This window comes from Bubalus bubalis, chromosome 5 (genome assembly GCF_019923935.1).
Source record: "Bubalus bubalis isolate 160015118507 breed Murrah chromosome 5, NDDB_SH_1, whole genome shotgun sequence".
In the NCBI taxonomy this organism is placed as follows: domain Eukaryota; kingdom Metazoa; phylum Chordata; class Mammalia; order Artiodactyla; family Bovidae; genus Bubalus; species Bubalus bubalis.
Window position 1 is genome coordinate 78,322,330 of NC_059161.1, and position 115,750 is coordinate 78,438,079.

The following is a 115,750-nucleotide window of genomic DNA, read 5'->3' on the forward strand; positions in this document are numbered from 1 at the left end:
ACAGCAGAGGAGAAGGGGGAAAAGTGCAGTGGCAGCAGTTTATTTTTCAGAGCCTCTCCTGGGTTCACACCCTTTGCACCAGCCTCTCTTTAGCAGGAACTTGGAACATTCTAAACTCGTGCACAAGCCTGGCTACTCTTTATTACACTCTTGAGACATTTGGGGCATGGGATACAAATATGGGCCTCTCTGCATTTGGAATATTTGAACTTCTTTTTAGGCTCAAGCTGCTCTTCAGATTTGCTTCCTTGGCAGTGCCCAATGGACACCATCATAGGCCTCTACCAGCAAGCAGCAATATCTGTAACCACCAGGGGCTGTCAGCATGGAGCATGCCTTCTCCCAGGGGCAGGTGTGTGTTGTGTTTTGTTTTGGATTACAACATCAGACTCCATGGCTGCTTCACTTTTTGCTGTAACTGCTTGTGATTTGTTGTTGTTCAGTCACTAAGTGATGTCCAACTCTTTGCAACCCCAAGAACTGCAGCACGCCAGGCTCCTCTGTCCTCCACTGTCCCCTGGGGTTTGCTCAGATTCATGTCCATTAAGTCGGTGATACTGTCTCACCTTCTGCTGCCCCCTTTTCCTTTTCCTTCAGTCTTTCCCAGCATCAGGGTCTTTTCCAGCAAGTTGGCTTTTCGCATCAGGTGACCAAAGTATTGCAGCTTCAGCATCACTCCTTCCAATAAATATTCAGGGTTGATTTCCTTTAGGATTGACTGGTTTGTTCTCCTTGCTGTCCATGGGACTCTCAAGAGTCTTCTCCAGCATCACAATTCAAAAGCATCAATTCTTTGGCACTCAGCCTTCTTTAGGTCCAACTCTTATATTCATACATGACGTGACTACTGGAAAAACCATAGCTTTGACTCTACAGACCTTTACTGGCAAGGTGATGTCTCTGCTTTTTAATACACTGTCTAGGTTTGTCACAGCTTTACTTCCCAGGAGCAAGCATCTTTTAATTTCATGGCTGCAGTCACCATCTGCAGTGATTTTGGAGCCCAAGAAAATAAAGTCTGTCACTGTTTCCATTGTTTGCCCATCTATTTGCCATGAAGTGATGGGACCAGATGTCATGATCTTATTTTTTTGAATGTTGAGTTTTAAACCAGCTTTTTTACTTCCCTCTTTCACCCTTATCAGGAGGCTCTTTAGTTCTTCTTCACTTTCTGCCATTAGAGTGTTATCATCTGCATATCTGAGGTTGTTGTTATTTCTCCCAGAAATCTTGATTCTAGCTTGTGATTCATCCAGCCTGGCATTTTGAATGATGTACTCCGCATATAAGTTAAATAAGCAGGGTCACAATATACAGCCTTGTCATACTCCTTTCCCCATTTTTAATTGGTTGTACCATGTCTGGTTCTAATTGTTGCTTCTTGAACTGTATACAGATTTCTCAGGAGACGGTAAGGTGGTCTGGTACTCCCATCTCTCTAAATATTCCACAGCATAGTCAGTGATGCTGAAGCAGATGTTTTTCGGGAATTCCCTTCTTTTTCTGTGATCCAGCAAATGTTGGCAATTTGATCTCTGGTTCTTTTGCCTCTTAGAAACCCAGATTGTACATTTGGAAGTTCTTGGTTCACGTACTGCTGAAGCCTAGCTTGAAGGATTTTGAGCATAACTTTACTAGCATGTGAAATGAACACACTTGTACAATAGAGAACATTGTTTGGCATTGCCCTTCTTTGGGATTGGAATGAAAACTGACCTTTTCCAATCCTGTGGCCACTGCTGAGTTTTCCAAATTTGCTGACATATTGAGTGCAACGCTTTAACAGCAGTGTCTTTGAGGATTTTAAATAGCTCAGCTGGCATTCTGACACCTCCACTAGCTTTGTTTGTAGTGATGCTTCCTAAGGCCACTCGACCGCATGTTCCAGGATGCCCCGCTCTAGACCTTTTTTGTACAATTCTTCTGTGTATTCTTGCCACCTTTTCTTAATCTCTTCTGCTTCTGTTAGGTCCTTACTGTTTCTACCCTTTATCATGCTCATCCTTGCATGAAAATTTCCCTTAATATCTCCCAATTTTCTTGGAAAGAACCCTAGTCTTTCCCATTCCATTGTTTTCCTCTGTTTCTTTGCATTGCTCATTTAGGTAAACCTTATCTCTCCTTGCTCTTCTCTGGAGCTCTGCATTCAGTAGGGTGTATCTTTCCCTTTCTCCCATGCCTTTTGCTTCTCTTCTTTCCTCAGCTATTTACAAAGCTTCCTCAGACAACCACTTTGCCTTTTTGCATTTCTTTTTCTTTGGGATGGTTCTGGACCATAACATTGCCTCCTGTACAATGTTATGAACCTCTGTCCACAGTTCTTCAGGCACTCTGTCTACCAGATCTAATCCCTTGAATCTATTCATCATCTCCACTGTATAATCATAAGGAATTTGACTTAGGTCATTCCTGAATGGCCTAATGGTTTTCCTTACTTTCTTCAATTTAAGCCTGAATTTTTCAATAAGGAGCTCATGATCTGAGCCACAGTCAGCTCCAGGTCTGGTTTTTGCTGATTTATAGAGCTTCTCCATCTTCAGCTGCAAAAAACATAATCAACATGATTTCAAATTGACCATCTGGTGATGTCCATGTGTAAAGTCATCTCTTTAAGTTGTTGGAAAAGGGTATTTGCTAAGACCAACATGTTCTCTGGACAAAACTGTTAGGCTTTGCTCTGCTTCATTTTTCTGTACTCCAGCATCACACTTACCTGGGTATCTCTTTATGACTTCCTACTTTTGCATTCCAATCCCGTATAATGAAAAGGACATCTTTTTTTTGGTGTTAGTTCTACAAGTTTGTGTAGATCTTCATAGAACTGGTCAACTTCAGCTTTTTTGGTGTGCCTGGTTGGGGCATAGACTTGGATTACTGTGATGTTGAATGGTTTGCCTTAGAAATGAGATCATCCTGTTATTTTTGAGGTTGCACCGAAGTACTGTATTTTGGACTCTTGTTAACTGTGAAGGCTACTTCATTTCTTCTAAGGGATTCTTGCCCACAGTAGTAGGTATGATGGTCATCTGAATTAAGTTCGACCATCCTGTCCATTTTAGTTCACCAATTCCTAAGATGTCAGTGTTCAATCTTGCCTTCTCCTGTTTAACCACGTCCAACTCATGGACCTAAAGTTACAGGTTCCTATGCAATATTGTTCTTTACAGCATCCGATTTTCCTTTCACCACCAGACACATCCACAGCTGATGTGTTGTTTCTACTTTGCCCAAACGCTTCATTCTTTCTGGAGCTATTAGTGTTTGCCCTCTGCTTTTCCTGAGTAGGGGCTTCCCTGGTGGCTCAGTTGGTAAAGAATCTGCCTATAATGCAGGAGACTGGGTTTGATCCCTGGGTCAAGAAGATCCTCTGGAGAAGGAAATGGCAACCCACTCTAGTATCCTTGCCTAGGAAATCCATGGACAGCAGAGCCTAGCTGACTACAGTCCATGGGGTCCCAAGAGTTGGACATGACTTAGCAAGTAAACCACCACCACCCACTTCCCCAGTTACATACTGGACACCTTCCAACCCATGCAGGGGTGGGGGGAAGCTCATCTTCTGGTGTCTTTTTATACTGTTTATCGGGTTCTCGTGGCAAGAATACTGGAGTGGGTTGCCATTTCCTTCTCATTTTGTATCACATTTTGTCCGAACTCTTCACCATGACCCATCCATCTGGGGTAGCCCTGCGTAGCATGAATTATGTAAGCCTCTTTGCCATGACAAGGCTGTGACCCATGAAGGGGTGTGTAAGTATTTATTGCATCATTATTTGTAATACTAAAAAGTTGGAGGCAGTGTTAATGTATGACAACAGGGGATGATTAAATTCTGGTTCTTACACCATGGATTGCTATGCAGCCACTAAAAGGAATGATGTAAATTTCTCTGTACTGACGAAGGAAGATGTTTATACTGTATCCTATAAAAAATATACATAAGAATATATTTAGTGTGACTTCTTTTTTTGGTAAAACCTCTTCCATTCTCCCATAACTCCAAATTATCTAGAGATCTAGTCCATCTCTCTATATGTACACAGAGAAAAGTTTGTAAGGACATATATCAAAAGGATAACAGCGGCTTTCCTAGGGAGAGAACATCCAACATCTAGTGGATTGAATCTCTGTTATTGTTCATCTACTATGAACATCTATTTTTATCGTCATTTTAGAAAATGAATGAAATGGCTAATTTAGGAAAAAGGAAATATGTGTTGGAAAGACATCAGAGGCTCACAAAATCAATAGGAAACCGTAAAGTCAGACTCATCGAATCAGCCAGTCGGAACCGGAGCAAATTTTCATGGTGGCTGTGAAGAATGGTTTCTGTCCTGATGCGTGTGCTGCCAGGGAGGGTGTTCTCAGCTGGCCCAGCATAGCCCCAGGCCCGTGTCTTCTCTGTACTGGCTCTGGCTTGGAAGACTCTCTCCTCCAGATCCCACGGTGGGAGCCCAGAGCCTCGATCTGCCTGCTCACCAAAACCACATTCAGTGGAGAAGACGTGATTCCTGAAAGGTAATCAAAGAACTGCTAGAAAAGGAACACAGACTCAGGACAGGCTCCAGGTGACAAGCGCCTGCCGTGGGTCACCTCTTGGGCTGCTTGATGTTTATATCCACCCTTCTGGCACTCCTGGGCGGCAAGGTCAGGGAAAGAGGTTTATAGATTGGAGCCTGTGCATGGAGGGGAAATAGCCAGGTTTCCGGGAGGTTCATTTTTCAACCTCTGGGCTTGCTTTCATTGTAAGAAGACCTCCTTGGTTTTTATTCCCATTTCCTTGTTTTCTTAGCAAGGCTTCTCAATGAGATTAACCATAAAAACACTCAAGCATCCAGCAATGTGCTATACCACAGGCTTTTAAAAAAATCAAAGTGTAGTTGATTTACAATGTTGCATTAGTTTCTGGTGTTCAGAAGTATTTCAGTTATACATACACATATTCTTTTTTATATTCTTTTCCATTACAGTTTATTACAAGAGATTGGATATAGGCGACTTCACTGGTGGTCCAGTGGCGAAGACTCCATGTTCCCTATGCAAGTGGCCCGGGTTTGATTGCTGATCAAGGAGCTCAGATCCCACATCCTGAAACTAAAGACCCTGCACACCACAGCAAAGACAAAATCCTGTGCCACCAGTAAGACCAGCACAGCCAAATAAATGAATAAGTAAAAAATAGTTTTCAGTTCAGTTCAGTCGCTCAGTCGTGTCCAACTCTTTGTGACCCCATGAACCGCAGCACGCCAGGCCTCCCTGTCCATCACCAACTCCCGGAGTCCACCCAAACCCATGTCCATGATGGGTGATGGCATCATGGACATGGGTGATGCCATCCAACCATCTCATCCTCTGTCGTCCCCTTCTCCTCCTGCCCTCAATCTTTCCCAGCATCAGGGTCTAAGATATTAAATATAGCTCTCTACGTTATATAGTAGGACCTTGTTTACCTATTTTATATATAGTAGTTTGTATCTGCTCAGATGGGCTCCAAAATCACTGTGGATGGTGACTGCAGCCATAAAATTAAAAGACGTTTGCTTCTTGGAAGAAAAGTTATGACAAACCTAGACAGTGTATTAAAAAGCAGAGACATCACTTTGCCAACAAAGGTCTATATAGTCAAAGCTATAGTTTTTCCAGTAGTCATGTACAGATGTGAAAGTTGAACCATAAAGAAGGCCTAGCATCAAAGAATTGATGCTTTTCAACCGTGGTGTTGGAGAAGACTCTTGAGAGTCCCTTGGACTGCAAGGAGATCCAACCAGTCAATCCTAAAGGAAATTAACCCTGAATATTCGATGAAAGGACTATTGCTGAAGCTGAAGCCCCAGTACTTTGGCCCCTGATGGTAAAGAGCCATCTCATTGGAAAAGACCCTGATGCTGGGAAAGACTGAAGGCAAAAGGAGAAGAGGGCAGCAGAGGATGAGACGGTTCCAAACTGACACGTACAGAAACGATGCAGTTAGTCTGAGACATTCTACTGACCAGGATTTGCTTACAGTTTTTAAAAATTATTATTAGATACCTGCAAAAAATCATATTTACAAGCATCCTTGTAAATTTGTGGACCAGAACATTCCCATGGTCTTGAGGCCCCTCTGGGCTCTTCCCAGATGCCAGTCCTGATTGTGCTTATCATTCTCTTGCTTTAAAAAAAATTTTTCCCAGATACACCCTGAGTAATACATAACTTGGTTTTACGTGTTCTTGAGCTTTACAAAAACGGTGTTACCTGTATTCAACCTTCTGTAGCTTTTGTTTTCGCTCACAAGCCTCTGATCTCACCCAAGCGGACCTGTTGTCACTGAAGCACAGCCGTCTTACTGCAGTGCATCATTCTGACGTGCACACGTGCTGCAGCTGAGCTGTTTGCCTTTTCTCAGAGAGCCGCCTTTTGGTTTGGTTGTTTCCCCATTGTACCTCTGTTTTCTGTTTCATTAATTTCTGCTCGTCTTAATTGTCTTTTTTGTTCTCCTTTTTAGGGTTTTCCTATTATCCATCCCCCCATCTTCTTAAGTTGGATGCTTAGCTTATGAATTTTCAGCCTTTCTTCTTTTCTAATGTAAGCATTTATGTTCAGAATCTCCCTTTAAATACAAACTATTGCTGTATCCCATAAATTTTAATCTGTAACATTTTTGCCATCATTCAGTTTTAACTGTTTTCTAATTGCCGTTGTGATTTCTTCTTTGCCCCAAGCTTTACAGAGGCATGTTTTTAAAATGCTGACTATGAGGATAAATTCCTTCTTTGTTAATGATTTATAGCAATTACATTGTGGGCAGAGAGCATGGTGCATGTGATGCCAGTTTTAAAAAAGTTGTGGGAACTTACTTTATGACTAGCTCATGGTGAATTTTTAATAAGTGTTTGTTGTGGGCATGAAAGTAGTCGGTATTTCTCTTGCTGTTTATTGGCCTGCTGATGGAGGCCGTTCCCCTCTGAGCCTCTGAGCAGCCTGCAGGCACCGCTGCTCTGTGTTGCTCATGTCGGGTGCAGGGCAGGGATTGCACCGAGTGCTTCCTCGCCCCTCCATATCCACTCTTACCTCTCCACCCAGTTCTGTGGGCCACACCTTTTTCTCTGGGGTTTCCCATTGGGTTCAGCTGTACCACTGGGAGTTTGGAGGGTGGCAGGAGACAGAGATTGGGGGATTTTTCACCGTAGCTCACTTCCAGCTGGGCTGGGTTGGCAAAGGCTATCCACTTCCCAAAAGTCACAGCTCCTGTGTGAGGGCTCTCGTCGGGAGCTACAGCTCTGGCAGTGTGGCTTCCACTAGCCATGCTTCCCGTTTCCCCATCCCGCGAGGAGTGTCCCACTGCTGTTAATCTTAGGGTGCTTTGCTAATTTCCCCCAAATCCTGCTTACATCTTTTAAATAGCCTCTTCATTAAACTTCAGTTCCCCCTTTTGAGTATGCCATCTCTTTCCTGACGGCATCATGACTGATTAGCAGCATAATGAATATTTGTTGAATAAATTATGTGAAAACATGCACAAATTTGCACAATGCAAGAGAGAAAGAACTTGGTTTTGGGGAACTGAGAGTTCAGTGAGGCTGAAGAATAGCGTGCAAGGGGGCCACTGGAAGGAAATAAGACTAGAAAGATTGGCAGAGACCAGATCACAAAGGACCCTGTAGGCCATGAGTTATGTTCCTATAGGTCTAGTTTCCTGAGACGTCTGGGGTCAATATTTATATATAGGAAGCTACTGGGGAGATCTCTAGACCCCTTAGGATCAATACCTTAAAGACGCAAAGGAAGCAAGAGCAAGCAGAGGAGAATGCAAGTTCAGTGAAGCTGCAAAGGCAGCCCCAGCCTATCCATGGGAGCTGTGGACCTTAGACGACTTCAGAAGTGTCTGCCTGGAGCGTGCAGGGCGGGAGCCTGCAGCCTCTGCCACTTTAAATGTCACAGACCTCAGGAGAGGCTGGAGCTGTGAGCTGGCAGACCTTGGGGCCTGTGTTCTCAGCAAAGAGTTACAGCTTTTTCTCCTTCAGCTTCTGGTGCCAGAACCAGATCTGGTCATGCTTCATCATTTAGCATCATGAAGACCTAGAAAGAGTAATGAGAAGCTTGGAAAAAGATCTCTGCTGTTTCCTCTTTTCTTTCCTAAGAGAGGTGATCCCTGGGCAGTAGCCCAGGAGGCTTTCAGAGACAGACTTGGAGTTGGAAAGACTTTCTAAAGCACCCCATTTAAGCCCCTCTCTTACAGCAGAGGACGCTGCAATCCCAAGAAGAAAGGGTGCCACACAGCTAGTTAGAGACCAGTATAAGACTAACACCCATGTCCCTGACCCCCAGGCCAGTTTTCCTTTCTTAATTATTCCCAGTGGCCCTCTGAGCTGAAAGGAGGCTGGGAGATGGGCTCCTTCATCTCTTCCAGCCATGTGGTATGGCATAACCCCACGTATGGGACCCCCATGCAATACCTGGTACTAAGCAGGTGTCTGGTATGTGATATCATCAACCCCATGGGCCTGGGATGCTAGGATGTGAGAACAACTTAAGAAAAAGAGCTTGCTGAACCAGACGCTGAGATGAAGGGTGCAGGCCAGGGCAGGTAAGGATGGAGGCAGCCTGAGGATGTCATCAAGCACTCACAAACTGTGGGTTGAGGAGTGGGGCGCCAGCTGGGCCAGGGTTTCCTTGAGAGGTAACTTCTCCCCTCCCCAGATAGGGGAGGAGGATCTTTGGCTGGACAACACTGCAAGCTAGATCCAGAAGAGCCAACTACAGCAGGAAGAGAAGGGCCTGGCAGAGCAGAGAAGGGCAGCTGCAGAAGGTATCCATTTGTCTTCAGTGGGACTGGTGAGCTAAGCAAGGTTGGAGACCATCTCAGAAGGTAAAGCTGACCCAAGGAGCTGGAAGATTTTTGCCATTTGTTGCTTTCAATTGTCAGCTGTTGGCTCCAGGTCCTGGACTTCTTGAGCTTATTATATTCAGGAGAGCTCTGTGTGCTGTCTTGGTGTGTGTGGTCCTAACAGATGTTTCTGAGTAATGGAGAAGGACCTGTCAGTCATAGACCTGTTCAATGGGCCAAGCCGCTGGATGAGAGGGACAAAGATTTTCATGGCAGCTTCCGGACAGAGGAAAAGTGTGGGCAGAGGCTAGATGGATGCTGTCCCTGGTGCTGGAACCCTGGGGGGAAAGAGATTGGGATAGCTGTGCACCTACCCGTCAAGCCCGTGACTGCCTGCCCTCCCTCATGAACCTGTACTATGTCCAGACTTGCAGGGCCTGACCATGGAACCTACCAGTATGTCCTTTGAAAACAGGATGCTGATCCTCATGTGCAAGGACAAGGTGGGAGGAGGGGGGTGACTGGTGTGGCGCTGTAATTAAGCGGAAAGTCTGAGTGGTCACTACCTCTTTCCCTTCCCTAGACTGTGAAGCTGGTAGGCAGAAAGGGCAGACCGCCAATACCATGGGAAAGGAGAGCATGGGTGACCGAGCTGTGACACCAGGGCAGGGGTGGGCAGATGGGCAGGGGCTCACGCCACTCACTCTCAGCAGGCTCAGTGGGGTGGTAAGGCACAGGCTTTCTGAGAGATGCTCAGCCCCGTGTCTCACCCTCCCTGGGCACACACAACAAGGAACTCGAGCAAGAGGACTGCACTCTCCCCGGGTCCAGGCCGAGTGGCCCCTGTGCCCCAGAGTGTCAAGTATCTCACTGTCCAGAAAACATGCACTTCCTGGTAAGGAGCCCCCAGCTGCCCGCCCACATCCTAGGATTGGGAGGACATACCCATCTCCTTGGAGAAGGCAATGGCACCCCACTCCAGTACTCTTGCCTGGAAAATCCCATGGATGGAGGAGCCTGGTAGGCTGTAGTCCATGAGGTCGCTAAGAGTCGGACACGACTGAGCGACTTCACTTTCACTTTTCACTTTCATGCATTGGAGAAGGAAATGGCAACCCACTCCAGTGTTCTTGCCTGGAGAATCCCAGGGACAGAGGAGCCTGGTAGGAGGCCGTCTATGGGGTCACACAGAGTCGGACATGACTGAAACGACTCAGCAGCAGCAGCAGCAGCAGCAGCCATCTCCTTGGGGCTTCCCAGGTGGTGCTAGAGGTAAAGAACCTGCCTGCCAATGCAGAAGACATAAGAGACATGGGTTTGATCCCTGGGTTGGGAAGGTCCCCTGGAGGTGGGCATGGCAACCCACTCTAGTATTCTTGCCTGGAGAATCCCATGGACAGAGGAGCCTAGCAGGCTACCGTTCATAGGGCCGCATGGAGTCGGACATGACTGAAGCAACTTAGCATGCACGCACGCACCCATCTCAGGGTGAAGTGCTGTTCAGCTGAAAGACGCCCAGTATTGCCACAGTGCTGGGGGCACAGTGGAGTCAGCTGCAGCCCCTGTTTGTCTCTAGTTTACAGGAAGAGCATGGCCTTGGGGCTGGACACGCCAAATTCAGACTCTGCCCCTTAGCCAGTCCATGTATCTGGTCATTTCTCTTCTTAGAGCCTTAGCAGCTCATGTGAAAACAGTGATGTCAGTTATTTTCATCATGTTTGCAGAGTTATTGTAAAGTTGTGAGGACTGGTGATATATGAAGAGTTGCTTAGTGTGTGTGTGTAGGGAATATATTTATATAAATATATAGAGAAAAAGCCAGAGAGAGATCAAGCAAACCTGTAGCTGGCCCTGCTCACCTTTTTTACCCTCCTCATCTTTTCTTTCTTCACTCTTTTCTCTTCTCTCCTTCTATTTCAAGTGATCCTTCAAGAAGCCAAAGTAGGAAAATAAAAATCACCAGGAGAAGGAAAGGTGATCTAGACTGACAACCTGCTGCATTTTGATGACTACAGTCAAGGAGGGATTGGCTCCAAGGAGCAGAAGCCACTGTGATGAAAGCGGGCCTGTTACAGAAAAAACTATTCAGTGACGCTTGTTAAAGATCTTATTCTGGACCACTGTGACAGGCCCAGGAACCGCCGCAGTGGAATCTTTACAGTAGGGGAGAGAGGTCGGGTTCAGCTCCACATACAGCATGGCCAAGTGGGAACAAAGAGGGCGTCAGTGGGCGGAAAATTACCGACAGGAAATGAGGAGGTAAGAGGAATCCTGGCTAAACTGACCTAACAGGGTTCTTGCTGAAGACAAGGCCAGGGTGATCAGACATCACCTGGGGGGCGACGAACCTGATCAGAAATCAAGGGTGATCAGGTATCGAGAATGGGGATTCTGGTTCAACTAACTCAGCAGAGTTCTTGTTAAAACTAGATTTTACAAGGAAGTACACAGATGAGCCTAGGAAAAGGTTCAGGAGCCTGACTATTGTTTGGTAAAGCAAAGAATCTTTGTCAGGCCCCATTCAGGTAGATTTGAGGACCATATCTGTTGAGGGGTGGCAGGTTTCCTGGGGAGGTCTCTGTGCCTCACCCTGAGGCTGGGGATGTCAGTGAGTTCTTTGGGCTAAAGAGAAGTTCCCATGAGGGAGAAAAGGAGCCTCCTCCTCAGCTTGCCTTCCTCCCATCAGAAGTTTGCTTCACAGAGACCATGAGCATCTGAAAATGGGGAGCAGGGCTGGAGGAAACCAGTGAGGGCAGCTGAAGAGATGGGAGGAGGGAGGCTGAGGGCAGTGAGTACAGGAGGGGTGTTAACAGGCAGCCCTGTGTGCAGCCCTGGAGCAAATCTTCCTACTAGCTGAAGAGGAGCCAGGGCTGCAGGGACTGTTAGGAAAGGCCTGCAGGCTGCAGCAGCTGCTGCCGCTCAAAGACAATGGCTGGATACTGCGCTGGACATGGGTTTGAACACCGTTGGCTAGAAGCTTTGTACCTGCAATCTCCACAATATACAAACAGTTCATGTAGCTCAAAAAAAAAAAAGCAACCCAATCAAAAAGTGGGCAGAAGATCTACATAGACATTTCTTCAAAGAAGACATACAGATGGCCAGGAGGCACATGAAAAGATGCTCAACATCACTAATTATTAGAGAAATGCAAATCAAAACTACAATAAGGTACGACCTCACACCAGTCAGAATGGCCACCATCAAAAAATCCACAAATAATAAGCGCTAGAGAGGGTATGGAAAAAAGAGAACCCTCTTACATTGTTGGAGGGAATGTAAATTGGTACAGCCACTTTGGAGAACAGTATGGAGGTTCCTTAAAAAACTAAAAATAGAGCTACTATATAATCCAGCAATCCTACTCTTGGACATATACCCAGAGAAAACCGTTACTCCAAAAAATACATGTACCCCAGTGTTCATTGCAGCAGTACATACAATAGCCAGGACACGGAAGCAACCTAGATGTCCGTCGACAGGTGAACGGGTAAGGAAGATGCTGTTCATACACAATGGACTCCTACTCAGCACTGTGCCATCTGCAGAGGCATGGATGGGCCTAGAAACTGTCAGACATGGTGAGGATGAGTCAGAAAGAGAAAGACATCGCATGTTAACACGTGGAATCTAGAAAAATGGTGCTGATGAACCTCTTTGCAAAGCAGAAATAGAGACACAGATGCAGAGGACAAATGTAAAGACACCAAGAGGGCAGCGGGGCTGGGGTACACTGGGAGACTGGGACTGATACATACACACTACCACATATAACAGACGACCAGTGAGAACGTACTGCATAGCACAGGCTTCCCTGGCGGCCCAGGGGTAAAGAATCCTCCTGCCGGTGCAGGAGGCGTGGGATCGATCCCGGGCTGGGGAAGAGTCCCTGAGGAAGGAAATGGCAGCCCACTCCAGCGTCCTTGCCTGGGAAATCCCATGGACAGAGGAGCCTGGCAGGCTACAGTCCATAGGGCCACAAGAGTTGGACACGACTTAGTGACTGAGCAACAACAACTATATAGCATGGGAAAAGAAAGAAGCTACCAAAAAAGGGTATCTGTGGTGCTGCTGCTGCTGCTAAGTCGCTGCAGTCGTGTCCGACTCTGCACGACCCCATAGACGGCAGCCCACTAGGCTCCTCTGTCCCTGGGATTCTCCAGGCAAGAACACTGGAGTGGGTTGCCATTTCCTTCTCCAATGCATGTAGGTGAAAAGTGAAAGTGAAGTCGCTCAGTCGTGCCCGACTCTTAGCGACCCCATGGACTGCAGCCCACCAGGCTCCTCTGTCCATGCGATTTTCCAGGCAAGAGTACTGGAGTGGGGTGCCATTGCCTTCTCCGATATCTGTGGCAACTTTCAGTATTTGTGCCCACCCTGGGCTCATTTGTAATTTGGATTCTTTTTCATTTACTTTATTTATGTCTTGTGGCTTTTGTTTTCTTCATATCACCATATTAACAGATTTCCAGGTTTTCTATAGCATCTTCACAGTTGAAGTCTTACTGTGACCTCTGCTCCCTCCCCCTCTCTTCCTCCCCTCCCTCTTTCTCTCCCTCTCTCCATCCCACCCCACCTCTCTTCTTCCCTTCCTTCCTTCCTTCTTTCTTTTCTCCTATATTAGTGAGTTGCTGCTACTGTCAGGCCCTGTTCTTGATGCTGGGGGATACAATGGTGAATAAGAAAGTCTCTCTTGGAACTGATTTTCCAATGGCACTTGATATAAAATAACATATAAAAACCTAAGAGCATAACTTAATGCCAGAAAGAGGTAAGTGCATGAAAAACAAGATGGAAGACAATGAATGGGAGGTGGCATTTTAATTTAGGTGGTCAGGAAATAACTCTTTGAAGAACAACTCAATGACATTTGAGAAGAAAAATGAATAATAAAGATTTATAAGCTATATACAAAGTTGGAGGGCTAGAGGGAAGGCAAGGGAGATTGGATGTCCTAGGCAGTAGGAGCAGAAAAAGCTCTGAATGGTAACAAACTTGGTGTGTCTATGAAATAAGACAATCAAGGTGGGAGAAGCCCAGAAAGCGAGAGAGAGAGGTCGGGGTTAGGTAGAAGAGGCAGTCAGGACTAATTTATAATCTGCTGTGACGGCCAGGGTTAAGGATTGAAGATTGTTAGTGCAACGAGGAAACATGGAAGCGGTGTCTGCTGGGTAGACAGTGGGTCACAGAGGAGCCATAGAAGCAGCAGAGAGATGTACTGAAGGTTGGTAGTGATACAATAGAGGTGGAGCAGAATAAATGCATTCTGGTTAGATTGCAGAGATTGAGCTCACACAGTTCACTTGTAATTTGGATATGGATCTGCTGAGGAAGGGAGCACTGAGAAGGATCCCCAGGTTTTGGCTTAGGTAACTGGGTCTGTGATGATGCCATTTACATCATTCCCTGATGAATTCTGCTAAACATTTAAGGAAGATATTGTATCAGTTTTCTTCAATCTTTTCCAAGAGACAGAAGCAGACAGAGTGCTTCTCAACTCATTCTACCAGGGCATTTCCCTGATACTAAAACCAGACAAAGATAATACAAGAATATAAGACTACAGATCAGTATTTCTCATGAACAAAGATGCAAAAAATTGTTAATAAAATATTAGCACCAACAACGTCTATGAAGAATTATAGAATTATACCATAATTTAGTGGGATTTATCCCAGATATTCCTCCAGTATTCTTGCCTTGGAGAATTTCATGGACAGTGGAGACTGGTGGGCTATGGTCCGTGGGATTGGAAAGCTTTGGGCACGACTGAGCACACAGCACATCCCAGATATTCAAGGCTGGTTCAACATTCAAAAATCAATTACTGTACAGTCATCCCTTGGAATCCATCAGGTATTGGTCCTAGGACCTCCACTGGCACAAAAACCCTTGGCTGCTCAAATCCCATAGTCAACCCTCTGTATCCATGGGTTCGCCTCTGTGGAATCCATCAACCACACATGGTTGTATTAAGTTTTTGATCTGCCTCTAATACAGAACCCACAGATATCAAGGGCCAACTACATATTTATTGAAAAAAATCCACATACAAGTGGACCCAGGCAGTTTGAACCCAGATTGTTCAGGGGTCAACTGCAATCTATTACATCAACAGGCTAATGAAGAAAAATCACATGATCATATCAACAGATATAGGAAAAACATATGACAAAACCCAACATCCATTTCTGATAAAAACTCTGAGACTGAAAATAGAGAGGAACTTCCTCAACTTGATACAGAATATCTACAAAAATCCTACATTCAACATCATCCTTAATGGTGATAAAATAGAAGCTTTCTCATTAAGATCAGGAACAACGCAAGGAAGTGCCCTCTCACCATTCCTTTTCAACATCATACTGGAAGTCCTAGCTAATGCAGTAATAGAAGAATGGGAAGGAAGAAATAAAACTGTTTCCAAAGACCTCCTGGAACTGGTAAGTGATTGTAGCAAGGTTGCAAGCTACAAGGTTAATACACAAAAATCAAATGCTTTCCTAAACATTGGCAATGAACAAGTGGAAAATAAAATATATATATCCAACAAAATATGTATAAATTCTATATGAGAAAAACTACTAAACTCTGATGAAAGAAATCAAGGCAGAACTAAATAAATGGAAAGATACTCCATATTGTTGGGTGCAGTGCTGTGCTTAGTCACTCAGTCGTGTCAGACTCTGTGCGACCCCATGGACTGTAGCCCACCAGGCCCCTCTGTCTACAGGGACTCTCTAGGTAAGAATACTGGAGTGGGTTGCCATGCCCTCCTCCAGGGGATCTTCCCAACCCAGGGCTCGAACGCAGGTCTCCTGCTTTGCAGGTGGATTCTTTACTGTCTGAGCCACCAGGGAAGCCCACTAGGAAGACTCAATATTATTAAGGTATCAGTTCTTCTCAACATAATTCTACAAAGTCAGTGCATTTCCAATTAAAATCCCAGCAACTTATTTTGTGGATATGGACCAACTGATTCTAAAGTTTATATAGAGAAGCAAAAGCCCAGAACAGCCAACACAATACTGAAGGATAAGAACCAAGTCAGAGGACTGACACTAACTGATTTCAAGACATACTGTAAGGGTACACTAATCAAGACAGTGTGATACTGTTACCCAAAGCGGGGTCCAGCTGCTCGTTGCTCAAAGTCATTAAAGAGTCCAGGCTGATGGAAAGGAAAGTTTGCATTATTTTGGATGCCAGCAATGCCAGGGGTTGGGGTGGGGGTCAGCGAGGGAGACGGATAGAAGTGGACTTCTGTCAAAGGCCGACTCCCGCTGCTGACAATCAGGGGATAATAGCTTTTATAGACAAAGGAGAGGGCTACACGCAGAAACAGTCAGCTCTGACAGTCATCCTCAGATCGGTCATCAGGGGTTTGACCAGCGTCATCTTGGTTACTTTAAATACAGTTAGTCTTCAGTTCCAGGGGCAGTTTGTTTCCATTGCTTTGAGGCCAATTCTCGGAATTGTGGCAGCTTAAGTCATGGGTACAGTCTGGTCATCAGTAGTTAACTTCTACCTGGTGGGCGTTTCAGTATCTATGAGACAACTCACAGGATATGGCTTGGAATATTATCTATAACCCTTAGGAAGGAACTGAAGGTCCTTGACTATGCTTAATGTGTACATTATTATTACTTGGTCTCACTTGATTTTTCCTTTGTTTTTGCATTTGCTCACTTCTCTGATTAAATTTATTCTTTGGCTAAAGGTTTTCCACAGCAGAGCAGGGCAAGGACCATAGGACCCTGCTCCGTTTCAATATTAGTGAAAGAATAGGTAAATAGAACCATATGAATATAGTCACCTGACCTTTGAACAGGAGTAAAGGCAATACAATGGAGAAAAGATAGTCTTTTCAACAAATGGTACTGGAACAGCTAGATATCCACATGCAAAGAAATGAACTTAGATTCAGACATTATACCTTCATAAAATTTAACTCAAAATGGATCACAGAACTCACTGTAAAATGCAAAATTATAAAATTCCTGGAGTATAACAATTTCCTAGGAGAAAAATCTGGCTTAAAACTCAACATTCAAAAAACGAAGATCATGGTATCTGGTCCCATCACTTCATGGCAAATAGATGGGGAAACAATGGAAACAGTGAGAGACTTTATTTTCTTGGGCTCCAAAACCACTGTGGATGGTGACTGCAGCCATGAAATTAAAAGACGCTTGCTACTTGGAAGGAAAGCTATGACAAATCTAGACAGAATATTAAAAAGCAAAGACATCACTTTGCTGACAAAGGTTATAGTCAAAGCTCTGGTTTTTCCAGTAGTCATGTATGGATGTGAGAGTTGGACCGTAAAGAAGGCTGGGACTGAAGAATTGATGTTTTTGAATTGAGGTGCTGGAGAAGATTCTTGAGAGTTCCTTGGATAGCAAGGAGATCAAACTAGTCAATCCTAAAGGAAATCAACCCAGGAGACCCAACCAGTCCATCCTAAAGGAAATATGTTCTGAATATTCATTGGAAGGACTGATGCTGAAGCTCCAGTACTTTGGCCATAGGATGTGAAGAGCCGACTCGTTGGAAAAGACCTTGATGCTGGGAAACATTAAAGGCCAAAGGTGAAGGGGGTGACAGAGGATGAGATGGTTGTATAACACCACCGACTCAATGGACATGTATCTGAACAAACTCCGGGAGATAGCGAAGGACAGGGAAGCCTGGAGTGCTTCAGTCCATGGGGTCACAAAGAGTCAGACACGACTTAGCGACTAAACAATGGCAGGAGAAAATTTAGATGACCTTGTGTATGGTGATGGCTCTTAGATATAATACCAAAAGAAAAAAGGAAAAGAACTCTTAAAACTCAATCTGATTTAAAAATGGGCAAAGTTCTGAACAGACCTCACTGAAGAAGATATGCAGATAGCAAATAAGCATATGAAATGATGCACCACATCACATGTCATCAGGGAAGTGCGAATTAAAACAATGAGATACCGCCTCGCACCAGAAAACTGAGGATGCTAAATGCTAATGAGGCTACGGAGCAACAAGAACTCATTCATTGCTGGCGGGAATGAAAACGGTAGTCAATTGGGAAAGCAGCTTGGTGGTTTCTTACAAAACTAAACATATTCTCACATACAGACCAGTAACATGCCCTTATATTTATCCAAAGGAACTGAGAACTTATGTTCACACAGAAACCTGCACACAGATGTTTATAGACGACTCACTGCCAAAACGTGAAAGCAAGCAAGGTGTCCTTCAGCAGGTAAGTGGACAAATAAACACTGCCTGATACATTCAGACAACAGAACGTTATTTAGTGCTAAAATGAAATCAGCTATCAAGCCATGAAAAGACATGGAAGGAACCTAAACACATATTACTAAATAAACGAAGCCAATGTGAAAAGACTACGCACTGTACAATTCCAACTTTATGACATTCTGGAAAAGGCACAACTATGGAGACAGTTCAAAGATCAGTGTTTGCCCGGAGTTGAGCAGAAGGCAAGATGAAAGGAGCACAGAGGGTTTTTAAAGCAATAAAACTACTCCGATACCATAATGACGGGTACATGACATTATAGATTTGTCAAAACCCACAGGATGTATAATCGAGGAGTGAACCCTAGGCAAACTACGGACTCTGAGTGATAATGATATACCATTGTATGTCTACCAGTTGTAAAAAAAATTACCACTCTGGTAAGGATGCTGATAATGGGAGAGGCGATGTATGCATGGGGGCAAGGTGTATATGGGAAATTTCTGTACCTTTTGTTCAATATTGCTGTGAACCTAAAACTGCTTTTTAAAAAGTGTATTAAAAATTAATAAAGATATTCACTTCTAACTTAAAAAGAGACTAGGTTCTGGCATGAGGTGGACTTCAGATTCCATTTACAGAGAATTGAGGGTGAAGATACTGGAAAATAAGTTTCTTTTTCCTTCTATAAAGATTTATTGCGAAACAGAGCAATTTTCTATTTTTTGGAGCACGCATAGCTTGAAATCGGACTTCTATAACAAGTTACATAACTTTCCTTGAAAAAAAAAGAAAACGCCCTATTAGACTAAGGGGTACAAAGGTAAATGGGGGAAAAACTGCATTGAAAATCCCATCAGGTTTTGTCTAATGTTCTTGAAGGGCTTTAATTTGAACTTCAAGTATATTAGCATCCAGTCCACAAAAGATGATGGAAATAATCACAGTGAATTGGGGAGTCAGAGAACTGAGGAGGAACTAACCAAGGTTTTAAGTGTTGCTTTTTCCTTTATGCAATGTTTTCTTGTCTTTAAAGAGGAGTAACTGTGGATTTTCTCTAGTAAAGTGATTTTTTGAATGTCTGGGTTTGGTTTTAGAAATAGTTTTGTAAGTCTCTGCAGTTTGAAATGATACTTCCTACCTTAAAACCTTTCCAACACAACAGGGGGTTTGAACACTCTCCATTGCTGAGGAGTGGAATTAGTTAGGACTCTTGTAATCAATAAAAATATTTTGGGATGCACAAACCAAAAGGCTGTCTTTGGGGCTTCTCTGGCAGTTTAATGGTTAAGACTCATACCTTCCAAATACAGGGGGCCTGGTTGGGGAAATAAGATCCTGAATGCCATGTGGCACGCCTGCCCCCCCACCCCCCAAAAAAAACACCAAAAGGTTATCTTTTACAAAGGTCCAAGGATATCTAACAGAATGAGAGGAAATTAACACAGTATCTTCTTGGAGACAAATTGGGGGCAGAAACTATCATCTTTGACTTGTTTCTGAAGCTCTTTATTATTCAATCTGTGGCCAACTATCATGGTTTAGGAGCAAATGGCCCTCTAACACGTCTATTCTCTTCACTAGATGTGTCAGACTATGGAGGCCAATTAGAAGTGAGAAGTGAAGTTGCTCAGTTGTGTGCGACTCTTTGCAATCCCATAGACTGTAGCTTACCAGACTCCTCCATCCATGGAATTTTCCTGGAGTCCTGGAGTGGGTTGCCATTTCCTTCTCCAGGGGAACTTCCCCACCTGAGGATCAAACCCAGGTCTCCCATGTGGCAGACAGACTAACCCACTGAGCCACTAGGGAAGCCAGCCCGGAGGCCAATTAGTTCCTACTTCAAATTCTGGGGTAAGAAGTCTCCTTGAGTACAGTTTGAATTAGGGTCCTACCCACAGAGCAATCAACTGGGGCGGGGGATACTGTGCACCATGTGCCCGAGGTCCTCTCTCTGCACAGTTGTGGTTAACAAGCAGAGACAGACTGGACAAGCTATGTAATTTGCAGGGCCCTGTGCAAAATTCTGAAAGAGATGGGAATACCAGACCACCTGACCTGCCTCTTGAGAAACCTATATGCAGGTCAGGAAGCAACAGTTAGAACTAGACATGGAACAACAGACTGGTTCCAAATAGGAAAAGGAGTACGTCAAGCCTGTATATTGTCATCCTGCTTATTTAACTTCTGTGCAGAGTACATCATGAGAAACGCTGGGCTGGAAGAAGCACAGGCTGGAATCAAGATTGCCGGGAGAAATATCAATAACCTCAGATATGCAGATGACACCACCCTTATGGCAGAAAGTGAAGAGGAACTAAAAAGCCTCTTGATGAAAGTGGAAGTGGAGAGTGAAAAAGTTGGCTTGAAGCTCAACATTCAGAAAACTAAGATCATGGCATCCGGTCCCATCACTTCATGGGAAATGGATGGGGAAACAGTGGAAACAGTGTCAGACTTTATTTTTCTGGGCTCTAAAATCACTACAGATGGTGATTGCAGCCATGAAATTAAAAGACGCTTACTCCTTGAAAGGAAAGTTATGACCAACCTAGATAGCATATTAAAAAGCAGAGACATTACTTTGCCAACAAAGGTCCGTCTAGTCAAGGCTATGGTTTTTCCCACTGGTCATGTATGGATGTGAGAGTTGGACTGTGAAGAAAGCTGAGCACCGAAGAATTGATGCTTTTGAACTGTGGTGTTGGAGAAGACTCTCGAGAGTCCCTTGGACTGCAAAGAGATCCAACCAGTCCATTCTAAAGGAGATCAGTCCTGGGTGTTCATTGGAAGGACTGATGCTAAAGCTGAAACTCCAATACTTTGGCCACCTCATGCGAAGAGTTGACTCCTTGGAAAAGACTCTGATGCTGGGAGGGATTGGGGGCAGGAGGAGAAGGGGACGACAGAGGATGAGATGGCTGGATGGCATCACCGACTCGATGCACATGAGTTTGGGTGAACTGCGGGAGTTGGTGATGGACGGGGAGGCCTGGCGTCCTGAGATTCATGGGGACGCAGAGTCAGACACAACTGAGCGACTGAACTGACTGACTGACTGACTGTACAAAATGAAAATGCAGGGCTTCCTTGTTCAAAAATTAAGACTTTCAAGATGACAACAGCAGAACATTAAACCAAACATGTGGCCCTTCCAAGTGTGGGGTCTTATGTGACCACACAGGTCTCATGCCCTGAAGCTGCTTCACTCTGTGGACCTGGATGAAGAGCCTCCAAAAGGAGTTTCTAGATTCTGTGTGTTGGAATTGGAACCAGTGTTTCCTGTTTTTTTTTTTTTTTTAATTTATAACTTTAGATTGACATGTTTTCCACCATTATTGGGCTTTCTTATCAGACCCAGTAATTTATGAGGAATTGCTTGAATTATTTACATTAATTATCACTGGACCACCCATTTATTTTTAAAAGTTTTGTGCCTTCATTTTATTGTTAGGCAAAATCGATTTGCATGAACCACTCTCATGAGAAGAGCTGAAGATAATGTCTTTTTCTTTTTTGGTGGCACCAAGCCCCATGCAGGACCTTAGTTTCCCCACCAGGGATTGAACCCATGTCCCTGCAGTGGAAGCATGGAGTATTTATTTTTGGCTGCATCAATTTTTAATTGTGGCACATGAGATCTTCTTTAAGGTGCATGGGCTTCTCTCTAGTTGTGGCCCTTGGGTTTAGTTGCCCCATGGCATGTGGGATCTTAGTTCCTGGACCAGGGATGGAACCCATGTCCCCTGCCCTGGAAGGCTGATTCTTGATCACTGAACCACCAGGGGAGCCCCTGTCCTTTTTCTTTTTAACTTGGATTAATTTTAGACTTACAGAAAAGTTGCAAAGATAGGCTTACCAGTTTCCATATATCCCCCTTCCATTTTCCCCTAATGTTACCATCTGTACCATAACTCCAGTACAATTATCAGAACCCCCAAAATTAACATTGTTGCAATACTACTAACTAAAGACCTAACAGTGAACAGTGAAGGGACTCAGCCATACATATACATGTATCCATTCTCCCCCAAACCCCTGCCTCCCATCCAGGCTGGAACCTAACTTTGAGCAGAGTTCCATGTGCTATACAATAGGTTTTTGTAGGTTATCCATTTTAAATATAGCAGTGTGTACATGACCTTCCCCAAGTCCTTAACTATCCCTCCCCTCCCCGCCCCACACACCCTACAACCATGAGTTTGTTTTCTAAGTCTGTATTTTCCTGTTAAGAAAGTTCATTTGTATCATTTCTTTTTAGGATGTCATATATTTTTCCTTCTCTGTCTGACTCACTTCACTCAGTATGATGCTCCATCCCTAATGTCTTTTTCTTATTTTAGGATCCTGTCCAGGACCCCACATTGCACTTGGTTCTTTCTCCCTGTGCAGTCTAGTGCAGTCTGTAAAAGCTCCTTAGTCTTTCCTCATTTCTCATCATTGACTTTTTTGAAGAGTACTAGTTAGTTCTGTTGTCAAAGGCGCCTCAATTTGAGTTTGATGTTTTAGCATAAGTAGACTGAATATTACAGGTATGATGTGTACCCTCAGTGAATTATATCACAGGTTCCTGATGTTATGCAGCTTATTACTGGTGATGTTGACATTTATCACTTAAGGTGATTTTTACTGAGCTTCTCACTGTAAAATCACTCCTTCATTGTTAATAAGCATCTTAAGGTAGACATTTTGAGAGTATGCAAATGCCGTTTCTTCTCAAACTTCTGCCCATATCACTCATTAAAGGAACTAGTCTGCACCAACTACCAGTGTCTACCTAATGGTGATAGTTTCTTTACTTCTTTTTAAGACTGTATTTATTTATTGGCTGCACTGGGTCTTTGTTGCTTCGTGGGCTTTCCCTAGGTGTGGCGAGCAGGGGCCACTCTCCAGCTGTGGTGCTCGAGCCTCTTACTTGGGCGGCTTCTCTCGTTGAGGAGCCGGCCCTCAGTAGTTTCGATCATGGGCTGAGTTGCCCCCAGGCACGTGGAACCTTCCCGGGCCAGGACCAGGGATCGAACCTATGTCCCCTGCATTAAGGTGGATTCTTAACCACTGGATCACCAGGTAAGTTCTATAGTTCTTTTTGTCTCAGGCTTCTGGTATCCAATCAAGATGCTGTTTCCCAGAATTCATGTTAGTTCTTGTCTTCCCACCCTTTTTAGTGTGGCTGTTACTGCTTTATGATAGGGTCATTGTTAGTACTTTTATTCCACTTGGGTTCTCTCCACCTCCTAGTTGGCTTTAGTTTATTTTGGGGGTATGTGATATACAACTGTGGTTCTAAGGGTCAGAGTCATACAAAAAATACACCATCACTACTTCCTCACGTCCGTTACTCATTCACGTTTACCTCCCCCCAACTTCTTCCATTCTCTTCACACCTGCTCCCTATAGGTAACCAGTCTCCTTAGATTCTGATTTATCTTTTCTGTATTTCTTTTACCCACGGATGGGCAAATGTAGAATGTTCTCTCCAATTCCTTTCTTTCTTAGGGCAGCATCCTCAAGATAAACCTTTTGTGCTTTGCGTTTTTCTTTTAGCAGTATGTTTTGGCAACTGTGTTGTGTGTGTGTGTGTGTGTGTGTGTGTGTGTGTGTGTGTGTTAGTCGCTCAGTCGTGTCCGGCTCTTTGAGATCCCATAGACTGTAGCTCGCCAGGCTCCTCTGTCCAAGGGGATTCGCCAGGCAAGAACACTGGAGTGGGTTGCCATGCCCTCCTCCAGGGGATCTTCCCAGCCCAGGGATAGAACCCAGGTTTCCTGCATAGCAGGCAGATTCTTTATTAGCTGAGCTACCAGGGTAGCCCATTTTGGCAACTATTTTATATCAATTCACAGAGTTCTTTCTCATTTTTAAAAATTAAAGTGTTATCTACTTGTTTTTGTCTGTGCTGGGTCTTCACTGCTGCGTGGGCTTTTCTCTGGTTGGCAATTGGGGGCTTCCCTCGTGCTGGCTCCTCTTGTTGCTGAGTACCCTCTCCAGGGCGCTGGGGCCTCAGCAGTGCATGTGGGCTCAGCAGCTGTGGTGCACAGGATCAGCTGCTCCATGGCATGCGGGATCTGCCTGGATCAGGGATTGAACCCGTGTCTCCTGTATTGGCAGGTGGATTCTTCACCACTGAGTCACCAGGGAAGTCTCATTTATTTTTTTTTATTTTATCCACACCATGAACTATGTAGAATCAAGGATTGAAACTGTGCCCCCTGGAAGTGCAGTCTTAGCCACTGGACCGCCAGGAAGTCCTCTTCCTCATTTTTAAAAGTAGCTGCTGAGTATGCCATTGCATAGTATGCCACGAATGTATGAGCACTTATGCACTTAGTGACTCAATCGTGTCCAGTTCTTTGCAACTTATGGACTGTAGCCCGCCAGGCTCCTCTGTCCATGGGATTCTCCAGACAAGAATACTGGAGTGGGCTGCCATTCCCTTCTCCAGTGGATCTTCCCAACCTGGGGATTGAACCCAGGTCTCCTGTATTGCAGGCGGATTCTTTGCCACCTGAGTTATCAGGGAAGCCAATGAAGACTTGGGTGGTTTCCAATATTTTGCAATTACACACAGTATGTGTATGTGTATTTTTCCATTGTCAGAGGTTCGTCACAGATCACTCTCCTCTTCCAATCCTTTAGGAAGGATTGGAAGTTTCTTTAGGAACTGGGAGCTGTGCTAATGTTACTGTCCATAAAATGTTTTCTTTCTTAGCTCTCCCTTTGAAGTCTGTAATCTCTGACAATAAGCATGGATTGTGATCAGGAGTACTTTCTGAGACTTTCTGAGAAAGTCTTCACTCTTTGTCTCAGCCAATAATTTGGCTGAGCCTTGTACTACCGTAGTGGTTCTCAACTTTGTCTGAACATTAAAATCACCTAGGAGTTTTTTAATATAACATGCCTAGGAGTGTTCCAGGTAGGTTCTGTAATGAATGCAAGATCTCTGGAGTGGGACTCAGGCACCTATATTATTTTGAAGTGCCCAAGAAATTCCAGTGTGTGGCTAAAGTTGAGAACCACTGGTTATATCCTTGAAATGTTACAATATTCTCCCAACCCTCACCATACTCCCTGTGATTTGAGCCAGCTGCAGAACATACTCCGGCTGATCAAGAGGTGCTCCACTCAGAGATTTCCTGATTTTTACCTGGAAAAGAGTTAAACACCTGCTGGCTTAACTTCAGGAGGATCTGTCAAAGCCTTTAATGAGGGCCTAGCTAAAAAAAAGTTCTTTCTTACATACAATCTGAATGACTGGTACAAGTTGCTTCAGGGTGAGAAGGAAGAATATTAAATTTCCCTCTCTGGGTACGTTCCTTTGCAGTTGGTAGTATTAATACGACTTTGTAGGGAATTTCCTGGCAGTCTAGTGGTTGGGACTTTGCACTTACACTGCAGGGGGGCAAAGGTGTGATTCCTGGTTAAGGAATTAGGATTTCGCAGGCTATACAACTTGTCTGGGGGAAAAAAAAAAGATTTTGTAAAGCAAAAGTCTATCAATAACACTTTCATCAAATCAAAGATACTACAAGTATAATACACCTGATTATCCTATCTTAGTTATTCTTAGTGTTAAGAAACAAACCCACTGCTAAATAATTATGAAAGTGAAAGTGAAGTCGCTCAGTCGTGCCCCACTCTTTGCGACCCCATGGACAGTAGCCTGCACCAGGCTCCTCTGTCCATGGGATTTTCTAGGTAAGAGTACTGGAGTGGGTTGCCATTTCCTTCTCCAGGGAATCTTCCCAACCCAGGGATCGAACCCAGGTCTCCCGCATTGTAGACAGACGCTTTACCATCTGAGCCACCAGGGATGAGATACAATCAAATGTAAGAAACATCTCTATTTCAGAGATATTTAAATGTGGGAAAGTATACACATTACCATTCGTGAAATCCAGATCTTTAGCTTAGACTTCTCTGAACTTCATGCCTATAGGATCATTTGAATTTCTCACAGGCTCCTCAAGCCTAACGTGGCCCACTGGGATACTCTTCACCTACATTACCAAAGCTATTCCTTTCCCTACATTCTCTATTTTGGCAAAGCAAACCACCAAATTAGAAACATGTAAGTCATACTGATCTTGGCAAGGCAGCGCCGAGCGGGGGCATGAAGCTGGATCAGGAATCCTAGCCACCAGTGAAAAATGCATTTATTATGGAGGCCGAAACTGTAAATGCAGCTACAGATTTATCATTCGAGACATAGCACAAGTGGGACAGCGCTCAGAGAGATGTTTACCGTGGTGACCCAAGGATGAAGGAGCAGACGAAACCCAGGAGGGTCCTGGAATGCAGGATCGGAAAAACCAGACCCTTATCATCTTTCCCTCCCCCATGCTGTGACTATTAATGGATTTCAGGTCCTCCTGAGCAGTATAACCTGTCTCCCCGCCACCCCACAGGGAGGAGGTATCTGCCTTACTCGACCCCCACCCAGTATACAAGCCTCATCCCATCCCCAAATGCCCTGCAAGACCCCTATCCCACTCCCTGTACCCTGGCTATAAAAGTGGACTAAGGACCCTGTTCAACGTCGGTTCTCCCTTGAGCTGGCCCGCTATTCTAACAGCGCCTCCCACTCCAATAAACTTTATTTCCCTCTCATTCTGTCTCATGTCTGGAAATTCTTTTGCAGCCCGAGCCCAGGCCACGACAGTTAAGACAGAAGCAAGGCAGAGACACATACCCAGAGAGAAAGGGTGTGGGCGTCTCCCCTAGTGAGGAGGGGCACGGTAAAGAGGCAGTTAAGTCTTTACACAGGGCAGTTCTGTCGGGTCTTTGTCTTCCTTCTGGGCAATCATCTGGTTTCTCTTCCCACACCTGACCTACCTGGGACCCTCCCCTGGGTACACACGCACCCCTCAGCCAATATGGATCTCGAAGTGCAGGTTTCTGAGAGGAGCAAGGTTCATTATGGCCTGGCAGAATCTCTTGACTTTGGACCCACAAGGAGCCTTTCTGCAAAAGTATAGTTTCTCCCTTGTCCAGAAAGAGCGGGGAGTGGAGATCCCTTAATTCTTTACTCTAACAGGGTTTCGCCCCTCTGGGTCCTTGCCATGACTATTACCTTAAGGTATTTACAAGATACAAACACTGGCTGTTTACCCTGTTTCTGTTGTTACTTCCATTTCGGAGGGCAAACAGGAAGCTGACTGTAAATGCTTTAACTGGAGCCCACCTATCTTTCAGCCCAAGAAATGCTAACAGTTTTAAGTATCCAGCCTGGAGCCCACTTCTTCATGCCCCATGAAATGTAGGCAGGAGGCCAGTTGTAAATGCCTAACCTGGAGCCCATCCATCTCCTACAGCAACACCAGCCTACTGATCTCCTATTACTTTCCACATGCAAGATGTCCTTCCCATTTGGTCAGTTCTGTCTGGTACCTTGCTCTTGAATGCATTGCCTTCTCTTTCCTCCACTGTGACTCTAAGTCTTCCTCATTTCTACAAAATTACTACAGTAATCTCCTGACTACTCTCCACCCCTCTAATCAATCCCTACTCCACACTGTCCTTATTTTCTTTCTTAAACATCAATCTGATCAGATTATTCCTTGCCTAAAAATCCTACAAAATACTCCATCCAAAAAATAGGTGAAGGATATGCACAGGTCACCTCACAGAAGAGGAAAATACACATTTGTACATGTGAAAAACTGATGATCATCGTCATTTAGAAATAAATGTAACCATGACATTTTTTCACCTATCCCCAATTGGCTGAGTTTCAGAGGACAGGTTAATAACATGATTACAAGGGTGTGCAGAAATACTCCTACCGTCATTGTTAATAGTAAAATATTTTGGATGACATTTGTTTTGGATATGTGAAGGAATGCAATCTGCCTGTTAAAAACCAAAATCCAACCCACTAAATTTGAAGATCTAATTGGCATTATTAAACTAGATGGGTAACATCCCATCTAGTAAACAGAAGGGCACTCCGGAAGACGGTACAGAACAGAAAGAAAGGGAAGTCGCTGAGTCGTGTCCTACTCTTCGCAACCCCATGGACTGTAGCCCATCAGGCTCCTCCATCCCTGAGATTTTCCAGACAAGAGTACTGGAGTGGGTTGCCATTTCAGAAGCTTCTTAGAGGAAGAAGGGTGGGGTAAGGGAGCTATTAGCAGAAGAAAAGAAAGGATTATTTTTAGGCCAAGAAACCTTCTTTCAGGGAGGAAGGAAGTGGCAGGGGTTTTATCATGCATATTGTTCCTTCAGGGGGAGTTTGGGGTGGAGACAGGAGTGGAGAGCCCAGGAGAGAATAACCCGGTTGGTGCTAACCAGAAAACTTCAGATAAGCCGATAAAGACTTTATGGGGAAGGCTGAGACAGCACTTAGGTCAGGTATTAGATCTAGATTTGGTTATCTGCGGCTCTAGTGACGCCGTTTTGGGTTCATGGTTTTTTCTTTAACATGTCTAATTTCTTGGCCTCAATTACTGCACTTGGTCAAATGGGACCACTAACTTACCTTAGCGGGCTCAAGGAAGTGAGATAATTTAGGGGAAAGTGGTAATAGTTAACATTTAGTAAGCATTTGCTGTTCTAAATATTTCATATGCGTTAACTCATTTAATCTTCACAATAACCCTGTAAGCACCACCCCCGTGTTACATATAACAAAACTGAGGCACAGAGGACAAAATACTGCCCAAAGGGTAAAGTCAGGACTAAGAGTGAAGCTGGGATGACTGGTTTTAAATCTACTTAAGAGGATCTAGCTTCAGTCTTTTTTTTTTTTTGCTGCCAACTTATGCCCATGTTTGCTTTTTTTTTTTTATGATTGCCCACAGCATCCACAGTCAAAGTTCGTTTATATAGAATTTGCCCGTTCGCTAGTTACATCAACCGTTCTTCTGTCGTTGCTTCGGGTATCTCATTACAGCCTTGCCTGGTTGAGCTCCAGGGAACGCAGTCACCTTTCATTCCCACTCACTTTCGGCGTCCTGGCGAACTCTGGGTACACACTGTAGATCCTTGGATAAATGCCAATGGACGTTTCTGTGGGATCGACGACATACCTTTACAAACGTGAAATAACTTTCCCAGACTGAGACAGGTACCCGACAAGCAGCGCGCGCAGGGACTGAGTACCGCCCTGACCGCCGTGAGACCCACCGCAAGCTCTGGGACCGACCTGTCCCGCGGGCTCCTTTACTTCAGCGGCGCCCCAGCCGGAACCTTTCAGCCGCGGCAGAGGTACCCCGCCGGGACGGCGCGCGGAGCACACAGCAAGGACGTGTGAGTCGTCTAAGTCTGTGCCTGAACCCTCTAACTCACTTACCTCGAGCCTCGGGGGGACAGCCCAAAACTCTGGCACGTGGAAAAAACCGAGTGACGACAGCATTTTCGTTCCTTAAAAAAATACCACAGTCAAGTGGTTCCGAAGGCGGTCCGTCTTCTTTTTGGTTAGGCATATTCGTGGACAGCCCGCCGGAAACGAAGGCGGAAGCGAGGGCAGGCGGCGGAAGCCGCGGGGTCCTCTGAGGCAGGGAGTCTCCGGGGCCTGCGCCGGCGCTCTGCGGCGCCCCCAACTCGGACGCGGGCTTCGCGGGCGGGCGCGGGCGCGGGTGTCGTCGCTGAGCTGAGGCCGGGCGGCCGGAGTCCTCAGGCATGAACCTCGAGTTGCTGGGTGAGGAGGGTTGTGGCTGGGTCCTGGGGAAGCTTCGGTCCTGGAAAGGAGGGGCCCAGGCGGAGGGGACGCGCCTGCAGCCTCCGGGACCCGGCTCTGGACGGATCTGTGGGCGCCTCGGTCAGGAGCGGCGACTGGAGCGGGAAGCCGGGCTTCTGCCCGAGCGGAGTGCGTCGCTCTCCTCGATCGCGCTTTGCAGTTCAGTTGTGGAACGACAGGGACAGGTAGTTTGCGAGTTACTTTCGAATACAGGGATCCCAGGTGCTGCAGGAGCTCAGAGCAGGACCCGAGTTACGTTGGGGCGGGAACCTAGGAAGGGAGGTGAGGCTCTGAGCACTTGTCAGGGTTTGCTGAAACATGGGTGCCTAAGGAGAGGAACTTGTGTGTCTTCTGGTAGCAGTGCCTCATTGAGTAAATGAAAAACTCTCGGAGGCTGTTGACCTGAAGGCGCTAAGCAAGTAAGTGCACAGTTGGCACTGGAGTCCAGCTGTCTATGTTACTTACCAGGGACGTTGTGTAAAACGCTGAGCAGTGAGCTGGAAGGACGTTTTCTTTTGTCACTCTCTCTGATTCATTTCTTCCTTCAATCTGTTTATAAACTGTAGGTCTTTCTGGGTTTTCATCAGCCTTATAGCCGAAAGATGTCAGGTTTTCAAGAACTTCTCAGTGACTTGCTATGTTTGTTTCTGTTTTTAAAAAAATTAAATTCAGAAGATACGCTGACAGTCCTAAAGCGTTTTAAGGAATGGTTTTTGCTTTTAAGGGCTTCCCTGCTGTCTGAGTGGTAAAGAATCCGCCTGCAATGCAGAAGACTCAGGTTTGATCCCTGGGTAGGGAAGATACCCTGGAGAAGGAAATGGCAACACACTTCAGTATTCTTACCTGGGAAGTGCCAATCCATGGGCTCACGAAAGAGTCAGACACGACTGGCCACTAAACAACAGCAAAAGGCTAAGAACATCTGAAAGAGGGGAGTGAATATCTTTGGGGCAGAGCAAGACAGGTCAGAGAAGGCAATGGCACCCCACTCCAGTACTCTTGCCTGAAAGTCCCATGGACAGAGGAGCCTGGGAGGCTGCAATCCATGGGGTTGCTAAGAGTCGGACACGACTGAGCGGCTTCACTTTCACTTTTCACTTTCATGCATTGGAGAAGGAAATGGCAACCCACTCCAGTGTTCTTGCCTGGAGAATCCCAGGAACGGGGGAGCCTGGTGGGCTGCCGTCTGTGGGTTCGCACAGAGTCGGACACGACTGAAGTGACTTAGCAGTAGCAAGAAAGGTAATCTAGAAAGAAAAACAAAACCTGTGGAGGATTTGGAGTTTTGACTGGATATTTAAGACTGGCAAAATGTTGAAAATATTGGGAGGAATGCTTCTTAGGAATATGTTTGAGCTAAGGTGTCAGTGAAATGTATCCCAAAGATATTTTCCTGCTTGGCCAGGTTGTGGATACTGTGAATAACGTGAGAAGGTGAAGAGACCGGGTTGTTGCTATCTGGTCTTTGGAGGCTCTTGAATGCCCAGCTGAGAAGTTTTGCTTTTTAAGGAAAGTAGAGCAGATGCATTAAAAGGTTTTGACCTGCTAAGTAACTCAGTCAGACCTATCTTTAAAAAAAGATTTATCTGGCAACAGTGTGGGGTGGAAGTCTTGGAAGTTGTGAAACCAGCTTGGAGGGCTAGAGTAGATGAGGGATACAGAAGATCTGAACTAGAAAATGGGAAGAAAAGACAGAGAAAGTAGAGTTGACAGTTTGAAAATTGATTGCATATCATGGTGATGGTGGTGCTGGTGGTGAGGAAGAGAGTGAAGTGAAAAGTAATGGGATCGATAGTGGTGCTGTTCATAAACATTTAAGAACATCTGGAAAATACAGTTAACATTGGGTATGTCAAGTGTTGACATGGGATTTAGGAGAGAGGTTTGTACTTAAGAGAGAGATTCATAATACTCCTGCTGCTGCTGCTGCTAAGTCGCTTCAGTCGTGTCCGACTCTGTGCATCCCCATAGACGGCAGCGCACCAGGCTCCCCCGTCCCTGGGATTCTCCAGGCAAGAACACTGGAGTGGGTTGCCATTTCCTTCTCCAATGCATGAAAGTGAAAAGTGAAAGGGAAGTCGCTCAGTCGTGTCTGATTCCTAGTGACCCCATGGACTGCAGCCCACCAGACTCCTCTGTCCATGGGATTTTCCAGGCAAGAGTACTGGAGTGGGGTGCCATTGCCTTCTCCGATAATACTCCTACGAGTAAGCTAATCAAAACCTTGTGGGTAGATGATAAGACCCAGGGAGAAAGTGGGAGGGGAAGAAAAGGAAACTGCGGAGGACAGATTCTTGGATGGTAATCTATATCTCAAGGAGAAGAGGAGGAATAGATGATAATATATCCGCTAACAGTTACGTACTGCCTACTGTGAGCTCGGCCTCATCTCAAGTGCTTTTCATATATGTATTCATTAAAGGTAAAAGAGAATATGGGTTAGTGTGGCATCTTCCACAGAAGCAATTGTGGAGCAATTGAGGCTCAGAGCTGAGAAAGGGCTACTCACTTTTTGGGCAACTTGGGACTCGTTAGCAACTTGAACAGAAACCAATTACAATTTAGGAAGATGTGGGAGATGGACTGGAGGCAGAGTTGATTCTTGTTTTTAAAAACTCAGGGATGGAGGAAAGGTAGTAGGCGCATACCTTGAAAGAGCAGAGTCATAGGACGGAGTTTTCATGTATGGTGCAGAGGTTTCATGCAGGAAAAGCTTAGGAAGGAGCAGTAGCTTTGGAAGGTTAGACAGTTTAGAAGACTGACTGGACTCAGGATATAATTCTCTATGGGAATGACTGAATTCTTTACAGTGAGAAAGTTAATTATTGCAGATAAAAAGGAGAAAGGAACAGAAGTGATTGTGGGAGCATACTAAAGCATATCTGGCCAGATAAAGGAATGATAATGTGTTCTTAATATGGACTCTCAAATACTTTTACCTCTGCAACCACTTTCTTTCTTTAAAAGGAATGTATTTATTTATTGGGCTCTGCTGGGTCTTAGTTAAAGCGTGTGGGATCTAGTTCCCTGGCCAGGGTTCAAACCCAGGCCCCCTGCATTGGACGCACTGAGTCTTAGCCACTGAGGCCTTGCAGTGTATTAGGCAGTATGCACTGGAGATAAATTTAAGTAAGAGTTTTTCAAACTTAAGTCAATTCACAGTAAGAAATATATTTTGTCATAAGCCATTATATATACATGTAACTAAGTTTCTCACAGTGATACTGCTTGTTGTTTTGCTCAGTGGCCTCTGGTATCTTCTGTTCTAATCTATTAAAGAACTTGTGTGGCTCACTGAATGGTTCATCCATTTGTGGTGGACTGGGTCCTAATGTCTGATAAACCCTGAAATAAGATACAGTTTCTGCCCTGGATAGATGCGCAGAACTGGGAGGAGAGGACTTCCTTGTGGCTCAAACAGTAAAGAATCAGCCTGTGATGCAGGAGACCAGGGTTCAGTCCCCGAGTTAGGAAGGTCCTATGGAGAAGGGAATGGCAGTCCGCTTCAGCATTCTTGCCTGGAGAAGTCCATGGACAGAGACACCTGGTGGGCTACAGGGCATGGGACCAGAAACAGTTGGACACGACTGAGCGACTGACATGCACACAGAGGAGAGGGGTGTAAACGAATGACTGTATGATATCAAACCACAATAAATGGTAGGAGTCCATTATGGGAATTCAGCTGAAAGAGCAGTTAATTCTGCGTTGTTGCGGCAGCAGTAGAATTTGGGGATGATTTTATAGCAGAAGCATTGTTTAAGTCAGACAGTAAAGATGGAGTAGGATTTTTCCAAAGGGAAAAGATGATGAAGGTGATTACCAGTGCAGAGAGCAGTGGGGGCAAGCTTGAGGCATGGACATGTCATGGATACTCACATGCTGGTAGCTTACAGCTGGTGCTTGGGGTGGGTTATGCCAGATTCTGTCCCAGGTGCTAATGGGGAGTTAAAGACAAAATGCTAAGTACTGGTAGGGGCCAGATTATTGCTTTCTAAAATTATGCTTAGGATTTTAGTATATTGTTTATTTTTGATTGATTCTAACAATCATAAATTGTTTAGATTTTTGAGCAGGTAAGTGATGTGGTGAGATTTGGGGCTTAGAAAACAGGCAGCTTTCTTAAGGATTTGTAAAGGTAGCAGCTTTGTTAAGGATTGATGATGGAGGCCAGACTGGAGCCAGGGAAATGTAGTAATTGCAGCAGCCGTGGTGTCAGATTAGGTTGCGGTAAGATCAGTTATTTAGCCACCTGCAAGTTGCATTTCTCTAAAAAGAAATGGTGCTGACTCTTGTCATCACCTGTTAGATTGAGGAAGTGGAATGGAAACTACTACTCTGGACCTAACTGTTACAGTAGGGAAGAATTAGTTGGCAAGTCCAAAATACTTCCAGTGGGAGAAAAGGACCATGAAATTTTAGAGTTCCTGATACCAGGATTTTTAAAGAGGAAGGTGTGCAGCAAGTTAGGGAATAGGTATTATTCCATGTCATCAGACTGGGAGAAGGAAGCCTCTAAAGACCTAGAAAGCAAAAAGGCAGTTTGGAGAAAGGATTATAACTAGAAAAAAAAGAGGAGGGCCCTGCAGGAACTGGTGTGCTCACACTGAAAGCAGTCTAAAGTCAGATTCTCAAAAAGAGAAGGGTGTGTTGCTGAAAGTGAGTGTGTGAGGGTGGCACCAGCTTTATTTATTTTTAAATTATTGGCATATAGTTGCTTGGCACCACTTTTAAGAAGCATGCCAGGAGGGACTTCCTGGTGATCCAGTGGTTAAGACTTAACCTTCCAGTGCAGGGGTTACAGGTTCAATCCCTGGTCAGGGAGCTGAGATTCCACACGCCTCTCACCCGAAAACCAAGCAGGAACAATGGTCCACATCAAAAAAAGAAAAAGAATTGTAGTTAATAATTTAAAAAAAAGTTTCAGGAAAGCTGGTGTGATCAAAGGCCAATACTGTAAAAATGAGGCGGCTTCATTATGTGGAGTGTGAAGGCAAGGAGGATGGCAGGCAGTGGGGCAAATGAAGTGATGACTGGACATTGCGAAGGAAAGTCCTTCATAGGGAGAGTTTAGGTAGGTCACTTAGCTCACTCCTCTTGGTTGAATTATTTTCCTTGGGCTTGAAGGAACTTGCATGTGGAATAGGGTTGAGGATCTTTGTGTCTTGGGGAGAGAAAAGATATGCAGAAATAAAGGAGATGGGCAAAATTTTGACTGTTTAGTAAAGGACAGGTGAGTTTTGTAAATCATAGACTAGTAACCTTGAGGTCAAATCTGGGCAAGTTTATAGATTTTAGTGCGCTTACAGTTAAGTACGGTTGCTTGGCCAGGTTCCAGTTTTGCCAGTTTTTCGCTGTCAGTTTGGGAAATGACTTTTAATCCAAGTGTGAAATGGAGTACGATAGTGCTCACTTAACAGTGAATGGAGAGGACTGACTGAGACAGCGCACAGAAAATCTCAGTGCAGAGTTTGACACAAGCATTTAGTAAGGGTAGCTGCTCATGATAAATGCAGGTTTGAGCACTTGAAAGCAATAACAAGCCAGCATGAGTTCAAGTCTAGAAAACTCATTAAATTTCTTTATGCATTTCAGATTAACAGGTACAGTAAATATTTATCACAACAGTGCAAACAATGCAAGTGTTGTTTAGTCGCTAAAGCGTGTCTGCCTCTGCGACCCCATGGGCTGTAGCGCACCAGGCTCCTCTGTCCATGGAGTTCTGCAGGCCAGAGTACTAGAAGGGGTGGCCACTTCCTTCTCTGGGGCGTCTTGCCAGCCCAGGGGTCAAGTGCACGTGCCCTGCGTTTGCAGGCAGACGCTCTACACTGACCTGCCTGGGAGGCCTATTCCTACACGGCAGGAGGCGGCAGAGCTAATGACTTTTAATGCGCTCGTGTTAGATACACACTCATGGTATAGAATTGTAACTGTAAGTGCTTATTTATTTACTGATGTCTTTATTTGCCATGGCATGCGGGATTTTCATTCCCGACCAGGGATTGAGCTTGTGTCCTCTGCGTGAAGTGTGGAGTCCTAACTGCTGAGCCACCAGAGAATTCACTATAAATGTTTATTGTTTTGAAGTGATCTTTTTCCCCCTGCCTCCTTTCTTTGTTGATAATCCCATGTATTTCCTTCCGTATTTTTCTCTCTGCGTATTCGTGTGTGTGTATATACACATGTTAACAAAAAAATGAGATTGGGTTATATATATATACTTTGTGTCTTTTTTCACTTAAGTAGCACAAATAAAAATTTTCAAGAGAATTAGTGTAATTTATCCATATTTGCCTGGGAAGTCCCATGGACCGAGGAGCCTGGCAGGTCACAAAAGAGCTGGACACGACTTAGTGACTACACGACAACAGTCCATGTTTGAATACAGCACTTCATTCATTCCACTAATAATAATAGGCGTTTACCTTGTTTCCAGTTGGCGGGCAGGAGTTGGTTTTTTGGGGTTTTTTTTTTTTGCAATCAAGAGCGATACTTTAAAAACCCTTGTCCTTACGTACATTGTTGTGTTTAGGTTTCCAGTTGTAGGATTATTGAGATGAGGGATATTTTTGCTTCTAATAGATGCTGTCAGATTCCTTTCCAAACTGCTGTAACAATTCCCATTTTTATAGACAGTGACTGAAAATATTCCTTTATTCACATTCTGCCCCCAGCAAGTGCGCTGTCTCTGAATTTTCCTGTCTGATGGATGAAAGTGGCATCTCATTTTTCATTTGATTTACATTTCTCTGAATTTGATGTTTTCCTTTGTTTAGAGGCCATCTTATTTCTTCTTGTTAATTCATATTCTTTAGCCTTTCTTCTTGATTGTTTTTCCTTATTGTTGTATAGACTTGCTTTATAGTATAGATACCAACTCTCATCCGTCATCTGCATTGCCAGTTTTTGTAAGTCTTTTGTTTATGGGAACTTGTGCCATGCAAAATGTTCCAGTTTTTATATAATCAGATGTATTTCTCTCTTTCTTTTGGTTTTCTAATTTTGTTAAGGTCTTCCCCACCCTATATTATACATGGAATCTCTCAAATTTTTTTCTAAGATTTTTGATTTTAAAAATCACTAATTTACCTGAAATTTATTTTTATATGTGATATGAGAGAGGAATCGGAGCTATTTTTTCTTTCAGATGGATAGTTGTCCATCCATATAAAATAAATTCTCTGCTAAATTGAAATGTCATTTTTATCATTTATCAGCAGCCTTGTAGTTCATTTAGAATTGCTTCTACATTTGTCTTTAATCCATCTGGAATTGCATAAAATTTATTAGTTTTTGGTGAAAGCCATTAAGCTTTTCTATCCCGGAATGAATTGTAGATTGCCTTTTCACTTATTCATATTTTACAGTCTTAACTAAGATTTTATAGTTTTCTTCTCTATACATGGCATGTCTTATTACATTTTCCCTTAAATATTGATGTTTGTAACCACTGTGAATGGAATTTTCCCCTTCATTTTCATTTCTGGATATTAATTGCCAATGTAGAGAAAAGCTATTAATGTTTGAATGTTTTCCTGATATAAAACCACTTTGCCTTATTTTCTTACTAATTTGGTGGTGGTTTTTTAAATTAACATTTCTTCTGTTTTCTAGATAGTGATACCAGAAAAGAGAAATAGTGTTATTTCCTATATTAATGTTTAAACCGATTGTTTCATTTTCTTATTCCATTGGCTACTATTAGAATGAGCTATTGAGTTTTAGCAAATTTTTTTTCAATATCTCCTCATAGGATTGTATGACTTAAACATTCTTGACCAGGGATATACATTCGAATGCATTGTCCTTTGGAACGAGTTCGGAGTGGGCTTGTTCCTCCCCCTCCCCCCTCCCCTTGCTGTATACCTTCTTATATGCCTTCTTATATGGTAGAATAATAAACTCTAGATTTTTTGTGTTTAGAATTTTCTTATAGTTATTTACGTTGCTAGAAACTACTTTTCTGTAGAATTTATAGGTGATTCATAAACCTTGTACCATTTATGTTCTTAGTGAAAGAGACTTGTTTTCTTTTTCACCCATCTGTATCAGGTTTTGTTATTAGTTGTGTTGGTTTTATAAGACACTATATTTTTTCTGCTTAGAAATGGCTTGAATGACATTATAATTATTTGTGCCTTGAGATTTAGGAGGAATAAACCATTTAAAAAACCATATGGCTCATAAAACCATATGGGCCTGCTGTCCTTTTTTTAATATTAAACATTAAAACATTTTTATTTTAATGACAGGTCTTTAACAACATTTAGGTGTGTTCTTTCCTCTTTGATCCAGTCAGGAATTTTTCTTCTGTAATCAGTTTTGGAAATATGTCTTTTGTTGTAAGAGTCATTCATGGTTTTTGAATTATCAAGTGTATTGTGAAGTTAAACCCAACTAGGGTTTATTTCTCCTTGGCAGCTGTATTTGGGGATCTTTTTTCCTCCACTCCATGGTCTTTAAAACCAAGCCCAGGAATCTAATTGTAACAGAATGTTAAGTGTTAGATGGTGGGAGATGGAGGATGTAAAAACGGCCTTAAACCTCTGGGGGAAGTGGCTTTGTGCTACCATAACCCTATATTACTTTCTCTTTGTGTTCCTTTAGATTCCTTGTTATCGTCCTATTAACTAGGATGACCTTCAAAAAGGCTTCCCAGGTGGTAGTAAAGATAGTAAAGAACTTGCCTGCCAATGCAGTTTTATCCCTGGGCTGGGAAGATCCCCTGGAGAAGGATCCAGTCTTCTTGCCTGGAGAATCCCATGGACGAGAGAGCATCGTGGGCTGCGGTCCATAGGGTTGCAGAGAGTTGGAAATGACTGAAGTGACTTAGCGCACAGCACACAGACCTTCAAAAAAAGGGGAAAAAACCCATCCAGTGCATAAAACAAAAGTACAAAATCAGGAGTAGTCTGTATTGAAGCATAATCATACATTAAAGTGGCCCAAGGATTCTGGGTTCTCTCAGAATCTTTTTTGTTGTTGTTTTTGACCACGCTGCATGGCTTTCAGGATGTCAGTTCCTGGACCAGGGGATGGAACCTATGCCCCCTGCAGTGGAAGCGCTGGGTCAGAATCACTGGGGCCCCAAGGGAAGTCCTTTCAGAATCTTAAATATGGCTTTCCTTTCTCTGAACACAGCAAGTCATGCTCTGCTCCTTCCTGAGGACTTTGTAGTTTAAGATTGTGTTTTTTTTTGTTTTGTTTTTAATTTTTAAATGAATATTCCTTTTTTCTCTTAATCATGTGAATATAGATCTCTATTATTGCTTTGGAAAGATATATAGGATATTTTGTTCATCAGTTCAGTTCATTCGCTCAGTTGTGTCGGACTCTTTGCAACTCTATGAGCTGCAGCATGCCAGGCCTCCCTGTCCATCACCAGCTCCTGGAGCTTGTTCAAATTCATGTGCATCGAGTCGGTTTTGCCATCCAACCATCTCATTCTCTGTCGTCCCCTTCTCCTCCTGCCCTCAGTCTTTCCCATTATCAGGGTCTTTTCCAATGAGTCAGCTCTTAGCATCAGGTGACCAAAGTATTGGAGTTTCAGCTTCAACATCAGACCTTCCAATGAACACACAGGACTGATCTCCTTTAGAATGGACTGGTTGGATCTCCTTGCAGTCCAAGGGACTCTCAAGAGTCTTCTCCAACACCACAGTTCAAAAGCATCAATTCTTCAGTGCTCAGCTTTCTTTGTAGTCCAACTCTCACATCCGTACATGACCAGTGGGAAAAACCATAGCCTTGACTAGACGGACCTTTGTCTGCAAAGTAATGTCTCTGCTTTTGAATATGCTATCTAGGTTGGTCATGACTTTCCTTCCAAGGAGTAAGCATCTTTGAATTTCATGGCTGCAGTCACCATCTGCAGTGATTTTGGAGCCCAAAAAATAACTCTGTCACTGTTTCCACTATTTCCCCATCTATTTCCCATGAAGTGATGGGACTACATGCCATGATCTTCATTTTCTGAATGTTGAGCTTTAAGCCAACTTTTTCACTCTCCTCTTTCACTTTCATCAAGAGGCTCTTTAGTTCCTCTTCACTTTGTGCCATAAGGGTGGTGTCATCTGTGTATCTGAGGTTATTGATATTTCTCCCAGCAATCTTGATTCCAGCTTGTGCTTCTTCCAGCCCAGTGTTTCTCATGATGTACTCTGCATATAAGTTAAATAAGTAGGGTGACAATATACAGCCTTGACATACTCCTTTTTCTATTTGGAACCAGTCTGTTGTTCCATGTCTAGTTCTAACTGTTGCTTCCTGACCTGTATACAGGTTTTTGAAGAGGCAGGTCAGGTGGTCTGGTATTCCCTTCTCTTTGAGAATTTTCCATGGTTTATTGTGATCCACGCAGTCAAAGGCTTCGGCATAGTCAATAAAGCAGAAATAGATGTTTTTCTGGAACTCTCTTGCTTTTTCAATGATCCAGTGGATGTTGGCAATTTGCTCTCTGGTTTCTCTGCCTTTTCTAAAACCAGCTTGAACATCTGGAAGTTCACGATTCACATATTGCTGAGACCTGGCTTGGAGAATTTTGAGCATTACTTTACTAGCGTGTGAGATGAGTGCAATTGTGCGGTAGTTTGAGCATTCTTTGGCATTGCCTTTCTTTGGGATTGGAATGAAAACTGACCTTTTCCAGTCCTGTGGCCACTGCTGAGTTTTCCAAATTTGCTGGCATATTGAGTGCAGCACTTTCACAGCATCATCTTTTAGGATTTGAAATAGCTCAACTGGAATTCCATCACCTCCACTAGCTTTGTTCGTAGTGATGCTTCCTAAAGCCTACTTGACTTCACATTCCAGGATGTCTGGCTCTAGGTGAGTGATCACACCATTGTGATTATCTGGGTCGTGAAGATCTTTTTTGTACAGTTCTTCTGTGTATCCTTGCCACTTCTTAATATCTTCTGCTTCTGTCAGGTCCATACCATTTCTGGCCTTTATCGAGCCCATCTTTGCATGAAATGTTCCCTTGGTATCTCTCGTCTTTCCCATTCTATTGTTTTCCTCTATTTCTTTGCATTGATCCCTGAGGAGGGCTTCCTTATCTCTCTTTGCTATTCTTTGGAACTCTACATTCAAATTGGTATATCTTTCCTTTTCTCCTTTGCTTTTTGCTTCTCTTCTTTTCACAGCTATTTGTAAGGCCTCCCCAGACAGCCATTTTGCTGTTTTGCATTTCTTTTTCCTGGGGATGGCCGTGATCCCTGTCTCCTGTACAATGTCATGAACCTCTGTCCATAGTTCATCAGGCACTCTGTCTATCAGATCTAGGCCCTTAAATCTATTTCTCACTTCCACTGTATAATCATAAGGGATTTGACTTAGGTCAAACCTGAATGGTTTAGTGGTTTTCCCCACTTTCTTCAATTTAAGTCTGAATTTGGAAATAAGGAGTTCATGATCTGAGCCATAGTCAGCTCCTGGTCTTGTTTTTGCTGACTGTATAGAGCTTCTCCATCTTAGGCTGCAAAGAATATAATGAGTCTGATTTCGGTGTTGGCCATCTGGTGATGTCCATGTGTAAAGTCTTCTCTTGTTCATAATGCATATTAATACAATAACGTATATTATGTGTGTTAGGTTGGTACAAATGTAATTGCGATTTCAGACCATGAATTTTAAATCATTATAACTAGGCTCAAATACATCTTTATTAATCAAAATAGGAACCATTGCAATCACACAGTTTTGCCAATGAGAAAGAAGTAAGTTTGTTTATTCCTGTAGCGTAAAAATCCATGCTTTGGTGTTCGATGGACTCTTGGAAAGCTTTTTCTGCCTCCTGCTGGTTGTGGAAGTGTTTTCCCTGCAAAAAGTTGAGATACTTGAAGAAGTGGTAGTGGGTTGGTGGGAGGTAAGGTGAATATGACTGATGAGGCCAAGCTCTGTAGCCCAGTTCATTCAGCGTTTGAAGCGTTGGTTGTGTGATGTGCGATCAGGCATTGTCACGGAGAAGAATTGGGCCCTTTGTGTTGACCAGTGCCAGCTGCAGGTTTGGAGTTTTTGGTGCATCTCGTGGATTTGCTGAGCGTACTTCTCAGATGTAATGGTTTCACCAGGATTCAGAAGGCTGTAGTGGATCAGATGGGCAGGAGACAACCAAACAATGACCATGACCTTTTTTGGGTGCAGGTTGGCTTTGGGAAGTGCTTTGGAGCTTCTTCTCAGTCCAGTCACTGCACTGAGCTGATTATTGCCCGTTGTCTTATGAAATCCACTTTTTATCGACATCACTCTTTGAGAAATGGTTTGTTGTTGTGTAGAGTAAGAGAAGACAGTTCAAAACAATTGTTTTTTATTTGCAGTCCTCTTAGGCTGCAAAAAGCTTGTCAAGCTTTTTTATCTTTCCTATTTGCTTCAAATGCTGGACAGCTGTCATTGTCAAGCGTTGAGCAAACTTCGGCCTCGATGACCCTCTGAATTGGCGCTTGTCCGCTTGCGATGGCCCGCCACTGTGCTCCTCTTGGTCAAGGCGCTCATCTTCCTTTGCAGAGCTTCTTGAACCACCGCTGGCATTGTATGTCCACTGGCAGTTCCTGGGCCAAATGGACTGTTGATGTTGTGAGTTGTCTTTACTGCTTTATGAATTTGAGAAAATTGCTAGAATTTACTTTTTGTCTAGCATCATTTCCCAGGCTTAAAAAAATATAAAATAAACAGCAGGTAATAAGTCATTAGCAACAAACAAAACAAGAAATGTGCATTAAAATGATGTATAACATAACCATATTTAAGAATGCATTCCAGTATCGAATGCGAAGTTCAGCAGTTCTAAACTGCAGTTACTTTTGCACCAACCTAATAGTATTTTATTTAGGAAACAAACCTTAAATATGTTAATGTTTCTATAAGCATAGAGAAATATATCGTCAAAAACTAAAAATAGTAGTCTTATTTTTTTAAATGGAATCTTATTTGGATATCCTAAATGTAAACAGCTTTCTTGGAGCTGTAGTTCTAAGAGTATAGTTTAAGTATCACTGTAATAAAATATTTAGGTAATAACATAAGTAAATATTGATCAAGTTGTTGCTGCATTAAACAGACTTCTGACAAGCAGGCAGTATCATCATACTGTAGCTCAACATGTTCATCCAGTCCAGTCCAGTCACTCAGTCGCGTCCGGCTCTTTGCGACCCCATGGACCGCAGCATGCCAGGCCTCCCTGTCCATCACCAACTCCCAGAGTTTACTCAGACTTAAGTCCATTGAGTCTGTGATGCCACCCAACCATCCTCTTGTTGTCCCCTTCTCCTCCCACCTTCAATCTTTCCCAGCATTAGGGTCTTTTCAAATGAGTCAGTTCTTCGCATCAGGTGTCCAAAGTATTGGAGTTTCAGCTTCAGCATCAGTCCTTCCAATGAATATTCAGGGTTGATTTCCTTTAGGATTGACTGGTTTGATCTCATTTCAGTCCAAGGGACTCTCAAGAGTCTTCTCCAACACCACAGTTCAAAAGCATCAGTTCTTTGACGCTCAGCTTTCTTTATAGTGCCACTCTCACATCCATTCATGACTACTGGAAAAACCATAGCAAATGTAATTTTGGCATTTACACATTAGTAATAAACATTTTTAAGAGAAAATTTACACTAATGTGTAAATGCCAAATTTAATATAGGAAAGAAGACAATAAGAGATGTGTGTATAAAAATGTTATTTGCTGAAGAAGTTAATATAGAGAATTATGTGTTTAACCAACTACCAAATTGTGTTATAGCCTAAGTGCTATTGTTTGGACTGGAGATGAATCCTGTTGGTTGACTGCTGTTAGTGAAGGGTTTAAGAGAGTAGTTGGGATTTAAGATAACTTGACTGATTTGAGCTTTTAAAGTTATATAAAAGTAACTGTAAAACACACTGCTACATGTTTACATTAAAAACATTTTAATGAAAAATAACTATTTTCAAAAGAAAAAATATTCAGTGAGAAGAGAGGTATTGTTTTGCATTTTTACAAACCTGTTTAATGTTTGCCCAGATAGAAGTTGGCTGGATTCTGTATTCACAGTGTTTCACAGCTTGAATAGCATCAGTAGAACTTATTTGTAAACTTAAGAGATAATGAGAGTAAAGGGCAAGTGCCATGTTGGTATGATAACAAAAATCAGTGTGACCTCATGGAGTCCCTGCACAAGCCCCAGTTCCCCACCCACACTTTGCAGGCCATTCTGTACACGGTGCGCTGGACGATTCCTGGTATGTTGCACATGTTCCATCAACTCTCTTTCTTTGTTTTGTTGCAGAGTCCTTTGGGCAGAATTATCCAGAGGTAAGAGTGTAATATTGTGATTTTAGAAACATGGTAACTCGCTAGCTTTTATGTTTGAGTAGAGTGAAAACTACATTTTCATCTTTTTTTCTTTGATAATAGAAGCATTAAGTGTGATGATCTTTTGCTATAAAAATAACTAAAATTTAATTTTGAACAGGGTGGAAAGTAGACAGTCCATATTGGTTGGAAATCTCAATGTTGTAAATCTTATAGTTCATGTCCCTTTAAATTTAAAAAGACTTTGATTAAAGCATTTTTCACAAACCATACTATCACCTGTATGAAAATGTGTTTTTTTGTATATTTTTATAGTTTTGATTAGTGTTTTTACATAATTTAGTGTTTTTACATAATAATATGTATACTGTAAGTGTGCTTTACTTTTTAAAATGTAGAAATATTTTGTAATACTTGGAGTGTTTACATGGCTTGATATTAATATAAATTTATTTGATTCTCCTAGGGGTTTTGTTTTATTAATAGATTATCTTTCTTGGAATAAATTTCAAGAACTATGATTGCTTGATCAATAAGATGACTCTTAGTGAATCCTGGTTTATTTTGCCTAATTGCCTTGTGGAGAATTTGTATAAAGTCGTAGTAGTAATATAAAGGATTGGTCACATCTGTTTGTAATAATTCTTTTAGTTTTTATAAATATTTCTCCATTTTGGTTAGTTTAATAAATAAAAGAACACACATAGATTATTTTGGTATGTATCATAGTTTAAATTCAAAAGAAGTATCATAGATGTTAGAGAAACTTCTAAGAAATGATTTGGATATCTGGGTATTATTGTCTGTTTCTTACCTTCATTTTAATTTTTAGGAAGCTGATGGAACTTTGGATTGTATCAGCATGGCCCTGACTTGCACCTTTAACAGGTGGGGCACGCTGCTTGCAGTTGGCTGCAATGACGGTCGAATCGTCATCTGGGATTTCTTGACGAGAGGCATTGCTAAAATAATTAGTGCACACATTCATCCAGTCTGTTCTTTATGGTAAGGCGTTTTAAAGTTTAATGTATTAAATATGAATTAAATTGGGATGAATTGTAACTGTATAATTGCCAATCTCACTAGATAAATTTTAATATTTAAAGTTCTGAGTCTTTGGCCATTAGTAACGTAATTTCTCATAGCTTGTAGAAAGATTGACGCATGCTGATGTTGAGCACTTGTGGGGAGAAATTCATTGCAGTATGGATCAGTGTCAGGCTCTGTCTGAGAATCTCACAGTACTGAAATGAGACATTTGCAGATTGCAGCAGATGGCAGGTCTTATTTGTGATACTGACCTTTTCATTAGAATAGAAAAATCTTGGTTAGGAGGGAAGCTTGAATGTTCAGGTGTCCAGCCTTGTCCTGTTCCTCAATTACAGCAGTTGTAGTGATCACAGACACGCCTGTTCCTTCATTGAATTGTAGTTATTAAGGCTTTTTATCAAAAATATTGACCTGAAATCTGATATTAAATAAATTCCCTTTGATTTTATTCTTACTCTCAGGGACTGTTTCTTTCCGAACATTTTATTTTGGGGCAACACTTCTTTTAAATGAGCTTGGGATCAAAAACCCCTTCTCCGGTCTAGATTTATTAAGTAACATACTTCCTTTGGCCTAAATATAAGCAGCTGTGGTATTATAAAGCACTGGTTTGCGGGGAGGCCTGAATCCCAGCCTAGGATTGGCCACTTATGAACCAGCAGCTTTGGCCAGAACTTTTCTCTAAAATGTAAAATGAGAGAACTGGCCTATATAATTTCTTAGGCCCTTTCTAGTTCTTTTGCATTTTATTTCTTTTTGATTATTATGCTTTTGCAATGAAGATTTAAGTAGACACGTACGTTTTGTCAGCCTTGCTGACGTGTAGCTCACGTGCTGCAGCGCGCACCCAGCTAGGCGCACGCTCACCTTATCCTCAGAGCTGTGCAGCTGTCACCACCGTCCAGCTCTACACGCTGCCACTTAAATCACTCGCATTTTCTATTATAGAATATAATATTTAGAAAATTAAAGTACAAATGCAATACAAAGAGAAAGACTATCTTCCATAGTCTTACCACACAGATATAACTACTATGAATATTTTGATTTGTTACTATATATTTTTTAAAAGCAAAGTTTGTGTGCCGTGTTTTATATTTTGCTTTTTTCCTCATTAACACCAGACATTTTCCTGCTTGTGTAGCCTTTAAAAACTTTTTTTAATGGCTATGTATCTTCTGGTAGATAAACCATAATTTGCTTGATTATTTTTTGTTTCTCTGCTATGTAGTGTTTAGTCAGTGTCTTTGCACATAAAAGTTTTTCTCTCATACAATCATTTCTTCAGCAAACATTGAACATGAATTATGTGCCAGATATTGTTTTAAGCATTTAGGGTAAAAGTTAGGGTTTGGGGGAGACAAAAACAAGTGCTAAATGTTCGTAGGTCCTACATAAGAACTACATTTGAAATTTAGTGGAGGCAAAAGTGCAAAGGAGGAAATGATGAATTGTATTGGAGAAGAATAGCGGTCAGAAAAGGTTTCAAAGATAAGGTGATTTCTGACCTCAGACTTGTAAGATGAGTGGGTGTTTCCCAGTTGTATCCCAAGCAGACAGCTCTGCAGAGACAAAAGCACGTCAGCTTGGTACGAGCATGGGAGCAGGAGGAACCGCAGCGGTTCAGATTCGCTGGACTGTGCTGTGGACGATGTGGTAGGGCAGCTGCCAAGGTAAACCGCGCTCCGAGGAGCATGGTAGGTGCTGCCCTGTAAGTTGAAGTCTTATCCGGGTGGTACTGTGCAGCCGTTAAAGCTCTGTAGGAAGAAAGGTGACACGGTGCGCCTTTCATTTTAGAAGAATCTCTAGAGCAGCGTGTGGGAAAGAGGATGGCAAATGAAAACAGGAGTGCAGAGGTCTGGGTTAGAGAGCGTGAGGACGGATGCGATAGGAGTGCAGCTGGATGGTGCAGATGTGAGAGACGGTAGAAATTAGAGGGCATAGGCGTTGATTAGGTAAAGGGTGTGAGTGAAGTAGAGAAGTTGCAGTGACGGCCCTTAGGTCTCCCGCTTGGATGAAGATGTTAATGTAAGATCTGAGGGAGATGCAGGGAATTGCAGTGTGTGTCTCCTGCTGTGCGTTGTTGCACGCAGCTGTTTTGTGAATATCTGCCCTGGCGTATGGTAAGGGGTGTGGACAGTGAACCTCGTCTGCCATTTTACTGCTGTGTTCCCCGCTTCTAGCATTATACCTGGGGTACAGTAGACACATGTGTACTTGTTTGGTGAGTGGGGTATCTTAGTGAAGATTTTTTGTCACAGAACTTGATTATTAAGAACTTTAAAACATGCAAACAATATATGAGTATATAGAGTAAAAAATGAAAGCCCCTTGTCTACTCCTTGAGGTATCCCCAGGCAAGAATTCTTACTGGAGTGGGTTGCCATGCTCTCCTCCAGGGCATCTTCCCAACCCAGGAATCAAACCCAGGTTTCCCGCATTGCGGGCAGATTCTGTGCCATCTGAGCCACCAGGGAAGCCCAAATTAGAGAATGAAATATATCTTTTATCTGTAAGATCTATCTGTATCTCTCACATATATAAAAATATACATAGACAAGTAAATGTGTATTTTTTTAAAATGGAAACATTGTTTTATAGCTTCCTCTTCCACTTAATATATGGGAGATGTTTTTCTGTATTGATATATATGTGTGTGTGTACATAGGTATAGTATTACTTGGTATGTGTGCATTGTAACTGTTCCTGATTTTTGTTAAATATATTTATACGTGAGAGTTAAGGTCAGTAATTACACACATCTTGCATTTTTCTTTGATCCAGCCTCACTTAGAGTATGACTTTATGTATTAATTGTTGTATAATATTTGTATATATTAAGGACTAAGAAAATTTCACCAAGAGGAGTTTCGGATAGGTATAATAGTTGTCTTCAACTATTACAGAACTGACATATGCCACACAGAAATTGACCTAAGGAGAAGCAGCAGGACTCGTAGATAGTGAGTGGAATTTATGGGGAAACAAATGTTAGCTTAGAATAGAGACGAGCTCCCAAGCAGAGTGCCCGTGGATGGGGTGGACTGCCCAGGGAAGAACTTACCAGTGGGACTGGCCCTTCTTGGGCTTGCTGTCTCTTCTTACAGTTGCTGCAGAAGATATTCAAGCACTGGATGGGGGCCACGGGATAGGTAGAAAAAATGATATTTAAGACTCCAAGACCTGTCTGTCTTTTGGGAAGAAACAGTATTATCAGATGTGAGAATGTATGAGAATCCCTCGTTCTTGAACTTACGGAATTTGGAACTGAAGAATGTATTGTTAATTCCCTCTACTCTAACAGAAACACAAGCCTGCTGTAAAACAAAAAGTTATTAAGATGCGGAGGGTCTAAAGGAAAAGTGGAGTCCCAGCTGGCGTTCCGCTGCGCCGTGAGATTGCCTGCAGTGTAGGAGCCGCAGAAGCGGTCCCTTGTTTCTCCCTTTCCCGGTTTCCCAGCTTTCTCCCATTCCCAGTGTACTTCCATTCTTTTGGCTTGTTTCTCTTGATATTTGTCTTAATATTTCTAAAGTACTTATGCATATTCTTCTTAGTTTAATTTCAAGAACTTACTTGTGACTTCTTACTACAGTGTATGTGAGTCTTGGCTCACCCTCTTACCCTCTCTTCACCCACTGAAATTGGGTGGACCATTGACCTCTTTGTTATCAACCCTCAAGTTACAGCATTTGTAGGCACCTTCCTTTTTAGGTTGGCCTTCCCAGAAAGGTCCTCTCGTTGCCTGGGAGTGTTCCAGAGGTGGTGGGAGAGGCGCTGAGTCCTTCGTGTGCAGACGTGAGCTCAGTCCCGCCACACGCGCTTCCTCAGCTCACTCCTGCCTTTCTCTGCATTGAGTGTCAAGTCTGGGAATACATTTATCTTGTCTCTGATATAAATAATGGTTTTTGAGCACAGTAAGTGCTAAGAGTTTTATGTGCATTAATTTTAATTCTCTCGTCTGCAGATACTGTTATTATTTCCATGTTATAAATGAGAAAGTTGAAGCTCAGAAAGATTATATAACTTGCGCAAGACCACACAGCTAGAAGGTCATAATGTCTAGGCTTGAGTATAAATCTGACTTGAGCCTGTGTTCTTAACCATGGAACTGTGTTACCTCCTATAAGTTCCTAAGTAGCAAATCCTATTCATTGCAAAATTTGAATTAAGACTCATTTAGGGTTTCTTTTTCTGTTTGTTTGTTCTTTGTTTCTCTGTTTTCTTTCCCTTGTTTTTTTTTTTTTTGGCTTTCTGTAGGTTACTGAACTATTTTTAGAATTTCATCTTGACTTATCTATATTATTTTTGAGTTTATTTCTTTGTCCAGCTTGTATAGCTTTTTAATGGTTGCTAGATATTACATTATATGTACATAACTTATCACAGTCTACTCACGTTGACGTTTCACTAGTTTAAGAGCGGCATAGAAACTTTACCTCTCTTTCCCTTCCTTGTTTATAATTGTTTTAAACATTTCCTCTATGTATATTGATACCTACCTAAGACAGTGTTAGGATATTTGTTTCAAACATCAGACCTTGAGAAAAAGTATTTAATTTTTTAAACACTTTTCATTATTCTTTCTTCCTGATGTTCTAAGATTCCTTCTTTCCTGATGATCTGAGATTTCTTCTCTGCTTAGAGAACCTCCATGAGCCATTCTTTTAGGGTAGGTCTGCTGGTGACAGAGGTCTTGATTTACCTCTTTGTTTCTGAAGGTTGCTGTCTGGATGTAGAATTGGGGACGGCAAGTCTTTTCTTCTAGCACTTGACAACATGTCACTTCCTTTTGGTCTCCATGGTTTCTGATGCAAAACTTGCTGTCATGTGAATTGTTGTTCCTCACAGGTAAGATGTCATTCCTCTTGCTGCTTTCAAGGTCTTTTTTCTTTGCCATTAGTTTTCAGAAATTTGTGTCTTGGAGTGGATTTCTTTGAATTCATCTTCTTTGAGGTTTGCTTAGCTTCTTGAATCTGTATGTTTTATATCTTTTGTCAAATTTGAAAAAATTTCAGTCATTATTTCTTCAAATACTTTTAAGCCTTACGCTCTTTATTTTCTCCTTAGAACTCTGATGCCATGGATATTAGATATTAGATCTTTTGTTATAGTCGCACAGGTCCCAGAGGCTCAGTTCATTTTTTTCATGGCATTTTTTTCTGTTTTGTTAAGATTGGGGATTTTATATTCTGTCTTCCAGTTTACTGATTCTTTCCTCTTTTCCACTGGCTGCTGAACCCGTCTTTTGAATTTTTTTTTTTTAATTTCAGTTTTTATATTTTTCAGTTCTGAGATTCCCATTTGGTCATCTTCTGTTTCTTTGCTGAGATTTCTTTTCTCCCCTATTTGTTCCAAGCATGTTTGTAATTGCGTGATGAAGCATTTTAATGGTGGCTGCATTGACATGTTTGTTAGGTTCGAATGCCTGTGCTATCTCTATGGCAGTGTCCGTTGGTTGTCCTGACTCTCCGGGAGGGCGTGTGCTCAGTGTGTGTGCCCATTGAGCTGCTCGGTTGCTGACATCTCCATCACCTGGCCCAGGACATAGGAGGCAAAGAGAAAACCCAAGGATCTCACAGCTGTGTTGTTCCTCCGATCCTACCGTACCCAGCCAGTCTGGCTCTTCTTTACCTTTGTTTTCTGTATAATGTCCAGGATGTTTAACTATACTTAGCAGGAGGAATTAATTTCTTTCTTAATTCTTTTAAATAACAGATACCTATCTCTATTGTTTAGCTTATACTATGATGGTGCTACTGCAGGGCCAAATTCAGAAAATTCAACTACTCCTCCTGCCTTCAAGAGGAAGAAAACTTGCTTTTGTTAAATCAACGCTTAAGGGCCTGCTGATTTTTACACTCTTCTAAAATGTTTGAGTCTCTTTTTTCACTGAGCCATCTAAATTGTTATCTTGAACTGTTAAGAGCTTCTGTTGCTAGATATGAAGATATCTTGTCATGAAAACATTTATTGCTTAGTGTTAGGAAAGCTTATAGATTTGAGTATATGTTTAAAAAATGAAGAAGAAGAAACATTGGTGACCCATACAGTTAGGGCGATAAGTGTGACTCATGCATTTTTATCTGTAAGGGTGATATGGTATTTTTAACTTAGAATATGTGCTAAGTTACCCTTTTTTCCTTCTCAGCTGGAGTCGAGATGGTCATAAGCTCGTGAGCGCTTCCACTGATAACATAGTGTCACAGTGGGATGTCCTGTCAGGCGACTGCGACCAGAGGTTTCGATTCCCTTCACCCATCTTAAAAGTCCAGTATCATCCACGAGATCAGTATGTTTAATCTGAGCTATTCTTTCCTGGGGTGGGTCTGATTCTGTCTGAATTATCTCTAAGCTCATGGTAATTTCAGTTTAAGGTTTCAGGAGACAAAAGCACACATCTCTTCAAACCTCTTCTACATGAATGAATTTTTCTGTCTTGGTTGGTTCTGAATCGATTTCAAAGATATTGTGGTAGTAGTTTACAATTAAAAACTGGCCTATAATAATTAAAACTTTGAAATGGGCAAAGATAGAAATAAGTATAATAACTGTTCTTGACCTGGGGTTTTCCCCCAATTATTTGAATTTCTTTAGTACCGGAAATAGTTCATTATGAAAACTACATTTAAGGAACTTCCCTGGAAACCCAGTGGCTAGTACCGTGTCCTCCCAGTGCCAGGGGTCCTGGGTTTGGGGAGCTGGATCCCACATGCAGCAGCTAAGATCCAGCACAGCCAAATAAATAAAATATTTTTAAAAATTATATTTATGTAGCTGCTGCTGCTGCTAAGTCGCTTTAGTTGTGTCCGACTCTGTGCAACCCCATAGACAACAGCCTACCAGGTTCTGCCATCCCTGGGATTCTCCAGGCAAGAACACTGGAGTGGGTTGCCATTGCCTTCTCCAGTGCATGAAAGTGAAGTCACTCACTTGTGTCCGACTCTTCGCGACCCCATGGACTGCAGCCTACCAGGCCCCTCTGTCCGTGGGATTTTCCAGGCAAGAGTACTGGAGTGGGGTGCCATCGCCTTCTCCTGTTTATGTAGAGTTACCCACCATTCAGTTACTGAGATACAACTATTTTCATTTCTCTAGGTTCTCTTTTAGTTAAGTTCTCATTAAGTTTAAAGCTTATTATATAGTGCTGCATAGCTCACAAAGCACTTACTAGCTCACAAAGCATTTGTCTGTGTTAGCTGTACACAAATATGTATTTTTACATAGTTTTAACTGATGTTTTGCTTTTTCATTTTCATGCATATTTTACCAGTTTGCTACATCTTCATATTTATTTTTAATGATTACATTTTGTTTTGTCAAGGTAGGATCCCATAACTTTACTCAGTCATTTCCCTATTATTAGAAATTTAGAGTGTAGTCTTTTTCAACTATTTTAAATATCCTTGGGCTGGATAGGTTGATGAGGGTAGTGGATAGGAATTAGGGAAAAAGGGCAGAGAGTCAGCTTTCTGATACCATAGCAACTGCCAATGTGCTATTCATATTTTTAAACAGGAACAAGGTTCTCGTGTGTCCCATGAAATCTGCTCCTGTCATGTTGACCCTTTCAGATTCCAAACATGTCGTTCTGCCCGTAGACGATGACTCCGATTTGAACGTGGTTGCATCTTTTGATAGGCGAGGAGAATATATCTATACAGGAAATGCAAAAGGCAAGGTAAGCCTGGAAGCTTAGGAGCTGGTGAAATAAGTAAGCATCACTCATCCTGCATGTTGGCTCATTTCATGTTTACTTGTTCTCTTTTCTTTGAAATTTCTTCTATCCCTTCTATCCCTGAGTGTGCTTCCTGCCTGTGGCAAATACAGCCTGTTCTGACATGCCTTAATAATTTCTGTTCTTTGGATTTAGAGTGGTCAGAGACTATTCAATCTAGAAGAGGATGGAGGGCCTTTACTGGGTGCTAGCAATAAAGGGCCATTACTAAATTATAAAATTTAAAAATCATCAATGGAATATTGCTAACAAGATGTCTGATATCTTGGTCTGAAAATATTGTATAATTTAGGCCACTTTAGTCTGTTGTTTTGTGTAGTAAGAAGTTAGGTTAAAAAAAAAGGTTAAGTTTTAGGATCCTTTTCAAACTTTTTAGAGTTTGAGTTCCATTGCATTTTTTTTTTTTCCTTTTTGACTGGGTCATATCAGTTAGTATGGCTACCTAAGAGAGTGGCAGGGTTGTGGGTACTTTTGTGGTAAAATGCACCTACAGTGTACTGTCTTGACCACCCTTAAGCGTGCGGCTCAGTAGTGTAAAGTACATCGGTATTGTGCAGCCGTCACCGCCATTTATCTCCAGAGCTCTTTTCATCTCACACTTACCTTGTACTTATTAAATGACTTGCTGTTCCTTACTCCCTTTCAGCCCCTGGAAACCATCATTCTTCTTTCTGTTTCTATGAATTTGGAACTCATCCAGTATTTTTTGCGTGTGACTGGCTTATTTCACTTAGCATAATGCTCTTAAAGATTCATTCATGTTGTAGCACATGTCTTCAAAATTTCTTTCCTTCTCAAATCCAAGTAATATTCCATTGTATGTGTATGTCACATTCTGTTTATCTGTTGATGGATACTTGGGTTGCTTCCACTTTCTGTCTCTTGTGGATAATGTTAAACACCGTCTTTTAAACATAAGTTAAGACATTGTCTTTAATTGAAAGGGGTAAAAGCAAGTTGAATAGAGATACTTAGGTTTTCACCCAGTCTTTGCCCAGTTTTAAAAACAGAACCCGTATCTAATAACTGTAAATTATCAGAATATTTACTTACTTTTTTTCTCTGTTAAACTTTAGATTTTGGTCCTAAAAACCGATTCTCAGGATCTTGTTGCTTCCTTCAGAGTAACAACTGGAACAAGCAATACCACAGCCATTAAGTCAATAGAATTTGCCCGGAAGGGGAGGTGAGTGCCCGGAAGGGGAGGTGAGTGCGGCCTGTCTCTTTAGAGACGGTCTTAAAAGTGAGCAGAACGCAAAATACATTGAGAGTCATAGTTTTTGTGTATATTATACTTAAAGTTTTTAAGAGTTTATTTAAAAAATATTTATAGAAACGGTTACTGTCTGGTTCTTAAGTTTGTAAAATTTACTGCATTGAGCCAGCAGACACATCTTACCGGAGGTTCACAGGCAGTTGCTTTACAGAAAAGATGTCTGAGTGGTCTGTGCATAGAACCAAAATGCCTGGCACATGGTAAGCACTGGGCAGAGATGAACTATTTATTATATTGTAATCAGAATTGATACCACAGAATTCACATAGTAATTGAATATGCAGTTTACTTACGTGAAACTTATTTATCCTCTTACTTTCAGATGTTTTTCTTAGTAAGTTTGGTTACCCAACTAGAAGTAGATATCAACAGAAACAAGAAGAAAATAGGTTGTCAACAAGAGAAATTGTCAGTAAGAGAAGGGATGGTCACTTTAGTTTGTATAGAAATCACCGTTCACACTTAGAAGACATTCATGTTCAATTTCTTTTGAATTCAGAAAAAGTTAGTGAAGTCTGTAAGAAAGTGGGAAAATAAGTTGTATTTTAGACAGATTTCCAACACTTCCAATGTTAAAAATTTGGGCAATCCAAATGATATATTATTAACTCATTAAGAAGAATATATTGTACTGTAACTAAAATAAGCCAGAGGAATGAAGTGTTTATATATATTTAACTGTAAACTTGTAAATTTGGGAAACTGGTTTCAATATATAGGTTTTGGATTTTAGTCAAATACTGGTACATATAGGGTTCAGGGATTACACAGGAAGTACTGATATAAAGCATTTTCTCACTTCACATTATATTTTAGCTTGAAAGGTGACAAGTAGATACATAAGTAGTCTGGTCCATTATTTTAGATTTTCACTCAGTCTCTTCCTTATTTGTTTGTTGTCTTGTGGTATTCTTAGTAACTGGTAGCCATGGAAAATGTTAACAGGAACAGATTTCTGACCTCTGGTGTTGATATTTTTATCGTTTCTGTAGTTGCTTTTTAATTAACACAGCGGATCGAATAATCAGAGTTTATGACGGTAGAGAAATCTTAACCTGTGGAAGAGATGGAGAGCCTGAACCCATGCAGAAATTGCAGGACTTGGTGAATAGGTACGTGCCATAACCCGGATGAATGTGTGCTCATTCAGTACCTGGGGTCCGGTTCTGGTTCTCCTTGGGTACTTTCTTTGTCCTTAGGACCCCGTGGAAGAAATGCTGTTTCTCTGGGGATGGGGAGTACATAGTGGCAGGGTCAGCCCGGCAGCATGCCCTGTACATCTGGGAGAAGAGCATTGGCAACCTGGTGAAGATTCTCCACGGGACCAGAGGAGAGCTCCTCCTGGATGTAGCTGTAAGTAGGATGAGAGGTTGCTGCTGTTACTTACGTAACACAGAAAACTGGATTCACTCTTAGAACTGACTTTTCTTTGCTTCATTAAAATTTAGTGGCATCCTGTTCGACCCATCATAGCATCCATTTCTAGTGGAGTGGTATCTATCTGGGCACAAAATCAAGTAGTAAGTATTTTTCTAGTTATGCTTTGAAACTAGATACTCTTTCTGTATCAATGACCCTTGCAAATAGTAAGACAAAAGTTACTTTAATGACTTTCTTTTCCACGTGATTCTTCTAACCTGATCAGATAGCTCTCTGCAGCTAGTTTTACTTTACTAGGAGGGTCTTGGTCCAAAGCCAGTTTACTAGCTCTGTTTTCAGGGAGAAAGTCTAGGGTACTTCCTGGTATATTTTTCTGTTGCTTATTAAGATAGAGCTTTCTTGTGCTTTTCCTATTTTCAGCTCAGTTAGATTCTGTTTTGCATTTGATTTTATTTTGAAAATTTTAATTATATTTTTAATCCATGTAGTCATAAGAAAACTTAACATTTTACCTCAGAATTACATCTTAAAAAGATTAAGGACATCCCTGGTGGTCCAGTGATTAAGAATCCACCTGCTAATGCAGGGGCCACTGGTTCGATCCCTGGTCCGGGAAGATCCCCCATGCTGTGGGACAGCTAAGCCCCTGTGCCGCAACTCTGAGCCCGAGCTCTAGAGCCAGTGCTCCGCAACAGGAGAAGCCGGTACGTTGAGAAGGCCATGCACAGCAGTGAAGAGTAGCCCCACTTGCCACAACTAGAGAAAGCCCATATGCCGCAGTGAGGACCCAGCACAGCCAAATAAAGAAGTAAAATCATTTTTTAAATCCTTAAAATGTTTTAAAGAAGACAATTGTTCATGAAAGAATTGCAGTTAATAATATGGCATGTTTAAGATAGGAAATGCCTTAAGATAGTAAAACCTATAGATATCTAATTTTTATTATCTGCCAAATTTGATCTCAGAATTTTGAGTCTCTCATGCCCAAGCCTTTCATTTATGTCATTAATGTCTAGAATTACAGACTGTTGCTTTCTTCTATGGTTAAGTAGTGTATTTTGTTTGTGGCATAGGAAAACTGGAGTGCATTTGCGCCAGACTTCAAAGAATTGGATGAAAATGTAGAATATGAAGAAAGGGAATCAGAGTTTGATATTGAAGATGAAGATAAGAGTGAACCTGAACAGACAGGTAATATTTCTCAATTGCAGATAGTATTTCCCAAAGGAAAAATGATTGTTTTAACTCAGTACTCATTGTTAATTTGTGCTGAAAATTCATTTCAGCACTTAGTCTAATTTTTTTCTCTAAGCTTGCACTTTTAATAGTGCTTTTAGAATCTTTATTTGTAAGGCATTGACTCAGAGCTTATATGGGCATTACTAGGGCTTGAGCAGCTCTCTAATGAGGATTTGCATACAGCACCTAGCAAAGCCACCCACACATGCTGGGTGCTGAGCTGCTGTTGGGTATTGTCATTCCTTTGTCAGTAACAGGAGGTAAATAGCATGGACTTGAGTCAGACTGCCTTAGACAGAATACTTATTCTTTAAACCTGAACTTCCTTATCTGTAAAAACTCTGCCTTTTAGGGTTGTGGGAAATAAATGAAACAGTTCGTGTAGAGGGCTCACGATAGTGGCTAGGTCATAATGAGCATTCAGATGTTCTCTTCTAATAGATCATGATCGTTGTTATTTTCATTTCTTGGCTTCTGAACTTCTAAATAGGAAACACCTTGAGAATAAATACCTCACTTTATAGCCCCCTAGTGTGTAAGCACAGGGCTTTGCATCTGGCGGGGTTTGTGTGTATGAATGCGCAGTGTGCCCCGCTGGCACTGTCACTGACTGCTGGGCTTCTTTATGGTGCCAGGAATCAAGGAATTGGCGTTCAGGTTAGTTCTCTCCAGCCTGAAGGTGCCGGTCCTCACTTCTGTGACATAAGATATCTTGTATGCCTCAGGAATCTTAGGAAGACTGTCAGGACTATAGGATGTTTTGGATTGTATTGGTGTTATTGGATTGTGTTGCATGGAAAGCTTCTCAAACTTGTGCATAAGTTGTTTCTTCTTCCCATCTCCTTGGCACATTGCACATGCCTTTATTGTAGCACTCACGTTGTGGAACTGAAATTATCCGTTTCTGTGTCTCCCCAATTAGACTACTGGGGCTTTTACACAAAAACTGTTCCCGACTTTCTGGGGCAGTGCTGTATCCCCCGTGTCTAGCATATGGTGGAAGTTCAGCACGAATTTGCCAGACGACTAAGTTAAATGTGTGCCTGATTTTCCTCCTTTGTTTCTCCTGGATTTCAGTTTATGAACATCGTAAGCTGCATGTAAGCAGCAGTCTTCCACTTCTTCTCACAGCCCTACTGTGTTTCTGCCCTGCAGGGGCTGACGCCGCAGAGGACGAGGAAGTGGATGTCACCAGCGTGGACCCTATCGCGGCCTTCTGTAGCAGGTGAGCTGGAGGCCAGGCCTCAGGGTGCGCCTCCTCTTCAGTCTCTGGGTGTGCTGCTCAGTCCCCACTGTTCCTCAGCCCCGTCTGCCTTTAGGCTCAAAGAGTTAACTCCTGTGATGTGCAAGAGGTCCCTTCCATTCTCCCTTGATAGAAAATCTTAAGGAAGTGAAGTAATTAATTTTATGCCATTTATTTTTACTACTCATTTTATCATATTGTCTGATTTTCTTTTATCCATCTTGGCTTTTGTCAAATTTTAGGTCCGTACCTGTTGCTTATGGTTAGATGATTCTGCCCTAGAGGAAGGGTTCATGGTTTAAGCAACTTTCTCCTCTTTTTTCCTATCCCTTTTCTGATCCTGTTCCAAATAGTGATGAAGAACTGGAAGATTCAAAGGCTCTATTATATTTACCCATTGCCCCTGAGGTAGAAGACCCAGAAGAAAATCCTTATGGCCCCCCACCGGATGCAGTCCAAACCTCCCTGATGGACGAAGGGGCTAGTTCAGAGAAGAAGAGGCAGTCTTCAGCAGACGGGTCCCAGCCACCTAAGAAGAAACCCAAAACAACCAATATTGAACTACAAGGAGTACCAAATGATGGTAAGGGCCGTATTTCCTCTCTCTCACCTGATAGACCCACTCTCCAGCACAACCTGTAATATCCTTTCTGGCTGATATTCCCTTAAAGGAAGTTTTCCATGAGTCTTTTTTGTAGTGTTTTATAGCTTTGTAACAATTTTATCTGCTTTCACTTCTCTTTTAAAATGGGGGAGATTCTGCCCTCAGTACTTTTCCTATGATAACACGCTTTAAGTCTTCTGACGTCTGGATCAGTTTGTTTAAGTCTCAGGCTTCCTCTACCTCTCCTCCCACATTCTCATTAGGTGGTAAAGTATAATACTGGTCAGACCTGGACAGTCTTAATTCTGGAAGCCTTGTTAGTCATATGGTAGAGCCTGGATTCTTGCCTGGTCTGCTGAGTTCCAGAGCCCGTTCACTTCCTGCTTCCACATGCCAGTGCGTGCATGTGCACTCCTGTTCTGACCTGTGCCATAGAGTATCAGTGGGTCTTTGATATCCCTTTTCTATTTAGAGCTGCTGTCAGTCAGTTCAGTCGCTCAGTCGTGTCCGACTCTTTGTGACCCCATGAATCACAGCACGCCAGGCCTCCCTGTCCATCACCAACTCCCGGAGTTCACCCAAACTCATGTGTGTCGAGTTGGTGATGCCATCCGGCCATCTCATCCTCTGTCGTCCCCTTCTCCTCCTGCCCCCAATCCCTCCCAGCATCAGAGTCTTTTCCAATGAGTCAACTCTTCGCATGAGGTGGCCAAAGTACTGGAGTTTCAGCTTTAGCATCATTCCTTCCAATGAACACCCAGGACTGATCTCCTTCAGAATGGACTGGTTGGATCTCCTTGCAGTCCAAGGGACTCTCAAGAGTCTTCTGCAACACCACAGTTCAAAAGCGGCACTCAGCTTTCTTCCCAGTCCAACTCTCACATCCACACATGACCACTGGAAAAACCATAGCCTTGACTAGATGGACCTTTGTTGGCAAAGTAATGTCTCTGCTTTTCAATATGCTATCTAGGCTGGTTATAACTTTCTTCCAAGGAGTAAGCATCTTTTAATTTCATGGCTGCAGTCACCATCTGCAGTGATTTTGGAGCCCCCAAAAATAGTCTGACACTGTTTCCCCATCTATTTCCCATGAAATGATGGGACCGGATTCCATGATCTTAGTTTTCTGAATGTTGAGCTTTAAGAGAGCTGCTATAGCTTGGTGTGAACCATATAGGCTATGTGTGCCTTTTGGCCAAGCAACTATTTCTCATGTAATGGCTGCTCTTTTGTAGTATTATAATTAATAACCAAAACAAACTTTTCTTCTTGTGTTAGTGGACTTGGGACACAAACAAAACTCTTTGCTCATGGGTAGGCGGCATGCATGTGCTTGCTTGGGGAGACGTGTGGATTCCTTTCCAAGCCTATCTGTCCTTTTACAGAAGTCCATCCACTACTGGGTGTGAAGGGGGATGGCAAATCCAAGAAGAAGCAAGCAGGCCGGCCTAAAGGATCAAAAGGTAAAGAGAAAGATTCTCCATTTAAACCGAAACTCTACAAAGGGGACAGAGGTTTACCTCTGGAAGGATCAGCGAAGGGTAAAGTGCAGGCGGAGCTCAGCCAGCCCTTGACAGGTAAGGACACATTGGGAGCACTGTCTGGCTTTCTTCGTGGCCTTGCTTTGTACAGCCCCTGACTCCGTTTAACTGCAACATTTTTTTCCTTCCTTCCCTCCTTTTCCCCAATGGCAGATAATTCTCTGAGTTTTAAGCTGCTCCCAAGGGCAGCTCAACCAGATTTGGCTTCATTCAGTGGCTGTTAACCTTGGGTCCATAACTAGGTTTCAAGGATCTGCATTCCCTTGATCTCCGCCCCCCCCCCCCCCCTCAAAAATTCTTTTTAACAGCATTAACTACCTGCTACACTTGAATAATTTCTAAATGTTGATGCCTGGTCTAGCTCTCTCTTACATCCCAAAGTCCTACTGTGCCTAACTACTTCCCAAATTAAGCTGCTGCCAAGGGCAGGCTAAACCAGATTTGGCTTAATTCAGTGGCTCTTAACCTTGGGTCTGCAACTATATTTCAGGGGCTCTCCATTCCCTTGATCTTATGTGCAAAATATTGTGTGAATATTTTTGTGGGGGAGATGCTTATACATTTCACAGGATTCCTTTAAGAATCCATGACCCCAAAAAGGGTAAGAACCCCTCGTTTAATTAATATTTTCATCTATGTTTGCCTCTATGTTTTTTGTTTTGTTTTGTCTCAAAGATCCACAGATAACCAAAAATATGAGCTTCTTTATACAGCCCCTGACTGTTTAACTGTATCATCTTTTTTCTCTCTCTTCAAATTGTGCAAATCCCAGAGGTGGTGGTTTTCTCTCTCTCAGTATTCTAGAAAAAATGATGGAGTTGTTAGTAGTACTGTCATGTTAAGGAAGAAGATGGGGTTTGTTTTTTTTAAAAAAAAAAAAAAACAAAAAAAAACACAAGATATTATCCAAAAGACAAACTTTGTAGCTTCTTAATACCTAAGCTTCTTGATACTTACCGAGTTTTCGCAGTTTTCTAGGTTTGAGGGATTTTTATTGGAGGACGGAGAACAGTTTCAGTTTCCTATCAAATACTTGTGAATCTAGGCTAAAGGGTCTTTTGTTTGGAAAACAGTAATCAATTTAGCATTTAATTCTACTGAAACATTGTTGGGTTTTGGAAACTTTTCTTTCAGGCACTGCTTTAGTTAGCACAGTAGTCTCAGTTTTCTGTGGCTAGGTCTATAAATTTGGAGGCAGGACTAACAATGTATCAGTGGTTATATTTGAGGGGATTTTCCCACCATATTAAAAGTTTTAATTGTGTTAATCCAAATGTGAGGATATGCACTAGAATGCAAACCGGAGCTCCTCAAGCCCAGTGCACATTGTGAGCATCAGTTCTCTCCCACAGAGAAGCCGGAGTGCACTCAGTGCCTCCTCGTTTTGAGTATTCCCCCTCAAATTCACTAGATTTTCACAGTCTTAAACCGTACCACGAGGGCACTAGCATTTCCCCCCCAATAACGGTATTTATGGTACTCCACTGATTTATCACCTCCGCATTCAGTTCATTTAGGGCCATGTCTATGTATTTTAAAAAATGCCCTAGAACAAGTTATATGGGTATTGCTAACAAAGACTTCAGGTCAGTAATTGACTAATGTAAATAAAAAATGATCCTTCCATAACCCATTTCTTGCATAAGCTGATGCTACTACAGAAGAAACTATTTAAATTTCAAACCAATTTCCCTGACCTCAAATGCTAAATTGCTTCAGGATGATTTAAAATGTTGGCAAACATGTTGAATTAATTTACTTACTCTGACATAGTTTCCCAGTATCTTCAGAATCTGTATGTAATTAACCATTTGCTCTTTTAATACTAAGTATATGGTAAATAAACCATTTAAAATTTTTAAAAACCAGATTTTTCTTATGGCCATTAATAGTAACTAAATATTTTTGGCACTTGCCAAATTGGGCTTTTGTCAAAGGTCCCATGAAGTACTCTATGTTTTATGGCTCAGCGTATAAGAGCAGTGGTGTTTTTTAGCTATGCTTCAAAAACATCTAAATAACACTGAAAATCAGAATGTTGCAAAGTTTACTTAGCCCTAAATGAACGGGTTCTTTTATTCCCTTAAGTTCTCAAAATACTGCATTGAAATGTTGAGGCAGGTGTAAAATACATGGTGTTTGTACATGTCAGCATTTCAGAGCTCCTTCTAGCAGAGTGGTTATCACTATCAAGGCCTGTTAGGAGTTTATTCCCACTCACTTAGCTGACAAGGTTAAAAGAGGGTTAAAACCTCCTTAAAGGCTAAAACTTGTGTCTTGAAATAGCAGGGTGCTTCAGACTGGATTTTTATTTTCTACATTATTGTTATTAGGCATTTCAGTTGGTCAGCCTTAAATAGAGGCAGCTATTTTAATGACTTCATCCTTTAAAAGGACTAGGGGAGACTTGTACATAACAAGGCCAGAGTGAGGACGTGCTTTCTTATAACACAGACAAAAGAACTGCCTCAATTACTGCAAACATTTTACCAGTTTTTCATGATCATACTGTTTGGGGTTCGCAAGGGAAGAATGCTGAAGTGGTTTGCCATTCCCTTCTCCAGTGGACCAGGTTTTGTCAGAACTCTCCACCCTGACCCCCCGGTCTTGGGTGGCCCTGCACGGCATGGCTCGTGGCTTCACTGAGTTACACAAGGCTGTGGTCCATGTGATCATTTTGGTTAGTTTTCTGTGATGGTGGTTCTCTGTGGGCCATGGTATTAAAGTTCTTGTTTCTTCTGTCTGCCCTCTGATGAATGAGGATAAGAGACTTGTGCAGGATTCCTGATGGGAGGGACTGACTGTGGGGGAAACTGCTTCTTGCTCTGGTGGGCACTTGAGAGTGAAAAAACTGGCTTTTAAAACTCAGCATTCAAAAAACTAAGATCATGGCATCTGGTGCCGTCACTTCACGGCAGACAGATGGGAAACAATGGAAACAGTGACAGACTTTATATTTTTTGGCTCCAGAATCACTGCAGACAGTGAATGCAGCCATGAAATTAAGACACTTGGTCCTTGGAAGAAAAACTGTGACAAACCTAGGCAGTGTATTAAAAAGCAGAGACATCACTTTGCAGACAAAGGTCTGTATAGTCAAAGCTATGGTTTTTCCAGTAATCATATATAGATTTGAACCATAAAGAAGGCTGCATGCCAAAGAATTGATGCTTTCAAACTGTGGTACTGGAGAAGACTCTCGAGAGTCCCTTGGATGGCAAGGAGATCAAACCAGTCAATGCTAAAGGAAATCAGTCCTGAATATTCATTGGAAGGACTGATGCTGAAGCTCCAATACTTTTGTCACCTGGTGTGAAGAGCCGACTCATTGGAAAAGAACCTGATGCGGGAACGATTGAGGGCGAGAGAAAAAGGGGATGACAGGATGCGATGGTTGGATGGCATCATTGACTCAATGGACAAGAGCAAACTCTGGGAGATAGTGAAGGACAGGAAGCCTGGCATGCTGCAGTCCGTGGGGTTGTAAAGAGTCAGACAGGACTAAGCAACTGAAGAACGACATGATTGTGTACATTGCATACTTGCCTGTATAATCTGTACTTCCTTCTTCCCATCTTGTTCTCTTGCCTTGGTTCCTTGCCCTTTTCCTATATGGATCTCCGAAATGGCCAGATGAAACCCCAGAGTGTGCGGAGGAGCAGGATCGTCAAAAAGGCCCAAAGGGGTGATGTGGTTGAGTGCCAGCCCTTCCTTAGAGGGCCTTAGCCACTAGCTGCCGTGTGGGATCTTCGTGAAAACCGTGACTCTCGGGGAGAGTGCTGACGCTGAGTATCGTAGTGGGCCGTCAGAGGTCTCCATTTCGAGACAACCTATCGTATCTTTTGTGTGGATTTCTTTGGGTGGGGCTTCATCCAGTACCATTTTGGAGGGCCCAGAGGCTGGCTAACACATGTTGTTGATTTTTGCTTGGCTCCCCAGGGTCTTTGAGGTAATAAACAGTCATGTCTCACATTCTTCCACATCTTGGAGGTTTTCAGTGAAGCAGCAGCTGCTGTCATTGTGTGTTTTCCACCAGATATTAAGAAATGAAGCTTGATCCTCAGTGGCTGAGGTGGAACCATCCTCAAAGATCAGTCGGACGGGTGTACAGTATCTGCATGTTCAGTGCTTTGTGGACTTTCCTTCCCCATAAATGCCCTAGTTTTGCACTAGAGCCAAATTGTTTGAAGGCAGGATTATAGGTGTAGGCTACTGCTCAAGTTGATAAATGCCAGCTGTTTGTTACTATGTATAATTGATCAGTTAACTGAAGAAACTGTTCAGTAAGCCCCGATTAGTCTTGACAAAGCTGCTATAGTCTGTTGCATGTTGCAACAGGAGATTATGCATTTCAGGGGACACTTGGAAGACTAATAGAGCACCAATAGAAGTAATCTAGCCATCTGGAATCTGGGGCTCGAAAATTCTTCCCTGTCAAACAGCTCATCAGTATTGGATAGGACCAGTGGACCCACGTCCATGACGACGCACTTTCTGTGGTAGGGCCCGTCAGTGAAGCTTGAGGGAAACTCTGAACTGGGGACTTCTCAGAAAGTCTGTATCAGCATTGCTCCATCTGTCAGATTCCCCCTAGTTACCTTACACTTTCCAGAGGACAGTCTTCAGGATCAACACTGAGATGTGAGCAGAACCACCAGAGTCCCTGTTGCCCCGTGACCACTCAAGGATTGCCCAAGAAGTAGGGCTCCTTGGCAGTGAGCGCCGTCAGTGGGAAGGGTCTAAAGGCCTTGTGGGACGGTGGGCCTGAAGGGCGCGGGGGGTGGTGGGATGGTGGGCCTGAAGGGCGCGGGGGGTGGTGGACGGCGGGCCTGAAGGGCGCGGTGGCGCTCCTTCTCGAGGGCGGCAGGGGCCAGGCCGAGTGGAGGTGTCGCCTCAGGCCCCCTGCGCCGCCGCGCTCCTGGTTCTGGCCCCGCACCTTGGGCCTCTGAACCATTTCCTGTTCATTTAGTGAGTCTGATGGTTTTAAATGATTGGTAGGGGCTTTGCCCCAGTCCCTTTCCTTTAAAAACATGATCAGTCTCTCAAAGACTAATCTATGAATTCCTGCTAAGATCAGGTTTTTAGATGGCTAGTTGGGTATTGTCATTCTGTGTGGTCTTATTATCTGACTAAGGTAATGCTTGAAAATTAATATCCAGTGTTTTCTAGGCTACCCTGGCTTAGCTGCTTTGGGGAGGTAACAATAGCAGCTGTTCACTATGAGCTGAATTTTTCTTAATTTTCTATCGCTGGAGGTTTCTGTTGTTATGTTGCAGCTGAATAACACTCGGGGCAGATTTTAACTCGCCTGGAGATCTGCTTTTCGCTGCTCTGTGTGTCTTGTCCTCCTCGCAGAGGTGCTGCTCTGGTGCTGGTTTGTTGCCTGACGCCTCATCAAGCTTTGTTTTTGGTCTGTTCACAGGAAAGAGGGCAATAAGAAAAAACACTAACTGACCTCAGATGAGCGGTACAATGTAGCTTATTAATCATCTTGAGTGCCGTTATAAAATGCACACCACTTTTCCTCTCATGATTTAGGCTTAAAATGTCAGTGTTCTGTCCTGTTTTTAAACTTAGATTGGTCAGAGTTCTTGTGGGAATGATCGTGAAAGCTACCTTAAAAGTATTTAAAGTCCTGTGGAGTAGATTCTTTTATCTCAGATTATTTTACAAATCAAGAGGTTAATCATTACATTTTATGTTGAAATATCTGAAAAGCTTAAGTACACTTCTGGGGCTTCCCAGGTGGCTCAATGCTAACAATCGACTTGCCAATGCAGAAGACATGGGTTCGATCCCAGATGTGGAAAGATCCCTTGGAGAAGGAAATGGCGACCTACTCCAGTATTCCTGCCTGGAAATATTTTTAACATGTAGCACCCAGGAGAGTTTCAGTCTGTTCTCAGGCAAATTGGAATTTATTTTTATTGCCAGTTTTCATATGTGCTTGTACTTTAAAAATCGGGTTAAAAGCAAATTATAAGTGGGTACTCTTTTTTTTTTTAATAGCTTGGGCAATTATTTTAAACCATTTTTCCCTTCAAGTAGCATGTTCTTCTCCATTCCAGATAACACTGGGAGGACTTTTCTTCACCTTGTTCTCTTTTTCCACTTCTTAGTTAGTATTTCACAGCAGCCCATTTCAGGATGTCCTTCAGAGATTAAACAGCTTCTGTGGAGTGACCAGGGAAGTGTTCATTTCACTGTTTAGGGTTTTATTTATTAATCAGCTGGTGCACAGAAATGCCAGCAGTGGTTTTATTCACATTCCACCATATCCTGCATTCTGAGGAGTTGAGGGTATCACTTAAGGAACAGGGGTGTTTGAACAAGGGTGTTTTGTTCATCGTTAATCATTTAGTGGTGAATTAGTCTAATGTATGAAAGATTGAAAGATGCAGTACCCTAGAATTTCCTATCCTTTGCTTGCTTCTCTTTTTGAAATATGAAGCATTGTTAACACCTGGGAGAATAGTTAGCAGCTTGAAATGTGTAGAAGTCTGATCATTTTGCCATTTTTCTCCCTTTGGGGGCAACACTGAGAAAAGGCCTGGGGGCATGGTTTGGGATTTGAATTATTTGTTGCTTCGGTAAAGGGTACTTGGGAGTTGGAGTTGGTTTCAACTTAAGGTGGAGGGGTGGGGAGTTCTTAGCTCATGTTTGCTTGGAATGCCTCTTTTAGCATCTATCAGTATTTCTGTTCTTGAAAGTAACTGGTCTAAGTTGATACTAAATAAATCTTTTTATTTCTAATCTCTTTAGCAGGAGGAGCAATCTCAGAACTGTTATGAAGACCCTTGAAGTTCTTCATTCTTCCCTACTTTGCCATCATGTGGCCTCTGGACACTGTGGTCAGTCATCTGAGATTGACTTTAATTTAAAACAAAGGCCTCTGTCTTCCACCCAGGAGGTGGAAGGAGTGAATTTTATGTTTGAATGAAGAAGTGAATTATGGAAGAAGAGTATATGTCCCTTCCCTTTCAAGCATAAGTCCAAATAGACTCTCAGGAATGAGGATTTGTGAAGACATCAAACAGGAGTTTTGACTCTTTAAAAATGCTCGTTATGTTGCTGGAGGAGATTGCTGGTCTGCTCGTCTGTCTTCCCTGTACCCAGCACCATTTCGGCTTCTCACTTCCTATCTCCTACTTGCCTTTGCTCCTCAGTGCATGTCCTTGAGTGACTGACTTTTACCTGAAATTTTGCTGCCTGTATCCTAGAAAAAACTTCGGTTTGCACATTCTTTCTTCCATTTTAAAGTTACCTACTCACCAGATGCCTCCTATATTTCCATAGTCTGTTACAAAGGATGGGCAGGAAAGAAAGTGCTTGGAAGATTTCAGATTTTCTGAGAGAGAGATAGGAAAGGCCTCCTCTTTTTAACATTCTGTAACATTTTGCTCAAGCTGGGCTGTAAGAGGGTCAGGGTTTTTCTTGGTTTTCTTCTCATTGCATGTTTCTCTCCAGTATTGGTTCATTCAATCATGGTTTATGAAGATAGCTAGTTTCATTTGGTCTCCAGCAAAGAATCATTAGTAGTTTATATTGCTTTACCTGTACTGGCTTCCAGAGACAAAAACAAACCGGGGTGTCTCTGAACAAGCTTATTTTCTACTGGGGTGGGGGAATCTATGCAAGGACTAAATAAAACCGTCCATAATCAAAGCAGCAACAACACAATTCAAATAAAAAATCAAGGAACCTTTTTTTTTTATCATTGCTTGTGGACATCTGTCCTTCCCATCAGTCATCGTGTTTCCCCACGCTCCTTTTCCTTCCTATGTGTTTCCAGTCACTTCCTTTCTGTGAAAGGTTGCTTAGCTTTTAAAATTTTTTAATTTTTGCTTTTGCTGTTCTTTGTATAAAAACTAGCAGATTGGATGGCTGTGGCCCCCAGGTGTTTGAAATTCTCTGAAAATCCAGAGTGAAGAAACGAGGTGTGCAGAAGGCTCTCTAGCCCCTCTGAGTAGAGCTTGAGCTGACTGGAAGTGCTCAGTCTGGATCATCATTTCACGGTATTTTCAAAGGAGAGTTAAACACTGTGCTTATTGGGAAATCTCTGTTGGTTGGTGGTTGCTTCAGTAGGTAGCTAAACAAGTTGATTGCTTTTTGGATTTTAGCATAGAAATCAAAGTAGAACACATCGGCAAGAGTCTCTTCCATTCCGTCTCTAGAACCAAAATGTTCAGTAGTTGAAGAGCTCTCCCTGAACCAGTGGCCAAATGTCTATATTTTTAGATGCCACTGCCTTTTCCTCAGATGCTCCTTTTGTGAATTTCATTTCCTATTTCATATCAGACCAGTGGTTGAAATTGGTAGGTGGGTCACTAGGCATGTTTTTGTTTTGCGGACATTATTTCCATTTCATTTCTCTCTCTACTGTACACTGCAACAGTATGCAAACTGTGTGATACAGGCGGCCTCTGCCTTATTTCTGCAAAGTAGCCGGGTGTCCTCTGCCTGAGCATTTGGGTGTTCAGCCTCTGTCCGCCTCCTAAACTGGCTCCTGAGAAAATCAATGTCAGCCCTGCCAGGGTGTCTGGTAGCAGCTCCTAATAATTATTTATGCTTCTGGAATTGTTTGCAGCTCCTGAAATCTTGTGTCCGTTTCAGTTTGATTCTCTCGATTTGTACAATATATGCATATTCTTTTTTCCCTTCTGTCACCCTCCCCTCCCCTCGGCATTTTTTAATGTCCTGTAGTTTTGTATGAGAGGAGACTTAGCCTCGGGTACTTCTTGCTGAAGCTTTAATGCTTTGTAAATAAAATCGGATGTTTATTAAAGAACAGGTGTAGGTGTTTGCTTGTAGACAACTGATCACTTCTGAAAGTCACCAGCCTCTTCACTCTGTGCAACAGAAAATACAGCTTACTTGGTTAATGTTATTAATAGATCTTCTCTATATGGAAGTACAGAGCTGGAAGGGCTGAGAGGTGGCCTGGTAGTCTAGATATCTGCCTCTGGAAAATATTATATTAAATAAACAAAGCAAATTTGTGTTAGATCATTTAGGAGTGACCTCTCTCCAAATTCTTTTGCTCAGTAGGTGTGACTGCACTGTGGAGGCCGCAGCGCTAGGAGACATCCCAGAGCTCACAGAAACACTTGCGGGGTGCCTCCTGCCTCCCAGGGGCCTTTCTTAAAGTGTAACTACAGATAAATTCCTCTTCATGAGCACTTTTTCTGCCTAAATTAAATAGCTTTGAAATCCACTGACTACTTAACTGTCTCTAAAGAATAAGAATATTTAAGTCTTTGATTTTAATCGTCTCTAAATCTGAGTGTCTGTTTACAAATCTTCCCTGTTATGTGACTGAGAATCTTTCTGACATCACAGCTGTTTCCTAGCAACCTTGACCCAAGTGGATTATGAGCTCCTTCCGTGTTTCGTGGGGTGGAGGGACTAGACTGAGAGGCAGGGAGATTTAGGTATTCTCTCCCCCAGAATATATCTTTTGTTACCTTGGGAAGGAAGAGTGCCTACAAGTGAGAAACTGTATTTAATATTGCCTATCCTGCTAAGCATTGATTCTAGAAGACCTCGTGGCCCTTGCCTTCATGAATTTTCATTTCTCTTTAAAATTCCTTACACATGAAGAGTGTTTCACACTTTACAAAGTGTTTTCATGTACAGTTTATCATATGATGCTCAAAGTGACTTTCCTGAAATAGGCAAGGAGTTGTTAATTTACAAAGGAGAAAACAAATTTAGGAAGAGGAAGTCACTTGCATCTTAGTCCAGAGTCCTTAATCCTTTTAATAGAAGGTTTAGGAGCATTTAAAGGTGATGATAGCTTAATTCAAATTAACCCTCTCTTTTTAGAGTAAGTATTTGGTCAGATTTAACGGGGATTTTGGAACGTTTGAATTCAGATTCCACAATTTGGGAAGGGTGAGGAACAGTATAGCCTCAGTGGGCATTGAGGTTATTTGGAAATTCACTTCAGCTTCTGAAGCCTTTTCATCTGTCTTCCCAAGAGGTGGATTTAAATTCATTAGAAAGATGTGAAAAGAGTGAAGACTTTGGGAAGGTGGTCGTTAGCAAACAGATAGTAAAGCAGCAGTATTGTGCCTTTTGTCTGCCTGTGGCCTCACCTGTTAATAAGGACTAGACTTTAATTGTAATTTTTTATCGACAATGCATGCATCATATCTTTTGACTTTGAAGGCTATCTTATGTCAAAGGAATTGAGTTATGACGTGGTGGTGGATTTAGCTGGAACACCTCAGGTATTGGCTGCGGGTAGTGAAATGCCTCTAAGACATGAAGACTTCGGCCACTGGTTTCATCCCTGGGAGCCTGGTGTTGGCCTTCTGTCTACCTGTGGTGGTGACTTCACCTAAAACGCTGGCCATCCCTGAGAAACTGCAGGAAGCTGTGGGCAAAGTTACTGTCAACGCCACGACCTGTACTGTCACCTGTGGCCTTGGCTTTAAGGAAGAGACTGTCTGTGAGGTGGGCCCCGATGGAGTGAGAAGGAAGTGTAAGTCTCAGCGCCTGGAATGTCTGACCAACTGGCTCTGTGGAATGCTCCATTTCACCCTTCTCATAGGGAAGGAATTTAAGCTGAGCTGTCTGAGTCCAGACATCCTGGAGATCGGGCAGGAAGCTTTCCGATTCACCTGGAGACTTGCTCGGGGAATCATCTCAACTGATGATGAAGTCTTCAAACCCTTCCGAGCCAGTTCCTACTTTATAAAGTTTCAGTCCATTCAAGAGTATGACTCTGGGACCTACCGGTGTGACGTGCAGCTGTTAAAAAACTTGAGACTTGTCAAGAGGCTCTATTTTGGGCTGAGGGTCCTTTCTCCTAATTTGGTGAACCTGAATTTCCATCAGTCCCTTACTGAGGATCAGAAGTTAGTGGACGAAGGCCTGGAAGTGAATCTGGACAACTACTCCAGGCCTCAGCACCCACCGTGGAAAAAGAAGGTGGCCATAGCTGTGGGAATAGGAGTTGCCGGTGGCGTGACTGGTGGTGTGCTGGTGAGCATCGTGCTGTGCGGCAGGCTGAGCGTGATCCACAGCAGTGCCAGCCTTGAGACCTTACAGGCCTTGCTGCCAAAGGGCGGGATGCTCAGGAAGCCAGACTAGGTTTTCAGGGGAGTGTTCTGGCTGCCCGCTTGTGAGCTGGCTAAGAGGGAGACTTCCATTACCAAAGAACTGAGCGGAGCGTGTGGGACAGGCAGCATGATGGTAGCTGTGGGCAAGTCTAACTGTGTCCCGGGTGGACCCCTTCCAGCTGTTCCCTGCCCACCAGGTACCCAGGAACCCTGACTGCAGGCATCTCCCTACTCCTGGGACGAGTTGTGTCTTCCACATTTGCATTAATTTTCTGCACTTTACAGCTTGTATGCCTCCTACCGTGATCTCCCTTCTGAGCAGCATAATCATGTAGAAGGATATGACAGCTTTTCTAGTGAAAGCAGTTTTTTCCTCTTTATTAAAATAATTCACAATAACTATACGGAGACCTAACCTTTTCTGCTCTTTAGTGTAAAATTTCTTGTCAGTCGTTTAAATTGTCCGACCATAATCAGTGTGGTTTTGGGTTAAACTCACACCAGAGTTTTTAGAACAGACATTGAACAAACTGCTTTGTTCGCGGCATATGCCCATTTGTGGCAGAGCCGAGGGTGATGCAGACTCGAGTGTGTAAGAGACAGTCAATGAATGTTAGTAAGTCATTTGCCACCCTTAGACCTCCCAGGCGAAGCCTCCGTGCTTGGGGCTAAATTGAATTCCTGGTGAAACACTGGATTTTTCTGCTGGTAGATTTCCCCTGAATGGTTTCTTGGCTTGCTTCCTGATCCTATCCTTCTAGCAACTTCAGTGCCCTGAAGCTTATGTTGCTGGAGAGGTCAGGTTGGTTTCTTAGAGCAGTCAGGGCCCCCTGAGGGAGGGCTAGTACCTCCCTCCCTCAACAGGAAATCCAGTCTTAAGAGGTCATTCAGGCTGTGTCTGAGATAATGGGCTTGGCTTGTGGAACCCTCAGGGAAATGGCTCTTGGGCCACCAACTGAGCTGATTCTGTTTGAGAGAATTAGCTTTTCTTCCCTTCCCTTTGCTGTCAGTACAGACGAAGTAGCAGAAATAAGACTGGGACCAGTGGTTATCTTCTCTGGCCGTATGTCCGAGTCACCCAGATAAGGTTTTGAAAAATAAGATTCCTGAGTCCCAACCTGAGGATGCTAACTCAGTTTAAATTGCGACCAGTGGATCTCTGTTATTTCTTCTGTTTTAAATAAAAACCTCAAGCCCATAAAAAAGTTGAAAGTTTTGATGGCACCCATAGGCCCTTTAACTGGATTCACTGATTGCAAAACATTTTGCTCCAACTCTCTTCCTCTCTAAATACATACTGATTTTACATAAAACACTTGGAAGTGAGTCACGGAGAGCGACCTTTCACCCTTAGTCATGTCTCTCAATCAGGACATCATCTGTGTGACCAACAACTCCCTGATCTTACGTGCAGTTGGTACCTCGCTTCTCCCAACTTACAAACTCCTGGAGCTTTTCAAGCTTGATCCAGGGTCAAGTGAAGCTTCATGTATTACATTTGATTATTTCTCTTAAGTCTTATTTTACAACAGATCCCCTACATTTTTTTCATGACATTCATATTGAAGAGGTACTGGTCTTGCATACATGTCCCACAGTTAATTCCTCATGATTCGATTCCTGAGGAATGAATCCTAAACATTTCTTACAAGAGCCCAGCAATATGGTATGTACTTATCGCACGACCTCGGGAGGCCCAGTGTCAGGGTGGCCGCTGTTGGCTGAGCTTGATCATTCGGTTAAGGCGGTGACTGCCAGGTCTCTGCAGTGGTGTACCTGTGTATGTTTTCCTGTTGTAATCTGTGGGATGATGCCTTGTGATAACCTGGTTTCTAAAAAAACATTCACAGGTGTTTTGGAATCCATAATCTTTGCCTTATTACATGTTAGGGATTGAAAAATGATGGATTTTTAAATTCATTTTTCTATCTATTGCACTGCATTTTTCTCTTAAGCGCTGTTTTTATTCTTCTGAGATTTCAGTGGATTCTCCTTTTTATTCAGTGAATTATATATAACCCATTACTGTTGTCATATTTTTGATGTTCAAATTATTCCCTTTTGGCCAGGAGTCCCTTCAGGCCAGCTCTTTTGTCCTTTTGGTGTGTCCCATTTGACTTTGAGCATGTCCTTGCAACAGTAGGACGCCTCAGAGGCACTCCAAACCTGAGCCTCCAAGGGGCTCTGGTTCCTTTTAGTGTGGGAAGTAGTGTCGAGAAACCACGGCGCGGGTGCCACATGCGCTTATTGCCACTGGAAGGTCACTGCCTCTAGGCCGTTTGTGTGCCCTATGTACATATAAATCATGTGTTCAAAAGCATCTTTGTTTTTCAGAAGTTTTCTCGATAATTCTGGTATATAGCAAAGGTTGAGAACCACTGGCCTTCACGCATGCATAGGGAGTCTTTAACTATTGCTCTTATTTTGAAAAGACCTTAAACTTTCCACACACCCTCTCTCCCATTCTCTACCTCAGATGGGATGTTACTCAGAAGACCTGGGCTGGTCCTCTTTCTGTGTAATGGAGCAAGCTAACTGCCCCTTCGCAGTCCTCATCCTTGAAGCACATGACTGTGAGGATCAGGTGAGATCCTGTGAGTCGAACTGCTCTAAGCTGGGAGGCTCAGACACGCACAGAGTTGGGGAATGTCACCAATGAAGCCCGTCACTTCAGTCCTGGACACTTTGCTGAAGCATTCAGGAGAGAGCTTGCTCTGCTTTGAAAGAGGACCGTAAAACATAAATATTACATTGATGAGGAGGGTTGAGGGGTGCAGTGTGTTCTGATTTTACAGATGGAAAGACAGACCTAAGAAGAACTAAAGAACTTCTCCAGCATTCTATTGTAAGCCAGTAGTCAAACATGAGATGGAGTATCTTACAGCTCTAGCTTTAGAGCATTCTGCATTAGTTTGAAGATGTGAGGGTACTGAATTGGGAAGAGAACAAAACCCAATTAAATGCATTAGTGCAGCCTCAAACCCAACTTAGTTCTTTGAATTCTGTGCATGTGGTCTGTCTCTAAAGGATCAAGGAGATGCTGCCTGACTCAGATTTGGGCTCCGGAGTGGCCAGTGCTTCCAGCATCCCTTTGGGTGCAAAGTAGCAGGAATGAAGCTGTGTGGCCCTTCGGGGGCTCACGGTCAGCCTCGGCTTCCTGTGCCCGGCAGGCCAGGGGCAGGCCTCCACTCACCTTGTTTTCCCTGATGGAAGCTGTCAGGCGCAATCAGCACAGGGCCCTACCTGCTTCACGCTGAAAGAGTGAACACTCACACAGCTGCCTGCGTGTGTCCTGTGTCTCAGGTGTAATAGATGTTGTGGAGAATGCTGAATGCAGAATAGTGTTGTAGTTGGAAAATGTTGGCTAGAAATTCAAATCCTTTAGGCTGCTGCGAGCCAAGGCTGGAGGCACCCACTTCCCAGAAGGGGGTCACTCTGTCTCTGCAGGGAGACGACTTTGGTACTGTTGAGTTGATACAGGTATCTCCTGCTTTTTGAAAGGTCACTTTCCACCACTTTGGAGTTATGAGAAACCTACATTAGTACTTGTTCTCACTAACTGAAAGATATCTGAAGAGGGTTTTCCCTTAAAAAAAAAAAAAGTAATTGCTTCTTTGCTTTACACCATTTCGGCTTAAGAGTTCATAGGAACACTTGACGCTTGAGCAGCAGGAGAGGTTGTACCTCAAATGCCTTAAAAAGCAGGGGAACGGAGAACAGCATCGTTACACGAACACGGTTTCCTGCCCGCCTGGCAGGGAGAGCCAGCTGGGCAGGGAGCTCTGCTCTGCTCCGCGGAGCCTGCCTTAAGGCCGCTCGGCCTGATTTTTCTCCCCTCACAGTACGGGGTGCAGCCGCACGCACCACGTGCTGCCTCCTTAGAGCTGGCTGTGCGGAAGGTTGCCTGGCGTTAGAGAACATGACAAGGAGATACGCTTTAGTCTGAAGATAAAAACGCCCACGGCTGGTGGCAGCTGCCTCACCAGGTTGAGAAACCATCTTTATTTAAGAACTGCCCGCTACCAGAGTCAATAAATAACTACCATTACAAGAAGTGTGAGAGAGGCAGGTAATAACAGATCAGTGGGAGCGGGTCCATTTTAACAAAAGCCGAGTTGACAGTGGTCCAATGAAGCCCCAACCCTTGCCCTTGCAAGCTTTTCTAAGCTATGCAGACCCCAGAGAGGGTGTGTCAGTTGGAGTCTGGGGGTCAGAGCAGGGTGGACCCCATCTGAAGGTATGAGGCTTCCTAGCACTGGGGGAAGCTATCTGACCCATCTTTTTTCCCTCTTCATTCTCCTTTATTGTCCTGCCTTCCCAAAGCCTATACATACAGCTGGTTCCTGGGCGCCTCTTTCTGTGGAGCTCTCGGTGAAGCTCCTTAAGTGCCCATCTTACCCCTTGTGCCACTCCAGGGGCCTCTCCGGCCACCTCACTCGTCTCCAGGATGAAGCCTGGTCTGACCTGAGCCAGGGAAAGAGGGCGCCAACCCTGTGCTGCAGACACAGGCGTGAGCACCCTGCTGCCCCTCCATAAAGAGGAGCTAGCAGGCGGTCACACTCTGAGACCAGGACGAGCAGAGTCCTCCAGCGGGGAAGACGCGAAGGGGTGAGGCACTCTGGAGTCAGCCCAGGCTCTTGCCCAGAGGAGACCAGACCACTTCCAGGACTGCCAAGAGGCAGTGGCGTGTGCTGGGCAGAGAATGCCTGGGGTGCGCCTCCCCCGCAGTGCAGGGGCCCCTGCACTGATTTTGATTCCAAGAATGCCAGTCCTGAGGGACACTTAGAGCGTCCCCTCCAGTCATCACCTAACCTAGACCCCAAGACACAGCAGTCATAATTCCCCAGAGCCCCCTAGGAAAGGTCTTGCAGACGTCTTCTCTGGCGTCTGTTGCTGTTTTATCGAAAAGAGCCCCTGGTCCACAGCCCTCCTGTTCTCTGGCAGCGCCTGTGCCATCTGAGGCCCAGCGGGGGTACTGACATTGCTGGGCCCTGAGGCTGCATCTGGAGAGAGCGCTCCCAGCTGAGGCACACATCAGGGCTGTGGGGCAAACAGCACGGCGGGGCCAGGACCGGGGCAGGGGCCCCAGGCAGAGCTCGGAGTGCCGAGCAGAGGTTCTCCCAGGCCGTGAGGCACGCTCTGCCCTCAGTCCTCAGGCACTCACTGGCCACTGAGCTGCAGAGGGAAGTGCTCGCTTGTGGCTGTTCCCCCTTGGTTGCCGGCCAGGGGCTCGGCATGACCACAGCAGGAGGGAGCCTCGGCCCATCCAAGCAGAGGTGGTGGCAGGCTGGCCTCGGGCAGGGAGGGACTCAGAAGTTGCCTCATCTCGCCTTCCGCCTCCACGCAAGCTCCTGTGCAGCCACCGCCCCAAGAGGCTGTTCTGTTTTACACGCCTGCATGCCCTCAGGTCACCTGTCTCATTCGGTCTGAATCCGCTCTCAGCCTGAAGTCTCGGCCTGCAGGAACATCTGTTTTTGTCTAGTTCTGAGTCCCCCCAAATGAGTCCTCCCTACACAGGGCTCAGGTGTTCCTGAGGCTGAGTTTTCCTAGTTACTAATAAAAAATCCTTCCTGGGTTTCCAAGAGGGTTGGTCTGCCCCCTCAGAACTAAGACTCTTGGTTGTGTCTCTGGCTTCAAGCAAGCCGAGGGCCGCAGCTGCAGCCACACAGGTCCTGCGCCAACGCAGCTCGGCCCTCTGGGCTGGCATCTGGACACCTGTCCTGCTTTTGCCGCAGCTAAGGCAACGAAGAAAGAACGAGACCTTGGGAAGAGGTTTCCTCCTTTCAGATTCCCCTTTCCAAGAGCAGGGTACAGGCCACCTCACAGCGATGCAGGGCCAGGCTGGGCGCGAGGCGGGTTTGGGTCTCTGCAGTGGCAGAGCGGTCACGGAGCTGAGCCCCCAGCACCGCACGGGGATGAAGGACGGGCAGGTGAGGAGGGTTTGATCGGACGGCCCAGGGGGGCAATCCCCCGGGCCAGGGCCAGGGCGGTGGGCACTGTGGTGGCAGAGAGAAGGCATGTGAGCTTACATTGTTAAAACCTGTAGTGGGTAAACATCAACATAAACCTGCCCAGAACAATAGAGCAGGACTTAAAAATTTTAAAAACCATAACAAAATAGAGCTCTGACTGTAAACTACAGAAACCAGGCTCAGGGGGCCTGTCCCCCGCACGATGCCTGTCCTGCTGCTCCCGTACGTGAAGGGCCACCTGTCACAACATAGGCTTGGGAGTCTCCTGGTTATGCCTCCCCTGCGGCCTGGATTTGGGGAATCCCTGTCCTTGCTTTGGCCTCTCTTCTTGAAGCAAGGGTAAGTAAGGGGCGCAGGGGGCTCCAAGCCAGCACTGCGTGTTGAGGGCCCAGCAGAAGCCAGCTCAGGAGGCAAAGGAAGACGGGACCTCTGGCACTCTGCACATGCCGTGGGCGGAAGCCAGCCCTGCCGATCACCCCACCGTCACCCACCGGAGCCTCCTGAGCAGGATCTTCACAGCCCCCTCTGCCCTTCTTGACCACCTTAACCAGGTCATGGCCGTTCAGCATGGCCCCCTTCCTCGGCAGATGATGGGCCTGGGACCGGTGGGAGAAGAGGGCCATTTGCGCCCCATTCCTGGCGGGCTGTGTGACCGGAGGCAGGCCCTGCTCCTCCCAACCTCTGCTTCCTCCCGGTAGAGCAGGGGCCTGGGCAAGCTGAGGGGCCTGGGCACGCTGAGGTCTAAGCCTCTTCCAGCTCCGATGTGCCAGGACTGGCACCACAGCCCAAGAGCAGGCCAGGGGGCCCCATTTACTTGCCCCCTCATCTTCAGGGGAAATGCAGAGCAGCACCCGAGGCCGCGTGGGGGCCCGGGGCGTTCCTGGGAGCGGGCAGGGCCGCATTTATCCTCTGGGCTTCTCAGAAGGTGCCTGGCTGCAGACACAGGATGCCTGCTCTCGTTCTGTGGGACGAAGCCGGTGGGTCACAAAGGCTGTCCCACCTCCTGCCCAGACCCTGGCAGGACCGTGCAGGATGGGTCTTGGTGTGGTAGGGGACCTCCCCAAGACCAGCCCTTTAGTCACCAGCCACCTGTCGTGGCTTCTGTCACTCGGGGTGACAGGGTCGGGTTGGCAGTGTTGGCTACGAGGGTGGCAACACCTAAGGTGTGACTGTGCCTCAGGCCAAGTCCGGTGCAGCTTTCCAGCAGGAGGCCCAGCCTCTCAGCCCTTCGGAGCTCCCACCCAGCAGTTGGGAGCACGGCCACCCAGAGCTGCGGGGCTCAGGCTGCCGGGCTGACACCAGGACACTGGTTCTCAGCCGTGCGGGCGGGTGGCGGGGGCCTCCAGGGAGTCCTCAGGGACAATGTCAGGGTCCAGCCACGCTGCCCTGTCAGAGGAGAAAGAAGAGTCCCAGTCTTCAGGTTGGGACTGCTCCTTAGACTGAGCGACGCTCCGGTTGATGCTTTGGCCCACTTCAGCCTGTTCCTGTCCAGTGTTCCCGGGCTTAGGATTCTGCCGTCTGGGCCGGAGTCCATATGCGGTCCCAGAGTGCCATCTCCGCTGATACACAGATACACGTTTAACCCCCTTCTTCCTGCCTTCCATGCAGGCACCCTAGAGGGCCCAGGCCTAGGGTTCAGTATCATCATGGAAGTTACTGCCTGGTGCCTCTCGATTAAAAAAAAATCCTTGCATGGGTTCTATCCTGTGGCAGAATATGACATATCCTACCTCCTACGAAAAGGGCTCTGTAATACAGTCAGTGTTTGAAACCAGCCATTCTCAGGCACAGCGCTGGGCCACCTTGGCATCGGGAAGGGACTGGGGCCAGCTGGCTGTCCATCGAGGTGGGTGCCCAGCTGTGGCGGGGAGGCAGGGCGCCAAGATCAGAGCTGCAGGTAGCCTAAGAGGACAAGCGCTGCCACGGAGTGGGTGAGGGCGGTGTCTGGATGTGGGGCTGGACAGACCGCGGAGCTCTCCACCATCATGCTGGTGCCTGAAACCAACAGGCGGATGGGCTGGAGGGGCTCATCCCCGCCCTTCCCCCAGGACAGAGTCCAGACCTTCCCTAAGGAGACTCTCAGAGCGCTGTTCAGGATGGGGAGGCGCTCTCAGCCCTTCTCGGGCAGGGTTTTGTAGGACCTTTGCTCTTATTCCCTCGCGAAGAGCGCACTCAGCCCTCAGGGATGTTTGGGGAGGAGGGAGGAGGCAAGGGCGGGTCCAGGGCTACTCTGCATGAGGTTCCTGACGCCACCTTTTGTCTCCCTGGGGACTGGCTTGGGCTGGGATGATCCCTGTGTCTGGATGGACCCTGATCTTCCTGGGGGAGACGGGGGATACAGCACCTCCGTTCCGCACGATGTGAACCTCTGCCGGGACCCCGTCGCCTCCTGGCCCTGTGGTCCGAATCTGCACCAGGGCGTGGCCGATGTCCTCGGGAACTGTGATTTCTATCCAGTTCTTGCTGGTGAGGTGCAGCGTGGGAGTCGGGTGTAGGTCGTTCTGGTACAGCATCTGTGGGAAGGGGTTGGCCAGCGGGGTTTCCCGACAGCAGGGCTGATCCTTCCCTTCCCTGGCCCCAGAACGGGAGGAGCCCACGTGGCTCTGTGACCTGGAGGTCCTGCCCCCTCACTCCTCCTGTTGCCCGTTGACCAGGACCATGCTCTTGAATAAGCTCCTCCCTGGAGCCACTTTCCTGTTCCCAGCAGCTGAACTGATCTTGTATGCTCCTCAGACCAGAAGAGCCCCAAACATCACCCAGTCTGTCGCCGCCCTCGTGAACCCCGCGTTTCCTCAGTCACACCTCTTTCCTCCGTGCAGTCTCTATTGCATGCTCCCCGGAGAATCCCTCACGTAGTCATGCCTCTCACGGTCCCAGACGCTCTGCTTACATCTGACTCAGACATAGGAACTGAAGCTCCTTTTGTTTACGGGGCACACAAATGCCCTGTCCCTCAGCGTTCAGTGCCTGCTCACCCCTCCTTACCTTGTAGCCGGTGACTGCAGACTCATTACCCAGCGGGACTACAGGGTCCCACTTGATACTCAGGCTGGAGCTCGAGAAAGTCCAGGAGATGTTGCCAGGGGGTCGCCGTGGAGCTGCCAGAGTGAGGAGAGAGTCAGGAGGAGTCTTCCTGATGTTTCCCCACCACGCGCCCCCTTGCTTTCAGCCTGCCACTTTCTAGATAATCTGCCCGTCACAGCTGTGCCCGGAACGTTCTGTTACCGCTGCCTGAGAAACAAACTCCAACAGAGACTGCAGAAGAGCGGCGCTGCAGAGGCCGTGAGCCCCGCTCCCTTCTCACCGTTAGACGAGCGGCCTTGGGGGCTGGAGCCCTGTCTGTCCAGGAAGGTGATCCGAGAGCCCCCCGCCCCTCCCACACCCAGGCTGCCAGACTCACGCGGCTTCATGGTCGTGGCGTTGGCAGAGGGGCTGGCGGGCCCGGTGCCGGCCCGGTTGTAGGCCAGCACAGTCACGTGGTACTTGGTGCTGGCGTGCAGGCCTGTGACCAGGGCGCTGGTGTCCAGCCCTGCAGTCCTCACTCGCTCAGCCGCCGCTGCTTTGGCGCCGGCCTTCCAGTAGCGGATCTGAAGGAAGCGGGCGTAGCCGGGGGTCAGTGGACACGCCCCGGGTCTCAGCGCTGCACCGCCCCGGCTCTGCCTGGCCCCTCCGTCTCAGGCTCGGAGCCTAGACACTCGACCATGAGGCCCACGAAAGAGACAAGCGGGTGTGATTTGATGCTCCCTTCTTGATCCCCAGTGGAGGGCCCAGTCCAAGGAGAGAGCTTAGTACCTGGGCTGGATGTGGGAGCAGGTGGGTGGGTACAGACTCCACCAAGAGATGGCCTGCAGAAACCCAGCCCCAATCAATGAACTCGGGAGTCCTGTGGGGACTCTTCAAGGCCACGGAATGCGTATTTGCAAAACAGTGCCCCAGCCCCCACGCCAGCAAGCTTATGATGGCTCCCCAGTAAATGCAAACCCTTCGGCATAGTCCTCGTGATATCAAGACCTTCTAGATATTCTTCCGAATCAGGGCAGGGTTTGAAGCTCTCTCCCCAGTGGTCTCACCTGGCATATTTGCTGAAGCCCAGAGCCGACTCTACTGGGCTAGGATTTACAGCATCACTAGTATGATGGTTCCCCCTCAGACAACAACATTTTCTGCTGGTCCTTCTTTCCCTTCCTCTTGCTCCGTCTCACTCTCCATGTACCCCCACATGGACCCCAATGGGCTCAAGGCTTGGGTCAGAAACCACTAGGCCAGAGTTCCTCGGGGACAGGATGATCAGCTGGTACACAGAGGGGGCTGTACTGTTCTCTGCCACCATGAGCATGCCCAGGACAGCTGGGCTCTGGCATGGCAGGCCATGCCCCTTCTGGATCTCCTCCTCCGGGCTCCCACAGTGTCCAGGTGGCCAGCCGGGCAGTAACGTCAAGGCTGTCCACAGGCACCGGCCAGAGGGCTGAGCTGAGGCTGCGAACGCGGTGCTGCAGAGACTGCATGCGGTGTGCCGGGTGAGGGCAGCAGAGCTTCTGGGAGGAAGACTGCTGAGCTGCGAGGTGGCCCTGCGCCTGACCCCAAGCTCCCTTCCCCTCCCAGTCCCGGCCGGCACTCACCTCGTACCCCAGGAGGATACCGTTCATGTCTTGCTGCACGGGTTCCCAGCTCACGTTCATCTCCGAGGACGAGACCGCTTTGGCCCAGACCTTGGGAGGGGCCACCCTGGGCTCTAGAGACCAACACGGAATGGGTGTGGATTCCCCGGGCCTCCCTGTGTCCTGCAGAGCGGCCGCCAACTGGGACTGCTCTTGCGCAGGACTTTAAAAAGACCGAGGTGTAGGGTAGGGGCCTGGTGGGGGTTCCCAGAGCACCCCCCACCCCTGGGGCCCACTTCTCTCCCAGAGGGCCTTCCTCCTTCAGGCCTGAGCGGGGTGGAGGCTGCCAGGGCTGGAAAGGCAGCCAGGGGTCTCCCCTGCCCCGCCTGTGGAGCCCAGCCGGGGTAAGGGGTCCCCCCCCCACCCTACACCCCGCAGACAAGCCGCAGGGGTGGGGGCGCCTGGCGGCCCCGGCGGCCCACCTTCCTCGGCCGAGTACACGACGGCCACGAGGCTCTCGGGCCCGTCCCCGCGGCGGTTGTAGCTGCGGATCTTGACTTCAAAGGGCGTGTAGGGCCGGACGCTGTCGTTGCTGTAGACGAAGTACTGGGCGTCGGCGCCGGGCACCCTCGCGGTCTGCCAGCTGGTGCCGCCCTGCCTGCGGAAGGACACCAGGTAGCCGAAGCCGCCTCCGTGCTGGTACTCCCGGGACATGGGCTGGGGGCGAGAGAGGGCGTGGGCGAGGGGCAGCGGCCGCCTGCCCCGCCCGTTCTCCGCCCCCGGCTTCCCCGGAACTGGGTGCCCCCGGACTGCGGCTTCCCCCTGCAGCGGGGGCACGGCCCCGCGTTCGCTCCGGAGTCAGGACCCCGCAGTGGCCCTGTCGGGCCCTCTCTGCACGCTGCGCCCCTCCGGAGATGAGTCCCAGGGGCGGGGTGCGCCGCAGGTCGGGGAGAACCGCCCTCCCAGAGCAGCGCAGGCATGTTCCTGCCTCTGTCCTCGCTGCTTACCGTCCAGGTCACGGTGAGCTCTCCCGGCGCTCCACCACCTCCGCTGAGACCCGACGGGGCTACCGAGGGGGCTGTCGGGGCCAAGGGACAGACAGTTAATGGAGACGGGCCTGTGGCTGCGCTGAGAAGCATCGCAGGGTCAGGACTCCCTTCCAGTGGGCCCTGGCTACACGCCCACAGAATGGACCACCTGGAAGGAATGGACAAACTCTTAGAAATGTGCAGTCTCCCGAGACCAAACCAGAACCAGGAAGAAAACGGAAATAGGAACAGACCAATTACCAGTACTGGCATGGAATCAGTAATTTGAAACTCCCCAAGACACAGACGTCCAGGATCAGCTGGCTTCACAGGTAAATTCTACCAAACAATTAGAGTTTACATCTGTTCTTCTGAAACTATTCCAATGAGCCCTGGTTTTGTCTGCCGGGTCCCTCTGGATGTGGGCTCAGGAGTTAGGTGGATCTGAGATCAAATTGCACCCCTACCACTTACTAGCTGTGTTTCTCTGGACAAGTTATTTAACCTCTCCGAGCCTCTGATTCCCCTCTCCATAAGATAAGGATAATAACGTTTCTCTCAAAGGCTGTAAGAAAAACAGAGTTAAACAAGACAGTGGCTGGCATATACATAGAGCATACACTCTATAAATGAGCGTTAGCCTCATTCCTCTAGTTGGTGTAAACTCAATAACAACAGACCAACTCCAGTTTTCTTTAAGGGGAATAAATAATCCAGAAGTGCAGTTAATCCAAAAAACATTTCTTCTGGGTTACAGGGTGTTTTTTGGTGTGTGTGTATGGCAGATTTAATTTCCTAATTTTCTCTAGTATTCAAAAAGGCTGCTATTAAAACAATGTATTTAATTAGATTGTGAAACTTGGCAGGGAGTAAGTTGGCTTAAGGTCAAAATATTTCTGCAGATGACACAGCAAATGGAGACTTATCACTTGGTTCTGATGAGAGTCGAGGGCCTTCTCATTTGCAAAGGGTACTTAAACACCTATTACCCTTTTCGGAGTGGAAAGGTTGAGGCCCAGAGCAGTTAAGTGACTTGCTTAAAGTCACACAGCTAATAAATGTCACAGTTTGAATTTGAACTCAGGTCTTCTGATTGGAAAGCTCACCATCTTTCTTCTGCATCATGGCTTTGTGCTCAACTCCTGGATACTACGGTGGAGGAGACCACTTCTCAACCTTTGACTCTCCAAGTTCAGTCAAAGAAAATGCTCCTTCTGGAATTCTTACTCAGGAGAGGTACCAGTTAAAAATGTTGACTGATTCCATAAGGAGCCTGGAGAGTCAGCCTGGGGTACATAGGAAACGTGTTTCAGGGACACAAAAAGGCAGACCTTTGTCCCACAGCCGGTGGGGCGGCCCTAGGTGGGTGGGGAAGGGGAGGCAGGTCCTGACTCCACGCTGCTGGCCTTGAGAGCCCAGGGCTGTGGTCCTGGGCTTCACCTTCACCTCTTCCTTCCCCATCTGCCTGTAAGGGAGGGGTGTGGGCAGGTTGTCCATCCCTTCAGCTGCCAAAGAAACCATCTAAAGAAGGACTTAGAGACGCTGGCTGCTCACCTAGTGTCCCGCACAGCACACATGTTCCTCATTACCTGATTCCTGCAGCTCGTGTCTGTCCAAGGAAGAGAGCTGCCCATTACCCCCATGGTCCTGGGTTTGAGTCCCTGCTCTGACAGTGTGACCCTTCCTTCCTTCAGCTTTGGTTTTTCCATTTTTTTTAAAAAATTAAACTTTTAGGAGCTCCCCTGGCGGTCCAGTGGCTAAGACTCTTGATCTCTCAATGCTGGGGTCCTGGGTTTGATGCCTGGTTGGGAAAGTAGATCCCACATCCCACAACTAAGACCCTGTGCAGCCAAATAAATATTTTTTTTAAAATAAAATAAAAATTAAACTTTTAGATAATTGTAGATTCACATGCAATGGTAAGGTTAGCCTGTTTCTTTGGGTGAACAGTTTGGACTGGAGGGCTTCCAGCCCCGACCACCTGGGGACCGAGGCACAGCGCGTTGTGCAGTGTGGCCGCCTTGCCCTGGCTTAGGTTCCTTCCGCATTTGTTCTGTTCGAGTCCGAAGTCTGGTGAGCAGGGTTGCAGCTCCATGTAACTGCTGTTGGCTTGGAGCACCCTTTAAGGACAGCTGGTGTCTGTGCCCTGACACTACTTCTCACCCAGGGCTCTGACCTGCTTCCTTGGTCTGGATTTTGCTGGAGGGTCCACTGGGCTCCCCAGTGCCCAGGATGTTGCTGGCTAAGACCCGGAACTCGTAGTCCATCCAGGGCGTAAGGCCCAGCACCTGGGCAGTCTCAGCGTTTCCCTCGATGTTGGCGGGATCTGCAAGGCACAGGGAGTCAGTGTCTCACAGGTCTGGATGCAAAGGGCAGGGACTGGGTGCGCATCACGTGCTTATACCCAGATCTCACACTGGTGCCTGCTGTTTACTAAAAGTCACTGCCTCTTCTATCAGTGACTGGGAAGTAGGAGGCAGACCTCCCCACCTTGGAACCTTTGTAAGATGTTGTGAGCACTCCGTACCCCAGTAACCATCATCGCACCAGTAACAGTCCTGCCAGGGCTTCAAGGGTGCAGAATGAGCCTCCTCCTCCAACTCTCACCCCGTTCTCCTGCTCCCTGTGTGGCCCTCTTCTCTAATGGCCTGGGAGCTCCTCCAGGCAGAGGGGCCTACACCTGTCCCCCTTGGAAGCTCCAGGCTCAGCCTTGGCCCCTAAACCCCACCCCCTCCAGCACTCGTGCATGCGTGCTGGTTGCTCAGTCATGTTCAACTCTTTGCAACCCCATGGACCGTAGCCCACCAGGCTACTCTGTCCATGGGATTCTCTAGGCAAGAATACTGCAGTGGGTTGTCATGACTTCCTCCGGGGGATCTTCCCAACCCAGGATCGAACCCAGGTGTCCCACATTGCAGGTGGATTCTTTACCATCTGAACCACCAGGCTAACCAGTACTGACCTAGGTAGGACCTCACACTTACTAGTCCGAACCTGCTTCCACTTCCCTGAAGGCAGAGTGCGAGCTTGCAGGGTGTACTTGGCAATGGGGCTGTGGTTGTCAAAGCCACGGCTCCAGCTGAGCTGGACAGAGGTGTCGCTAATGTCTCTCACCACCACGCCTCCTGGGGCACCTGGCGGACCTACACCAAGACGTCAGAGCAAAGTGGGTCAGAATTGCAAAGTTTCCAATAGGAGCCAATCTCCTTCAGGCCTGCGTGGGCCGCTGCAGTACCAGAGGGGAGCAGCAGAGGGCGCAGCAAACACACCCTTGGTGGGAGGGCAAGGAACGCGCGGAGTGACGGGGGGCTTTCCCGGAGGAAGGACGTGTCCCAGGCTGGAGGAGTCACAGAAGCGTGAACAGATTTCCCAGCATGAGCCTCTGACACTCCAGTGAAAGTGTCAGTCACTCAGTCGTGTCCGACTCTGCGAACTTATGGCCTCCTAATGCGCCCGCCAGGCTCCCTCTGTCCATGGAATTCCCCAGGTAAGAACACTGGAGTGGATTGCCATCCCCATTCTCCAGCCTCAGGACATTTCTCCAGGCTTGGAATGTGTTTAGAAGTAGATTTTTATAATTTTGGCTTTGGAGGAAAAGTGTTCTATTCATTCAGTACCTGCAAAGGCCCTCAGGATGAGTTCAGCTCAACAGACTTGTTAGACGCCCATCATGGTGGGGGTGGGGTGGGAACCCTGTACCTCGGACCAGCACCGTGGCCTCCCTAGACGCACCGTCCACCACTGCCTGGCCTTACCTCGGACCAGGACCGTGGCCTCCTTAGACGCGCTGTCCACCACTGTCTGGGCCGTGCATGTGTACTTCCCGCCGTGGCGCAGCTGGGCATTCAGGATGGTCAGATCCCCAACCGTCTCCTTCTGCACACGAGGGACAGGGCGCGGGGTAGGTCAGAGGGCCCTCCCCTGCAGTGAGTCAGGGGACAGGAGGTGCGGCTCACGGTCCCCTGCTCCGATACACCCACAGGCCTCTTCACCTCACTGTTCCTCTCTGCTTCGTGGGAGGAATCAGCTACTTTCTACTTGGTACCACTGGGGATTAAACAGCAGTTTTTTGTTGTTGTTGTTGTTTTTAGAGAAGACAGTCAATGTTGGTTCAGGTTAATGATATCATCTGCCTTGGGGGAGGGGCAGCAGGATAGCAGTGGGAATTCATTCTTGCTGGATGCAGGGAATCCAGGCTTGCCCCTAACCTTTTCCTGCATGCACAGACTTTGGGTGGAACCCAGGGAGCTGCCTGTCTAAGGGAGGGTGTTTATGGACCCAGGGATGGGCTTGCCAGCATTCCTGGGGGAAGGGGAAAGGCTTTGGGGTGGTGATGATTAAGGACATCTTGGGTCCCCTGTCTACCAAGGAGGGAGAAGCCTTGAGTTCTCTGGCCTCAGGCCTTACCATGCTGGCCCTTTGGTAATGACCCCCAGGTTTGTCAGAGTCGATGGGGAAGTCATCCAGGGTCCAGATGAAGGTGAGGTCCATGGTGGGGTCGTGGGAGGCGTGGCACTGCAGGGTCAGGTTGTCACCTAAGTTGATGTCGGCGCTCGAGGGGGCTAGCGTGATTTTGGTTGCATCTGCCAAGACAAAGGGCCCCTGAGTGCAGCAGGAGGAGGCAGGCTGCGGTGGGGCAGCAGGCCAGGGAGAGAGGGTTTGCCTTGAACCCCAGAAAAAAGAAAACAGGCCGCATGGGAACAGTACCCTGACCTGCCAGCAGCCCCCTGAATGTGTGGGAGGGATGGAGGCGCATATCCTGGATGGTGGTCCCCACTGAGACCAAACCCCGGGGTAGCCTCGAAACGGAACTGGTGAACACGTGTCCCCCATCCTGAACCCCCTCCCACCTCCCTCCCTCCCCATTCCATCACCCGAGGCTGATTCGAAAGCCACTACAATATTGTAAAGTAATTAGCCTCCAATTAAAATAAGTTAAATAAAAAAAAAAACAGAGCTGGGAGGAACACAGGAACACAAGAGCCAGATGGTGGGGAGGGAGGGCGTCCTGCGGAGCCCGAGCCCCTGACCACAGCCAAACCGCAGCCCTCACCTCGCACAGACAGGGTGCCTGTGCTGTTGGCTTTCCCCATGAAGTTCTCAGCAAAGCAGGTGTATTTGCCTTCATCGGACCGACTGACGTTTCTTATGATCAAGGTGCCATCCGGAGTCACAGTCACTCTGCAGCAAGGATGGAGCACAGCTGGCTGACCCAGGTACACCCTGTGGTCCTGCGACGGGGGTGGGAATCCAAGGAGAGGGAGTGGAGCTGGAATCGCTGGGGGCGGAGGGGGCTGGGCTCGTACCTGCTGCTGTTGACCAAAATCTCAGTGCCTTTGCTCCAGAGCACCACGGCTTTGGGAGCGGCCCGGGGCTGACAGGGGATCACGACCTCTCCTCCTCGGGCTGCAGGGATCAGACGCCTTACGGGGTTCAGTCTGAAGTCGGGGGCAAGCGCTGGAAGAAGGGGAGAGCCCCGCAGTCACCCGGGGAATCAAAAGAGTGCCCCTTTGCGCTTGATTAAGACGTCACCTGGCTACACGCTAAACATCTGATAGGCCCTCTACAGCCAATCCTTGAGTGACTCCCAGCAGCACCACTTGTAAAACAGCCAGGACCCAGCCCCTTCTCCTCACCCCCCACAACCTCAACTACCACCAAATCTCCGCTGGACTACCAAGAGCCCCTTATTTGGTCTTCCTGTTTTTGCATTTTCTTTCTACAGTCTTCTCCACACAGCTGCCAGGAACATCTTTTTAAACACACAAGTCAGACACTTAGAATAAAGCCCAACACCTCCCAAGGGCTCACAAAGCCGTCTCCACTCTGATTGCATTTTGCTCCTTCCCGCACTCACTGTGCTCCAATCACCTGGGCCATTTTTCCTTTTTCTTTTCTGTCCCATGAAGATGCCATGGTTTTTCCTGCCTCAGGACCTTTGCACTTACCATGGATTTTGCTTCAAAATGCCCAGATCTCACATGATTGATTCACATCCCAAATGTGACTTCCTCAGAGAGGTCTTCCCTGACCATTCCCTCTAACTGACCCACCTTACCCCCACCACCCTGAGGGATTTTCTTTATACTGTATTTTTTATGACTATCTGAAATTATCCTTTTAAATTATTTGATTTTCTGTTTATTTGTCCCTCTCCACTGGATTGTAAGATACTTGAAGGCAGAGACCTTATCTTTCATACTGACTTCTTAGGACATGTTGAAGAAATACTGGTTGAATGAATGAGTGAGTCTTAGTTAAGCCTTACTACAACTTGATGAGATAGGTACCATTCTGTCCAATTTACAGATGAGGACACGGACGGCAAGCTCAAGTCACACAACTAAGGCTGCTGGACCAGCTGACATTTGTAGGCACCTGTTACGTGATGGGCAGGTTCTCTGTGCTTTAGCTCTATCATCTCCTTTAACCCCACAGCCTGTATGAGGGCTGGATGATGATTTCTTGATTTTATTAATCAAGAAACTGAGCCACAAAGAGGTTAATAACTTGCCAAAGGTCACATAAGCAAAGGGGCTGCATTAAACCCAAGTCTAGTTGATTTGGTTTCCAGTGACTTTTGTCACTTTTTTTTTTTTTTTACAGCAGTAGACATTTACTTTCAGATGTGGGTCAAGCCAGAGACCCTGTCCTCTGGGAGCTTTCTGTCTAGTGCCTCAGCTCCTGTCTTCAATCTCTGAGTTCTACTTAGAAGCTGTTGGAAAACTGCCAGGTGAGTGTGTGAATGTAGACATGCTGCTGCTCAGAATTCCTGACCCCCGACCACCCCCCCCACCCACCCCCACCCCCGCCACCCCGCCCCGCGTGTCCCTGGGGACATCCTCTCTCCCTGGGCCCTTTACCTTGCACCGCCAGCTCGGCGCTGGCATAAATGGTACCGTGCTTGTTCTCTGCCACGCACTGGTACATGCCAGAGTCCTCCAGGCTCAGCTTGGAGAACCGCAAGTCCCCGGCCAGCACTTCTACCCGGGCCTGTGCAGAAACGCCCGCCCCGGGCAGGGGAGGGGCATCAGGACCCCTGGAGTGCCCGCGTGGGCGCTCACAGCGGGGCGCAGTGGAGAGGGCGCTGCCTGGACAAAGCCCCCATGTGCAGTCCTCTCCAGGGCCTCCTGGATCCCAGGCTGCAGAGGTTCCCCAGCCCGCACGCACGTCGGCACGTGGAAGCCAGGGGGCTGAGGGGCCCACTCAGGACCACCGGTGCGTTTGTGGCTGAGGTGTGCCTGGACCCAAGTCCCGGGACCCTCCAGTCAAGATTCTCTCCGGCTGACCAGGAGGACGTGGCTCTGGGATGTACAGAAGCACCTAGAACTACCCTCCGGCACCCTTACTGGCCCAGAGGGCCCCCGGGGGTGTGGGGGAGGGGACCAGGGAGCAGACCGCAGTGCGCTGGGTGGGGGGGACGGACGGCCCAGGTCTCCTACCTGGGAGGTCAGAGGCTCCCCGTTCCGCAGCCAGCGCACTGCCGGCCGGGGCTTGCCGGCGGCCGCGCACGCCCAGTGGAGATCGGAACCGATGTCAGCCTCCCTGTCTGAGATCACGCGGAGCCACTCGGGCTGAGCTGTGGAGACCAAAGGGAGCGTCTGCAGCGGAGCCGGGCAGGGCCTCGGGGCTAAGTCCCCGGACGGTCGAACAGCAGAGGGCGGAGGGATCCGGGAGCGGGGTGGGGGTGGCGGGCGGTGGGGAGAAGCAGTTCACGAAAACTGGCACTTGGCGCCTCTGCCAGTAACTTTTAGGGACTTAAATCTTCGTAGCGCGTTCGTGCGCTCTGCAGCTCAGGGGCTGCCTCTCGGGACCGGGAAGGCGGGGCCGCGGGCGCCAGCCCCGTACCCTGCACGATGATGCGACCCTGGACGGTGTCGCGGCCCTTGGTGTTCTCCGCCTCACACTCGTAGGTGCCCTCGTCCTCGAAGCCCACGCTGGGGATCTGCAGGGTAGGCTCGGCCGTGGCCCACTGCGGGGACAGGGAGCCGTCCACTTTGCGCCATTTGATCCTGGGGACGGGGCTGCGGGGAGACAGAGCCAGAGGGCTGGGTGGGGCTGGGCAGATGCCCGGGGCCTCCCGCCCCTCACCCCGACCCGGCCCTCCTGGGACGCTGGGCAGGTAGGGAAGGGAAGCGGGGTCCAGGAGAGACGGAGAGAGCGGCAGGGAGAAGCTGCTCCCGGGGGCTCAGAGCGCCGGGGGTCTGCACCCCGAAGCTGGCTTGCCCTCCCCCCACCCCGCAGCGGCCTCTCCTGGGCCCCACCTCCTCAGCAGCGGCCTGAGACCAGGGTCTCTACCGGTCCCTCTCCCTTCTCCCCAGCGGGGCCTGGCCTCTACTTTTCAATGGGGATTTAGCTGTTAGTAATCTGTGTACTAAATTGACTGAGGAAATCAGTGACTCTTATGTGCTTTAAATATGGGTTTTCTGGAAGCCCAATCACTTTCCACAAAGCAGGGGGCATCCTGGGTAATCCAGGAGATATAGGAGGGAGGAGGGGACCAATGGTCAAGTCACATTCTTTCTTTCATTCTATGGACATTTATCCAGCACCTGCTAGCAGCTTAGCACTGGTCCAGTGAGTTCTTCTCCCGAGAGGGGAAGATTTCTGTTACAAACTTTCTATCTTAAAAGGTAACTGTTAGCATCCATAGAATACTTATTCAATGCCAGATACTGTTCTAAGCACTGTATGTATATTAGTTCATGCAAACCTCATAACAACCCCAGGAGGTAGGTACTATTATTAACGCTAGGTACAAGTAGGGAATGTGAGAGCTAGATTATAAAGAAAGCTGAGTGCCAAAGAATTGATGCTTTTGAACTGTGGTGTTGGAGAAGGCTCTTGAGAGTCCCTTGGACTGCAAGGAGATCCAACCAGTCCATTCTAAAGGAGATCAGTCCTTGGTGTTCATTGGAAGGACGGATGGTAAAGCTGAAATTCTAATACTTTGGCCACCTGATGTGAAGAGATGACTCATTTGAAAAGACTCTGATGCTGGGAAAGATTGAGGGCAGGAGGAGAAAGGGATGACAGAGGATGAGATGGCTGGATGGCATCACTGACTCAATGGAAATGGGTTTGGGTGGACTCCGGTTGGTGATGGACAGGGAGGCCTGGCGTGCTACGGTTCATGGGGTCGCAAAGAGTCGGACACGACTGAGCGACTGAACTGAACAAATAGGGAAACTGAGGCTCAGAGAGGTTAAGTGATTTTCCCAAGGTCTCCGTGTCAGCAAGTGACAGAGCTGGGGTTTGAATAAGGCAGGCCAGCTTGGGTCCACGCACCACATTACCTGCCTCCAGCCTGGGGTGCTACATAAGCTGCCTGAGCCGGTCATGGGCTGGGAAGACCAAGTGAGCCGACATGTGTTGGGGCCCTGGCATGTGCGATGCCTCATTTACGGACTCAGTGCCCACTGAGGGCCCAGCATTCTGCTAGACCCTGCAGGGGCACCAAGATGACTGAGAGCTGGCCCTGCTCTCTCCCTGGGGGCTCGGAGGGGCTGTGCCCTCCCTCCCCACTACTCACTTCCCGAAGGCGAAGCACTCCAGGGTGACCTGCTGTCCCACCAGCGCGTAGGTCTCTGCTGGGAACCGGGCCTTGATGCTGGGAGCAAAAAGCCTGGTGTCTGCGGAGAGGGGGAGTGTGCGCATCAGACAAATGTTCTAGGTCAGGGCTCCTATGCCTGTGACCTTAGCGCAGCTCAGAGCCTGTGTTTCTTGATTTCCTTTCCCATTGGCGGCTGGGGCAAGGCTCTGAGGCTGGGCCGCAGGAGGGCCCTGGGGTCCGGGCCCGGACCCTGTGCCGTCTGAGCTGCTCTTTACAGCTTCAGACGGAAAATCTGCGTTCCCAATGCCCTTGAGCCTTCAGTCCCCTCCCCCCGGCCCTGCGCACCAACCCTGACCTTCTGCGGCCAGGTTGAGCTGAGCAAACTTGCTGAAGACGCTCTTGGTGGAGAAGTCCATGTGGCTGGTGGCCAGGCAGGAGTAGTTGCCCAGGTCCGAGGCGTTGGTCCGGGCGATGTACAGGTTCCCTGTGGTCTGGGACACGAAGTGCCGCCCATCCGTCGGGATAAAGTTGGGGAACTCATTGAGGAGCCAGCGGTAGGACAAGCCTGCGAAGGGGGCATGTGAGGGACCTGGGCCGCTGGTCAATGGAGCAGCTCTGCTGGGACCCCACTGTGTGCTGGGGACCTGTAGACCCGGTCCTGAGAGCCACGGGGCCCTGAACTGGGGCTGGGGGGAGACCCAGAGGGAAGTCGCGTCTTTAGCTCCACTCTCAGGGAGTGCGGTCTGCTGGAGAGACAGCCTGCAGTGGTTGGGGGACACTCCCAGTCTGGGGTGCTGGGGGCACAGAATCATCTGGAGCTGGGGACCCAGGGATCTGCGCTCCAGGGCCTCTCACCACCGCTTACTCCTCCCTCTTCTGTGAGTGACCGGACGCCTCCTGTACCCTCCCGCATCGCCCGGGGCCTGGCTCACCTGGGTAGTGGGCGGGCGGGTTACAGGGCAGCATCACCCCCCAGCCTTCGTGGGTCTTCACTGGGTCTCGCTCCTCCTTGGAGAATTCCTGCAGAACTGGAGGTGGAAACCAGGCCCTCAGGCGCTGGCCTTCAAGCCTGCGGGCCCTGCCCCATCAGCCTCCATGGGGCGGGAGTCACTCGCCCTTTCTGGACACCTCCCAGCACCCTCTTTGCCACCCCCACAGCGTCTCAGCCCCCCATGGGGCTCACAGCCGAAGCGGAGGACAGCCTCTCTGCTGACGACAGTGCCCACGGGGTTGGAGGCCAGGCACTGGTAGACGCCAGCATCCTGGGCCTTGCTGGGGTTCATGATGACCAGGTTGCCTCCAACCAGCTGCTGGCGGGAGCCTGGCTCCAGCTTCATCTCGGTGCCGTTCATCTTCCACCTGCAGTCGGGGTGGCGGGGCTGATGTGAGGACAGCCTGCCGCCGCCCAGGGCCTCCCGGCACCAGCGCGGGGCCTCACCTATAGGTGGCCGGAGGGCTGGCCCGCGCGCGGCACGCCAGCGTCACCTTCTCCTCTGTGGACTCCTCTGGGAATAGCAGGCCAAGGGGCTGCTCTTCAAAGACAGGCCCAAAGGTAGCTGGGGATCCCCAAGCCGAGCTCCAAGCTGCAGGTGGGGGACATCACCAGAGGTCTCAGGGCCTCGGGGCCAGCTGGAGCCTGGTCTCCGATAGAACTTTCTGCAGTGATGGGAAGGTTCCATTTTTTGAACTGTCCAGTAGGCACTGGCCACTGTGCCCCTGAAATATAGCTGGTGCAGCTGAGTAACCAGATTTTTAATTTTATTTAATTATAATTAATTAAAATTTCAATTTCAATAAGTTAGGCAGACCACAAATTTGGAAAACTCAGCAGTGGCCACAAGACTGGAAAAGGTCACTTTTCATTCACATCCCAAAGAAAGACAGTGCCAAAGAATGTTCAGCCTACTATACAATTGCACTTATTTCATATGCTAGCAAAGTAATGCTCAAAATTCTTCAAGCTAGGTTTCAACAGTACGTGAACTGAGAACTTCCAGATGTAAAAGCTGGATTTAGAAAAGGCAGAGGAACCAGAGATCAAAATGCCAACATCTGTTGGATCATAGAAAAAGCAAGAGAATTCCAAAAACATCTGCCTCATTGACTATGAGAAAGCCTTTGACTGTGTGAATCACAATAAACTGGAAAATTCTTAAAGAGATGGGAATATCAGACCACCTTTCCTGTCTCCTGAGAAACCAGTATGCAGGTCAAGAAGCAACAGTTAGAACAGGACATGGAACAATGGACTGGTTCAAAATTGGGAAAGGTACGTCAAGGCTGTATATTGTCACCCTGCTTATTAAACTCATATGCAGAGTACCTCATACAAAACACCAGATGAATCACAAGCTGGGATAAAGATTGGCAGGAGAAATAAATATCAACAACTTCAGATATTCAGGTGATACCACCCTCATGGCAGAAAGTGAAGAGAAACTAAAGAGCCTCTTGATGAGAGTGAAAGAGGAGAGTGAAAATGCTGGCTTAAAACTCATGTGGGAATACGTGTACACCCATGGTGGATTCATGTTGATGTATGGCAAAACCAATACAATATTGTAAAGTAATTAGCCTCTAATTTAAATAAATAAATTTAAATTAAAAACAACCCTCAACTTTCAAAAAACTAAGATCATGGTATCCGGTCCCATTGCTTCATGGCAAATAGATGGGTAAACAATGGAAACAGTGACAGACTTTATTTTCTTGGGCTCCAAAATCACTGCAGACAGGGACTGCAGCCATGAAATTAAAAGATGCTTGCTCCTTGGAAGACAAGTCATGACAAACCTAGACAGCGTATTAAAAAGCAGAGACATCACTTTGCTAACAAAGGTCCATGTAGTCAAAGCTCTGGTTTTTCCAGTAGTGATGTATGGATGTGAGAGTTGGACCGTAAAGATGGCTGAGTGCCGAAGAATTGATGCTTTCAAACTGTGAAGCTGGAGAAGGCTCTTGAGAATCCTTTGGACAGCAAGATCAAACCAGTTTATCCTAAAGGAAATCAACCCTGAATACTCATTGGAAGCTCCAATACTTGACCATCTGATGCAAAGAGCCAACATTTTGGGAAAGAGCCTGATGCTGGGAAAGACTGAAGGCAAGAGGAGGAAGCAGTAGAGATTGAGATGGTGAGATGGCATCACCAACTCAATGCACGTGAGTTTGAGCAAACTCCAGGAGATGGTGAGGACAGGGAAGCCTGGCGTGCTGCAGTCCATGCAGTTCCAAAGAGTTAGACATGACTTAATGACTAAACAACAAGGCAGACTCCATCTCGTCAAGTTCAGTCAATCACCCCTCCCTCGCAGGTACTGAGTACCTGCTGTATACTTAGCACTGGGCTAGGGACTGAGTAGCACAGTGACTCCTTCCATCACACGGAGCCTGAGGTCCAGGAAGGAAGGCAGAAAGCTGACAGTGCGAGGAGGCAAGGACCGTGAAAGGGATTGAGGTTCACGTGCAGGGACCCTTGGAGTGGAAGTGGCCGGAGGACTCACGGGACAGCTGGCCTGTGGGGTGTGAGAGGGGCCTGGAGAGACGCCTGGAAGCCACTGGCCAAGCAGCAGGGAGAGGACGCGTGGCCCTGGGCCGTGCTCCTTCTGGGGAGCGTCCCCAGGGAATGTGCTGGGGCTCGGGCCTGTGTGGGCTGCTACAGGGCCCTCGGCCTCAGCTTCCTCACCTGGGAAATGGAGAGATGAACGCCCCTCCCGAGGCCCACAGCAGGGCCAGCCCGGCACGGCTGTGTGCTCAGTGCCTGCTCCTGGACCCAAGTGAGGCGCGGGGCGGGGACCAGGGGAAGGCAGGCTCAGGGGCCGGTGGATGCTGTACAGGTGGCTTTGGGGCATTTTTATAAAATTTCCGTGTGACAATTCAAGAAAGAGAGGCCCAGAAAGGGGCACGGCTTGCCCATCGTCACAGGGCAAGCCTGGGGCACACGTAGGTCTGGACCTTGGGCTCCTGGGTTTGCTGAGCGGATGGGCATCCCGCATGCAAACGGCGTTTCTCTGCCCGGCCCCTCCCAGAGCAGATGCCTTGCTCTTCCAGGCGCGGGTCCGGGCTCCCTGTGGGGGGATGTGAGGCAAAGGGCAGGGTCCCACACCTGCCTCGATGTGCTGACCGGGTGGCCGGGCATGCCTTGCCTTTGTGGTGTCAGGCGGGAGCCAGGCCAGCCCTAGTTGGCTCCTGTCCCTCAGTGAAGCTGATTTTAGCCTCCTTGGAGGGTCCTGGGGTGGGGTCCCCATTAACTAATTAGCGCCTACTCGCCTGGTTCATCCAGCTGTCAGCCTTAGTCCAGGGGCGGGGGTGGACCCCGTGCCACAGCTGAGGCCCGGCTCCAGACCCCCAGAACGACAGCAGCTGCTGAGCAGCTCTCAGAATGGAGGGGGAGGCAGGGCTTCCTGAAACGGCAGCCTGCCCCCCCCACCCCCGGCCGTCTCTCTCCCTCATGGCTGCCCCGGGCCTCAGAGATGGCCCAGCTTAATCCCGAGTTAATGATGGTGGTGGAGGGGAGGGACCCCTGCCCCAGCTGGGACTGTGCAGAGGGGCGGGGGAGGCAGCCAGGCTGCTGGGAACAGCCCTGCATAATCGCAGCTTCCAGGAAGTCTGTCTGCACGGTGGGGGTGGGTGGCTGAGTGGGCCCGGGGCACGCTGATGCTTCAAGACTGGCTTCCTTCTGCACTTGATCCCAAGCTTGACCCCCTGCACTAGGCCATATACACACCCTCACCCCAACATCCGCACATGCACACTTTCCACACCTGTCATGTATGCTCACTTCCTCACGTGCACACAGACATCCACATATATACATACCTGACTCTCTAAGCTACTCCAGGAGTCAGATATATACGTTTATACACACATCAGTTTCCACGCACAGGTGGCTACAAATGTCCACATATACTTGTATATGTGTATACATATACAAAATGGGCGTTCATAATATCCAGGCATTAATAATCACAAAATAGATGCTATCTTTTGAGGGCTTACTCTTGATCAAATATCATGCTCCACATTTCTTTTTTGTAACCTCTTTACAAGATAGGTACCCCCATTTTATTGTTTGGCTAATCTGAAAACTGAGACTTAGAGGTTAAAAAACTGGCCCCAAATCACACAGTGAGAAGGGGCAGATCTGGGGTATGGACGCTGGCCAGCCTCCCCCAGAGCCACGTCCTCAGCCACAGGGCTCAGGATCCTTGACCTGTTTCCCAACAGCAGCGTCAGAGGTGCTGGTCCATCCTGAAGGTACTGAATCGGCATCTCTAGGAGAGAGGCTAAAGAATCTAGATTTTAAAGGCGCTGCATGGACGTTCTGAAGGGCAGTTAGAGTTGCGAGCCACTGCACCGTGTAAGGACTTCTATACACGTTTGTCATCCCCTCAAATGCAGCATGTCCTCCGTGCAATAACTCACATCTCCACCCTCCCAAACATCCACAGGCACACACTCACTCACCCCAGGCCTCCCTATGAGGCTCCACACACATCCACCCACATCCACATGCACACACACACACACACACACACACACAGACTCCCAGGCAAATCCGCCCCCTCCATGCTCTCCTTGTTTGACAACCTCTCTGATTCTCTCCTGATTCCCTGTCCTGACAACCCTGCTCCTCAATGCACAGGCTTCAGGGCCTCACGGAGGAAGCAGAGAGGGAGCTGGGAGCGTGCAGGGGAAGCCGCACTGTGCGGCTTTGCACTGGGGCGCAGGAGTCCAAGGTTGTGTCCCCAGGGTGGGTGCACAGAGACAGCTAAGAGCTGAGGCCCCTTCTGAGACGAACAGCCATGGGACACTCCACTTTTCCCTCTGCCTCTCTGCCAGGAGGCCGACCAGGTCCCACCTCCCCGGGCCTTCCTGCCTCTCAGGGTCTAAGGACTCCGGAGGCTGCCCACGATGTTTGCCCAGGACTGAGCTGCCCCTGAGGGTCGGGAATGTGGAGAAGCCCAGGCACCCCTCCTCTGCTTTCTCTGGGCTAGATGTCTCCTGCTCCATGAAGCCTGGGCTACCTAGCCCAGCAGCACCTCCAGGCCTGGGAGCCCCGGCACCAGGAGCTAGGCCTGGGCTGGGCACCTGGGAGGCTCCCTTACTTCCTAGCAGCCTCACTGACCTGGGTGCAGGGCTGGGAGGCGGTCAGAACATAATGAGGACATCTGACAGTATACCAGTGGGGTCCCTCCCTGCCAAGACAAGGAATTTAAGGTGCGCAGCCCTGCAGGGGACCGTGGGGTGGGGAGGTGGAGTCTGAAGCGGTTAGGGCTCCAGAAGGACATCAGACGATGGGCACGCTTTCTCCTGTGGCAATCTTTAAAGGAAAAGGACATGTCTGTGGGCCTAGGCTGGGGGTCAGGGAGGAGAGACCAAGCAGCGGTCCCAGCAGGCACTTGAGCGGCAGAGGCTGCTGGAGACACTCCGGCTCTGCCAGCCTGGCCTCGGAGCCTGTGGCTCGCTCTGCCCCACCCCTTCCCCTTCTGCTAGCCCCCCACCCGGGATCCCCGGCTTGAGAACCTTGCCTTGGGCTTCTCCTGCCTGCTTCCTGGGCACCCTCTGCTCTGCCTCATCTCTGCGCAGACCCTGTTCCACATTTGGTCCACTTGCCAGGGCTCAGCATTACCCTGAGGAGCCCTCCCTCCCAGGGTTTTGTGGTCAGGGGACCCTAGAGCGGTCCTATCCAACACAGCATTATGTGAGGATGGAAATATTCTATAATCTGTGCCGGCCAATACGGCCATGTGGCCTTGAAGTGCGGCTAGGACAGTTAAGCAGCTAATTTTTAATTTCATCTTGCAGCCTTAAGGGCTACAACCCTGCGCTAATGTGGTGCTCTGGCTGTGCCGTAGTCTTGCTGTGTGACCCAGGGCAAGCCACTCACCCTCTCTGGATCATGTTTCTTTCATCTACAATGAGACAAAGACTCGCCCCCTCTCCTCCTAATCTCAGGAAAAGTAAAATCCACAGACACGAAAATTCCAGAAGGAAATGGCCTCACGCTGAAGTGCAACTAGTCATCCCTAACATCCCGACACATCGCTGCTGGCTCCGGAGCCCGGACAAGCCCTTACCTGGCGTGGAGACGAGGCCCACAGCTACCAGCATCAGCAGGCGTGCTTTCCTCCCGAGGGGCGTCCCCATGGTGGGCACTACAGGTTGGGGCGGGCAGCGGAGATGAGCCTCAGCCCAGCACAGGGAGCATCCGGCTGGAGGCCGAGAGGGACCTGGGGAGGCAGAGGGATGGGGAGGCCTCGGAGCTAAGCAGCGCCCCTCCTGGCTCCGGGCACAGGGGCCGGCAATGCTTCTGCCTCAGCCCGAGGAGAGGCTGGAGTCGCTCCCACCCTCCCCAGGGCCCCGGGGAAGAGCCTGGCTATTGCCCAGCAGCTCTTCCCGGGCTGAGTGCCTCCTGCTGGCCCCCTGGGGGTCTGGCCCTGCCCTGGGCCCCCTCCCCTCCTCCTGCCGCCAGCTGGGTGGTGCTGCTCGGGAACTGAAGGCAGTGACTAATCGGGAGGCAAGAAGGAAGAGCTCTCCTGGAGGGCTGGAGGGGCCGGGCCTGAGCCCCAGCTCCATCTTCTCAGGCCCACTCTCCCCGGTCCCGCTCCCCAAGTGGCTGGGTTGGAGGGTAATGAGGGCCTCTGTGAGCTGCCTCTAGTCTCCAGGACCCAGCCTTATTTTCTAGCATTGGGGAGGAGTTTCACTGATTCATCCCTCCCCTCTCGCCCTTATGTGCAGTGCATGATGGAGCCATAACTGTGGCCCCCTTAGCAAGGCTCCCAACCAGATGGACTAGTGGTCCTGACAGGCCTCTGGGCAAGAGATAACGCAGCTCCTAGACAAACTTCCTGCCTGCCGAGATGAGTTGCCCTTCTCCAGGGGATCCTCATGACCCAGGGATAGATCGATCCAGGGATCCAACCTGGGATCAATACAACCAGGTTCGATTAACCCAGGGATCAACCAGGGATTGACCCAGGGATCCAATCTGGGATCAACTGAACCAGGTTCGATCAACCCAGGGATCGATCGATCCAGGTATCCAACCTGGGATCAATTGAACCGGGTTCGATCAGCCCAGGGATCGAACATGGTTCTCCTGTCTTACAGGCAGATTCTTTACTGCCTGAGCTACCCAGGGAAGTCAGGATGAACAGAGACTTGGTTAAATCCTGAAGACCTGGAAAACGTGCTCCCTGGGGGCACCAATAGCAATCAGAGCCTCTCTCCCTCAGTCTGAGAGGCGGGGGCCTCAACCTGGAGCAGGAGTGGGGCCACCTACTCCCGTCTCCAGGCAAACTCGTGAAGTTTGGGGGAGTGTGGCATCTCAGGGGCCTCCTTCTGGTGGTCAGAGTGAGCCTGGGTTGCGGGGCCCCCAGGCTGCAGGGAGAGGTCACACCGCTGCAGGTCCCACCTCTCATCCCCGCCACCTGCTTTGCAGGAAGCTAAGAGCAGAAGGAGAGGGTCTAAGGTTGAGGGAGACAGCCTGGCTGGGGACTCCGCTGCTAGCTTGCTCCAAAACCCACGTGCTCTGTGCTTCAGCGTCCTCCTGTGGAAAGCGGGTGCTCTGGTGTCTCCTCCAGCTCTGAGACAGCAGTGCTCCTGAGTGCAGGGTGACCGAGGGCCTGGGAATGCTGGCTTGGATCGGGGTGGGCAGTGGAGGCCTGGGGCCCGTGCAGGGCCTGCAGACCAGGCAAGCTCAGGGTCTCTCTGCCTCACTGTGGGCTCCACTCCTCGCAAAGAAGGGGGTCCCAAACCTCTTTCAGCCTCAGCGTGGGCCAGCACCGCCCTTTTCCTGCCTCCCCAGCAGCCTCAGCTGGGAAGGTTGAGGGGAGAAGCGGCCACAGGGCTCAGGGAAGATGTGGGCTGAGGAGCTGGGTGTTCTGTGGGGGGTGGGTTTAAACTGGTGCACCCCCTGCCCTGCCCCAATTCCAGCATCGTGCCCCTCCCCATGTCAGGCGGGCCTGGACCCACCTCACCGCTTGCCCCTCCCCATCCTTGTCCCTTTCCGATCCAGACCTTGACCCAAGGTTTTGGCACTTCCAGCCGGTCGGACACTCCCCCAGGGCCCTTGGTGCAGAATGGGCGCCACGTGCGTGCCATGCTCACCTGCCTGAGAACAGCTGTCGTGTCAGACGCTCACACTCACACTCACACGGTGGGCTGACCAGGCTTCAGCCCTGCTTAAGGGTTACCCCTTAAGGCACAGACAGGGCAGACAGACACACACACACCCTCCTACTCTCACACACACACACACACTCTCACACAGGCTCTCAGGTTGCTAGGGTCAGCAGGGTGCTCAGTCATGGAAGAATCTAGAAGCAGGACCCTGGAGGGTCATAAATGCAGGAAACTTTTCTCATGACAGGGAGCCAGTGGGCACTGGAAACCACCTCAGGCTTTGGAATCACGGACAGGAGTCGGTGACCTTGGCTTCGTCTAACAGTGTTGTGAGCTTGGCCGAGTCTTCTTCTCTGGTGGACCTCAGTGTCCTCATCTGCCAAGTGGAGACCATAGCACTTCCTTCCCAGAGTGGTTGGGAGTGGTCAGTCAGGTATGGAGCGCCCCGCAGGGGCAGTCCTCGGGCTGTTTGGACTTGCCCTGGCTGACGGTGGGCCCAGGGGCACGGAGAGAGGACGGGGCAGCAGACCCCTTCCCACTTCAGCCAGAGCAGCTCCCTCGCACTTGCTGTATCCGCTGGACTTCCCTCCCAGGTTCCCTCTACACAAAGGGACCCACGGTTCCGAACGGTTTGAAAACCTCTCTTTGGCAGTGCGCCCCATCCGGAGTCTGGCCCAGAGAAGGTGCTCAGTCATCGTTCGCCGCCTGCCCTCTGTCTGCCAGTCCTGAGAGCTCACAAGGGGGAGGGTGCAGGCTTGGGGAGACGTGCCCTTATCCTGAGCTGCCCGAGCAGCGCAGAGATGGATGGACAGGGACCGGAGGCCTGTCTGCAGACCTGGGCAGGGGGCTGCTGTGCCCACCAGCAGTGCTGGAGAGAGTGGGCGGGTGTGCGTGTGTATGCACGCATGTGACGTCTGTGTGCATCTGTGTGTTCCGTATGTCCCTGTGTATGTGTGTGGTCTGGTCTTCTGTCTCTGTGTGTATGCATGTATCTGTGTGTCTGTGTATGGGGGAAGTATCTGTTCTTTGTGTATATGCCTCCGTGTGTGTGTGTGTGAGTGTGTGTGTGTGTGTGTCTTACGTCTCCGCCCAGCACAGGGTGTGAGGACCCAGCCCTGCCTTGCTTCTCTGTGATCTGCACCCTGGATCATTCCCCTCCACACAACAGTGGTCAGACGTATCTGCCATCTCTTTTGCTTGCTGTTCTTTCAGTGGCTAAGTCACGTCTGACTCTTTGAGACCCCAAGGACTGTAGCCCGCCAAACTCCTCTGTCCATGGGACTTTCCAGGCAAGAATACTGGAGTGGGTTGCCATTTCCTTCTCCAGGAGATCTTCCCCACCCAGGGACTGAACCTGCATCTCTTGCACTGGCGGGCGGATTCTTTACCGCTGACCCACCAGGGAAGCCCTGGTTATCTCTCTTACTATAAGTAATTATAACACATCATGAATAACACGATCCCTCTACTCATCCTTCAATTTAATCAGGGCTTCAATCCATCACCTCTAGGTTCAAGCACCCTGGGCACCCCTGGGGACTGAGACCTGTGGCCCCAGAGGAGACATGGGTGCAGAGGGGCTGGGACCAGGCGCATCTAGGGTTGTCCTCTGGGAGCACTGGAGACTGATCAACTCAACCAGATGTGCACTGAGCCAAGGCCTTGTGTGAACACACCCGTCCCTGCCCCCGCCACACACACACCCTCCCTCTGCCTGCTCCCACCACAGAGCCTGGGTCAGAAATAGGAGGCACTGGCATCCAGCCTTGTCCTGCGTCCGTCCCCACTGTATATTTAAGACTGTGTGCCAGGCACTGTGGGGTGGGCAGGAACAACACCACCACCCTTGCAGAGCCCCTGCCCAGCTGAATGCAACCGGGGGATGTGCTCGAGAGCCTCAGGAGCCAGTCGTCTCCCACACCAGCCCTGTGACACACTCTAGAACGCCCAGGATGGAGCTCGGGCTGGAGTGGAGCTATGCCAGGCCCAGAGCTGGCCCCAGGCAGCTGCCCTGGCGTGGGGGGGCAGGCACAGGCTGGCACAGGCGGGCACAGGCTGCCACTATTTGGGACCCGTCCTGAGAGAACATGGGAGTTTATAGCTGCTCGAGGTTCAGGGGAGATGGCTGAGTTGCTGGGCCTGGGGGACAAAGGACCTGGAAGACAACTGGGGATTGGGAGGCTGGGAGCTGGACTCCCCCAGGGTCTGCGGGCTGAGGACCCCTGCTCAGGGCCAATCAGCAGATGAAAGACGCCCTCCACGCAGTGCTTCCCCTAGGGTACTGAGTTCCCGGTCCTGGAACCTGTCTCTCCTTTCCCCTGACAACAGACATCTGAGCAGGTTTGGGATGAATGGGGGTAGGAAAAGAAGGAGTTAGGAGCCCAGTTGAGGCAGAGACTCAGTGACTTCTTATAAGCCACCAGGGATTACAAGGGCACCCTGGGTTCCCCGCACCCGGCACACTGCTTAAAGGCGGTGGAGGGGGGGTGGTCTGGTGTTGACAGGCCTCATGCTTACTAGCCAGTGTAACCTTAGGATAACTAACCCGTATAACCCCAGTTACTGTATGTTACTGAACTCTGAGCCTCAGTCTCTGTCTGCAGAACGGGGATGTACCCACCTCCCGGGACTCCTGTGAGGTCAGCAGCATTCCTGGCCCATAGTAAGTGCTTGAGAAACATCAGAGCTTGTCACTGAGAACCCTCACCAGTCTCAGCGCAGGCACCAGCACACCGAGGGACACACAAGTGTGCCCCAGACACCGCGCCTGGCTGTGAGCCTGGCTTCCACACGGTCACAACATCTGGGCCACATTCACACGTATCGGGAACACTGACAGACTCCCCCCTCCCCGTCTCCCTGGACGGGCGCCTTCCCCCTTCACCCCTGCGGGTGTGGGGTCCTGGGCAAGCACCCACAGGCATGCTGTTGCAGACGAGGACACAGGGGCACACGGTCACACCCAGACTCCGTGCGTGCAGGAGGGCACCTGGCTCGGACGCACACGTGGGCCTCCCCGAGCAGGTACTTCCCATCAGCCGCCCCACCTCCTGCCTGTGGAGTCTAAGATGGGAGGAGGACTCTGGCTACGAAAGGAATTGCCTATGAAAGGTCCTGGGATGAGACTACCATCTTCCAGAAAGGTCTAAACCATCTCCATGACCCTGGGAGGATGGGGTCCGCGGTGGCCTGGTGGGGCTGCATGCCCGGTGGGGCAGGAGCTGGCAGGAAGAGGACTGTGCCTGAGAGGCCTCAGTGGCAGGAGGCTGATGTCCTGAGCTGGAGCAGGTCCCTGGGTGTGTTGGGTGGGATGGGAAACCCCGCAGTCCCTGTGGGAACAGGGACTGCTTGGGGACAGGGCAGCCTGGCCACGGTCCTGCCCTGGCCTGCTCCCAGTGCTCCCTCCCTCCTGGGCCCTACTGGTCTCTGCAGGCTCTTTGTATTTGCAGCTGGTGCCCTGAGGCCCTGCCCCGGCACAACCCTGCGCTCTGGGGAGAGCTGGAACTCCCAGGCTCCCGGATCTGCCTAAGCGTTGGGCCCTGGTCTGGGGGAGTCGGCCCTTGATCTGCGGCCTGGAGTCTTTCCCTCCCATGCCCACCCTCTCCACTGAAGAGACCCCGCAAAGTGGGGAGTGGACAGGAGGGGCAAGCTCTGCGGGCTTCTGAGGGGACCTGGAGGCGGGGCATGCAGCGCCCAGACTCCAGGGTTCCTGCCTGCCTGCCTGCTAAGCGTGGGGTCTGGGGGCAGAAGGGGAGAGGGCTTTGGAGGAGGGCCCCTTTCTGCGACATCAGGAGTGGGAGCAATTGTTCCAACTTGGTTTGAAAGATCCAAATCAGGAATAAATCAGTGGAGCAATTTTGCATGTCCCCTCTTCTCTGCTGAGAGGAGATTCCCCCGTTTCTGGACAGGCTGGTTCAGAACCAAACCTGGCCGGGCTGGGTTTGAACTTGCTCCTCCCCTTTGGCTAGTGTCCACTCCAGGGCCCCGGTTAATGGCACCTGTGGGCTATGCTGCGCGAGGGCCACCCTTCTGCCAGACCCGGGGTGGAGAGGCTGGCAGACATGGAGAGGATGCAGGCTGGAGGATACCAGCTGGTTTCATCTGGGTGGGTGCCCTGAGTGTAGGGTGGGAGTCATCAGATAAAGAAGCAGAGGTGCCCTTGGGTCGGCCCGTGTCCTGCGATGGAGTGTGCTCGGTTTTGGGTGAGACCATCACACACCTTAGCTGTGGTTTGCACCCTCTTTGGGTAAACAAGGAAATGTGGGCTCAGTTTATAGCAAGAGAACTCATTAAACCCATGGAAGGTCTTCTTCACTCCAGGATGGTTACCATCAGGGCATGGAACCCACAAAAACTTCCATGAATATTCCAAGTTAGCAAAGCCCCAGGGGGTTTGGTCTAGACTGGAGAGGTCCAGAAGGGTGAGAGGTGGCCAGCATGGAAGAGGGAGAGAAAAGGATGCCTGTCTGCCCATGGATTCCTGAGTCACTCCCGCCTGTATTTATTGCAGGACGACCTGAGACTGGGAGAAATTTACAGGGTCATCCAGCCCAATTTCTACTCCAGGCAGAAGTGCCTCTCAGCTTGGCCTGGACCCCATGTCCCCGCCCCTCACACAGTCATGGGAAAGAAGGCTGCCCCAACTCCTCATGGCTCATCGTCCTGGTGAGGAAGTCGCTCCTGCAGTCTAGCTTCAGTCCGTCTTGCTTCATTGGCATATCTGTTGCTCTAGTTCTTTTTTTTCCTGTGAATCCAACCCTGTGGTTCTGACCTTAGGTTTCTGAGATAAGCTTTCTCACAAACATTTGGCTGAGGACATCTCTGGGGGTCAGGGGCACTGTGCCTTCTCAAAGGGTGCAGCTTCCCTGATGGACACTTTGGGGGCACCTCTTTCTTAGTACTGCTCCTGAGGAGCGAGTCTGGTCAGCCAGTCAGAGACCATCCTGCTGAGCGCACTGCCTCAGAGGCCCTTCCCACACGTGTCTATTTAAACAACTGCTGGCAGAGAAGGTGCTGGAGCAGAGTTGCATAAGGAGTGAAATCCGGGGTGGGGGGGATGGTGTGGGGTGTGGGGTGCATTTGACCAGCAGGGAGCGTGCAGAGAGAGCTTGAGGGTGTAGATACTGGGTGGGGAGTAAGAGGGGAATAAGCGAGGCCCCTCTGCTCGGGCAGTGTGCTTCTGCGTCCCCTGCCGCTCAGGGGGTCCCCAGAAGGAGACGGGGCATCGGGGACTTTGCTGCCGTGGGTGCAGAGGCCCCTCCATGTCTGTCTCACCTCAACCCCCTCCTGATGGCTGGGGGCTCCTGGTAGATCTCGTGGGGAAGGAGAGAGAACTCTGACCTTGGGTGAAAGCCGTCCTCGAGGGGACCTGCAGCCTGGCTGGAGAGGGTTAGGTGGTGGGCCCCGGGTGGGGCGTGGACCTCCCTGCTCCCAAGGCCAGGGTCGGGCACGTCTCCGCCCCACCTCCGGCCCACCCTCGCTGCCCTCGGTCCCATCGGGTCTCTCTGAGGGCCCCTGGAAAGCAGGGACGCGGAGGCTGGGAGAGGAGTCCCAGACGGCCGCCAGGAATTTGATGAGACCAGCGACACCCTGGCTAACGTGGGGTCTTCCTCCTCCTGCCTCCCTTCGGGCAGAAGGACAGGATGCCAGCTGGGCTGGGGAAGGAGGCTGGGGCTTTGGGGGTCAGGCCGGAAGGCAAGGGTGAGAGGAGTCTGACCCGCTGCAAGCTGGATGTAAAGCAGGGGGAAGTTAGGAGCAGGAAACCCAGGGGCGAGCAAGTCCAGGTTCTCCGGGGCAGGGGCCATGGGCACTCACAGCTCCAGAACCTCTAAACAACCTTGACTGACAGCTTTTCCCCTAGGACTCAGGCTCAGCCCCCACCGGTCTGTGGCTTTGTCCCCGCGCGAACGCTCTCCTTCCACACAGGCGCTGTCTCAGCTTACCCCTCCTTCCTCACGCCCCAGACGTGGGGACCCCTCCTGGAGGAGGTGATGGCTGTGCCCCCCGCCTCTGGCCTGGGGAGCCCCATGGCTGACGGGACTGCCTTCTTTCAAGACCCCCGACGTGGCACCCCTCCCCCTCCGGCCCATCCCCTCCCCCGCTGGAAAGTCAAACTTCTGTGCCTCCTTCACTGCCACCCGGTGAGGATGGGGGGCCCTGAGGAGACGGGGAGGGTGGGCAGGGTGGAAGGGATGTGACTTGACCCAGGTTCTCCTCCCTAAGTCCGGGCCCCTGGACGGGCCTTTGCCTAAACTTGTCCTCCAGTCTCCCTTTACCTCCCGCAGCCTCCCCCTCTGTCTAACAGAAGCAGGACTTCATAAAGAGGTCACCCTGCACAGGCAGGCCGCGTCCGGCCAGTCAGTTTCGCTCCCCTCCAGGGACACGGCAGGCCGGGGCACGGGGGCCTGGCCTCACTCACGGACAGTCAAGCCCTGGGCCAGGGGCACAGGGCAGGGCTGTGGCCTCTGCCCACTCTGGGGGCAGTCACTGCTGCCAGCCTGTGGCTTGAGCTCCTGGACACACTCTTGGGGTTCAGCTTCCCGGCCAGGCCTGGCCTGCCAGGGCCCTGCGGGGTGCCACCTATGTCCACAGGGCAGAGGGGGTCTCGGTCCCGGCTGCCCCTGGGGGGCTGGGGTGAGAAGTCAGACGGGCCCCTGCCAGCCGTCTGGGGTTTCTGCTCTGCCCCTGTGCCCTGCCCCCCGCAAAGGAACTGAGCGCCCAGCCCCTGCCCACAGCGGTGCCCCGGGAAGCCCCTGGGCTGGAGGAGACAAAAGCGGCTGGCACCTACCTGGGATGCAAGGAGGGTGTTGGCCGAGGAAGGGGGACGCCGGTCACGCCGGGGAGCCGAGCCAGCCGGTCTGCCGGCCCCGGGCCGCCCTCCTCCGCTCCGCTCCCTCAGCCCCAGCGCTCGCTGCCGTCCTGGTGCAGCGGCTTGCGAGGGCGCGCGTGTGCGCGTGTGCGTGTGTGTGCGCGTGTGTGCCGCCGGTTCACTGCAGCATCTCTGCACCGAGATGTGCTCCTCCCTCTCCTCGGCGCCGCTCACTGGCTGGCTCGGTCTCAGCCTAGAGACGCGCCCCGGCCCCTCCCTTCCCCAGCCGCCCAGCTTCACCTCATTTGCTTCCCGTGTTTAAGGGCCGGGTGCGTCTTCCTTGAGGCTCGGGCGGCTCAGCTTCTGCGCCGCCTGGCCTCTGCCCCCGCCCTCCCTGCCCAGCGCCGAGCTGAAGGGCTGGAGAGGGTGCGCTGAGGAAGCATGAGAGAGTGGCTTAGTCCTCTAACCCCGAGACCCATGGCGGCAAACTGCATGCAGCCCTTAGAGGAAGGGCTGCATATTAGAAACGAGGTGCGGGCCGAGGGGGTGGAGGGCTGCCTCCGATCGTCTTTATTGTTTCCCCTGTTTATGAGAGTAAGATGGGCTCTTGGTCAAGATAACTGAACATTAGAGGAAATTTTAAAATAGATAGTGAATGTACCTTAGCAGATTTAAATTACATGCCTCCGGGTTTATTGATTTCATGTAAATAATTACATGGGTTATTAGTATTATTTTATGCAAATGGATCACCTCATATATCATTGATTGGCAAAATATTTTAAAATTATATAGTAGACCTTGAGCCACTTTTCACACTTTCAACCAGCCCGCAGTGTGTTGTCATGAAAAGCCCACTAGGTTAAGAGTCTGGGTCTTTGCAAGGCAATCTGGGCTCTGCAACTAGCTTGACTGAGTGTTCTAGGCTGAGTGCGCTGTCTTCCAGAGCCTGAAGGGGCTAAAGATGGCCAGGGTCCCTGCCGGCTCTGAGATTCTAGGTGCTCACTCGGTGAGTGACGCGTCTCCCCCTCTCTGCTCCTGTCTTGGGCAGGCGTGCCCCGGGAGGCTGGGGCCTGGAGGAGGAGGGACGAGCCATCTGTGGCGGCTGTGGCCCGGCAGGCTGTCACTGTGGCCCCGTCCTGGTCCACCTGCTGTCTAGCTCGCACAGACGGGACCAGTGAGCGGTCCAGATGCTGAAGCAGCTGGTGGGGGCAGGCCAACGTCAGAGCTTTAAGGGGCATACCTGTCAAGCCTGGAGCATGGCCATCAGAGCTTTCAGGGGACATACCCGTCAAGCCTGGAGCGTGGCTCCATGTATTTTTGAGTGGAGGGGGACACAGAGGCTTGGGACGGGCCTGGATCGACAGAGAAGGGGCCTGGAAAGGGAGGAGGAGGTGTGGTCTGAGGGAGGGTCTGTAGCTCAGCCTCCGAGGCCGGAATGCCTGCCCGGGTCCCATCCACTCTCCCCACCCCCCCGGGCCTTCCGCTGCCCCTGCATGGAGCTTTCCCAGCTCAGGGACAGTCTTCCTCGTTCCTGATGGAGGCTCTGTGAGCCACGTCTCCTGGATAACTTGGACTGCTGCTGAGCAAGTCCCTTCCGGGATGTCCTTCCTTCTGCCTCTGCCCATGCTGTCCTTGTCTGTCTGTCTTCCTGAGGCTGGCACTTGGCCTCAAGCTTCTGAGGCTAGCCCTGCCCTCTGACCCCACCCATGTCAACCAAGACTCCGAGGAGAGCGCCCCGAGTTCTCTCCAAGCAGAAATGGCTGCCAGGAGGGGTTGGCTCAGCTGCTGCCCTGGGAGAGGCGGACCGGGCACTGGCTGACTCAGGGGCCAATGGTCTGGAAATGTTTGCAGGGAGGATTGCTTTAGATTGACACTGCTGTCTTTATGACTGTTTTAGGACAGCTGCCGCCCTTGTGGTGGGGGGTGGGTCCTTGGGGAGGCCACGGTTCCCATCCCAATGATACAGGTGACTGGGGGCGCTAAGATGTTCTCAGACCCCTCTGCAACCTGCCTGCCCTGCCCGTGGGCTCCAGAAGCCACAGTAAGTGCAAACAAGAGTGCTGACTGAGCCCAGGGCTGGATTTGGGGCAATATCTCCCAAAGTTTCATCTCGGAGGGATTTGGGGAGCTTGGGGGCTCCTCACTGCCTCAGGTGCTTCTGTTTCTGACAAAAGAGTGGGCTGAGCCTTTGGGGGTCTGGGCTGAGTTTTGCTTGTGGGTCCATTAGATTGATAAGGGCAACAGCATTTTATATTATTATTAATTATTGTATAAATTATTAACAACAACTTGAGTGTCTCCAACGAGCCAGGAACTGTACTAAGTGCTTTATCTGAATTGTCCACCCAAGGGGGTATGTGTTATTATTATTATGCTCGCTCTACAGATGAGGCTCAGAGAGATTGAAGAACCTGCTCAGAGTAAACAAGAGGAGAAGTGGAGAATGCTGGTCGGACTCCAGTATCCACGTACTCCAGCCCCCAGCCTCCGGCCCCTCTGGGGTGGGCAGAGCAAGGGACAGGTGCCTGTCAGATCCCAGAATCCTCAGCACAGTTGATTACAAGGGGCACCTCTTCTTTCTGGGGCTAAGCAGTGTGTCTTCCTGTTGTCTAGAGCGGGACACCTCATCTCCAATTTGGGTTTCCGCAGACTTCCAGACGGGCAGAGAAGGCGAGCTGAAGATGATCCGGCAGTTAATCAAATGGCCACTGCTTGCCTGACAATGTGGTGACCCCAAGTGGGGGCTCCCAGGAGGCATCTTGAGGGCCACTCAACCCTGCTCAGACCACCTGCTCCCTGCTCCAGAGGCCCACCAGGGGATCTCCCGTGGTCAAGGAGGGGCCTCGGGTCAGCCCCAGGGGACCAGTGGGGAGGAGCTCTCTGCCAGGACGCAGGCCCCTGACAGTGTAGCTCTCCTCCCGTGTTAGTCCCGAGCCTCACATGGCCTTTCCCAGCCCCTCCTGCAACCAGGCTCTTCACCTCTGGTCTCAGGCTTCAGAAGTTTTCTAGCACTCCCAGGAGTGTTCGTGTGTTTTTGGAGCCGGGTCTCTACCTAGAACAGCGGGGGGTTCAAGAGCCACCGGATATGGTCTGTTTTCAGTGTGCCTGTAACCTTTCTGGAAGCAGTCTGGATGTGGGAGCCGGATGGTCCATCTGCAGCCTCCAGGAAGAGGGCCAGGCGGGTTGGGCAAAGCTCTGAAACCAGACCAGCTTAACACATAGTCCTGCTACTTCTGGGCTGTGTGGCCCCAGGCAAGTCACTAATCTCAGAGTCCCAGGTTCTCCATCTGAAAAACAGGGATGAAGACACAAACCTTGCTGGTGTGAACGCTGAATTAAGCACATGGTAGGTACTCAGTTAACATTCACACTTCTCTTTGGGCCCTTTTAGGATTCAGCTTCCCCATCTGTAATGAGTGCGTGCACCTATGAGGCTGAGCCCTTCTCTGCCTCGAGGATTGGGTGACTCTGGATTCACCTTCAGGAGAGCTGGACTCTCAGCTCTGGATGACCCAGCTGGAGGACAGTGGCAGGTCACTGACGGACACTTAATTTCTCTGAGAATCCAGGTTCTCATCACCAAAATGCAAACAATCCTATTCCTAACTTAGAATAGTATAAGGACAAGTAGATTAAAATATGACTTTTATAGGCACTGTTTGTATGAAAGTGAAGTCGCTCAGTCGTGTCCGACTCTTTGCCACCCCATGGACTGTAGCCTACCAGGTTCCACCATCCATGGGATTTTCCAGGCAAGAATACTGGAGTGGGTTGCCATTTCCTTCTCCAGGGGATCTTCCCGACCCAGGGATCAAACCCAGGTCTCCCACATTGTAGACATTGGAGGCAGACGCTTTACCGTCTGAGCCACCGGGGAAGTGATGAAGTCAAGTTTGTATGAAGTGCCATGCAAAACACTGGTGATGATTCCCTCGACCATGCAGTCTCTGAAGGCAGAGATTTTCTCATTCATGCCCATGAATTTCTCGCACGTCCACCCCCAGCTTAACCTAGTGACTGATGCCTAGCAGAGACTCAAATAACTATCTGTTGACGGGTGAATAGAAGGGGGAGAATGAGTGCTCTGGCAGCTCAGAGGGGGGAAAGCGGGAGCTAGGAGGTGGGCAAAGGATTTGGTGGATGGGTTGGGGGTGCCTCCTGAACTGGAATAAACAGTGTAGAGGTGGGAGACGTGTTTCTGGCATGGGTTGCTGGGGACTGGAAAGAGCATGATTCATGTGTGTCCGGGAGGAGCCAAGTTGAACTGAGCAGGGGGCTGGAAGGGAAATCTCAGTACCCCACTCACATTTGCCTTCCTAATTTTGCGTGAGGGCCTGAAGGGGCCTGCGGCCCGGAGGGGCCTAATTATTCTCTTAGCCGTTTCAACACAGGGCTCTCGGAGCTTCTTTTCAGGCTTATAATGGACAATGATAATGTCATTATTAATATTTAATAGTAATGATGCTAATAATGCCTTGCATTTATGCGGTCTCTCCAAAGAGCTCAAAGAACCCTGAGATCTTTTTTTATGCATAATTTGGCCAGTGTGGGAGGTGGAGGGTGGGAGGGCAGGGGCAGCCAACGAAGGACAGAGCCATAGGGAAACCGAAGCCCAGAGGCTGTGCCGAGGCCCCGGAACGGTGGAGATGGAGCTGGGCTGGGATCCGGCGCTGGGGTTCCCCGTCTGGGGCTCTGCCCTCTGCCTCTCCAGGACATTCAGGGTCATGTTTTGACTTTGCCAGAAGACTCCCCCACTAAGGATGGCCTCCTCCTCAAAGCACGGCCCTGGATGGGGCAGGGCTGCCGGGCAGCGGCCTCTGAGTGCTCTTTACGAAGCCCGCCCTGTGTGGCTAATGCACAGCCTGGGCACATGGGAACCGGGGAGGCAGGTGAGGACACGGGTCCTTGGCCAGATTCTGCAGGCCTCCCTGAGCCTCAGGCCAGGCCCTGCTGTCTGGCATCCCTGGATGGCTGAGATGTCATCTCCTGGAAGCAGCTTCAATCCACCCATGTCAGGGTGCAGACCCTCTCTCTGCTCGGTCTTCTTGTGCTGACTTTGCTGTCTTTATATTCCCTTCTACAATCTGTCAGGGCCAAAAACATACCCCAAAGATGCAGTCACAAAAAAGCGAGCACATTAGAATTTCAGGGCTGCTACGAAGCACTATCCAGGGAGCTGCACTTATATAAGAATGGTGGGTGGTACCCCTTGAAGGAGACAGTGCGGAACAGAGTGGAAGGCTATGGGCTTTGGCGTCTGACAGCTATTGATTCCAGTCCCACTCACTGTATTGATTGTCTGGTGACCTTAGGCTTCTCTGAGCCTCAATTTCCTCTTCTGTAAAATAGAGGTGAGATGATCTGCCTCAGAGGGCTGTGTGGGTCAGAGGAGGAGGCACCCGTGTTGGACTACAGCAGAGGAGGCGGCGGGACCCTCACGGCTCTGGCACCCATGCAGGGAGCGTCCGGTGTGAGTGATGCTCGTGACGGTATCCTGAGCAGGCTGTCCTGAGATGTGACCTTGCTGCCTCTGCCACCTAGCCTCCCTCTGTTTCTGCCCATTTCTGAGTCGCTTTCTATAGCCTCCTCTGATTCTGTGATCCATCTGATAACCTCCTGGTGAATGTCCTTTTTGCTTACGACAGCTGAAGTCTGCTTCTGCTGTCTGCAACCCAGAGCCTGGACTACTTCAGGATTCAAAGTTCCTAGCACAGTGCCTGAAACAGAAGTGCCGAGCCAGAAGCTTTGAGAAAAGTGCTGTACTCACACACCCAACCACATCCATCCTTCCCTCCATCCATCTGTTTAACAAGCAAATATCAAGTCCTCTTGTACCAAGCACTGTGCTGGGTGCTGGGGACACTGAGCAGAATAAGGCAGGGGATGCCCTCTTACGGAGCTTACAGTGGAATGGTGGGATGACGGGAAAAATGATCGGAACACAACCCATTGAGTGCTGTAACACAGGCTCGCACAAAGTATCATGGAGGGGTACCTGCCTTGGCCTAGTGAGGCTCAGGAACAGAGAAAACATTTTAATTGTGTCTTAGAGGTATACTCTGAGCTTGCCAGGTAAGCCAGGTGTATTTGGCATGGGCTTGGAGGGGTGAGGAGGATGTGGTTCCAGGAAGGAGCAACCGTTTGTGCAAAGGCAGCAGCGTGGCAGAATATGGTATGTTTGGAAAAGGAGTTGGTCTAGGGTTGAGGATTCAAGGAAGGGATGAGGTTGGAGGAGAAGGCTGCAGTCAATCCTCAAGGAATGTTATGAGCCCAGGAGGAGCTTTATCTGAGGGCAGTGGGGACCATCAGAGGGGTCTAAGCTGGCAAGAGACAGGCTGAGATGTGTGCTTTGGAAGGTCCACTCAGGGGTGGCAGGGAAGGTGGAATGCACAGGGCAGACGCAGACCTGGAGGCAGGGAGGCAGTGTACTCAGCCACTGTCAGAAGGGAAGTGATGGGGACTTGGAAGGGTTCTGAGCATGGGGCTCAGACCTGCGCTAGCCAGCCAGGAGTCTTCATTGGATGGCCACAGGGCTCTCACACCTCTACATGGGGCCAGCCCCTGTATCCACCCCCGTGATGGTCAGTTTGTGTGTCAACTTGGCTAGACTACAGTACCCAGCTGTCTAATCAAACACTGATCTAGGTGTTGCTGAGAAGTGATTTTGTAGATGTGGTTCACATCTACCATCAGTTGACTTCAAGTAAGGAGGTTACCTTCCAGAATGTGGGAGGGCCTCATCCAATCAGCAGAAGGGCCTGAAAAGCACAGCTGAGATTTTCTAGAGGAAGAAATTCTGCCCTCAGACTGCAGCCTCCGCTCTCACCTGAGTTTCCAACCTGCTAGTTTGTAATCAGAAAACAGACTCGTTAGCCCTCACAGTTATGTAAATCAATTCCTTGAAATGAAGCATATTTATTTCATGTGTATTTGTACAGACATACGCACACACACATCTCACTTGTTTTCTTTCTTGGGAGAACCCTGGTTGATACACCCCCCTTTACCCTGTCCACAGGCCTCTCCTCTTGGCTTCCCTGCCTCATGAATGGCACCCTGACCTTTACACCCTCTGTGACCGCCGCCCCCTCTCCCTCCTGTGTCCTGCTCATTCTGCCTCCCAGGGGCCTCTACCATACACGCCCTGCCCCGGTCCCCCTCCTGCAGTCTTAGCTCTGATGCTCACCTGTTTTCACCTGAGCTCTTTCTATCTGTCCTCCCCAGGCTTTCTGTTTCCAGTCTTGCTCCCATTCACCCTCCAGACTGCAGTCAGAGCTGCTGCTGCTGCTGCTAAGTCGCTTCAGTCGTGTCCGACTCTGTGCGACCCCATAGACAGCAGCCCTCCAGGCTCCCCGTCCCTGGGATTCTCCAGGCAAGAACACCGGAGTGGGTTGCCATTTCCTTCTCCAATGCATGAAAGTGAAAAGTGAAAGTGAAGTCGCTCAGTCGTGTCGGACTCCCAGCGACCCCATGGACTGCAGCCCACCAGGCTCCTCCATCCATGGGATTTGC

At 48.0% G+C, this 115,750-nt stretch overlaps 3 protein-coding genes and 1 long non-coding RNA gene across 9 annotated transcripts; 3 read left to right on the forward strand and 1 right to left on the reverse strand.

Moving 5' to 3' along the window:
• Positions 1 to 3,440: 3,440 nt before the first annotated feature.
• On the forward strand, positions 3,441 to 5,181 carry LOC123333746. The gene is made up of 2 exons (XR_006551250.2): positions 3,441 to 4,518; positions 4,971 to 5,181. It is a non-coding gene; the product is annotated as an uncharacterized LOC123333746 (long non-coding RNA).
• Positions 5,182 to 29,550: 24,369 nt separating this feature from the next.
• Positions 29,551 to 68,869, forward strand: RBBP5 (RB binding protein 5, histone lysine methyltransferase complex subunit). Of its 6 annotated transcripts, none has more exons than XM_006062269.4 (14): positions 29,551 to 29,690; positions 43,988 to 44,013; positions 44,846 to 45,018; positions 51,212 to 51,352; positions 52,579 to 52,741; positions 53,875 to 53,984; positions 55,067 to 55,186; positions 55,274 to 55,427; positions 55,523 to 55,594; positions 56,528 to 56,645; positions 57,849 to 57,918; positions 58,290 to 58,519; positions 59,929 to 60,120; positions 66,847 to 68,869. In XM_006062269.4, exons 1-14 carry the CDS (start codon positions 29,672 to 29,674, stop codon positions 66,873 to 66,875), a joined length of 1,617 nt encoding a protein of 538 aa, XP_006062331.1. In that variant the 5' UTR covers positions 29,551 to 29,671; the 3' UTR covers positions 66,876 to 68,869. The 6 variants fall into 6 exon arrangements, with proteins under 6 accessions (XP_006062331.1, XP_006062332.1, XP_006062334.1 ...); XM_006062270.4 differs by having other exon boundaries at positions 66,850 to 68,869; XM_006062272.4 differs by having other exon boundaries at positions 59,929 to 60,006.
• A 146-nt stretch (positions 68,870 to 69,015) lies between these two features.
• TMEM81 (transmembrane protein 81) lies at positions 69,016 to 74,136 on the forward strand. Its single transcript, XM_006062273.4, has one exon. The coding sequence runs from the start codon at positions 70,351 to 70,353 to the stop codon at positions 71,179 to 71,181; it is 831 nt and encodes a 276-aa protein (XP_006062335.1). The 5' UTR covers positions 69,016 to 70,350; the 3' UTR covers positions 71,182 to 74,136.
• Positions 74,137 to 77,453: 3,317 nt separating this feature from the next.
• CNTN2 (contactin 2) lies at positions 77,454 to 108,670 on the reverse strand. The gene is made up of 23 exons (XM_006062274.4): positions 108,215 to 108,670; positions 99,381 to 99,533; positions 93,740 to 93,884; positions 93,485 to 93,660; positions 93,234 to 93,329; positions 92,657 to 92,866; positions 92,281 to 92,380; positions 90,597 to 90,772; positions 90,191 to 90,327; positions 89,612 to 89,741; positions 88,055 to 88,205; positions 87,802 to 87,929; positions 87,156 to 87,331; positions 86,504 to 86,624; positions 85,733 to 85,891; positions 84,925 to 85,074; positions 82,728 to 82,798; positions 82,203 to 82,437; positions 81,742 to 81,854; positions 80,523 to 80,709; positions 80,108 to 80,220; positions 79,467 to 79,635; positions 77,454 to 79,117 (listed from the first exon to the last, which is right to left on the reverse strand). The coding sequence occupies exons 2-23, from the start codon at positions 99,448 to 99,450 to the stop codon at positions 79,008 to 79,010; spliced, it is 3,123 nt and encodes a 1,040-aa protein (XP_006062336.4). The 5' UTR covers positions 99,451 to 99,533; positions 108,215 to 108,670; the 3' UTR covers positions 77,454 to 79,007.
• Positions 108,671 to 115,750: the final 7,080 nt, after the last annotated feature.

What these genes read in the sequence shown, in the direction of transcription:
- RBBP5 (XM_006062269.4), top strand. An exon ending in GAATTTGCCCGGAAGGGGAG is followed by an intron (nt 53,985 to 55,066) that starts GTGAGTGCCCGG and finishes TCGTTTCTGTAG; the next exon opens with TTGCTTTTTAATTAACACAG. An exon ending in TCTGGGCACAAAATCAAGTA is followed by an intron (nt 55,595 to 56,527) that starts GTAAGTATTTTT and finishes TTTGTGGCATAG; the next exon opens with GAAAACTGGAGTGCATTTGC.
- TMEM81 (XM_006062273.4), top strand. Translation starts at nt 70,351, where the DNA reads ATGAAGACTTCGGCCACTGGTTTCATCCCTGGGAGCCTGGTGTTGGCC.
- CNTN2 (XM_006062274.4), bottom strand. Translation starts at nt 99,450, where the DNA reads ATGGGGACGCCCCTCGGGAGGAAAGCACGCCTGCTGATGCTGGTAGCT. An exon ending in AGCCCTCCGGCCACCTATAG is followed by an intron (nt 93,661 to 93,739) that starts GTGAGGCCCCGC and finishes CCCCGACTGCAG; the next exon opens with GTGGAAGATGAACGGCACCG. An exon ending in GGGTCGCATCATCGTGCAGG is followed by an intron (nt 90,328 to 90,596) that starts GTACGGGGCTGG and finishes TGGTCTCCACAG; the next exon opens with CTCAGCCCGAGTGGCTCCGC.